Here is a 143,628-nt window from a genome sequence, read left to right on the forward strand (position 1 = left end):
ACACCGTATAGGTGGAGGGGAAGGCCAGATTTATAATGGCGGTGTCAGCATCTTGTAGCCAAGTTTCGGTCAAAAAGATGATATCTGGAGAATCCGAATCTATCATATCCCGAAGGAATTGATAGTGCTTGACCAAAGATCTGACATTCAGGCTCCACACGTTTAGGACTTGCTCAGTGCGATCTGTATGAGTGCCGTAAGCAGTCCCTGGCACAGAACGCACCCCCGTGGGTGCGGTCAAAGAAAACCAGCCACAGGAACAGTCATAAGGTCCCGAGAGAGGAAATAATGGGACATGCTTACATACTGGAAGAGTATCTCGTACAGCGAGAATACTAGCACGGTCGTACTTACACGGAACGATATTACACATCGTGCTGCCGTGGCAGGGGGCCAGAGTCCATAGCCCGCGCCCGCTACCTCGACGCGGATGAGCGCAGACGGGCAGGACTCTGGCACGACTCCGGCTAAGCGACGGCGTCCCTCTGCGCGTTTCCGCTGCGCGGAAGAGGACGACTTTAAATAGGCGTCTCCCAAACCACCTCGAGCGTCAGGACGCTCCAAGATGGCGCCCGCGCAAGCACACACTCACCCCAAACAAAGATGGCGCCCACCAGTCTCCAGCCCCGGGACCCGGACCCGCCAAATGGCGGTGTAGTTTCCAAAATTTATATGCAAGTGAGGGGACACAGGCCCTGCAAAGCGGTAAGTAAAATCCGGGGATAAAAAAGAATAAGCAACCAAAATAGGCTAAGGGTTAATTAAAATAGCAGCCAGCCGGCAGCGCGACCTGCACTGATGCAGTGGTGAACAGGGGAGACACGTTATTTTCAATGCACTATAAATGCACGTGACGTAACATAGTGCAGAAGGGGAGACACGTCCTTTAATGCACTATAAATGCACGTGACGTAACATAGGGGAGACATTCTTTTCAATGCACTATAAATGTACGTGACGTAACATAGTGCAGAAGGGGAGACACGTCCTTTAATGCACTTTAAATGCACGTGACGTAAGTTATTACAGGAGCCCTTCCCTCTGTCACACTTTCCTTCCCTCCTCCTGCCTTCTCATTTGTTTACTCACCTCTGCGGCTTGCCACGACTCCCTCCCCCCCCCCCCCCCCTCTGCCCCCTCCCTCTGTCTCTCTCGTCCCCATTCTTTGCTTCTTTCCTTCTCTTTCTCTCGCCCCTTCCTCTTCTCCTGTTCCCAGCTGCGGTGCACCCACCCTCCCTTCCTCCCACGCTCACTCCTTTCCACGGCCTCACGCCCCTCTCCTCCCCTCCTCTCGTCTCCCTCCTCTTCCATGCCCTCTCTCTCTCTCCTCCCTCCCTCTCTCCCTGGTCCTCCCCCGGGGTGGCTCCCGGGGCGGGGCCGGGGCTGGGGTCGGTTCTGCTGGGCTCGGCCCCAGCCCTCCGTCCGGAAGAACTCGCTCCACCGGTTCAGGAGCCGAGGAGCAGCGGCCGCGGGAGGAGGCGCCGGGAGTGGCTGCGGGTGCAGAGGGAGGCGCCCCCGAGAGGGAGAGGAGCCGAGAGGGGAAGACCAGGGGAGAGGAGAGAGAGCAGCACAGAGGGGAGGAGAGACGCACGGAGGGAGCTCCAGGTGACAGCACCGGGAGAGACGGCCCAGACCGAGAGAGAGTGCACGGACCGAGAGAGTGCACGGACCGAGAGAGTGCACGGACCCAGAGAGAGTGCACGGACCCAGAGAGAGTGCACGGACCCAGAGAGAGTGCACGGACCGAGGGACGAGAGGCAGACTGCACCCACCCGGAGAGCCCCCTGGCACTGAACCCTTGGAGGACTCGAGCCACGGGGAGCCCCCACCCGCCAGTGACAGACCCCCCCCTGGCTTCAACATGAGGCCCCAGGCGGAGACTCCCCCCGTGGACGAGAGATAACCCGGGAGCACAGAGGACTCTCCGCGGCCCCGGGTGCCAGGACCCCCCAACCCCGCAGAACAGACACTGCCTCTGAAAGAGACCCCCCCGCCCCCCGGAGCCATGATGATGGACAAGAGGAAGGTCTTCGTGGCGCTTGACGTCCTCTGCGTGGTGATTGGTGAGTGCCCCTCGGACTGTCCATCAGTGGCAGGTAGCCCTCCTGCCTGACCCTACTGCCTGACCCTGGTGTCTCCTGCCTGACTCTCGTCTCTCCTCTGCCTGACTCTCGTCTCTCCTCTGCCTGACTCTCGTCTCTCCTGCCTGACTCTCGTCTCTCCTGCCTGACTCTCGTCTCTCCTCTGCCTGACTCTCGTCTCTCCTCTGCCTGACTCTCGTCTCTCCTCTGCCTGACTCTCGTCTCTCCTGCCTGACTCTCGTCTCTCCTGCCTGACTCTCGTCTCTCCTGCCTGACTCTGAGACCTTCATCCTTGCAGTGCTCTCTCTCGCCTGTCTCTGCTCTCTCTCGCCTGACCCTGCTCTCTCCTACCTGACCCCGGCGTCTCCTGCCTGACTCTGCTCACCCCTATCTCTGTAACCCCTGTCAAGGGTGTCTCTTGCACCAGCTTTCTCACTGGTGTTGTATCCCTGAGGTGTGCTTTGTTGACATCCCACTTCCTCTCCACATTTGTAGCAGTGTAAGAAGGCGGTCGGTCCTTGGTGGTCACCCGTCAGTGCTTGGTGGTCACCCGTCAGTGCTTGGTGGTCACCCGTCAGTGCTTGGTGGTCACCCGTCAGTGCTTGGTGGTCACCCGTCAGTGCTTGGTGGTCACCCGTCAGTGCTCGGTGGTCACCCGTCAGTGCTCGGTGGTCACCCGTCAGTGCTCGGTGGTCACCCGTCAGTGCTTGGTGGTCACCCGTCTGTGCTCGGTGGTCACCCGTCTGTGCTCGGTGGTCACCCGTCTGTGCTCGGTGGTCACCCGTCAGTGCTCGGTGGTCACCCGTCAGTGCTCGGTGGTCACCCGTCTGTGCTTGGTGGTCACCCGTCTGTGCTTGGTGGTCACCCGTCTGTGCTTGGTGGTCACCCGTCTGTGCTTGGTGGTCACCCGTCAGTGCTTGGTGGTCACCCGTCAGTGCTTGGTGGTCACCCGTCAGTGCTTGGTGGTCACCCGTCAGTGCTTGGTGGTCACCCGTCAGTGCTTGGTGGTCACCCGTCAGTACTTGGTGGTCACCCGTCAGTTGTCAGTGCTTGGTGGTCACCAGTCAGCTGTCAGTGCTTGGTGGTCACCAGTCAGCTGTCAGTGCTAGGTTCGTCAACAGTCAGCTGTCTGTTCTTGGTGGTCACCAGTCAGCTGTCTGTTCTTGGTGGTCACCAGTCAGCTGTCTGTTCTTGGTGGTCACCAGTCAGCTGTCTGTTCTTGGTGGTCACCAGTCAGCTGTCTGTTCTTGGTGGTCACCAGTCAGCTGTCTGTTCTTGGTGGTCACCAGTCAGCTGTCTGTTCTTGGTGGTCACCCATCAGCTGTCTGTTCTTGGTGGTCACCCATCAGCTGTCTGTTCTTGGTGGTCACCCATCACCCGTCTGTGCTTGGTGGTCACCCGTCTGTGCTTGGTGGTCACCCGTCTGTGCTCGGTGGTCACCCGTCTGTGCTTGGTGGTCACCCGTCAGTGCTCGGTGGTCACCCGTCAGTGCTCGGTGGTCACCCGTCAGTGCTCGGTGGTCACCCGTCTGTGCTCGGTGGTCACCCGTCAGTGCTCGGTGGTCACCCGTCTGTGCTCGGTGGTCACCCGTCAGTGCTCGGTGGTCACCCGTCTGTGCTCGGTGGTCACCCGTCAGTGCTCGGTGGTCACCCGTCTGTGCTCGGTGGTCACCCGTCAGTGCTTGGTGGTCACCCGTCAGTGCTTGGTGGTCACCCGTCAGTGCTTGGTGGTCACCCGTCAGTGCTTGGTGGTCACCCGTCAGTTGTCAGTGCTTGGTGGTCACCAGTCAGCTGTCAGTGCTTGGTGGTCACCTGTCAGCTGTCAGTGCTTGGTGGTCACCCGTCAGTTGTCAGTGCTTGGTGGTCACCAGTCAGCTGTCTGTGCTTGGTGGTCACCAGTCAGCTGTCTGTTCTTGGTGGTCACCAGTCAGCTGTCTGTTCTTGGTGGTCACCAGTCAGCTGTCTGTTCTTGGTGGTCACCAGTCAGCTGTCTGTTCTTGGTGGTCACCAGTCAGTTGTCTGTTCTTGGTGGTCACCAATCAGCTGTCAGTGCTTGATTGGTCAGCCGTCAGCTATCTGTTCTTGGTGGTCACCCATCAGCTTTCGATACTTGGTGGCAATCCGTCAGCTGTCTGTTCTTGGTGGTCATCCGTCAGCTGTCTGTTCCTCGTAGTCACCCATCAGCTGTCTGTTCTTGGTGGTCACCCATCAGCTGTCTGTTCTTGGTGGTCACCCATCAGCTGTCTGTTCTTGGTGGTCACCCATCAGCTGTCTGTTCTTGGTGGTCACCCATCAGCTGTCTGTTCTTGGTGGTCACCCATCAGCTGTCTGTTCTTGGTGGTCACCCATCAGCTGTCTGTTCTTGGTGGTCACCCATCAGCTGTCTGTTCTTTGGGGTCACCCATCAGCTGTCTGGTCTTGGTGTCACCTGTCTGTTCTTGGTGGTCACCCATCACCTGTCTGTTCTTGGTGGTCCCCCATCAGCTGTCTGTTCTTGAGTGTCACCCATCAGCTGTCTGGTCTTGGTGTCACTTGTCTGTTCTTGGTGGTCACCCGTCAGCTGTCTGTTCTTGGTGGTCACCCATCAGCTGTCGGTCCTTGGTGGTCACCCGTCAGCTCTCTGTTCTTGGTGGTCACCCGTCAGCTGTCTGTTCTTGGTGGTCACCCGTCAGCTGTCTGTTCTTGGTGGTCACCCATCAGCTGTTGGTCCTTGGTGGTCACCCATCAGCTGTCGGTCCTTGGTGGTCACCCATCAGCTGTCGGTCCTTGGTGGTCACCCGTCAGCTGTCGGTCCTTGGTGGTCACCCGTCAGCTGTCGGTCCTTGATGGTCACCCGTCAGCTGTCGGTCCTTGGTGGTCACCCGTCAGCTGTCGGTCCTTGATGGTCACCCGTCAGCTGTCTGTTCTTGGTGGTCACCTGTCAGCTGTCTGTGCTTGGTGGTCACCCATCACCTGTCTGTTCTTTGGGGTCACCCATCAGCTGTCTGTTCTTTAGGGTCACCCATCAGCTGTCTGGTCTTCGTGTCAGCTATCTGTTCTTGGTGGTCACCTGTCAGCTGTCTGTTCTTGGTGGTCCCCATCAGCTGTCTGTTCTTGGTGGTCCCCATCACCTGCCTGTTCTTGGTGGTCACCCATCAGTGGGCCTTACAGGAGGCATGATGTGAGAGTAGGTGCGTCATGATGATGTGAGAGTAGTTGTGTCAAGGAGAGTGGGGTGGCCCTGTACCCCCACTGACCAAGAGCTGCCACCAGCTTGAAGTAATTGCAGTCACCACCAAACAATTGGCCCTTGAAACCCCGAGTCCTCTTTGTAGAACTTTGGCACGTGTGAGTCCAACCTTCAGAACCGCAGCACATACCGCGAAGAGCGAGTGCAAAGAGCGTGGACCATCCACTGGCCCAAGAAGAGATGCCAACATTGAAGACCTCCAGAGGTACACCCTGGGCATTGTAAGTGGCGGGACCCCGCATCAACGGCCTGTTCTTCATGCCTATCATAAAGACCTCGTTGACCCTCTCCAAGGTGCCTCTCGTGTGCCTTGTCTGCTCTTTGACTGCCCACCTGCTGACCCCTCACCTCCTCCATGACCGGCTGCTGGTGAATGTGTGCTCTCCTAGTGTCCAATCTCCCTCCTCGAGACTGGACCCTTGACTGGAACATCTGTCCATCGGATGGTCCACCATGTCCTCCTAAGATGCCATGGACGCTTGCGATCCGCAGGTGAATCTCCCACGACTACTTGAACCTCAGACCTGAGCATCCTTGAGAATTTTTCCGCCTCAGTATGGTTCATTCTTGGTGTTTCCACCGCCCGCTCTTCACTCCTTCGCTGTCCTCGCCTTCCTACCATGCTCCGTGTCGATGTGCCGGAAGTGACACCTTAAGTTCTGCTATTGCCTTGGAGGTCTCTGGATCCGAAGGATTTGGTTCTCTTCTAAGACTGTTGTAATGATACTCTCTTCGTCATCAGGATGGAAGTTGTGATTACCCCTTCGGCGGTGTTGGACCTTGGTATTCATGGCCGACGTTGGATCTGTCATGGACAACAGAGTCGTATGTGCGGGTGATCCCATGAGCCTCAAGGTTGGAGAGGGACCTCTCTTCCTGAGTTAAGATGTTCGCTTCTCAACTTCTCGACTCCTCTCTCCATTCCTCCCTAACTCAAGTTTCTTCCATACCCTCTTGCATTGCATGTGCTGATGACGCATGTCTTCAGTACAAAGTTTCCCACACAATGTTATCTACAAGCCAAGACTAAGGTCTCTGGGAGATCAGAAAAAGGCAGACGGAAGCATCAATTCTTGGCAGATGCAAATCCCCAGTCCAGCCCAGCCTGCTTCTTCTGCTTCCTCTGCACTGTAGGCACCCCTCATACAACACCAACACCGTGGGTTCTCTTCCCTCCCCTCTTGCAGAGGCCATCTTGGGTTGAAGAGATGCGAGACTCGAGTTTTGCCAAGTTGAGGATTTGAAAGTCTAGTGCGTGGAGTGACACACACACTCACACTTAGTCTGGGTGGTGAATTCCACTTGATTCGCAGAGTTTGCGGAGATTTCCGCACTCACCGTACACGGAGCTCGCAGAGTTCCAAAAAACTCCGCTTTGCGGAGTGGAGTTTTTTCTCTTGCTCGCGTTCGACAATGTCAAGTTGGCGAGCAGAAGTGAGGGAAATCTACCTTCCTGTGAGATTATTCCTCGTTCGCTATTGTTCATTATCGTCCGCATCAAGTTGGTGAGCATGAGCATGGAAAATCAACCTCCTGGCGAGATTTCATAACGCAAGCGGATTTCTCATTGAGTGTGGTTGCGTTGAGAAACTGTCCGCTTGCGTTGTGAAAGCTGCTGCCCGAGTAAAAATCTACTCGAGCGGCAGAAAGGAAGCAGTGCCCGCTTGCGCTGTGCATGGCGCCGTTCGCTATGTTTGCACAGTGCGGACAAGCACCTGGCACTGAAAATCACAGTGAACAGCATTTATCCAATGCACTCTGCCGCTTGCAGAGCGCGGCAGAGTTTTTTTGCACTTAGTGGAGTTCCGCATAGCAGAGCTCCGCGAACTCGGGGCAGGTGGGGACAGCACTCCTAACAACTCCTGACCATACTGTAGACCAAGGAACCCCAATGCCCCAGATGCTGCTGCCACCTACAGGTGCTATGTCGCCAATGCGCAAGGGCTCGGGTCTCTGCAGCGGTGTCATCACTCTAGTCTTCATTGGCTTCCTTCATTCACATCTTTCTTCTGCCTCTTGCTCTCTTGTTCATCTGTACTCTAGGACTTGTCTCTTTGGCTCTGTACCTGTTTCATCCAGTGAGTCCCTTCCCTTCCCTCTGGGACTTTGCTCTCTTCTACCCCTGTCCTCTTTCATCCATTGAGTAAGTTTCCTTCCCTCTAGGACTTTGCTCTCTTTGGCTCTGTACCTGTTTCTCTTCCTTCCATCGACCCATCTCACCCTCTGCACTCTTCAGCCTTACATGTGTTGTCACCGGCACTCCCCTCCCTCTCGGCCTTTGACTTTGATGGGTTGATTGCTTCAATCTTTCCTCCGGTCGTTGCTGTGATTGGCTCGCCTCTCATCCTAGATAACTCCAGTTTATGGTAGCTTCTGCAGTGCCATGTGCTGAAGGTACACACCTGCTAATGGACAGATAAGGAAAACTCCCATGGTGCAACGGGGCACCCATGGGAGGCTCAGTGGGACGCTGACGGCCACCTACCTGCAGCAGAACCAGTGGAAGCGGTTACTTAAGCAGCGCTCCTTATGTGGGGGCTTCCGTGGGCCTGAAGAGCTGGGGGGATTTGGGAAGTCAGCAGGCTTTGGCAGAGGTCTCTAGTGTCACTCATTGCGGGTGAGACTCACTCATGTGCAGGTTTGGTTGAGCTTTCATTGGAATCAGGCGAAATGCCAGAGTTGGTGAGAAGGGGCTAGGGCTGACCTTCTATAGGTGTTTGTGTTCAGAGTTCAGCTCTGAGCTCTGCAGCCCCTGGGATCCTCAGAGGCTACAACGAGCCCCCCCGACAGCCCCTGGGAGCTGCCGCTTCTGGCACATTACAGCGCTTCTGCACTTCTTGGGGACACTATGTGGCCCACCTTTAATCTGGATGTCTGTGCAGGTCATGAATTCAGTGCAACTGGAGGCCAGCCATCGGTTAACAAAGTGTTGGTGCTATTTTATTAGTTTGACCCTCATTTTAATTTTTTTATTATTTAAATTAGTTTCTGTGTTGTCACTCATATCATAAGTCGCGTGACGCAAGTTCCTACAATGTCATATAACGTTCTGATTAGTACTTCCAATAGTTCTCAAAGCTTGAAAGTTCAGCTGTAGGGTTACTGGTTCACCTTTAGATCCAGCGAGGAGATGTCCTGTGTGCCCTCTGCCGGGTGTTTGTGGATACCCTTGGAACCCTGCCTGAGGGAGACGCTCGACCCTGACAGAGGGACACGCTTGTCAACGAGAGACATTATCCTCCCTAGCTTAGCTGAGGGAGATTCTCCTCATTAACTGAGATGTTTATCCCTGTCTGAGTCAGACGTTCATTCATGGCTTAGTTGAGGGAGACGTTCCTCCCTGGTTGAGGGAGACTCATTCATGGCTTGGTTGAGGGAGACGTTCCTCCTTGGTTGAGGGAGACGTTCATTCATGGCTTGGTTGAGGGAGACGTTCCTCCTTGGTTGAGGGAGACGTTCCTCCTTGGTTGAGGGAGACGTTCCTCCTTGGTTGAGGGAGACGTTCCTCCCTGGTTGAGGGAGGCGTTCATTCATGGCTTGGTTGAGGGAGACGTTCCTCCCTGGTTGAGGGAGACTCATTCATGGCTTGGTTGAGGGAGACGTTCCTCCTTGGTTGAGGGAGACGTTCATTCATGGCTTGGTTAAGGGAGACGTTCCTCCCTGGTTGAGGGAGACGTTCATTCATGGCAAGGTTGAGGGAGATGTTCCTCCCTGGTTGAGGGAGACGTTCATTCATGGAATCCTTGAGGGAGACGTTCCTCCCTGGTTGAGGGAGATGCTCCTCCCTGGTTGAGGGAGATGCTCCTCCCTGGTTGAGGGAGATGCTCCTCCCTGGTTGAGGGAGACGTTCCTCCCTGGTGGAGGGAGACGTTCCTCCCTGGTGGAGGGAGACGTTCCTCCCTGGTTGAGGGAGACGTTCCTCCCTGGTTGAGGGAGACGTTCCTCCCTGGTTGAGGGAGACGTTCCTCCCTGGTTGAGGGAGACGTTCCTCCCTGGTTTAGGGAGACGTTCCTCCCTGGTTGAGGTAGAGGTTCCTCCCTGGTTGAGGGAGACGTTCCTCCCTGGTTGAGGGAGACGTTCCTCCCTGGTTGAGGGAGACGTTCCTCCCTGGTTGAGGGAGACGTTCCTCCCTGGTTGAGGGAGACGTTCCTCCCTGGTTGAGGGAGACGTTCCTCCCTGGTTGAGGGAGACGTTCCTCCCTGGTGGAGGGAGACGTTCCTCCCTGGTGGAGGGAGACGTTCCTCCCTGGTTGAGGGAGACGTTCCTCCCTGGTTGAGGGAGACGTTCCTCCCTGGTTGAGGGAGATGTTCCTCCCTCGCTCGTATAAAGGAGATCCTCGCGCTTGTCTTGCGGTTCCACGTGTGACTTCAGTTTTGGTACTTGAAGGGCGGTGTTGATTCAGCCATGAGTACATATTGGACTGGTGGGTGGATGTTTACAAGTCTTTCTTTGCTTTCCATCCCCTCTCCATGTGAGGGTCATCCCTGACTCCGCCCACGCCCTTCTTCAGCTGTGGTTGGACACCTACCACAGCCCAGCTTAGGACCTCCTCAGGGGGAGCAACATTGAAGGTGGTGAGTGCTTCTGCGGCAGCCACTGCACACTGCAGGACTGCTTGACTTGTCTCCTTTTGGAAGTTTTGATCAGAAAGTGCAATTTGTATTTGTGTTTTATACCTGATGATGTGAAACATGGTGACCTTACACGTCTTCAGTGACCTGATGGTGCACAGACACTAGTGCTCGTGCCATTTGATACCCAATAGCATAGAAAGGAAGCCATGGACCCTGGGGCAAGCAAGGAAAATGGCCACTTCGACTGCTGTTGAGGGTAGTAAACCACATAATTGTCAGGGTTCAATGGCCCCTGAGGGCTCTGTGCCCCGGTGCCGCTGCACCTGCTGCACCAGTGGTAGCTATGCTCCTGCTGATACCTTTACTCCAGCAGGTGGCAGTGAGGCGGTGTTCCGTTCCACGCGTGTGTGTCTCTGCAGCGCATGTGTGCTGCGGGGTTCCTAAAAGCAGTAGGTTTGTGGGAAGGCATCACCTTCAGGGCTGTGGCTGGGGCCTGGGCTGACAGTGAAGCGCTTACACCTGGGCTGAGATGCGCGCGCTGAGGTCACGCGCACCAGGACACACCTATATAGTGCAAGAACGGTCCAGCGCCCAGGTTGGTCGGCCCGGAACCCTACTTTGGGTTCACTCAGTCTGTATCCATTCCCCTATGATTCCACTGGTGCTGGTTGGTCAGTTTCCAGTTCCAGAGAATAATGGATGCCCCCTGTCACCCATTCATGCTGTGTGGGTGCCCTGAAGGCTTTACGTACCCCTTCCCAGGGCCTGACTGGCGTGGGTGCCAGGCATCTCCCCGGTGTGCCAGAATAGTCGGTCCGATTTATTCCAAGCAGGTGTCGCCTGCCTGCACACAGCATGGTGTTGGGGAATTTTACTCGAGGACTGGAGTTGGAATAGTAAATTAACCTCCTGTACAACTTGGGAGAATGTTGGCCTTTTCTCAGATATTCTGGGACTGGAGTTATAATAGTAAATTAGCTGTATTTACATCCAGAGCCCTCTGCTACCTGGAGGTGCAACTCTGAGCAAGAAACTCAGGGCTCGGTGCTCCAGAAAACCCGAAGCCTCATCCTCCTACGAGTAAAGGCTCGATTCCAGGGCGGTGTTGGAGGGCCATTGAGTACCCGGCAGTGATGGTGGCGTCAGAGGAAAGGCAGCAAGTGAAAGCCTGTAACCACCTCCCTCGCCAGTCCCGTACAAATTCCAAATTCTCAGACGTGACTCGTCTCGCGGTTCAAGCGACGGGTTGGTACTTGCCAGTTCTGAGGGTGGCCTGCTGTGACGGAGCGTCTCCAAATCCTTTTGGCTGCAAGTTGGACAAAATATTTGTAATCCGCGCTACCCTGAAATTAGAGGTCGTCGCCAGAACATCTCCCGCAGGTCTACACGTGTGCTTGACAGTTTCCTATATACAGGGCCACTCGAACAATGCAACAGAAGAAGACCAAATTATGTGGCAGAGTTGACTAAATTATGCGTCAAGAAAATGCAAATTATGTGGCAGAGTTGACTAAATTATGCATCAAGAAAATGCTAATTATGTGGCAGAGTTGACTAAATTATGCGTCAAGAAAATGCAAATTATGTGGTGTAATGCGACACATTTTGTGACCGTATTACTTCATTATTTTGTCATTTTTACCCATGTTAATACTATTATAGCAAAGGTTTTTTTTCTCATTGGTACCACTTTTCCACCCAAAAGCAATAATAAACTACTGAAGATAATTAGTTAATGCTCCTGCAGGGTCTTTCTCTGCTCAGCAGCACGTGTTGCTGTGTTTTTAGTAACACTTGATCCGTTTGAATTAGAAACAACATTTTTGGGGGAAAATCTACAATTTATGCAGCATGTGATGGCTTATGAGGCAATTGCGGCAAATCCTTAGTTATGTAAAAAAACATCACTGCCGCAGATTTGTATATTTCCAGTGGCCTTGCATATATTGTGCAGTTGGAATTCACAGTAACTCTCTTAAAACACAAATTTGGGTGTTTGGACATTGCTGAATTGAAGCACCCTCTGTTCAGACCGCTGGAAAGCATGTTATTCGAAGAACGGGCGATCGGAGTAGCCTGTTTCGGTCATGTCTGCTATGCACTTGGCCTTCATCTGTTCATTAGCTGGTCAGCGATTGCCGTTGTCGCCAGTATAATATGAATTTCAATTGTTTTCCGGATCTCTTTTTAGCACAGTGGTATTCATGTCTCCCATGACCTACATCACGCCCGTTCCCACTCTAGTGGGTCCCATGACCGGTATCCACATGTGATTAATTAACTGGTGATAACAGCATTCTGATTAAAAATATGGCACCTCTTCTCCTGCAATGTGTAAAATTAAAGAATTTCCAGAAATGAAGGTGGAGCAGAGTGTAGAAAAAAAGATGCATCGATTTAGGGTTTTTGTAGGGCTCAGACCACTCCTTCTGGAAAGGGACGGGTGGAGGCAACAGTCCGAGATTGTATGGTCGGTGGCTTCAGACCCCAGTAGCTAATGGCCGGCTGAGGTTGTTTAGCTGACTCTCAGGTACTACTTATTGTATGGGCGCTGAGGGGTATCCACTTCAGTGCATACTACTCCGCGCCCTTACATACTTATTATATGAGCGCTGAGGGGTATCCACTCCAGTGCATACCACTCCGCGCCCTTACATACTTATTGTATGAGCGCTGAGGGGTATCCACTTCAGTGCATACTACTCCGCGCCCTTACATACTTATTGTATGAGCGCTGAGGGGTATCCACTCCAATGCATACCACTCCGCGCCCTTACATACTTATTGTATGGGCGCTGAGGGGTATCCACTCCAGTGCATACCACTCCGCGCCCTTACATACTTATTGTATGGGTGCTGAGGGGTATCCACTCCAGTGCATACCACTCCGCGCCCTTACATACTTATTGTATGAGCGCTGAGGGGTATCCACTCCGGTGCATACCACTCCGCGCCCGTACATACTTATTGTATGAGCGCTGAGGGGTATCCACTCCAGTGCATACCACTCCGCGCCCTTACATACTTATTGTATGGGTGCTGAGGGGTATCCACTCCAGTGCATACCACTCCGCGCCCTTACATACTTATTGTATGAGCGCTGAGGGGTATCCACTCCGGTGCACACCACTCCGCGCCCTTACATACTTATTGTATGGGCGCTGAGGGGTATCCACTCCAGTGCATACCACTCCGTGCCCTTACATACTTATTGTATGAGCGCTGAGGGGTATCCACTCCGGTGCATACCACTCCGCGCCCTTACATACTTATTGTATGGGCGCTGAGGGGTATCCACTCCAGTGCATACCACTCCGTGCCCTTACATACTTATTGTATGAGCGCTGAGGGGTATCCACTCCGGTGCATACCACTCCGCGCCCTTACATACTTATTGTATGAGCGCTGAGGGGTATCCACACCAGTGCATACCACTCCGCGCCCTTACATACTTATTGTATGGGCGTTGAGGGGTATCCACACCAGTGCATACCACTCCGCGCCCTTACATACTTATTGTATGAGCGCTGAGGGGTATTCACTCCAGGGCATACCACTCCGCGCCCATACAATAAACGCGCCCTTACATACTTATTGTATGGGCGCTGAGGGGTATCCACTCCAGTGCATACCACTCCGCGCCCTTACATACTTATTGTATGAGCGCTGAGGGGTATCCACTCCAGTGCATACCACTCCGCGCCCTTATATACTTATTGTATGGGCGCTGAGGGGTATCCACTCCAGGGCATACCACTCCGCGCCCTTACATACTTATTGTATGAACGCTGGGGGGTACCCACTCCAGTGCTGTGTGCAAGTATGTATGGGCCCCACGGATTATGCACTACACATTGCGGTGACCTCTCTGCCCTTCGCACGATTCCACGGAATCTCGTAATTCCGCCAATTACGCCCACCCCTACTCTTAGGGCATTTGGGCCTTAAGCTGTTGGGACCAGTTGGGTCCAGACCTTCGTGCAATGAATCTCCGGATGTCGTCTTGGTCTGAGGTGGTTTAGTATGTGGAGGGCGGCCACCCGGGGATCCCGCCTTGATCCGGAGAGGCCGAGCCGTGGTTCCTGGTTGGCGTTTTCTTCCGGAGGACTGTAAGATGGTCAACCATGCCCTTCTAGGGTGTTGTATGCATTATTTATTTTATTTTATCTGCAGAGTTTTATATAGCGCTGGCTAGACCCGGAGGTATCAGAGCGCTTTACATGAGGATCAGCGAGTTACAAGTTACAAAAATTACGACAGTTACTAGAACATAGTGAAACATAGGAAAAACAAACAGTGATACACAGCACAACATGGGTTGCTAGAGCAAAGTAAAGCATAATTCTCCGTGCATTTGAGTCATGTGAGCATTGAGCAGCCGCGCCAGAGCCTTTACTACTCAGAGTTGTAGGCAGAGTAACGCAACAATTCCACACACTCAGCATTGAGTTTTTATATTTTTGACCTTAGTTAGTGAAATAAAAAAACTTTCTAGTAGTTTTAACTGGTGGTGAAGCCTGACAGCCCTGGAACGACTCGAATGGAAACATCTCGGCTGTGAATCCTTTCCTAATGCGGTGTCTGTTCTAAAGTTTCGAAGCGAGACATTTTCCTTCGTCCTGCTTGACATTAGGCCTCCAGAATCTGCACATTTTAACATTTTCAGGAAGCCCTGGCCCGCCCTCTCTCCAGCTTCCTTCTCTCTCTCTCTCCTCCAGTTCTCACAGTCAAAACATTTTTTTTTCTCGTGCGCAATGGAGCGCCATTTTTTTTCCAAGAACCCCCCCTGCTTTCAGATCCACCCAGCAGAGGGCCCAAGCCAGAGGGGTGACCGGGATGTGAACCTCCGGTTCCGGAAGTGCACCCTCCCTCCCGCCCTCACGCCTCCTGTCTGGGAGGCCGGGCTGTACCGCTGCCATTTTTAGACTCTGCGGCTGGCGCGAGGGCGGCAGGTAGATTTTTGTGGCCACACCGGTCCCAAGAAGAAGAGAAACAAAAAATAGAAAAGGCCTGCATATTAGTCGTGATTAGAGGCCGGGCAGGAAGTGTGCTGGGAAGGGCTGTGGTTATTCCGGGGCGGGCCCATGTGGGAATTGTTTGGACTTCCGCCAGCAGAAGCTGGGGTTTATGAGCCTCGCACACCTGAAACTTGTGCGACTTAGTGCGCAGCCCAAGCAAGCATGTGGTGAAGGTGCCGTCATGTGCATTCCGCACGCACTGTTATCAGACTCGCGTAGAGCAGTGGCGTAATTAAACTTGAAGGATGCCCTTGCAAAATCCATACAGGGACCCCCCATCTTCCGGGTCCAGTTGGGAGCTCTCATGCCAGGGACCTTCCAGTCCCGAAGGGGGCCCCCGGAGTTCGGGGACCCTGCACCGCAGGGGCTTTTGTTAACCACTGGTATAGAGTTGTCATTCCAAAGGACATTGGGTATTTCCTTCCACTTACCTCCATAAAAGCTGGAATGCATCACCAGCGGCGACCAGTTTCCCGCAACACAAATAGATGCCATGTTTGTACCTCGAACGTCACATCCCACGTCCACATATCGGTCACACCGCGACCAGACCCTCTTCCAAGCGGGCATGCGGTCCTCTATTTTTAATTTTATTAAATTGGCACAGTTAATTAAAACCACTGCAATGAAATCGTCTCTGTGGCAGTCCTCCTTTAAGTGCTGTGTATAATTTGAGTACTGTGAAGTCGCACAAGTGGTATACATAGGCCATCTTGTGACTGACTTTGCACCAGCCCTGCTGCGTTTTACAATGGAACTCTGAGCTAGACAATTGTGTGATTTGGGAGACCGCGGGCACGTCTTCTCTGCCTGTTTCCTTGCCTACTCCATTCCCGCAACCCTACACCTCTTCTAGGGGCTACCTGTTCCCTTACACGCCTGCTTCTTCCAGGAGTTGGCTGCAGGCCTTTGTAAATTCCGCCAGCCTCCCCTCTTACTCCTGCCAGGCGGTGGAAGAGATGTAAGCGCTCTTCATGCTTGCCATGAAGAACACTTTCCTCCTGCTGCCGGTACGCCGCCAGCCTGGTCTTACAGACGGGGTTCACATTCCGCAGTCTATTCCGCTTGCACTCGCTAAATGTCCGAACGGGGTCGGATTTTCCCCAACGTATTCCCGGCGTTTAGTGCTATTTTCTTAGGACACAATGCCCACTCCTGCCTACTCTGGACCCAAGGATGCATGTTGCTGTAAGAAATAGCGCTAAAAGCAGCCGACCGCGAATAGAGCTTGCGGCTGCACGCGCTCACTAAATGTGCTCTCGCTGTAAGATTTTCCCTCCAAATTTCTCTTAATTGCGCGAGCAGGAGTAATCGCATTACTATCAGTAATTGTGGTCAAAGAGTAACATGACATTTCTGGAATTAGTCCGGCGTAGTTGAAATTACTCCCTGACCTAGTACATACTCTGGCGTATCCAGAGGGTAGTAGGGGACGGAGTACGCCAGTTACCACCCCGGAGAGAGAGCGGAGCAAAACCTCCTCACCCACTGGTTCCAGCAGCCAAGGTAAGTGTCCCATAGGCTCCTCCGAGGAGCGACAGAGCAGCCAGGGCATGCACTTGTTCCAGGCATCCATGGGTGCAGCAGGTGCAGTGGCACCGGGGCCCAGAGGCCTGAGAGGCCCACTGCACCCTGATTTTTTTGCTGCAGTAGCTAGGGGCTCCTTTGGTTCCTGGCACCCGGGCCCATGACGCACTGGCTGCCCGCTGCAGGCCGCCAGGGCTCAGGGTTACAGGTTCCACCCAGGAGAGAAAGGACGCAGAGCCGAGGCCGGCCCAGCCCTGAGGGCAAACACAGAGTGCTGAGAATGAGAGAAGGGGGCGGGGCGGACTAGAGAGAGAGAGAGCGAGGGCCGAGCGGGAGGGAGAGGCCTGGAAGGAGAGGGGTGAAGTGGAGAAGTGCAGGCGCCTGAGAAAGAGAAGACGGACTGGCACAAAAGAGAGGGAAGGGGAGAGAAAGCAAACAAGTGGGGTACCGGAGGGTGGGTCAAAAGGTGCAGGAAGAGGAGGAAAGACAGGAAGGAGGGAGGTGCATAGCGCACAGCTCACCAGGGAGAGTGTCCTGGCGCTATGTGAACATGCGAAAGTGAAACAAAAGGTTTTCATGAAAAGGGATTCATTTTTTCCACCCTGTTAATTGCATTTAAATATTCCCACTGCACAGAGCCTCCCCCTCATTACAACACTATTTATGCAAAGTGCGTGTTTCTTTAAACAGCCGGGCAGAGCAATAAACAACAACTCGGCGCTAACTTTTGTTAACTTCTGCCAAGTGTGGAGCTGTTCCTGAAACGTGTCTGTTTGATACAATCGTCTAATTGTGCATTAGATGGTGTGTGTTTTGCTGTGGAGCCGCAAATTCACGTTTCTCGAGTTTTAAAGTAATTTTTTGAGCCCTGTGCCCCTTAACACAACAAGTCAACATGGGGTGCATAAGGCAGCGGCTGACGTGTTTGCAGTGCCCTGCCCGTCAGAGGGCACGCTGTGGCGTCCAGAGGGAGTGTCCGCCCAGCAGGAGGGTGAGGCCTGGCCTGGGTGCCCATCCAGGGGGCCTCGCCCCGTTGGCGCTGCCCATTGTCCAGCAGGCTGGTGCGGCTTCCACACAAAGCAGGCTTGTTTGCCTCTGTGAGGCCGGTCAACAACAGGCTGGGCCGGGGCGGGGCGGAATGCAGGTGGGGCTGAGAGGGAAGGGCAGTCAGAAGGGTTTAGGGCAGGTTGCAGGGCAGTTCCCTGTCGGTCAGGCAGCTTTTCTGGGGGCTCTTCTAGAGAGTATATTCGCTTCCAGCAGTTAAAGGTGCGCACCTTTTTAATTCTTTTATTTTTTGGGCTCTGCACAGTGTGAACCTAGTACAACCAAGTCTTGGGTACCCATAAGCAATAGTAGATAGAGGAAATGTTATCCTTAAGTATAACCCCTTCCATGCTGATGACGGCCCCCAGCCGTCATGGCACACAGTTCTCATGTGCTGATGACGGCTGGGGGCCGTCATGACCACGCCCCAAATCGGAATGTCCAGCACAAAGTCGATAGACAAGGGTCCATTAAATAACAATTGCAGAGGAGTTGATACAAATTTCTTTTAATTTTCTTTGTGTTGTAATTTACTCAGCATAGAGCAACCAGCCGACACGTGTTTCGTCAGGGTGTCAGTTAACCACTGACTCTTCAGGGCTGAGCTGGTGTGAGCAAGATGGTCTCGTCGAGACACCGGTGTTAATTCCAACCCGGTGTATCCAAAACTGGCGGGTGGGTACTTGCGTCAGATAAGAGGAACATTTCTGTGCTAAGATGCACCAGACAGTATCATCGAGATGCCGGTGATAATTCCAACCCGGCACGTCTAAAAATGGGTTAAGTAAGGTTTCGCATTGAGTGTAGCGGTAACTGAAAATGCAGTAGCGGGGTATTTCACCACAGCGACTTGTATTTGAATGTAATGAAGAGGTGTAACTAAGATGAAGTGAGAAGTGTGGCTCAATGGTTAGAGCGGCAGACCCTGATGCAGAGGTCTGGCCCGGGACCAGGGTTCGATTCCCGCCTCGGCGGGTCTTGGGCTCAAATTCCCCGGACCTGATAATTCTCGCCTCGGTGCCTAGTCTAATCATGTCCCACTCTGGGCAATAGCTTGCTTAATCTCCACAACGGCCCCAGCAGCGCTTGGATGCCTGGCTTCACCTTGGGGGTGCCCAGGAGTGGACACCTCACAGGGAAAGCCAGGATGGGTTCCGCAGCGGTATGAATACAGCGCTACGAGGCCTCCGGGTTGAAGTGCGCTATATAAAATACAAACATTTACATTTACATGAAACAAAACAGGCTGAAATCCCTCGAGGCACGTGAAGATGCAGTTCTGCTTGCAAGCAAAGGTCCTCCGCGGCTCGTCTTCAGCGAGTGGTGCAGTGTGAACCTAGCATTGGGACACAGGACAGAAACCCCTGGTGGGCTGGCACACTGTGGTGGGCGCAGCACTTAGACAGCCATTCTTAAGCCTTGTATAAAGAACACACAATAACAGGACTCTCTTCGGGCAGTGCCACCAAAGTCTGGAACTCCTTTATTTTATTTCATTGTTTTTTTGCAGTCTTTATTTTAGATTTTCAACCCAAACAGTACAAAAGACAGGCTCAGCCGAGCAGTATTCTAGGGTAGTCTTGGAAGGTCTTAGTCCAGGGAGCAAAGGTAAGGGGTAAGGACAGAAGGAAGAAAATGGCCAGGACAATGTGTGTGGGGGGGGGGTGGACTAGGTCCCCAGCACCCCTCCATGGGATGCTACCAGCGTCGCCCACCCTGGATACTGCCCAAGTCCCAGGGTGCTCTCGGGCGACGGTCCCCTGCCCAATCACGCATCATCAGCGAGGCGGGCGGTACAGACCTGCAGGTGGACGCCCAGTTTATCGTTGAGCGAGTCCATTAGCCAGCCATAGGACACCATTGTCAACCTTTCCATAAGCCATGATTATGCATGTGTGGGTACATGCATGGGTACGTGCGTGGGTGCATGTGAGGACCGCCAGTGCAGGACGATACACTACTCTACCTGCATCCAGACCGTGGCAAGGAACCGGCGCTCGTGCCGACACATCTGGGGCATTTGTGAGGTCAGGTAAGAACACGGTGGAGCAGGAGCGCAGAGGTAAGTGGGAGTGTTAGGCCCAGCGCCGTCTGCCCCTCTGCTCAGAGCCCACAAAGGTCTGGACAGTGGTACAGTATGTGGGTTACGTCGCAGCTCAGGAGGGCGCAACACCAGCATCGCAAGTGGTGGAGGACGCCCGCGCACTCCGGTTTGGAGCGCATCAAGCCTCTTGTATGCCACAGTAGAGGGCCAATTTCTTTGAGAGTGAAGGGATGCACACCTTTACTTTAAACCACATTATTTGTTCTCCATAATTATCATGCCTTTGTTCACAATTGCGTGCAGATTGGCCGCTAGGCAAGCCCAACTGCCATAAGTTACGTAGAGGGCCAAAGCATTCTGTTCCACTGAGGCAGTGATACTCAAAGTACGGCCCGGGGTCCGCGTGTGGCCCTCCTGACCTTTATATGCAGCCCCCCCGGTGACCAGTAGCAATGCGCTGCTGTTTACAAGCCTGGGCAGAGTTCGCGGAAATCCGCCGCGCTGCACGGAGTTCTGCAAGCGGCGGAGTGCGTTAGGTCGTGCCCTTCACATTGTTTTTTTAGTGCCGTGTGTTAGTTCCGTGCTGGAAAATCAGCAAAAATGGCACCGTGCGCAGAGCTTTTTGTCACTCAAGTAGATTTTCTGCTCAAATGGCAGCTTCCTCAATGCGAGCAGATGGCTTCCTACCGCGAGCGGCCGCAACTGTCTGCATTGAGAAATCTCGCTGGGAGGTGGTCTGGCGTTGGATTTTCCTCAGTTGCCAACTTAACGCTGGCGAGCGCGAGCAAGGAAAAATTTTGTCCGGGTATTCCGCCTGCTCCGCGGAGTGTGGCAAAATGCTCGATTGGAGGCAAGTTCACCGCCCAGTAATACGGTTTACTCGAATTTGCAACTACATTAAAAAGAAGTTCAATAAACAGGCAAGCATTACTTAAATGGTTAATTGAAGTTGAAGAAAGTGAATAACTAGGGTGTCCTGCACTGCTTAGCTTAGGAACCCCAATGTTAACCCCTTCGGCGCTCATGACGAGCTGAGCTCGTCATGAGTCGTGCCGCTCGCACGCTGATGACGAGCTCAGCTAATCATGTAACGCGGCTTTTTGAAAAAAGCAGCGTAGCGCAAAAATAGCCGCCGCACAAATGCGGTTAAAGACCTCATGCAGCAAAAGTGTAAAAATGTGATAGTCCCTGAAAAATTCAACATGTTGGATTTCATTAACATGCACAACCATTTGTCCTTAGTACATCAGATCATATCAGTAAATGGAGTAGAATTTTTTTTAAGAGATGGTTTTAAAAAATGAATGTTGAAACATTCATACCCCACCCCTAACAAGAATGCCAATAGTGAATTAAGAGTCATGTGAGGTATGTGCATTATTTAGCTGTCCCGGGTTCCTGTTATTTATTAACAACTTTATAGTTTATTAAATCAAACGCAGGAGAAATTTATCGGAAGTGCACAACCGGCATTCATGTATTTCTAGGTCATTAAAATTGAGTTGGATGACACAATCTGATTAAGTGGGGAAGATAAGATTAATTCCAGGATTTCTGGTTGCACAATGTGCAGTTCAGCCACTAGATATATATGCTTCGTTTCTCCTACACCCACCTCACAGATAACCGCCTCCCTCCCGAAACACTCAAGCGCCACCCTACTGGCATCAATGCCGCCCTCGGTTACATAGCAGACCAAACTTTATGGCCCCAGGGAAAATGTTTGCAACCGCCCATGCACTGAGGGAAGACGCAGCCCACTGTATTTCCAATGGGCGACCGGTTTCGGGATCGCCTACCGTGGTTGCGTAGTACCCCAGATGAAGCCCTTAATGGGGTTATCCATGGATCGAAGGAGGGAGATCGGTTCTTGAAAGGGCAATGTACCCAGAACACATGTACACCTTGGAATGGTAACCATCTTAACCACCTGGACGCACCCCCACAGGGAGAGATTGAGTTGCGTATATTTGGCAAAGTCTGTCCGAATCCGCTCTAGCGGCGACTCAAGATTGTCCAATGTCAAGCGTTCCAACTCCCGGCTGACAAGAATCCTGAGATACTTGAGGCGGGACGGCGTCCAGCGGAAGTGGTAGCCGTGGACTATGGCCGCCGTTGTAGAGGAAGATACGGGGGAGAGTGTCGGTCTTCATCCAGTTGAACCTGTAGCCCGCTAATCGGTGCAAAATCATCCATGAGGGTAAAAAGAGCTGAAAGGGATTGAGGGACATCTGTAAGTGTGAGCAGAATATCACCCACATAACGGAGTATGGAGAAGGGACCTCTCGTGGTCGTGATGCCCACAATCTCCGGCGACTGACAGACAGCCTCAGCTAAGGGGTTGAGGGCCAGGAGGAAGAGGAGCGGCGAGGGAGGTCAACCCTAACGCGTTGTGTGCCTGATCTGGAAGGGAGGGATAGGAACCCCCCACAATTCCCCTGAGCCGAGGGATTGTCGTACAACAGCTCGTCCCTGGAAATAAAGTCATCCACCAAACCGGCGGAGGACCACAAAGCGTTATCTCCACTCTATTCAGTTGAACGTCTTCTCAGTTTCAAGGGCGAGGACCAGCGGCTCATGTGTCTTCGGCCGGAGGATATGATCCAGGTTTCATAGGTGGTTGCGGGAGGAGCAGTCCGGAACAAAGCCACCTTGGGTGGGGTCACGGTGTATCATTTTTTTTTCCTTTTTTTTTTTTTAACAAAATTTAAAGTCCAATGTTGTCTGTGTATGCACTAGAAGCAAAACTGGCTCTTTTACAAACTAACAATATGCTTTTTCTCAAAAGTTATGTGACAAACATCTGGCAACACACACTACAACCAAGGGGACTTTCACCAAGCTGCCTTTAAAGGTGGTGGGAGTGTAAATCTTTAAAAGGACGTTCCTTCCAGAAAGTAGCTGTTTTGAAAGGTGGGACTTATGGTTTAAAGTGGCAGAACTTCCTGTATGAGTCACCACAGCAGTTTGTAAGGACTCTGTGTTATATGGAATGTGAAAGGTGGGCTTGATGTTAGCGACACTACTCTGTTGCATCATAACAGAAAGTCCGCTTGCACATGTTGCAGTCCCTGCAAGGCTGTAACAAGTGCAAACGTCCTTACTTGTGCCTACTACACCTCCTGGGGTACAGGCCATGAACTAGGATTCTCCTGCCATCTCTGTCCTGGGCTTTTCTTTCAATATGGCTCCAGGTGTAACCCATCTCCGTGCAGTCCGCCTCGAGGCCTCGGCGCCAGGTGTTTCTTGGCCTTCCTCTTTTTGTTTTCCCTTTGGGGTTCCATGTCAGGTATTTTAATGCAGGCTTGCGGAGGGTGTGACCTATCCTACCCCAGCGTCTATTCTTGGTTTCTTCATGAGCATGGAGTTGGAAACTCTGCTGCCATTGGTCGTTGTTGCTGATGGTGTTTGCCAGCGGATTTGGAGGGTTTTCCTCCGGCAGGTGCTAATGGGGGTCTGGACTTTGTAGGTTGTGGTCGCTGTTGTCTTCCAGGTTTCTGCTCCATACAGAAGGACCGGTTTTTCGGTGGTGTTGAAAAGCCTGATCCTGGTTTGCAGCGTTAGGTCCAGATCGTCTTTGGCTGAATGAAGGCAGCCCCCGCTTTGCTGATTCTTGCCTTGACATTGGCGTCTCTGCCAACCTGCTTGTCTATGACTCTGTCCAGTTGGGTGAAGGCCTCAGCCTCTTCCAGTGCATGTTATGAGTTTATCTGACACACCGTAGAGGTGGCGGGGCTTCCAAAGGGTCTCTGTCCATTCCGTCGAATGCCTTTTCATAGTCGATGATGATGATATAGAGGGGATAGCTCCATTCCATCTCAGCTCAGTGATGATGCTCAGTGTTGCAAACCGGTCTGTGCAGGGTCTGTCTTTGCAGAAGCAAGCTTGCTGGTCTCACAGCTGAGCGTCGAATTGTTCCTTCATTCTGTTCAGCTTGATAGAAGAGTTATCCCTCTGTAGTTTGCGTAGTAACTCGGGTCACCTTTCTTGGCGATCTTAATGAGATATCCCTCTTATCAGTCTGATGGACCCTTTTCCTCTTCGCAGGTCCTTCCAAACATGGGGTAGAGCATGTCTACTGATGCTTCATGTCTGCCTTCAGTGCCTCAGCAGGAATTTTGTCCTATTTGTAAGATGTTTGATGGCGTGGCGTATTTCTTCCTTGGTTGGTCTGCTGCAATCGATTGGCAAGTCCTTGTCCTCTGGCTGTACGTCTGGTGGAGACTGCGGAACAGGCTGGTTCAGCAGTTCTTCAAAGTGCTCCACCCATCCTCGTTGTTGGCCTTCGTTACCCACGATTGTCTTCCCAGCTTTGTCTTTAACAGGTCTTTCTGGCTTGCTATATCTGCCAGCGAGTTTCCTTGTTGTGTCATAGTTGTTTGAAGTTTCCGAGGCTTGTTGTTTCCTGGGCCTCTGTGGCAAGCCCATCAATGAATCTTGGCTTGTCTGCTCTTACATTTCTCTTTGCTTCCTTGATGGTTTTGGTGTATTCGCTTTAAGCTTTCACTTTTTCTCCTCTTGTTCGGCTGGTGTTGCCTGCGGCTTACTTTTCCTTTCTCTGTTGGGTTTTGACTAGGAGAAAACTTCCTTTGAATTGTGTGATGCCAGTCGTGGGTTTAAAAAAAATCCAAATAACTTTTATTCTTTTTGAGAGATTGGTTGTAGGACGGACCATCCCATCGGAGCGTGGCGGGGGGGGGGGGGGATATTGTGGTGCAACTTACAGAAACGCAGTTCTCGATATAACTTTTTAAGTTACAGTTCCAAGATTGGTACCCACTGTCTCATAACCGTAAGTAAAAAAAGAAAACAATAAAATAGGAGCCAGGCCCTGGCGTGCGCATGAGGTGACGCTTGCATGGGTATACTTCACTATGCAAGCGGCCATTTGTCGGCTTTCCTGTCACTCATTTGCTAGCTTCTTAATTGAGGCTTTCTTTGCCTATCTTGTGTTTGACCCTCCCTCTCAGCGTAGCCTCTTGACTATCCTCTTGATTTGGCTGACTTGTGTCCATCCACTACTCCCTTTTAGGGAACTACTTTTTTCTTTCAAATTCAGCACTTTATCCGAGTGCGTATGCTTTCCAGCTCCCTCCCTTATGTGCTTCATTGAAAACGTGCAACCCCAGCACTTCATGCCTGTGTCTTGTGCACTTCTCCCCCTGCCACAGCACTCTGTCCTTTCCACATGTTGCTCTCCCCTTGCCTCCCATGTTGCTCTCCCCACCTCCCTGTGTTGCTCTGTCTCTCTCGTACGCTGCTCCCACCACCATGGTCATTTTTATTTTTGTATTTTTTAAATTTTGCGCAAAAAATTCACACATTTTTTAAATTTACCGATCCAAGTGATGTCTGCCATTTTGGATGGGTAAATAAATAACAAAACAAATTGTGCATGCATAATTCCTTTTGGGCGTATTCGTTGTTACTGATAGGCCCACGCGTACTTCATCACGCAGCATAGATGCACCAGAGAAAAGAAGCCGCATTTGTCGTATCATCTCACCATTTTGGAACTTTTTATTTTATTTACGATGCTGTTTGATCACCCCAGCCCCCCCTCCCTTTCCCAGAACAGTATCACCAAAAGGCATTGGCAAAGCCAATAATTCTCAACTTTTCACAAGTGAGAACTGTTCGCTTTGATAATGCCTGTTTATCTGCGGATGCTGTTCTTCCTCTCTAAATGTCAAAATAAATAGAAACGCATTCACAAATGACATTTTTTTTTTTTTTGTTGCCGATAATTATGCATTAGCATGCCATAGAGGAGAGACCAATGGTTTTGCCAATGCTTGTTTTTGTTGTTGCTATGTGCAGTCTCCGCTTTTGCCCTCCAGTACAAGGGGCATTGTTTACGGCTGGTCTGTAGTTCAGTCCACTCAGCAGTTCTGCACCCGGCCCACTAGAATAATCTGGACACCCGCAGGCTTCTCGTGCGGGCGATCTGGGCCGCGAGCCAATTTACTACATTTACCCCCGCACCCAGTCTGTCTCTGCAGCTGCACAGCGGGAACCCTGATCCCACATCACGTGCATAGGGGCATTGCTTGGCTGCTCTTGCAGACTCCTCTATAGATCTGGGTTTTTAGAATGCAGCTGTCAAACAGGCCTGTGATTGACAATCTACACAGAGTTAGGTGGGTGTCCCCCTCTTTTGATTATTGGCTTTCTCCGCCAAGCCTCTTTCACCAATCGTCTCGAGACATTCTCAGCCGCCTCTTGGCTCAGCCCAGTGGTGTTTCATCTCTCACCTAATTCTATTGGCTGTGTGGGTGTAACCTTCAACCTCCACTCGAGTGCTTGCATTGGACTGTGCAAGGAACTACTTTACACCTATTACCCTCTTGTTCTGGCTCTGCTAGGTCCCTCACGAGTGCCTGTTCTAGTGTGCTAGCACTGCAAGTGTCGACACCTTCACCCATATTGGTTTTGTCAATGCTTTTTTCTTCCATAGCCCCAGTCCTTCTCTGCTAGAGTATGTCGCCACAAAGGGAGTCATGTCTTCAGGGGGGCCTGCGTGTCTTACCTACCGGATGGAGCGCCAGGCCTGCAGGAAATGCTAAATATTCACCAACTCTTCTTGAGGGACATTCTAGGTATCTGCCGTTCGCCGCCTCGCCTGTGTACCAACACCACCCCTCACAATCTTCAGAAAAGACCCCAGATCACACTTTTGAAGACATTATGTCTTCATTGGCGAGGTCCTTCCCAAGCCCACCCACTGCTAGGACTCTCAGAGCTCCAAGGCCTGGTCTGCCTTACGCCTACCACTCTGGAACGCGTGAATGACCAGCTGACCGCCCACCTTCGATGGATGGCGTCAACGGCAGGATCATCCTTTGAGGCACCAGCGTGACGGCTGAGGATCCAGGGATTCTGCTGGGTGAATTTAAATCTTTGAAGGCAAGTTAAGTCACCAGAGAGCGTGCCTTCAGCTACATGTTTTGTTTCCTCTGCTTTGAGAACAAGAGATTCTCAGAGGTTTCTTTATGTTCAGGGTAGAGATTGTCTCTGTGTTTTTTACCAGAAGTGGCCCCGTTAGGCACCATAAGACCTTTGCTAGTGCACGTTGCATCTGAACAAGCAGACCGGTTCTTAAATTCTGCAATCATTGTGTAGATCTCCTCAGCAGGGGTTGTAAAGTTTGTTTTCTACCATCTTGCGACAGGTTCTTGAGATTAAGTTATAATCGAGTTGTGTTTCTTCCCTGTCCTTTGGTTTGTTGGTGTGTAGTTGACCTGTCTTTTGAAGTGGGCCCTCAAGATTTGAGGGTGTTCAAGTATTCTGTTTTTGGCTTCGAGGAAGGCGAGCGCTTTGGTGTTGCATGTGGCTGAGCGGGTGATTTTTTATATTTTGGCATCCCTCTCTAGGGTGGGAGTGATGCAGTTGACAGCCATGCACTATATTTTGAAGTTGCTGATTACTACTCACAAGGGAAAGTCTCTGAAGAGGTTAACAGTGGGCTCCAAGAAGCCCAGGTTCAGCTCCTTCCATATCTATCTTGTAATTTTGGAGCAGGACTAGATGTTGTTGCTGTCTCTGGTAGGTGATGAAGGCGGTGGAAGAAGCTTACGCCATGCTTGGCGCAGAGCTTTGGAGCCGGCCATGTTGCTTCTGGTGTTGAAGATTCCATCCGGATTGCGTCCCGAGGGCACTTTGGGTCTCTGAGTAGTGACATTAGTTCCAGGAGCCCTAAAGTCCTAAGATCCGTCCTGAGATCCAGTTTTTCAAGCCTTGGGATCGAGTCGTTCAGGATCTCAAGACCTGGGCGCCTTTCGGGGTGGAAGGTGGCTGAGTCGTACAAGGTGGCTGCAAAAGATGGACCCACCAGGGGTGTGGAGTGGTGGTAGTTAGTCTGAAGAATTGATTGATTGATTGTGGGTTTCTAAAGCGCTAGAATCGACTCCCGAAGGAGTATCTCTGCGCTGTAGACCGCTGGGGAACCTGTCCTGGCTTTCCCTGTGAGATGGTCCCTACTGGGTATCTACAAGGTGAAACCAGGCATCCCCGGCGAATGTGGGGGGCCGTTGTGGAGATGAGGCAAGCTAATGCCCAGAGTTGCCGAGTGTGTTCCCTGGTTAGAGTAGGCACCGAGGCGAGAATTATCGAGTCCGTTGACCCTGGTCCAAGACCCTGCCGCGTCAGGAATTGAACCCTGGTCCCGGGCCGTCCTCTGCTCCCGGGTCTGCCGCCTCTACCCAGTGAGCCACACCACTCATAGTTCTGTTTGACTTGTAGAGTTTTGTATGCTATTGCCGAGAGACCGTCCAGGTGGACGGACGGTGTCTCGTGATTTTATATCTGGGTGGTTTCGCTTCATGTAGTATGGGGGTTCTCTTATTGGCTAGCCATGTTTTGTTTATTTAATTATAACCTGTCTAGTTCTATGTCCACTTTAGGCCATTCTCATAAATTCTGTTTTTTGGTCTGGTGTTAACCATGGCTTTTTGATTTTACTAAATTCTATGTATTATAAACCTTCTTACAGAGGCTTTAAGCAAGATCTCTTCATCCATTGGTCTGTTGTCATTCACATTGTATTTCTGTCCACTTCAGCCATTGGTTAAGTTCACTGTGAGTGACGGCATTCTGCCCTTTCACATGGAGCGCATCCGCACACAAAGTAGTTCTCTTCTGCACCAGGCACTACTACGGCAATGTGTGCTTTTTGGGACCGAAAACATATTCTTGCCTTCAGCCAATGATATATATAAATGTTATATTTTTTTTTTTAGATTGATTATGACCGGCATGTTCCCTAACAATGAAGGTTTGCAAAAACCATGAAAACAAGCAGTGGCAAAGCCAAAAGGCTGGCGGCTGAATAACAGATGTTTATAGTTACTCAAATGGACTCATTTTATCTACCTCAGAAGGATGAAAGGCTGAGAGAGCCCACAGGGCTTGAACCTGGGACCATGAGGTTGAAATCGGGCCCCTTCAGTGGATGCATTGGTCCTCTAAGCCACCAGACCCGGCTTGCATTGAAGAGCTTGTGCGGTTTAGATGCGATGTGCACAGGAGTGCGGCCGATTCAGGGAGCTGAAGACAAGTCCCTGAAGGTAGCGCGAGCTTCTCGCACTCTGTCCATGTTCTCCAGTTCCGTGGCACTCTGCCCATGTTCTTCACATTTAGTCAGTTGGTGGAGACACCTGATGCTCCCTGTGCACTGCCGTCATGCACCACGCTCGCTGTGTCCACCCCCCCTATTCCTTTCATGTCCCTATGCGCCCTACACGTTCTTGGTGCTCTGGTCGTCTGCGTCGTTAAAAATGGTGATCTTTCTGTTTTTTAACGAGTGGATCAGGGACCTGAGATGAAGATTAAACGGTAATGGGGACAGGGAGGAGCCCTGTGGAACCCCGCATGTGGAGGTGAGCTTGGGGGTGGTGAAAGTTCCGAGTCTTACTGTTTGTGTACGGTCAGCAAGGAAAGATTTAATCCAGCTGAGTGCGGGCCCTCGTAGGCCTGCCTTTTCGACACGGTACAACAAGATGTTATGGTTGACTGCGTTGAACGTGGCCGACAGATCGAGGAGTACCAGAGCCTGGTGGACACCCCTGTCAGCATTTGCTCTAAGAGTGTCCAGGACTGCGAGGATCTCTGCCTCAGTTGAGTGCGCCGGTCGAAAGCCAACTTGTTTTGGCTCGAAGTAGTCTGATTGTTCAATGAAGCTGGAGAGGCACCTGGCCACATGGGCCTCCAGGATCTTGGCCAGGAAGAGGAGAAGAGATATAGGACGGTAGTTCGAGGGAATCCAGGGGTCGGCCCCTGGTTTTTTAATGAGAGGAACTACCGTAGCATTCTTGAAAGCGTTGTGTACCTTGCCCTGAGCGAGTGACTCGTTAAGGAAAGTGAGTACACTATGAGGCATGACGGAGAAAATGTCCCTTAAGACATAAGGTGGACAACTGTCATTTGGCGACCCGGATTTAACACGTCATTAGCTCTAATAATGTTTTAGGACAGCTAGCAGGAAGGAGGTCTAGTGTGGATTGATTGCTGGATATATCTTCTAGTGGTTCTGTGCTGGCCGTATTAGGGATGCTGGCTTTGATGGTGGAAATTTTGTCCAGGAAGAAATTGTACAGGGAATTGCAAAGCTCTTGAGTAGGTGCCTGAGTGGGCAATGTTCTCTCGTCGTTGCATGGGTCATTCACAATCTTAAAGATTTCTTTAGATTTGTTGTGGGCATTTAGTATTCTAGTAGAGAAGTAAGCCACTTTAGTATCCACAATGGCTTTTTTTATACTCTCTTTGAGCTAGCGAAATTTGCTCCATATCTTCTATGGCGTATCTTAGTCTCCATTTTCTCTCTTTTTGACGCAGCTCGAGTTTTTGTCCATGGTCCCTCCTCATGCTATTGGTCAATGGGCCCTGCCCTCCTCATGCCATTTGTTCATACACCACTCCAATTACTTTCATATTTCACTATACTAATTCAACACTCATCCTTATGGGTTCCAGAGTAGTGTGCTCCTCGCCACAAAAAGCGCTTCCAAACTCCATCAGGGGTAGCAAGCGCTATATAAATAGAAACCTCTTTCCCTCTTCTATCCCGCTGCTACCCTTCTCTATCCAAATAACTGAATAACATATCCACCACTTAAATTACTTTCATATTTCACTATACTAATTCAACACTAATCCTCTATGGGTCCCGGAGTAGCCTGCTACTCGCCGAAAAACCCTTCTTCGCCTCACCAGGGGTAGTAAGCGCTATATAAATGCAATACAATACAATATGCCCCAGGCTCCTCGCGCTATTGGTCCATGGGCCCTCGGCTCCTTGCACGGTTTGTCCATGGTCCCGGGCACACTACCGAGCCCTGCGCTCAAAGGTCCTGGTAAGGTTAGCTCCTTTCACTTTTTGTCCATCTGTCCGACGCCTGCTCAGGTTGATGGCACTTGCCTGCTGCACCTGGAGGATGCTATTGGCTCTGCACTCCCTCGGTGGGTCTCCAGCAGGGACAGCTTTAGTGCTGGTGGCCCCTGGTGAGACTGTCTTTTTTGGTACCTCCCCCCCCCCCCCCCATGACCTCCTTCTCCATGAATTCCCTCACTACCACTCTCCAACTGTGCCCCTCGCCTCTCCATAGCCTCTCTCCAACATGCACTTCATTTTTTTATAGCACTACTCATAGTTCACTCGCACTGCGTTCTGTGATCTGCCAGGTACACGTTCTTTGCAGCAGGCACATTAACCCTCCGTGCTACCTTACGATGAGTCAAAACTGCCAACAGACAACATTCTGATCTCTCACCAGTAAGAGCATAAATCACCACTGGTATCTTGACACTTTTTATTGTTGCCTGAAAGCTGCCACAAGGAAGTTCACGCGCTTTTAACCCCGTTGCTGCTGGCGACGTCCAACGGACGTCACTACCTCGGTAGTGCTGCGCACGTCCGTTGGACGTCGCAGCCCCGCCCGCGCAATAGAACGTTCCGCACTAGTGCGGCGCGTTCAGCGCAGGTAACGGGTTAAACCAATAGTTATTTTTAATCACAGCGCCCCCCACCAAAGTCAGTGCCAGGTGCGGCTGCACCGGCCGCACCGCCCTAAAGTCGGCCCTGGTTTCCACGGTGAGACAGACCTGGCCTATGAACTATTGAAGGGCTCTTTCTATGGGGCTGTGTGTCGCCCCCTAGCAGTCTTCGAGGCCAGAGGCATCCGTGGGGAGGGAGGGGGGGAGGTACCTGCAGAGTGGAGGAAGCCAGCCACATCTGAGGGCTATTTCAAGGGAAACCGCAGAGCTGGCAAGGGTGTCTCCCCCTCCTCAACTGTCCCAGGACAGTGCAAGGGGGGCAGCTGAGGGGCTGTGGAGGAAGCGCACAACTTCCTCCCTTCACTAAATCTAGACCCTTGTGCCTAAAAACACTAAATCTGTACCTTTGTGCCTAAAAATACTAAATATGTACCTTTGTGCCTAAAAATACTAAATCTGGACTTTTGTGTCTAAAAATACCCACCTGGCAGCGAGTGAGTTTCACTAAATTTGTATGTTTGTGTCTAAAAACACTAAATTTGTAGGTTTATGTTTAGAAACACCCACCTGGGCTCGTTTTAGCCGCCCGTGGGCAGGAGCCCTGTTTGAGCTGTATCCACCCCGGGCCGGGGGCGTGATTACAGGCCGTGTTTACTGCCTCGTTTGTCAAAATATACACCTCTGGGTGAAAGGAGGCGCCCTGGTGACGTCACTGTTCCAGTCTTAGAACTACTGGGCCTCTGCTGCTGTGTTTTTGAAGAGTGAAGTATTTTGGCATGTAGAGTAAACATTGGCTTAACTGCCCCAGTGACTGACGGTCACGTCTCAACTTGTGTCATCAGTGCGGATGAATGAATTTTTGAATGTAGTATTTCTACAGCACAAACATAGCCAAAAGGCAGTGGAGTATTGTACAGGGTGAAAGGCAGGCATAAAGTCACCGAGTGGTAAGGGAGGTAGCTGGGAGCAGAAGTGGACTTTTACCTCACTGAGTGCATCCCTTCACTGTCTCTAGGCGCTATCGGCTCTAGTGCAGCGTAAGCGTCTGCACTTTGCGACACTTGTGCGTGAAGCGTGTGCACTCAGGGGAGTGATGGTTTTCTGTCTGTATTCTTGGGGGGGGGGGGGGCTGCCTGGCTCACCCATTGGTCGTAGGCTCTCCTGAAAGAGTGACGAGAGAACCGTTTTCTGCTGGGTGCAGTGTATGCTGTAAATGTTAAAAGGAGGAGCTGGCTAGTCTTAGCAAGTGATGCTTCTGGGTCGCCTTAATTTTCACTAATGAGACACCTCTTTCTGTGGCCCACCTGTTCCTCTCCCTGGCGCAGTCCTTGCCAGGGTCCTCACCTTTCTCCAAGGGGTCCCTGACAAAGAGACAATAGTCCAGGCCCCAAATCCAATCCCAAGGAGTGGCTCACACTGGCTGAGCTGGGGTACAGCCACCCCCGTAGCTTGCTAGGCTCACACCGGCCCCTTGGTAGCGCGTGCCGAGCACCAGGCCCTATCCGGAAGCACGAGGAAGAGTGTGGCAGCCAAGGGGCGCTTGAACCATCAGCTCTCCCCGTGCTGGCACTTTCACGGAGATACTCTCTTAACAAAAATAGAACTTCAGCTCCCAGAATGCACCTTGCTGTTAGCCAAGGCTTGAGTGGCTGAAGGTCCCACAGCGCCTCGAGACCCTCACGGGTGATTTGCTGCACTCTATAAATGTTTGATTGACAGATGCTACGGGACCACGCACCTGCTCTCACAGGATTAAACTGTAGACAGTGTGAATGCACTTAAAATATACAATGTTGAATGCCCGGATGAGGCATTTAAACGTACTTTTATTCTGACCATCAAGTGTCTTTGAAAGGGGGTGAAGATGGGGTTCGTATTTAAGGGCGTCACTTCTGCTGTCCTCTTCCTGGTCCCAGCAGCCTCTAGGACAAACTCCCATCCAAAAGCATTGTTTTATTTTTCGTTTGCTTGCTCTGCGCCAGGCAGTGGGGCTACGCTCCTTCGCCATTGCGGAGCAGCCGTCGCTGCCCCCAAGGGCCCGAGGTCTTGTCATGGCTCAAAGTCTTCCATGTCTGCCCCGGTCCACTCCAGACTCAACCACGACCCAGCAGGCGGATGAAAAATGACAACAAACTGGAAGCATTTATTCTTCAAAAACTAAAGCATCATCGATCGAACGCGAGCCGAGCAAAAGGGCGGGTTCATTGTGAGCGTTAAAAGCGGATCCCAATAAGGCATCCATTGCTTCTGATTGGCTGTGAATCCGACTTGAACTTTACAGCCAGTGACTTCAAAGAGACCTCTGCTGGAATACCAGCGGGCAGTTGAAGGCTCCGCCCCCAAGGTGCAACCAATTGGATTTACCAATGCTTGTTTCGACAAGAAGTGCCCAGAATTAGTGTTCTTCGGCCCCTTCATTGAAGTCTAGCAATATCCGAGAGACATATGGAGGGGGGGGGGGGGGGGGGGGTGAAAGCAGTTGACGTCCCCTTAGAAAGGCCTGTCCTGTAGAGCGCACATGTATGTACTAACCAGACATTAATCCACTCCCGGGGGCGTTGGGGGAGCGACCAAGCTTTTTGTCGGGGGCCGGTTTTCGGCCGATTTTGTTACAGGGACGATTTTGCAGCAAACAGTGCCTTTAACAAAAATGGCCCCCAGGGACCCAAAACTGGCCCCCAACATGTGCGGCGCACCGGGGATTGCCCGGTGCCCGCAACGGCCCGTCCGGCCCTGGCAGTGTCAGGGTGGCACTGGCCCATAGCCCCTGGCTGGATACAGGCACTGGCTTCAAGTTAGACCCGCTGTACTCTGGGCGCCGAGGCACCCGTGAAACCCGGTCACAGCCTGGTGCACGGTATCCGCAGGCCCGAGAGAGGCTCTCCGTGGCACGAGCTTCTGCTGCTGTGTTAGCCGCTGTGGCCACCAGATCTTAACCCCTTGCCAACGTCACGGTGGGCGTGTGCGGGGGCCGTCAAAACCGCGCACGCGGAATTTTTCAGCACAGCAGCGGAATGTCCGCCGCTGCGAAGGCATTAAAACAGTCTCACACACTGACTTGCCAGACAAACCCTTCTGGCACAGCCAGGTTGTCCTAGTGGCCAGTCCGGGCCTGGGTGAGGTCCAAACACTCCTAGAAAGACAGGGTGGCCCGAAGGAGTGATGCGGGCCCTTCACAGGGGTGACAGTCCAGGGATGAGCCAGGGAGCCCTCAAGGCCGCCAGTAAATAGGTTTATGGCTGCAATAATCGGAAGCAAAGGAATATTTCAGTCGAAAGGTCGATGGAGGTGTGGTAATCCTGACTGCAAGCTCTGCCTGGCACTGAGGCTTCTAGGCGCCGAAGAGGGGGAGGATTGGGGGGGGTCGTGAGCCCCTGGGCTGGAAGAGGACCAGGGAGAACTATCTCACAAGTCTCCGGAGTCCCAGAGCTGAGCCACTTGAATTATGCGATTCTGCAGCGTTTCCGCATAATTATAGATTCACCACATAAGAAACCATCTGCTGCATGATTTGCAGATTTTAAAAATTGTTTAGAAATTGTTAGAAAAGCATCATCGGTCGTTACAGACTGGACGAATGACAACTGTCTCAAGCTCAACAAGGACAAGACAGAAGTCCTCATCTTTGGACGAACACCTCTCCATGGCGGCCGGCTGAACTCGGCGCCCATTCCCACTCCGACCGACCTCGCCAGCTACCTCGGCATCATCTTGGACAGCAAGCTATCCATGAAGAAACAGGTAAATGCAGTCTCGTCGGCCTGTTTCCACACTCTACGCATGCGCCGCAAATCTTCAAGTGCTCCCCAGTCAACACCAGAAGGACCGTCACGCAGACCCTCGTCATTGGCAGGCTGGACTACGGGAACATACTCTACGTAGGGATCACCGCACACCTCCTGAAGAAACTACAGACAATACAGAACACAGCGGTCTGACTCATCCTCGACAAACCCACGTCGGAGCCCACCTCAAGAAGCTACACTGGCTTCCGATCCAGAAGAAATGCCAGTTCGGGATGCCGAGCCAGGCATACAAAGCCCTGCACAACGAAGGACCAGCATACATACCAGCAGCAACTCCAGCGCCCCGAAACCCTCACGGGTGAGTTTCTCTGCTTTACAAATCCTTGATGGATTGGTTGAGAGGCTAACATTGGTGGCAGCCTCTCTAAACAGGTTAGCCACTCCTCTGTAGATTGTGATAACTATACGCTGGTACGAATGAGGCGTAACTCTTGTCTACTGCGCTTTAACCCCTTCGCTGCGGCGGCAATTCCGCCGCAGCGCTAGGGGGAGGGGGGCCGCGCGGCGCTCACATGCTCGTGAGGGAACCGCTCCGTCACGAGCCTTGGGTGGGCTGTGCTTGTGACGGAGCGGTTCTGTCACGGCCCCGCCCACTCAATAGAACACGCCGTGCAGGCGCGCCGAGCGGGCCATGACGGAACCGCTCTGTCACCAGCACAGCTCACCCGAGGCTCGTGATTGAGCGGTTCCGTCACGAGCATGGGAGGGGTTAATGCGTGCTACTGTGACAACATGCCCAGCGAAGTCTTTCTTCCACAGAGTGTGTTCTATTCTGCCACCTTATTTGTTATTTCTGCCACAGAATTAATTTCATCCTTGCTGCATAATTTGGCCGTGCCTCGGGAGCTGTTGCACGTGAGGAGCCGGATCTTCCAGTGCAGGAACCAGCGGGCCCCAGGAGCTCAAAGGGCCGTGTGTATGTGCAAAGGGGGGCAGCATCTCATGGGGGGGGGGGGGCAGTAACCCCCAAGCGTGCATGCACACGTGGAGTTTGGCCGGTCCTTTGCATGCCTGCCAACTCACACGGTGCCACCGCATGACGCACTATATCTGCTCTGATCACAGGGTCACCCGGTGAGGAGCCGATATCACGGGAAACATCCATAACAACGCGGGCATTACCCCGCACTGCTATTACAACGCTGCTATTACAACGCAAGTCGTTACAACGACTTGCGCTGTAGGATAAGGAATAGTTTAATTTTCTATCCAACACCTTCCCTACTGTCAACTTGGGCTGGAGTTGGAATAGAAAATTAAACTATTCCACTATCCAGCACCCCCCCCCCAACTCAAGTCGTTGTAACGACTTGCGTTGTAAAAACAGCGTTGTAATGGCATGCGGGGTAAAAGCCTGCGTTGTAATGCCATACAACCAACATCACATGGTGGCAGGGAAAATGAGGTGAAAACCACTGTAGATAATGACTTCCCAGCTCATTTTTGAGAGGCGTTGAACTGCCGGCGTCCATTAAGTGGGTGTAAAAACACCCCAGGACATTGGCAACAAACTTGGCAAGCTTTTTTTTTTTCTCTAGGGAGGAGGGGACTTTGGAGGCAGGGTGGTGTTCAAAAGTGCCTCTTAGGTACTGCTCAGCACGAGGCCCCGCCCCCTCCATAACCACGCCCCCATCTCACACGTTGAGATTTGTGTTCCATTTGGCAGGTATGCCGTTGTAATATAGTCCTTGGGTCGGAAATGTGCGTTTAATGCGGGCGAGAAGCATTTATAGGGAGTGGGGCCCCGGGAGAAAGACCCGGGCCCCTGGATGGGGGAGGGGTAGGTGGTGGCGGGTGGATTCTGGGCCAGGCTCCCGAGAGAGATGCTGAATCTTCGGTTCTCTTTCTTTGCAGAGACTGCCAGAGCTGGCAGCGTAGACACAGTTGCAGAGCCTCGCTCCCCCCCCCCCCCCCCCCCGTGCCCCCTCTTCCCTTGTGAGGGTCTCACATTCTCTTCTCATGGAAAGAACACATTCCGCAGCTGGCTGAGAGCTGCAGCCCAAGTGAAGCCATGTGTGGGTGCCACGGAGGCCTCTGGTGCTGTGCGAGCTCAGAGCCCCCCCTCCCTGACACCGAATACCCCGAGAGAGTCTGTGTGCCCAGGACCCAGGGGGTGGGCAAATATTGGGACAGGCAGGGGGCCCTGGGAGGAGGCGGCTGGGGAGCGTCCTGTGGGGCCACTATGAGATTAGTGGCCTGCAGGGTAATGTGTCCAAGGCAGGCTCCGGCTGGTCCCCCGGGGGTGCCTGCGCTCTTGCACTAGGTTCGGCCTCGTCCTGTGATGGCTGCTTCTCCAGACGTGAGTCCTGTGCTCTCCATGCCACTGGAGTCAAGCTATCTTGGCTGAAGAGGGCTGAAAACCTGAAATCGGTCCTAGGATGCTTGTTTCCAGTCCAGGGAGGACCTGGCATGGCAGTTTGGGCTGGACTGTTCCCATTGGGTGCAGGGTCAAGACTGATTTGCATATGGCTGGGTCCAAACTGGAATGGCACGGTGAGCAAAAAAAAAAAAAAAGGATTTAGTATGCCCAGACGTGGGCCCCGTGCTCTCCGCGCCACTGGAGTCAAGCTATCCTGGCTGATGAGGGGTGAAACCCCGAAACCGGTCCCAGGATGCTTGTTTCTAGTCCAGGGAGGACCTGGCCTGGCAGTTCGGGCTGGACTGTTCCCATTGGGCGCAGGGTCAAGATTGATTTGCATATGGCTGGGTTCAAACTGGAATAGCATGGTGAGCAAAAAAAAAGGATTTAGGCCCAGATCTCTGTACTGGGGTGAATGTATGACATTGTTCTGCATTCTGTCCATCAATTGTTCTTTTTGCATTTGTCACCCCGACGCGGGTACCGTGCAGTGCTCTCCATGCCGCTGGAATCAAGCTATCCTGGCTAATGAGGGCTGAAAGCCTGAAACCTGTCCTAGTATAATTGTTTCCAGTCCAGGGAGGACCCGGCCTGGCAGTTCGGGCTGGACTGTTCCCATTGGGCGCAGGGTTCAGACTGATTTGCATATGGCTGGGTCCAGACTGGAATGGCATGGTGAGCAAGATGGATTTAGGCCCAGATCTCTGTACTGGGGTAAATGTATGACATTGTTCTGCATTCTGTCCATCAACTGTTGTTTTTGCATTGGCTTCTCCTCCAGGGCCAGCCTCTCCAGTCCCTCGGGGGCTGCCTGTGCTCTCGCACCAGGTTTGGTCTTGTCCTGTGATGGCTTCTTGTCATCTAGGACCAGCCTCTCTGGTTCCTCGGGGGCTGCCTGTGTTCTAGCACCCCTCTAGGCCTCGTCCTGTGTTGGCCGCTTCTGCTCCAGGGCCAGGTTTGTCCTTCTCCCATCGAGACTGCTCCACTTCTAGAACCAGGCTCACTTTGATAGTGTGGAGGCCGCTTCTATTCTAGCGGCAATCAGTCCAGTCCGATGGAGGCCGTTTCTGTTCTAAAGCCAGGTTCAGTCTATTTCCGACACAAAGGCTGCGTTGGTTCTAGTGTTCGCTCAGTCTGGACTCATTGAGGTTGCTTCTGTTCTAGAGCCAGGTACAGTCTGGTCACGTGAAGGGTACCGTTGCTCTGGAATCATGTCCAGCCTTCTTTCGATAGTCCCCTTCAGTTCTAGAGCCAGGTTGCACCTGATCCCATGGACCAGGCATCTTTCCTGGACTCTAGTCTAGCCTTGTTCCGTGGAGGTTTACTCCGTTCTAGATCCATGTTGGGTCGCCTCCCTCTTGTTCCTGAGAATGGTAATCGAGTGTGTAGCTTCTTATGGGGCAACTGGTGCAGTGGCACCGGGGCCCGAGCAGCACACTGAACCCTAAATATTGCTGTATTTTATCATTCAGACAGCAGCCAGTGGGACCATTTCCTTCCTTGAACGCGGGCGCATCACACCCTGTCCACTCTCCTGCCTGTACTAGGGTTGTCGCAATGTTAAACTTCCCCCCAATGGACGGTGCTACGTTTCTCTTAAGTAAACTATTCATCCATTTGATTCAGCTCTGAGAGATTCTTCAGCAGCGCAGGAGCACACACTGACCAAGACACTTGTGCCAAAGTCAAGCAGGTGGAACTTCTTGAACATCTTGTCTGTCTGTCATATCTGTGGTGTGTGCGTCCTGCATCGATAGGTTGCTTATTTACATGGCTTTTAACCCCTTGCATGCGGTGTGAATTTTTGCGCTGTGCGGCCGTTTTGAAGAGTGGGCGGGATCATAACGGCCCCCAGCCGTCATCAGCACACGCCCACCGTGATGCATGACGGCTGGGGGCCATCATCCGCATGCAAGGGGTTAAATAAAAGCAATTTAAACACACATTGGGTCTGTAAGGACTGTTACCACAGTAAAGAGGGAGGAAGAGTTGGAGACAATGTTTATCCTCCTGACAGTTACGTAGACAAAAATCGAGTATATCGAAGAAAACCTGCCCTTAGGGAATTAGATCAGATACAGCAAGAATTCATTGTAATCCCTTGTCTAGAAAAAAAGTTTTTTCTAGAGACCCCTCACCCACCAGGGTTGCCCCTAGGTGGCTTGCTTCATCATTGGGGTTCATCCCAATCCTCTATGGATTGAGGTGTGCTACGACTTACGAATTACATAGGAGCACGTTTTATGTAGTGCAGTGATGTGATGTGGAGTGGAAAGAGAAAGAAAATCTAAAAATACCGAACTAGTTGGCCACTCTTTTATTCCCGCCCCTAGTTGGTATGGTTAAAACTCAGGGGTCGTTTACTGAGAAGAAACCTGACCTTAATGAGTCTGGTTGTCTCAGTAATGTGTTTTTGTCAACATGTTTCGAGCTGTTCCTCTAATAGCCCTTCATCAGGACTCCTGGTGTATGTGAAGCGCACACGCTTCTGCGGTTTTAGGTGGCTTCTAGGCGCCTTGTCATGGATCCTCTGCAGCTTACCATCGAGTGTGCTTGGAAGTCGGAGGTTAATCATTTTACAATACCCTCCCCAAGCAGTCGCAAGCTCGCTCGCCTCTTGCATTTCCACCCTTGTCAAGTTGCAGGAGCAAGAGCTCCTTCCGCAGTAGAGGGAGCAGCGGCATCATTCCTTTGACCCCGGCTTCGGTTGTGGAGTGAAGGTGTGCTCTCCGACACTCTCCAGTTCACAACATCAGTGGGGTGGGTGGAGGTGCTTCAAGGGCAGGCGGCCCAGTGAAAGGTGGTGAGTCACAATCTTCTCCACCCGACACCCAGCTCCTGAACTTTAATTTAATTTAATTTAATTTAATTTAATTTAAAACATTTGTAGAGCGCAGCATATACCGTACGGTTTCTTGGCGCTAGTAGTTCGTTTGACTCCTGAAGAAGATGAGACCGGTCTTGGGTGGGGAGGGGCATTATACAGGAAAGGCTTGTTTGAAGAGAAAGGTTTTTAAGTCCTTGCGGAACGACAGATAATGGGTAGAATAACGGAGGTGATCGGGGAGGGAATTCCAAAATGTGGGGGCAAGGGTGGCAAAATTGGTTCCGCCCCATTTTTTACGTTTAAAACGTGGGGTTAGGAGGAGGGATTTAGAGGAAGAACGAAGCTCTCTAGAAGGAACATATTCCTTTAGTAATGAGGCAATAAAGGCTGGAGCAGTGCCTTGTCGGGCCTGAAAGACCATGCACCCGATCTTGAACAGGGAACGTTCTTTGACCGGGAGCCAGTGGAGCTCTTTGAGGAGGGGTGTGGAATGGTGGTACCGTGGGAGACCATAGACCAGACGGGCCGCCTGGTTCTGGACCAACTGGAGTCTCCGCAGGCTGTATAATGGGATGCCGCTGTAAATGGCATTAGCGTAATCTAGCCTAGAGATGACCAGTGCAGCCATGATCATCTTAAGTGCCTGTGGGGAAAAAAAACGGGAGATGGAGCGGATAGTGCGAAGGGTGAGGAAGCAGGAAGATACAACGGTGCTAATTTGTGAGTGGAGGGTGAGCTGGTTGTTGATTTTGACCCCCAGAGTTTTGACTGTGGGTGACGGAGAGGGGGGGGGACCAAGAGAGGGTGGCCAGAAATGAGAGTTCCACGGACTGGACGAACCACCGGTGAGAACCAGCTCGGTTTTGTCTGGGTTCAATTTCAGCTGGTTGTGGTTCATCCAGTCCCGGATGAAGGTCAAAGTCGACTGAAAGTTAGAAACAGAAGAAGGGGAAGTAGACAGATCGAAGATGAGCTGGAGGTCATCCGCGTAGTTATACACGGTGACCTCCAGCTGCTGAAGAGCAAAGATAAGAGGAGAAATGTAAAGATTAAACAATAAGGGGGAAAGAGAGGATCCCTGAGGGACACCACAAGTGACAGGGATGGGAGTGGACGTGAAGTCACCCGACCGAACCGCCTGGGTGCGGTCCCTCAGGAATGAGGACAGCCAGAGCAGGGCTGAGCCCTCGATTCCCGCCGCCCTGACACGGGACAACAAGATGGTATGGTCAACCGTGTCAAAGGCGGCGGAGAGATCGAGAAGCACCAGCGCCTGGTGTTTGTTGTTGTCCAAGCCCATCCTGAGGGTGTCCAGTACTGATACCACGACTGATTCGGTCGAGTGTCTGGGACGGAAGCCGGCCTGGCGGGAAGCCAACCCACCGTTGGCCTCTACGTGGGCGCTGAGGACCGCGGTGGCATGGCGTTCCAGCACCTTGCTCAGGTAGGGCAGCAGGGAGATGGGGCGGTAGTTGGCTGAGATGGTAGGGTCAGAGCCGGGCTTTTTCAGAATGGGCACTATAAAGGCTGTTTTGAGTGCCGGGGTCACTACTCCCTGAGCAAGTGAGTTGTTGAGAAAGGTGATGGGGGCTTCAGGGCAAGAGGAGTAAATGTGTTGCAAGATACGAGCAGGACAAGTGTCTGCCGGGGAGCCCGACTTGACTTTGGGGAGTATCTCGCGGAATGAAGCCTCAGTGAGGGGAAGAATAGAGGTGAGGCGATTGAGAACGTTGGGGGAAGAGGGGTTCACAAAAGTAGGTGAAGGGGGGGGAATGTTAGCCTTGATGGTAATGATTTTGTCTGTAAAATAGGTGTTGAGCTGATCGCAAAATGATTGAGATGGAAGGATTTGCGAAGAAGCTCTGTCAGAATAAGCCAAGTTGTTAACTATGCTGAAAATTTCTCTGGATTTATTTTCCGCTGCCTCTATTTTTGAGGAAAAATAGGTGGTTTTAGCAGAGAGAATAGCAGTTTTGTAAGCAGCAAGTGCTTTGAGATAGAGGGTTTTTGCTGCGGAGGAATAGTTTCTTCTCCACTGTCTCTCCGCCTGTCGGGCCGATAGTTTTAACTCTTTTAGGTGGTCGTTAAACCATCTGTTGGAGTCCTTTTGTCGTCGGATGGAAATACGACGTAAGGGGGCCACGGTGTTACAGCCTGGTGTCAGCCAGGTGTTCATGGCAGTGGCCTGAGCATGGGAGGAGAGACCGGAGAGAGACGGGGTAGAATTGCGGAGCAGGGAGGACAGAGAGGAAAGATCCACTCTGTTCCAGTTCCGCGCCCAGGTGTTTTTGGCATGTGGAACTTTGGGTACAGAGTGGTGAGAGATAGAAAAGGAAATAAGGGCGTGGTCAGACCAACAGCAGGGGGATACCATCACCGGGGATAATTGAAGGTTGAGGGACCAAACCTGGTCCAACCGGTGACCGTGGGAATGGGTGGGGGTCGTAATATGCGGGACAAAGTTCAATGAGGAGAGAGATTCAGTGAACTCCTTGGAGGCGGTGCACTCAAAGGGGTCCGAGGGCCAATAATTGAAGTCGCCTAACACCAAGACCGAGGCGTAATTGACCACCAAGTTGGCCAACAGGTCTTGGAATGCCGGCAGGAATAGAGGAGAAGACTGGGGGGGCCGATACATAAGGAGACAAGTGATGGGGGGAGAGAAGGATAGGGAACGGGCCACGAGGAATTCAGTGGGAGCAATGGGAGAATAGGAGAGAAGTTGAAACTGTAATTCTGAACGGGCGATAAGCGCCACGCCGCCGCCGGACCTGCCCGCCGGACGGTCGGCGCGCAGGGCAACGTAGGCAGGGGGGAGAGTAGCCAGGAGAACAGGAAGGGAGGAGTCGCAGAACCAGGTTTCGGTTAGTAGCAACAGATCCGGCTTCTCTGTGTCAAGCAGGGTAAACAACTCATGATGGTGCTTGACCGCTGACCTTGTATTGAGTAGAAGAACAGATAGCGGTGGAGGCGAGGAGGGAGGGACAGGCAGGGGCGGGTTCTGCGGTGGAGGGATCGCTGGAACGGACCGTGGCCTAGGGGTGGGGGAATGGGCAAGACCTAAGGAGGCAATGTGCCTTAGTATAGTTTCTGGGAGAGGCCAATCTCCTTGAAGGGTGGTGAGCTGCTTAGATGAATACAGGGTATTTTGGGCAGGGGGTCGTGTCCCGGGCCCCGTCCGGCCGCGGACGGGCGCAGACGGGCTTGCCTTAGGCGCGCCTTCGGCGCGCAAACGGCGCGCCCGCTGCGCACGTCCGCTGCGCTCCCTGGGATAACACATTTAAAAAGGGGGTTTGAGGGCGGGAAGGGGGCGTGGCCGCAAAGTGGGCGTGGCCGAGCGTGGAACAGGCCGAGGGGAGGGGGTCACTTGGCTGTGTTCACACAATGGAGACTGCATCTTTCAGAACACGTGCTCCAGGTGAGTGCTGAGGCCGCCTTTCATCCTGCGGAACTCCGCCTTTCAACCTGCCGAATACCTGCTCCAGGTGAGGCTGCCTTTTTCGTCCTGTGGAGCACGTGCTCCCGGTAAGGCTGACTTTCAACCTGTGGAACACCTGCTCCAGGTGAGTGCAGAGACTGCCTTTCATCCTGTGGAACACCTGCTCCAGGTTAGCAGAGAGGCAGCCTTTCATCCTGCAGAATACCTGCTCCAGGTGAGTGCAGAGACTGCCTTTCATCCTGTGGAACACCTGCTCCAGGTGAGTAGCGAGGCTACCTTTCATCCTGTGGAACACCTGCTCCAAGTGAGTGCTAAGGTGACCTTTCATCCTGTGGACTGCGTGCTACAGGTGAATGCAGAGACTGCCTTTCATCCTGTGGAACACCTGCTCCAGGTTAGCAGAGAGGCTGCCTTTCATCCTCCAGAATCCCTGCCCCAGGTGAGTGCAGAGACTGCCTTTCATCCTGTGGAACACCTGCTCCAGGTGACTAGTGAGGCTACCTATCATCCTCCAGAAAACCTGCTCCAGGTGAGTGCTAAGGCGACCTTTCATCCTGTGGACTGTGTGCTACAAGTGAGTGCAGAGGGTACCTTTCACAAGGCACTACTTGTGTTGTGCTCAAGGGTGTACACAAACACGGGAGAATAGGTGTGTGTTGGACAGGCCACATGAAGGGCCGCTCTCCCCCGGCCCAACCAGGCCCGAACCAGCCACGCAAGTACCACACACCACCATTGCACGTCCACCGTCCCCGCAGGGACCCCTACACTCGAACCTGTTGACCGCGTAGGCCGACCCACTACCGGCCTGCGCGCCCATCCTGGGCGCCATCTTGGACACTCCACCACGAGGCCGCCTGGCCCCCGATCGACCTCAACCCTGGGCCTGGCCAGGCCTCAGACATTCCGGCACCAACATCCACCCAGGAGGTGAGCGGGCTACTTGGTCAGTCAATGGGAGCAAGAGGTGTCGATGGCTCTCCCCCGCCAAGTACCGCTCGCCCATCGCCTCCCCGGGCGCTGGCTCCACCCCCCTGCTGGGTGTCTGAACCCCCTCATCCCGGACCTCCCGACCTCCAAGTGCGAGGGTCCGGACATCAAAGCACACCAGCCCTATAACTGGGGCAGCTCCAGAGCCGGACGGGAGTTGTATCTTGGAGTCGAGAGACGCAAAGAAGAACTCATCCTTGACGGACTACTGGCGCTGCCGTAGCTCTGTCTTGTGCACCCTCGTCTTGCCTGCTGGCGCTGCCGCGGCTTTGGGAACCACCCTATCCTTCATCGTCGTCGGGACCTGCTGGCGTGGCCGCGGACCGTTTGTAACCACCACCTTCATCGGGACCTGCTGGCCCTGCCGCGGACCGTCGTCTTCCTTCATCCATCTCGGGACCTGCTGGCTCCGCCGCGGCCCGTTCATCTACACCACCGAGCTCGAGGATTGAGAGCTATTTCCATCTCTTTGGTAACAAGACTGTCCCGCTACCCTTTTCCCAAACAGAGACCAGAATAGAGGGGACCCCTGAGTCCAGACCTCCTTGTACCATTCTACCGTACTTGAAGAATTGCCTATAAAGTATCGTTGAACTTTATCATTGTGTGGTGTCCGTCTGTGGGGGGGGAGTTACTTGTCTGTACGATTCACTGGAGACGGCTCTCCCCGGAGACCTCTCCCCTTATCCTCGGCCGACCCTCCCGGTCCGTCTAACATTGGTGGCCAGCGACGGGATCCGAATCACCGCATAAACCGTACAGAGAGTAGCTCACCCCACGGCGAATCACGATGTCAACTAAAGACAGCGGATCAACGGAGAAATTCCAGATGGAGAAATTGGACGAGTACAGCCATCGTGAACTTAAACAGTTCTGTATCGAATTAGGTATCGCTACCACCGGACTAAATACCAAAGATGACTTTAAGCAGGCCCTGGAATCTTGGGCAGAAACCGGGGCTGCCGGAACCCCCGATCAAGACATCGCAGCACAAACCCCCATGGCCCCTGAAGAACGAAGAACGGGTCTCTCGCCAGACGAGATCCAGGAACGAGAAAGAACCCGACTACACGAGCTGGAAATGGCCCGGCTCAAAATGGACGTTGAACTAAAGTTGGCCGAACAGAAAATCAACTTAGAGCACCTGCGTCTCCGAGAAGAAAGAGAGGAGAAACAGAGACAAAGGGAGCTCGAGGAAAAGAAACTGGCATATGAACATGAGCGGAAATTAGCTGAAATCGACCTACGCAAACAGAATAAAGAAGCAGGGGTGCCCGAGCAACCCCACACTCCAGGGGCAACAGAGAAGAAGGTACACATCCCCAAGGATGTCGTTCGAGAATACTTCCGAGAGGACGACATCCAGCAATGGTTTAAGGCCTATGAAATCGCTATGACTGCACACCGAATCGATAGAAGCGATTGGGGGGCCGGTCTGTGGGGGAGATTCCTCAATGAGGGCCGCGACGCCCTGCTGCAACTCCCGGACCACCAGATGACCTCCTATGACCATATGAAAGCTGCACTCCTCACCCGCTATGGCCTCACACCCGAGATGTACCGTCAGAGGTTCCGAGACTGCACCCGCATCCCAGGTACAACTTGGGTGGACTATGTCAATTACTTTAGCCGAGCCTTCGAGGGCTGGATCAAAGGAAGCAAGGTCACAACCTACGAACAACTGTTCAATCTTATGGTATGGGAGCATCTGTCGAACAATTGCTTCATTGAACTTCGCCAGCACCTCCTCGACAGCAAGTTAACGGATCCCCGGCAGCTCGCAGCCGAAGCAGACCGGTGGGAGATCACCAGAGTGAGTCGAAATGGGTCCTCCGAACAGAACCGGAACAACAATGGTCAGCACCGTCCCCGAGGAGGTGGAGGCCAAGGACGCGGAAGAAGCAACGCTCCGGTCACCCCCACTACCAGCCCCACCCCCCCGGCCAACCGGGGCAGCACCCCAGCGCGACCGGGACATCGAGCCAATGTTACCTGCCATCGATGCCAACGAGTCGGACACTATGCAAACGACCCAAACTGCCCCCAGTACCAGAGCCCAAGACCCCGCCAAGTAGCCGCTGCTGCTCTGGGGGAGGAACAGATCTCAGAGGAACAAGAAGAATATGAACAGGAACACCAAGAATGGGAGCCAGCCGCCATGGCTCTCGCCTGCCTAGGGGGGAGAGACATGGTCCCGCGGGTCCCCCTACCCGCTAATACCCAGAAGTACAGCCAATGGGTGGGCATCAATGGACGCCGGGCTGAAGCCCTTCGTGACACTGGGGCCAGTGTAACAGCCGTCCGCTGTCACCTGGTGACCCCCGAACAATACTTACCAAACATTCTCTGCCCTGTACGTTCAGCCGATAACTCAGAAAGTCTGTGTCGGATGGCCTGCGTCCCCTTCGAATGGGGAGGGGTCTCCGGCATGTTGAAGGTGACGGTCCGAGATGATGCCCCCGTAGACTGCCTCCTGGGTAATGACCTGGAAAGCTCTCCATGGGCAGCAGTCGAACGAAAAGAGCACCTGGGGATGCTGGGCGTCCCGGACTGGGCGTGCGTCACCACCCGGTCCATGACCGCCCGTGCCAACACCCGCCCAGAGGAACTCGAATGGCCGGCGCCACCGCCTCCGGTCGCCCCCGCCGAAACCACCGACCGTGACGTCCCCCCCGAACCAGCTCAACCTCCAGACCTCGCTAACCTCGACCAGTGGCCTCAAGAGGGGGGGCCCACGCAAGAACAATTTCGCCAAGAACAAAAGACCTGTCCCTCCCTCGAGGGACTCCGCCAGCAAGCGCTAGCCCAAAGCGCAGGGGATACCTCCGGAACTCACTGGGTCTACTGGGACAATGATCTGCTGTACAGTGAGCAAAGAATCGCGGAGCTGGGGGCCAGCCGAGTCCTAGTGGTACCCCTCCGTTTTAGAGACTTTCTGCTAAACCTGGCCCACGATGTCCCCCTGGCAGGACACTTGGGTCAAGACAAAACCTATAGCCGCCTGGTGACCCACTTCTTCTGGCCCAAAATGAGGGACAATGTACACCAGCATTGCCGATCTTGCCCCACGTGCCAAGCCAGTGGGAAGAGCGGCCGCAAACTGAAAGCCCCCCTGCAACCTTTTCCCGTGGTCACCACCCCGTTCGAGAGGGTCGGAATCGATATCGTAGGGCCCCTGGACCCGCGCACAAAACAAGGCCATCGATTCATCCTGGTGCTAGTGGACCACGCCACCCGCTACCCGGAGGCTGTTCCCCTGCGGACTGTGACAGCCCCGGTAGTCGGCCGGGCTCTGATGGGGATCTTCTCCCGGGTGGGCTTCCCCCGGGAGGTCGTCAGTGACAGAGGCACGAACTTTATTTCGAAATATATGAAATCTCTCTGGCAACAGTGCGGGGTTACCTACCGGTTCACGACCCCCTATCACCCTCAAGGAAACGGCCTCGTTGAGCGGTTCAACCGCACGCTCAAAGGGATGATCGGGGGGTTAGAAGAGCCCCTCCGTCGCCAGTGGGATGTGCTGCTGCCGTGCCTCCTCTTCGCATATCGAGAGGTTCCCCAGAAGTCCCTGGGCTTCAGCCCATTTGAACTGCTATATGGACACCCCGTGCGCGGGCCGCTCAGCCTAGTTAAGGAAGGCTGGGAGATGCCCCCTCTAAAGAACCCACCAGATGTTTTCCGCTACCTCAGTATCTTCGACCTGACGGCGGGCTACTGGCAAATCGGCCTCACACCCCGGGCACAAGAACGTTCTGCCTTTTCCACTCCCGATGGCCATTACCATTTCACAGTCATGCCCTTCGGCATGAAGAATGCCCCAGCAACATTCCAACGGCTCGTCAATCAGGTCCTGGCGGGGCTCGAAGGATTCAGCGCCGCCTACCTAGACGACATCGCTGTATACAGCAACCAGTGGTCCGAGCACCTCCACCACCTCCGAGCAGTGCTGCACGCCCTTCAGCAAGCTGGCCTCACGATCAAGGCCAGCAAATGTCAAATTGGGCAAGGGTCTGTAACCTACCTCGGGCACCAGGTGGGAAGCGGCCTGGTGGCCCCTCTGCAGCTAAAAATTGCCGCCATCCAGTCCTGGCAGCCCCCCATTACCCAGACCGAGGTACGAGCCTTCCTGGGCCTCACGGGCTATTACCGAAGGTTCGTGAAAGACTATGGTACTATCGTGAGGCCCCTCACAGAGCTCACGTCAAAAAATCAGCCCCAGAAAGTCAACTGGACCCCAGAGTGTCAAGCTGCATTTGAACAATTGAAAGCCGCCATGTGCTCCGCCCCTGTGCTCCAGGCCCCCGACTACAGCCGGGAGTTCATCGTCCAGACGGATGCCTCCGACCATGGCATTGGGGCAGTCCTGTCTCAAGTGAACACCGAAGGCCGTGATCAGCCGGTGGCCTTCATCAGCCGGCGACTCCTACCACGGGAACAACGCTGGAGCACCATAGAGAGGGAGGCCTTCGCGGTGGTATGGGCCCTCAAGAAGCTCCGGCCCTACCTTTTTGGCACACCCTTTCGGGTACAGACCGACCACCGACCCCTGCAGTGGCTGATGCAGATGCGGGGGGAAAACCCGAAGTTACTACGCTGGTCCATCTCCCTACAAGGGATGGACTTCACAGTTGAACATCGGCCTGGGCCAGATCACGCCAACGCAGATGGCCTGTCCCGGTTCTTCCGCCTCGACGAGAAGAGTCCCCAAGAGAATGGGTAACTCTCCCCGCCTTCAGCTGGGGGGGACGCATGTTGGACAGGCCACATGAAGGGTCGCTCTCCCCCGGCCCAACCAGGCCCGAACCAGCCACGCAAGTACCACACACCACCATTGCACGTCCACCGTCCCCGCAGGGACCCCTACACTCGAACCTGTTGACCGCGTAGGCCGACCCACTACCGGCCTGCGCGCCCATCCTGGGCGCCATCTTGGACACTCCACCACGAGGCCGCCTGGCCCCCGATCGACCTCAACCCTGGGCCTGGCCAGGCCTCAGACATTCCGGCACCAACATCCACCCAGGAGGTGAGCGGGCTACTTGGTCAGTCAATGGGAGCAAGAGGTGTCGATGGCTCTCCCCCGCCAAGTACCGCTCGCCCATCGCCTCCCCGGGCGCTGGCTCCACCCCCCTGCTGGGTGTCTGAACCCCCTCATCCCGGACCTCCCGACCTCCAAGTGCGAGGGTCCGGACATCAAAGCACACCAGCCCTATAACTGGGGCAGCTCCAGAGCCGGACGGGAGTTGTATCTTGGAGTCGAGAGACGCAAAGAAGAACTCATCCTTGACGGACTACTGGCGCTGCCGTAGCTCTGTCTTGTGCACCCTCGTCTTGCCTGCTGGCGCTGCCGCGGCTTTGGGAACCACCCTATCCTTCATCGTCGTCGGGACCTGCTGGCGTGGCCGCGGACCGTTTGTAACCACCACCTTCATCGGGACCTGCTGGCCCTGCCGCGGACCGTCGTCTTCCTTCATCCATCTCGGGACCTGCTGGCTCCGCCGCGGCCCGTTCATCTACACCACCGAGCTCGAGGATTGAGAGCTATTTCCATCTCTTTGGTAACAAGACTGTCCCGCTACCCTTTTCCCAAACAGAGACCAGAATAGAGGGGACCCCTGAGTCCAGACCTCCTTGTACCATTCTACCGTACTTGAAGAATTGCCTATAAAGTATCGTTGAACTTTATCATTGTGTGGTGTCCGTCTGTGGGGGGGGAGTTACTTGTCTGTACGATTCACTGGAGACGGCTCTCCCCGGAGACCTCTCCCCTTATCCTCGGCCGACCCTCCCGGTCCGTCTAACAGTGTGTGAAACACCAGCTGTGACTATTGCAGAGACCTCTGAGTACTTTCAGGGTTATTGTGTGGAGACTGGTGTCCTCTATGGGTATTCCAGGGATTGGTGATTTATTGTGGCTATCACATGGATTGGTCGCCGGTGGGTTATTGTGGCTATCACATGGATTGGTCGCCAATGGGTTATTGTGGCTATCACATGGATTGGTCGCCGATGGGTTATTGTGGCTATCACATGGATTGGTCGCCGGTGGGTTATTGTGGGTATCACACAGATTGGTCGCCGATGGGTTATTGTGGTTATCACATGGATTGGTCGCCGGTGGGTTACTGTGGCAGGGATGGGTGGATAGCCGCAAGGCCACAGTTGTAAGCATTGAGTTAGTGCATCCCCCGGATCTTTCGGTGTTAGATTTGCTCATTTGCTTCACTGCGCCTTTTATGGGATGAATTGGCCACAAGTGAGTGAATTGTGCCACAAGCCAGTGCTTAATTTGAGCCGGTGCTTTCCAATGCTTGGCCCTTGCACTTAATTGTCGATACCGGCACTTATGACACGTGCCATATAGTGGCGCTGTTTGTCTAATTTAGAGATGAGCAGACCAGCAATTGTTTATTCATTCAGTATGTGTTAAATCAACTAATACCTGCCGCCCAAGCTATTTTTGTAGCTTTGGGGGCCTAGAATAGACTGAATTGTCCCACTTGTTAAAGTGTGCTGGTTAGTAGTTGTGTTGGCAATGTTATTGGCAGCATGGCAGGGGCAATGTGTGGTGCAAGCCACAGAGGTTTCTGACTGGAGCCCTGGCTCTTAATTTTTTTTACAAATTAAGCGCGGTCACTAGAGGTGGGCGGAATTTGCGTAGTCGCGCTACGCAAATCTCCACAAACCGGTAAAAAATCTCCGCGAACACGCGGAATTGCTTGTTCTGCCCATTCGGGATGTTTTTTTAATGTTCGCGAACGTTGTTTGAGTGCTCGGGGGGGGGGGGGAAATATCTCATGAACACGCATTTTAAAAGAACAAACAAGCAAAGAATTCCGCAAAGCAGCTGATCGCAGAATTTTTGGCAATTCCGTGTTCTCAGCGGAACGCAAAACTACCCAAATTCCGCAAGCGGAACGGAATTTACCACCCAGGCGAAGCTGTCACAAGAACATCTGAAGTCCCCTTTTCATTTTGAAATCCGCACTGGGTTGACTTCAGAATTCCTCCCAGAATGCACTGCCACAGTTTCTGCCCAGTGTTTTCATTTCCCAGAGCATTGGCTGCAGAAGAGCAAGGGTTGTGGGGCTACGTACGGCCTGTTGTGGTTGTGTTGAGGTCCTCGCGGCCTGAAGCCGCCTCTTTGTTGGTTTGTCCTGGATGTGGTACAAGCACAATACATCCACACACCAACAGCCTCCTGGCCCTCATCCCGTCAAAATACTCCAGTTTGGAGGGAGTTTGTTTTTCTGGCAGCTGGTGGCGGGCGGTGAGCGTAGCGGGCCCTGGTGGTCCTGACGGGAGCTGGGGGCCTGGTGGGTTGTGTGAGAGGAGAGGTTTGGTGGTCTGTATGTGTGGAGGGATCTGTGGCTGCAGGTGAGGATCTGGGGCATGGGGGGGCTGTGGGAGAGGAAAGATCTGGGGAGCTGTGTAAGGGGAGGTATGTGTGTGAGGAGGGGTCTGTGTGCGAGGAAAGGTCGGGGAAGGCTGTGTGAGGAGGGGTCTGTGTGTGAGGAGGGGTCTGTGTGTGAGGAGGGGTCTGTGTGAGGAGGGGTCTGTGTGTGAGGAGGGGTCTGTGTGTGAGGAGGGGTCTGTGTGAGGAGGGGTCTGTGTGTGAGGAGGGGTCTGTGTGTGAGGAGGGGTCTGTGTGTGAGGAGGGGTCTGTGTGAGGAGGGGTCTGTGTGAGGAGGGGTCTGTGTGTGAGGAGGGGTCTGTGTGTGAGGAGGGGTCTGTGTGTGAGGAGGGGTCTGTGTGTGAGGAGGGGTCTGAGGTCTGTGTGAGGAGAGGTCTGTGCGCGAGGAGAGGTCTGTGCGCGAGGAGAGGTCTGTGCGCGAGGAGAGGTCTGTGCGCGAGGAGAGGCTGTGCGTGAGGAGGGGGTCTGTGCGCGAGGAGGGGTCTGTGCGCGAGGAGGGGTCTGTGCGCGAGGAGGGGTCTGTGCGCGAGGAGGGGTCTGTGTGTGAGGAGGGGTCTGTGTGTGAGGAGGGGTCTGTGTGTGAGGAGGGGTCTGTGTGTGAGGAGGGGTCTGAGGTCTGTGTGAGGAGAGGTCGAAGGTCTGTGTGAGGAGGGGTCTGAGGTCTGTGTGTGAGGAGAGGTCTGTGTGTGAGGAGAGGTCTGTGTGTGAGGAGAGGTCTGTGTGTGAGGAGGGGTCTGTGTGTGAGAGGAGGGGTCTGTGTGTGAGGAGAGGTCTGTGTGTGAGGAGGGGTCTGAGGTCTGTGTGAGGAGAGGTCTGAGGTCTGTGTGAGGAGAGGTCTGTGTGTGAGGAGGGGTCTGTGTGTGAGGAGGGGTCTGTGCGCGAGGAGGGGTCTGTGCGCGAGGAGAGGTCTGTGCGCGAGGAGAGGTCTGTGCGCGAGGAGAGGTCTGTGCGCGAGGAGAGGTCTGTGCGCGAGGAGAGGTCTGTGCGCGAGGAGAGGTCTGTGCGCGAGGAGAGGTCTGTGCGCGAGGAGAGGTCTGTGCGCGAGGAGAGGTCTGTGCGCGAGGAGAGGTCTGTGCGCGAGGAGAGGTCTGTGCGCGAGGAGAGGTCTGTGCGCGAGGAGGGGTCTGTGCGCGAGGAGGGGTCTGTGCGCGAGGAGAGGTCTGTGCGCGAGGAGGGGTCTGTGCGCGAGGAGAGGTCTGTGCGCGAGGAGAGGTCTGTGCGCGAGGAGAGGTCTGTGCGCGAGGAGAGGTCTGTGCGCGAGGAGAGGTCTGTGCGCGAGGAGAGGTCTGTGCGCGAGGAGAGGTCTGTGCGCGAGGAGGGGTCTGTGCGCGAGGAGGGGTCTGTGCGCGAGGAGAGGTCTGTGCGCGAGGAGGGGTCTGTGCGCGAGGAGAGGTCTGTGTGTGAGGAGAGGTCTGTGTGTGAGGAGAGGTCTGTGTGAGGATAGTCTTGGGGTGCTGTGTTGGGGGCTGGCACTGGCGGGGCCCACTCCTGGTTGAGACAGCGCATGCTCTGTTCCTGGCATTGGGATTCGTTCCCATCGTGACGCGCGCGCATCAACAAATATGTCATTTCCCTTGGAAGCCATCTTGGGCACACATGTGGAGCTTGTAAAATGTTATGTATCTGGGCTGAGCGGCCAGAGGCGCTCCGGGCCAGGGCTGGGTCTGCCCTCCGGGGGTCTAGCTTCACTGGTGCCAAGCGGGCCCCTTGGCCTCAGAAGGTGCCCAGAAAGAGCCAGCGCGCCTGATTGGCCGGTGCATCAAAAGGCCTGTGGGGCCGGGGCAGAGTCCTTCAGAAGACCCGCCCTCAGGACATTTTCCATTTAGATATTTATTTTAGCTCGACTCTTCCAGTGGAAATAAATTAGGCCTGGGCGGTAAATTCAGTTCCGCTCGTGGAATTTGCGGAATTTGGCTTATTTAGAGTTCAGTGGAGAACGCAAAATTGCCCAAAATTCTGGGTCCTTCGACTTAGCGAAATTTTTTCCTTGTTCGCGTTCTCAAATGCGTGTCCGCGAGATATTTCTACCCGAGCACGCAAACAGCGATTGCTAACAGTAAAAAAGCATTGCGAACAAGCAATTCCACGTGTTCACGGAATTTCTGCGTGTTCGTGGAGATTTTTTACCGTTTCGCGGAGATTTGCGTAACGCGATTACACAAATTCCGCCCACCCCTAAAATAAATGAGACCAAACTGCTTAAAGGACAGGCCCAAAAAGTTTTTAGAAGTTCGAGACAGAGTTGTGTAGTGGGACCACTCTACAACTACACAACTCTGTCTCGAACTTCTAAAAACCTTTTTGGGCGCACCATGTTCACCCCCTTCTATCCAGTGATGGTAGAGTCCTTTCTGGGGAAGGGGGCGAATGGAATGCCCGAATAGGACTGAACTAACTGCCAAGGTGGGAGGGAGAGCTATTTCTAGCAATTATAAATTCATGTATTCGCCTATAAAAGAAATGATGCGCCAGCTCCAAAAAAATGGAGTCAAAGCGGGCAATATTTGTGGCACAGGAGAGGCGGCGCCTATTTAAAACAGTGTGCCACGCAGGACAAGCGCCCATACAAAACTGCCGACCAAGAGAAATAACACACATTTTAAAAAAGCTGTCTGTGCATAATGTCCATCACTGTTCCCGTGCCAGGCCAAACTTTCTCTGCTCCTAATAATACGATGGTAAATATGCCAGCCTGCCAGCGGGGCCCGTCAGGTGTGCCAGGGTACTTCTGGAGTCTCTGTCCGGCCATGAGTGATCCTTGATGCTCAGACAGGCGTGAACTCCCTGCACGAGACCGTCGCGGGCAGTGCTTAATTTGTACACATTAAGTCCCGGGGCCCAAGTTTTTTAATGTGGGCCCGCAGCAGCCGGACCGATGCACATGGCCCTTTAAGCTTCCGGTTTTAGCCTGGCTTTAAATATGTTTTAAATGTGAATTAAATAGTTAAATGCTCAACTAATTAACTTTGCCTAAAAATAAACACACAGCGCCACCAAGAGGTAGATTCACATAAATATGTGTATATGTTTTCAAATAAGTGCGGGTGCCGAGCACCGGAAAATACCTGCACAAATTAAGCACGGGCTGCAAGAGCTGTTTTTCATGCAGCTAGGAATGGGGTAAGTTATTGATTTTTCATGGTCAGCCCAGAGACGTCGAAGTTGTCTGTTCAAGTACAGTTGCAACTGTGATAGCGTCTCATAGTTCTAGTGTGAAAAACATTCATTGCTTGATAGTTTATACATAACCCCAGCAGGCAAATCACCACTCATGTACCTCTGACCACATTGTGGGGAATCTGTAGCTTGCCAGTTTACTGCCTGCCAAAAAAGACTTTGTAGAGTGTGCAAATCACCACTGTTGTGTGCCGCTAACTGCATAGTTTGTGGTGTATGTAAATGACCACTGTCATACGTGCCACATACCACATAGGTTTTGTGGTATGTCCAGGGCTTTAAGTGGAATGAAAAAACTAGGGGGGGGTCTTTCAAAGGGGTGTGGCTTAAAAACACGCAAGCTAAAAATCTGTGCTTAGCATAGTGTGCCGCCCGACTTGTATTTTGCTGTTTCTGTCATTGTATCCAGATCTATGATACAACAAGTAACCTCATACCTACAACAAGTCAGGACTATTTGCTTTGTCAATGGTTGTTAGTTGCATAAGATAAATAAGCAGCAACTATGGCTTGTATATAATATTGAAAAAGCTTCCACTTAAAGCCCTGGTGACACCACGACAATGTTGCTGCTCCTGAGTTTCAAAAGAGAAGAGAAATCCAGAGAGAAAATGACTCTCATTAAAGGATTTCCCTTCCCCTACAACGCTCACCTGCCATGACGTCATGCCCTAACTTCTCCACTAGTGAGAAGTGAGTAGTGTGAGCAGCATAGTATTTTTTTCCATAGTATAACCTGGATGCATAGTATTTTTTTCCATAGTATAAACTGGATGCATAGTATTGTTTTCCATAGTATAACAACCTGGATGCATAGTATTTTTTCCATAGTATAACCTGGATGCATAGTATTTTTTCCATAGTATAACCTGGATGCATAGTATTTTTTCCATAGTAGAACCTGGATGCAATGTGTATCCTCACAGTAGAACCTGCTCCACAGATTAGCGTTGTGCCATTCAAAGCACAGGGCTGGTTTCTGATGTCTCCTCCCCTGGGTTGGTTCCTCATATATCCTTACCTTTAATTGGTTCCTGATGTCTCCTTCATTTGGGTTGGTTCCTAATGTGTCCTTGCCTTTGATTGGCTCTTGATGTCTTCTTCCCTTGGGATGGCTCTTGATGTCTCCTTTCCCTGGGTTGGTTCCTCATATCTTCTTCACTTGTGTTGGTTCCTGATGTGTCCTTGCCTTTGATTGGTTCTTGATGTCTCCTTCCCTTGTGTTGGTTCCTGATGTGTCCTTGCCTTTGATTGGTTCTTGATGTCTCCTTTCCTTGTGTTGGTTCCTGATGTGTCCTTGCCTTTGATTGGTTCTTGATGTCTCCTTCCCTTGTGTTGGTTCCTGATGTGTCCTTGCCTTTGGCTGGTTTTTATTTGCTCCTTACCTTTGGTTTCTTTTCAATGTGTCCTTGCTTTAGGTTGGTTCCCGATATCTCCTTCCCCTCTGGTCTTTCCACCATTCGTTCCTTTCTTTCCCATGTCTCTCCCTCTGCCGCTCATACATGTGTCAGACTCCAGCTCCAACCTCTGAGGATCTTTCTGCTGTGGGACCTCTCCAAGCCATGTCTGACCTGTGCCAAGGATGGGTTTGGTTGGTTTCTCACCTTGCTCTTCTTTTACTTTCAGCGTCTCTGCCTTTCATCATCCTGTCCTTGGTGAACTCTCCATACAAGCGAGGATTCTACTGCAGCGACAGCAGTATCCGGTACCCGTACCGCGATGACACCATCACGCACGCCCTGATGGCCGGGGTCACCATCCCCAGTGTGGTCATCATTGTAAGTATCGTACTATGACACTGTTGTGTACTTATGGTCCAAGGCCATCTTCTTATGTCTTTTACAGGATCGACTGACACGTTACTGATACACGTTACTGATACACGTTTGTCGGTGCAGCTCTTCGTATTTTTTCCTGCCTCCTAATAATGGATCCGTCTGCACTAACCCATGGTTTGCATCCAAGTCAGTGGCGTGGCACCGCCTCTCACTTCCACCAATGAAAGATGAAGCAGAGGCAATTATCTGCTCCTGTAGTCCTACCTCTCTTCCAGTTGCCTCCTCAGACCCAGAGCTAGTTGCTAAGGTGACAGGTGTCATTCGCTGCAAGCTTCAGACAGACTAGGACGTCTTTTCCTGATTCTCTCAATCCTTGGCGATCGCTACGGCGGCACCCAACCCTATTTCACCGGCTGGGTGTCTGCAAAGAACAGACGATCCTGAGGGGTGTTGGCTGACACCTCCACGAGTAGGACACAAGGAAGCAAATCAATACACTTCCTTGCCACTTGGCTGTCATATCCCTTCCTGTCCTGATGAAGACCCGCCTTTAGATGCTTATGAATCTGCACTACATCTTAGGGTCGAAACGTTGACGTTGTTAGTTCAACTTATCCACGCAATCCCACAACTAGAATAAGGAATACTATATCCTGCTGTGGTCTATGTATCGAATGTTGGACATCTGTTTAAAAATTCGTCCATCTGTGTAAATATGTGTTATATATGTTATTTTTGTACAGTACCATGTCACTTAACACGATCAGTCACTAATTGCTCCACAGTCCACGTGCTCTATTGTGTTGGACAGCCTTATATATATTCTTGATTTATACAAAGAGTAAAAAGGAATTCATTCTCTGAACTCAGTTCATCGTTATGTGTTTGTGTGTTCCCTGCATTTGATGATTAATTACATATTCATCACACGTTTTAAGTACATTAGAAACTAAGTATACGTGACTCCCGACAGAACCACTGTTTTTGTTTTGCAAGGAGACCGGTATGACCGTGTAGAGGGGAAGGCCAGAGGCTTGGGGAGTCTGTCTTCTCCATGTGCTGGTTTGGAAACTGTGGGAAGCTGAAGGTTCTCTTCATGCTGAGTCCACATATGGTGTGACCTTGTCCACTTACGCTTGAGTTTAGAACAGTTTGTCTTTCCACGCTATGTTTCAACTCACACCGGCTTCGGCTTCTCTCCTCATACTGCAGAGCGAGGCAGGTATTCCTCATTCGTGTCTTTTATGAGCAACAATCACTCACAGAAGATTAACTAGCAGTTTAGTGAGAGAAAATATTCAGCCAATGGGGATAAAGCCTCCAACGCTGCAGAATTTGATTGGGTGAGAGCTTAAGTAACAGTGCCTGCATCCGGTGGTCCAGCCCTGGCACTAGGGACTGCCAGATTTGGTTCCCACCCTGTCCTAAGGGCTGTCCTGGGTTTCAGAGGTCCCCCAGCTCGTCACCGTCCATGCTGCCTTTAATAAAGTTCCTACAATTGTCGCCCAGAATGCACTGCATGACGCCACTCATCAATGCCAGAACATGTTGTGTGCATTTTGCATCCTCATTGTTTGTTCAGCTTCAAGTGCACAAACTGATGTCATCAGTGTGACTGAGCATTCTTTTTCTGGGTTGGAGAGTGGGCTGTAACATATATATATTTTTTTTTTACGGAGTTCTGTATAGCGCGAACTTGACCCGGTATCGGGTATCGGCGCGCTTTACATAGCATCAGATGCGTTACATGAGGACTCATTCATTTTTGTTAGGCACGGGGAGATTAAGTCATTTGCCCAGAATCACAGGATGTTGTGCGTCATTGCAGAGACTCGAACCCAGTTCCCCAGATTCGAGGTCGACCGCCTTAGCCTTTAGGCCAACTCCTCTCAATACAAGCAAACATATTGTTTGTTTTCAAACTGAATGTCCTATCAGCAGCCCCTAGCAATGCTATCAAAAGTATTATATAGCACTACTGCATGTTTGCATCACACAATGTCCTTGCGTGGGGTCTAGATTACGGTGTGGTTTTCCCAAGACATTGTATTACAGGCGCTGCTGTAGCCTAAAGGGATGTATCATGGCAGCTGATCAGCTGTAACTTGCTTTGTTGCTGGATAATGCTTCGTTTTAGCATAAAGAAAACCTGATGCAGATCAGCTAAGTTACCCTGCCTAAGCCAGAAATGCCGAAACATGTTGGTGATTATTGAACCTTATTTCAGAAACAAGTAATGCGACTTAGTGCCAAAAGGCTGAAGGCAAACTTTACCCTTCCCTCAAATACAATCTGCATAACTATGCTCTGCGTCCTGTTTACACTCAACAAGGTGTGGTGTGGTGTGCTTGTGTGTGCCACTCTTGTGCGTCTCCAGGCGCGACATGTGATACTTAAGTTCTCAGCTGTTATTTTCTCCTTCAAACCCTTACCTTTGTTGTTGTATGATACATATATGTTGGCTTTTGCAGATAACCACTGGAGAGGCCTACCTGGTGTACGCCAAGCGACTGCAATCCAAGTCTGAGTTCAATACTTACCTTGCCGCCGTGTACAAGGTGGTGGGGACCTTCCTTTTTGGGGCCTCGGTCAGCCAGTCCCTCACCGACTTGGCCAAGTACATGATCGGCCGACCACGGCCCAACTTCCTGGCTGTTTGTAACCCCGACTGGTCAAAGGTGAACTGCACCGGGTACGTGCTCGAGGACGTCTGCCGAGGAAGCGTAGCCAATGTCACTGAATCCAGGTAAGTGCCTTCACGCGGACCGCACCGCATTGGCATAAGGTATCCGTGAAAAGAAATTGTGACTATTGACAAGTCCTGCATGTAAGCATGAATGTTCTAGTATTTGCGTGTTTACGGACTCCTTACAGTGGAGAATTGTGGCTCAATGGTTAGAGCGGCAGACCCTGATGCAGAGGTCTGGCCTGGACCAGGGTTCAATTCCCGCCTCTGCGGGTCTTGGGCTCAATTTCCTCGGACCTGATAATTCTCGCCTCGGTGCCTATTCCAATCATGGAGTCCCACTCTGCAACTCTGGGCAATAGCTTGCTTAATCTCCACAACGGCCCCAACAGCGCTGGGATGCCTGGCTTCACCTTGGGGGTGCCCAGGAGTGGACACCTCACAGGGAAAGGCCAGGAAGGGTTCCTCAGCGGTATTCGTACAAGCGCCGAGATGCCTCCGGGTAATCGTGCGCTATACAAGTACCACTACATTACACCCACTATATGGCTTTCAGGTGTGGCGTAAAGAGTAAGTTCTTAACCTTTTAGGAAACATTGCCTTGTGTACCTGTGGGGTGAAGAAACATTCCCTATCTCCACTGAAAGATGTTACTCACACAGAACGTCCTCAAATCCACCTCTGGAGTTTGGGGTCATAAAACCCTTTTTGAGCAAAGATAGAGCAGTTGCCCACACATAGCTTTTAGATGCAAGACCGCGACATTAACAAGCGGAGAACGCAGAATGCAAATATAAAGTTTGAAAATAAAGTGCTGAGACAGAAACATAATTCCCAAAACATATGATGCAGAAAATGTAGTGAGAATCCAGTAGGCTTGGGGAAAACTGTTTAAGGCATGTAGGCGCTACAATAGATTAGGTATCAGGGAGTCTGGATGCGTTATACAATTTTGGCTTGCATCACTTGGAGTGATCTTGGGCACCTGACTATTGGCTACTGGGTAAAGGTAGCTTCGTAGAGTTTCCTAGGATGCGCCAGGGGTCTGAGAGGGAGACAATATGGTTCCTTCGCCCCTTAAGGAGTTGGATGCCTTTCATGGGAGCTGCGCGGTGTCTCACGCTTTACCAAAGATGGTCAAGTCCAGTAAGGAGTAGCCAAGATTCATGTGCACACGCTGAAGTGATCGTATGAGCACGCTCCGCTTCACTTGCATTCCAGCAGGGTTTGTGGGCATGGCCATGCTTCGCTACCACCCAAGGGTGAGGGCAGCGAGTTTCCTCTATTGAGGGAGGGTACTATCGCCATTAGCTGGCACCCAGGGGTCTCTGGGGCAAGTGTACTCTTGGAGAGGTAGGGTGACTCTCCAGGCTTGTGCTTGTCCCGCGATTCTAGTTAGGTGATCCCTTCGTTACCATACCTGGTACATAGTTTGTAAAGAAAAGGAGGTACCCCCAACTATTGTTTCAAATCTAATAAGAATAATATAAAGAAATAACAAAAAATAAATAATAAAAAATCTCAAATGAAAAAGTAACCACCTTGTGTTGAAAACTTTTATTAAAAGTAGAAATGTTGTGATCTGTAGAAGTTAGTAGGTCGTGAGGGAAGTTTGCGCTGTTACCCCCAACTATTAGTCCTACATCGGGGCAATTAGATCAATTGTGAAAATATACTTAGGAGTAAAGAATTTAAAATACTGGACCTAGACAAACAACATGATATATTGGAACGAATAACGATGTAAATATAGCAATATGCTACTCAGAAAACAGTCCTTTTTACTTAACAAATTTATTTACTTCATATCAAAAATCATTTTCCATTTAAATACATATTTTCAGATTTCAACAGAATTTACAATTCAGATCTTATCTTCTAAGCTCATTAAGACAAAAAAACATTTTATAATATCAAAACAATAATAAATTCTATCATGGCAAAGATTTCTTGTAATTCCTACGCGCGTTTCGGCTAAAAGCCTTCATCAGGAAGCCATGAGTAAGGTTTACGAAGAGACCTTATGGTGGATATAGGGTATGCTCTCAGTATATTAATTCTCGGAAGGAGGCTAACTTTATGTGCACTACATCCGTGTTGATGATCAACACTAAATGGATTGTTAGAAGCTACATCAGCAGGGCCACAAAGATATGGATCAAAATTGATATCCTTAAATCTGCTCGATAGAACTCTAGTCTATATCGTGAAACTGCATGGAACGGACGGCTTCAAACAAAAAGGTCCAATTGCGCTAGGGTACGATGAGTAAGAGACCCATATCCTAGGTCTTGAAAGGTGAATAGTTTATGCCAGCGCTCTACAGATATATACCTTGTGTGGTGTCCTTTCATTTGGTATTCAAGGGATTATATGTAACGTGAACCTGGTACATACACACATACGGACATACGTAAGAAAGGCTTCTGGCCGGTAGGTGCCAGTGGCCGCTCCACGGAGCCTGCCTGGACTCTTCCAATGTGTTGCTGGAGGGTGGTTGCTGCAGGGCGGGGCTACCTATGTTGACACCGCTTCTAATTGCCGATTGGTTCTTTGCAGGCTGTCGTTCTACTCCGGACACTCTTCCTTTGGGATGTACTGCATGCTGTTTCTGGCTGTGAGTATCCACCCGCCCTTCCTGCCTCTTTATTTTGCAGACTGGAAAGCACCCAGTTATTTATTTTCCAAGTGTATGTGGGTCATGCTTCAGTTACCTCTTGGAGGGTTCACGCGTGACGTGGTTGGATGCATCTCAGTCAGTTTTTCAGTAGCACCCTCATGGGTCCATTCGTAGCACCCCAGGGGTCCCCAGTTGGGTGGACGTGAAGGTACAAGGGGTGCAGCTCATAGGCGGAGCGATGGATTCTGCACCCCAGAGAAGCAGGACCGATTGGAGACGATGAAGGAAGCCCCAGCTCACTACTATGGTCATGGTTTCTGCAACACGTATGGTGGGGGATGACGCAAGGGTATCGATGGTTCCTGCACCGTAGTGGGGGCGCGGGGAGCAAGTGGGTTAAACACAAGTGTCCCGAGGATCTGAGTAGCTTCCTACCGCGGTGGCTCCTTATCGTACCCGTTGGTTGGACACCAGGACACAAGGTGTCCGAGTTCATTACTGCAAAGATTTAACTTTTTACACTTTATTAGGGTAAGAGCTGGGGCGCGGGCAGGAAAGAGAAGTATCCAGGGGCTCTCCAATACTTGTATTTGTCGGCCGCTACTGTCTGTTGGTGTCCATTTGCTCCAAGGCATCGGCCAAGAGAGGGTTGTTTGGTAATTTGCATAGAACATTTAAAGTTTGCTCGGCTGGATGAATGGGGTCCTTTGTGTGTTGGACTCCGGTTTGCCTCCCTCACGAGCAGCAATGTTAATCCTCTACATCGACTTGCCCACCCGTGGCATGATTATGTATTAATTATACGTTTGTCTTATCCCTTGCCACAGCTCTACGTCCAGGCCCGGTTAGCTGGGAAGTGGGCCCGGCTGCTGCGTCCCACCATCCAGTTCTTCCTTGTGTCATTTGCCGTCTACGTGGGATACACGCGAGTGTCGGACTACAAGCACCACTGGAGCGACGTGCTGGTTGGGCTGGCCCAAGGCGCCCTCGTGGCAGTGATAATTGTAAGTAGTGAGCCGCTCCGATCTCAGTATGCCTTCAGTCCCTCTCATTCTCCACCAGCAGTGCGGCCAGTGCTTAATTTGAGCCGTTAGATTCTGGTGCTCCGTACCAGCACTTAATTGTCAACACCAACACTTATGACAGTCTGCCACATGGTGGCACTATCTGTCTAATTTAGAGACGAGCCCAATAGCAGTTGTTTATTAATTTAATATATATTAAAAATGACTAATACCTGCCACCCAAGCCATTCTTATAGCTTTATGGGCCAGGAATATTCTGAAATGTCACATTTGTAAGAGTGTGAATGTTGGTGGTTGTGTTGCTGCAGTCATTTGCAGACAGAGCTAGGAGGGGCAATGTGTGACAGACGCTGCAGCGGCCTCCTGATAAGCACCCTGGCTTTTATTGTTTCACAAATTAAGGACTGGCATCCAGGAGTGGTTTTAAGCTCCATTGCAGCAGCCCCCCCTCTGAAAGCGTGTCCCCTTGTCCCTTCGCTAAATCCCATTTCTTTTTTCCCACCAGGTCCGGTACGTCTCCGACTTCTTCAAGGTGAGACCATGTCGTCTCGAGTGCGAGGGGGATGCGATGGAGAGCAAGCCTAGTCTGCAGCTGAGCGACACGGACAACAACCACTTCGCCTACAGGGGGGCTCCCTGATTCCAACCCGCCTCCTCTTGCTAGCCAAGCGTAGACGGCTGCCGTGCTGCCACTCACCCGGCAGAGTGGACATTGACCATTGACTGAATTGTTTGTACAGTTGTCTTGTGAATATCTGGCGCAAAAAGTGCTACCGTACGGAACCTGCTGTCTCCTTCGGGGTCCTGACTTGGAGGAGCTTTGACAGCAGTGTACATAGGATGCTAACATGGAAGATTGTGCTAATGGTGCATCCCAACCAATGGTACCACCCTCGGGGCCCTTCGGAGTCAGGAGAAGTACCCATGGACATGTCTTCACCCGGCAGGGCCTGCGCTGTACCCCACTTTGTTGCGAGCTGTGTACTTTGCGCTTTCTGACCCAACTTCCTCCACAAGCACCTTATTTTATCGACCATTGTGTGTTCTCGGAGTGAAAGTTCACACATGGCTTCTCCACTTCTTGGGTCTCTGTGTAATCTGGAAATGCCAGTTCTCCAGGTACTGCGCCTGTTGCACGACTGGATGTGGCGTTGCATACAATGGCTATTTACCGACACGCCTGTTTGTGCTGTGATGCATCACTCGCGGCAGCACGTGACTGAATTTGTTTTCCATGCCTCCACCCTCCCTAGAAGTTGCTGCCTCAATGCTGGCAACCTTGAAATGGCTGTGCCTTCCACCCCACAACCCTTCTCTTCAGAACTCCAATCTTGCTCCCAGAACACTGCGCTAAAAAGCCTTTCTAAGCCACAAATGCGACTGTCGTCCAGGTGGGTCTTGAGCTCATGGTGTGGTGCGTAGTGCTGGGTGTGCACGTTGGGGTCAAGAGGCAGGAAGCATGGACAGTTGACCAATAGTGGTAGATTTTGGGTTTTATGACCGAGGCCATCATGCTGTGCTCCTGCCTGACCTCTGAGGCTGTCGCTCACCTAGGTGGGAAATTCTGACACGAGACGGCCATCATCCCACGGTGGCCTCAGTGACTGGGTTGTTTATCTCACTTTCACCCTCTTCAGCAAGACTCTATACTAGGACATGGTCTCTGCATTTTGTTCAATTTAGTGACACCCCAACTCAGCCAGGAGAACGATATACAACTACAAATGTGACTTTTCTCCAGAAAACATCTTTTCCATTTTGTGACAAAAGCCTTCTGTGATGGGCAGGTGCAGCTTCGTAATTCATCGTATCGTGCCGCCTCCAGGAGCAAACATCCGAATGCAACTTCGAGAACCTCCTCATTGACCATTGGGTGTTTTCTTTGGTTCCTAGAACCTCATGTCAATGTTGTTGGAGTGTTTGAATCTTATTTTCCCTCCCTCTGTGCCAAGAAAGTTGTGTTTCCCTCTTCCACCAAAATGTTGTTCAGTTCCTGGACTATCAGAAAATCACAGGTCTTGAGACTATCGGCTGCCTTCTAACTTCCCATTAAAAAAAACACAGTGTGAGGTGGATTCTGTATTAACCAAAGGTGAAATAGCTCAATTTTAGTTCTACTCAAGTCACAGAAAATAGATTCAAGGAGGGATTGAGATAGTTGTGATTTGAATTTAATGTAATTGATTTCAAATTTAGTAAATACAGAGGTGGGGGTGCGAGGAAGGGACTCTCGCAGATGATTCTAAATAGGAATTTTCATCCCGGAAGAATGGATCTTGAGAAGGCGGGTCACAGCCTTTCACCTGGAAGCATTCCAGATCTCCCTAACTCTCCTTTCGACAAATCTGATGAGTAGCTAGAGTTTTTCGCTGCTGTGGAAAAGATGGGTTGTGTGTGGGTGCTGGATGGGGGAGGGATTTTTTTTTTTAAGGAGTTCTGTGTAATACCTGTTTCCACTGTCCCAGAGGTTTTCAGCTTCCCCTCTACTCCTACGCTTGGCCCCTAGAATTCCAACCCTTAATGAATTATAGGAGTCGAATCCGGCCTCTCCGCTTTCAACACTTCCTTTGACGCTCCTTATTGGGTTAGATTTCTCTTGGGTTATCCCTGACGACGGGTGTGGCTGTGCCATCCCTTATGGCGTTTAGCAGCTGGATCCTAAATACCCACAACATTTGCCAAAAGCTGTAGAATTTCCATGGCCTTCATGAAATGGCCAGAACGACTCTACCGTACAAGGCAGAGACTGGTGCGCATTCGGTGAGGATGGTAAACAACATTGAGGGACATTAGAATCCTGAATTTCCAAAGTCTGCAGTATTCTTCCAAGCCATTTGGTGTGGATCAGGAAGGTAAAACCAGTGCTGTGTCGACACGCACCAATTCTTAGCATTGGTACCCAACATTTACAAAACTATAAGGTACGGAAAACGCACACGATAAACACCGGTGCTGTGCTGGCAACCACCACAACTATAGCACTCCAAGATGGTACAGAAACATCCACCAGTGACCAAACTCTCCGATACCAATCATAGCCCAGTATTGGCTTCAGAGAAAGACTGGTGTTGTGTGGGCACATTTCATTGGTAGCCACTATGTTGATTTGCCCAGGATCAAAAATAGTTCAAAACCTTTAAATTCTAGAGGGTGATTCAACTTCTTTTGTTTGAACACAAGTCTACTGCTTGATGGTCAACACAGAAACTTGAGATATTAGACTTTGAAAGAGCTGTGCTTGCTCCTGTGATTGCCTAGTTTGGGGGGACCATGCTCCTTGGATGGCTGGTTTTGAGGGGGTCATGTTCTGATGAATATGTGGTTTTGGAGGGATTTGTTCTGTGGTGCATTGGGTATAGAGCAGAAAGTTCCTTCGATGAAGTGGGGGGCGGTAACGTGTTCCAGGGAGAGTTAATGCTCGGAAGCCGCATGCTTCAAACATCGAGAGGTTGTAATGGCCATTCTGAGCTCTCCCCAAAAGTGGGCCAGGATCTGGGGTTCTAGAGCTGAGGTGAGGGGAGAGAAGAGAGTAGGGAGAATGGGACTGGATGTAACCACTTGTGCTAGAATCAGAAAGACGTTGATCGCCAAATTATAAAATGTTGATATTTGTAATAATTCTGTTGCTTTTTTTTTGGATACAGACATATTAAAAGAATTATTTCTAAGTTGGAATATTCCACTTTTCATGTATGGTTTCATTGTTGTCATTGGTTTCTGTGTATTTTTTGCTGCAGTACGGTGATCTACAGGTAATGTTCTACTTTAATGTTTTTCACATGAGCAATATACATGCTTGGCAGGCAAGATCTTGCGAGCTGCTCCCCCAAGAACACTTAACAACCCCCCTCCTATTCTCCCTTAATGGAACCTCCCTTGAGCTCCACTAAGTCTCACGAGCTGTGGTAATTCCTGCTAAAACCTCTCTGAGCAAACACAAGGAGATGATAGACAGAGCGATGAAACTTTTCAGACACTCACCCCCAGTCACAGATCTGGGTTGAATCCATCATCGTTCTTTAGATCATTTCACCACCCCAGTTCGTACCCCGCTATATGCAAATCGGTCTTGACCCTGTGCTTAATGGGAACAGTCCAGTCCAAACTGTCTGGCCAGGTCCTCCCTATTTATTTATTTATTTAGAAGCTTTTAAAGCGCGACAGCTACCCCCAACGGGGGTGTCCCGGCGCTGAAAACATGTGAGGTCAGAGAGGGTCAGCCAGAAAAGTTCCGCAAGGCTAGATCAGAGAAAAGAGCCAGGTCTTGAGTTTCCTTCGGAACAAAGGCTCTGATGTCAGGAATCTAAGTTCCAGTGGAAGTAAATTCCACAATCTGGAGGTGGCCACGGCAAAAGCCCTACCACCCGTACAGGCCAGACGGAAACGTGGGCAGAACATTAGGCGAAGATGGTTGGATCTAAGATCCCGCGTTGCATGTGTCAGCCTGATTCTATGCCTTAAGTATGCTGGGCCACGGCCATTGAGAGCTCTAAAGGCAAGGACCAAAGCCTTGAACTGAATGTGGTATCTCACTGGTAACCAGTGTAGTTTGGCCAGATGAGGTGAAATCGAGTGGCGATAAGGAATATTACAAATCAGCCGGGCCGCCGAATTCTGCACTGTTTGCAAACTGTTAATGAGATACGCTGGGGCTCCAACATACAAACTATTTCAGTAGTCCAAATGGGACGTGATTAGGGCATGGACTACTGTTCTGCGGGACTCAAGAGGCAAAAAAGGAATGATTTTTTTTATCATTCGGAGTTTTCCAAAGCAGGATGATGAAACCTTATTAATTTGAGTCTTGCAGGAAAGAGCCGTGTCAAATTGAAAGCCCAGATTACGGGCAACTTGAACAGGCACCAGGGGGGGGAGGGTTAAGTTCAGATGGCCACCAAATGTTGGAGGGAATAATAGATTTCTGATTAAAAAATAAGACCTCCGTCTTGTCAGTGTTCAATTTTAAATTGTTGGCGGACATCCAGGAGGCGATGTTTACCAAGCAGTGGCAAAAGTGAGCCAAAGAGCTTTCAGAGTGATCTTTAAAAGAAAACACAAGCTGAGTGTCATCAGCGTAAAAGATCACTCTGACGCCCCAAGATTCAACCACCTTCGCCAATGGCATTAGGTACACATTAAATAAGAGAGGACTAAGAGCAGAACCCTGCGGAACCCCCCATCTCAGTGGTTTCACTGTGGAAACAAAGGGTCAGAGGGAGACCTGTTGGAATCTGCCCATCAGGAATGATTTCACCCAGGCCAGGGGAATTCCTCCGATGCCCACCTCATGAAGGCGATTCAGTAAAGTGTCGTGCGAGATGGTATCAAATGCTGCGGATAGGTCAAGGAGGACCAACATGGCCTCCTCTCCCCTATCCACACATTCGCAAATTGATTCAGACACTTCCAGCAGGGCTGATTCCGTACTAAAATCAGGCCTGAATCCTGACTGGGTGTCATGAAGCAGGTGACTAGTTTCTAGATATTTGAACAATTGCTCTTGTACCGCCTTCTCTAACACTTTTGCTGGCTTGGGGAGAAGTGAAATGGGCCGATAATTGCTGAAGCATAATGGATCTGCACCTGTTTTTTTTAAAATTGGTAACAGTGCCTGTTTCCACAAGGAGGGGAAAAGGCCCGATTGCAAAGAAGAATTCCAAATTTCTAACAGGGGCTTAATCAATAGCAGAGCTATGTCATTCAGAATATGAGCTGGGGCTGGATCCAGCGGAGAGCCCGATTTACACTTCAAAAACAAGGACAAGGCGTAATCTTCAGACAGTGGCTTAAATGAGGTGAGCACTTCCACACAGCTGGTGTCATAAACTGGGGATGCTGCTACGGGGTTCTGATGGATGTTTGCTGTAATATTCATGATTTTCTCATTAAAAAAATCAGACAGTCCTTCACTAAGTAGTTGGCTAGGGGTAACAGGACAGGCCAAAGCAGAAGGGTTGGCAAACTCCTTAACAATATGGAAAAGGGTCTTGGTGGAATTTTCTGCTCTTTTAAATTTATCCGCAAAATACTGTTTCATGGCAGTACGTTTGAGTTTATGAAACTCTTTAAGAGCTGATCTATAGAGTGCTTTGGCCGCCGGGTCATATGACCGGCGCCATGAACGCTCCAGTTTTTTACATCTACTTTTTTTTTCCCATAGCGTCAATGTGAACCATTATTAAGGGTGGATACACTTACATTAAGATCAGCAACGGGTAGATCAATACTACTCCTAAACCTTTGTTCCAAGGCCGTACAAGTGACTTTATGCCATTTTCTGCCCTGTCCTCTACAAGTAGATTCCATCCTTGGCGGCTTGGATGTAGACACTACAAACTGAATCAGGTAATGGTCGGACCACGTGAGAGGCATAGAGGGGAGAATTTTAAGATCAAGCAAATTGGAGAAAATTAAATCAAGGGTGTGTCCTGCAGAATGGGTAGGACCACTAACCCATTGGGGCAGATTCAAGCCTTGCATAGAATCTAGAAGATTTATAGCACGTGTACAGTCATGTGAATCAACATGATGGTTAACTATCTCATTACGGGCTCATTACCCGGGTACAGCTTCGTTTGTGTCACACTGTGCATGGAACCTACATCTGGGCAACCCATGCCACTTAGGGTGGTACATGAAACGCACAAAACATGATGGCAGGCTGCTTGCAATAAGTTTAACCACTGGCAATAGCTTGGCGTAGCACTCCACCCATCGTTTTTTTTTGCTCACCATGTCATCTCAGTTTGGACCCAGCCATATGCAAATCAGTCTTGACCCTGTGCCTCATGGGAACAGTCCAGCCTGAACTGCCAAGCCAGGTCCTTCCTGGACCCGAAACAAGCATCCTGGGACCGGTTTCAGGGCATCACCCCACAACAGCCAGGCCTGCTTGAGTCCAGTTGCAAAGTGAGCAAGGGACCCACGTCTGGGTATACCCTGCCAACTTTGTTCGCCCTAAGTTGGCAGGGTTAGCCCTATGCTTCCCTGGCACACACTTGGGTGCTCCCCTAACGAAGGTCATAGTGTGCCCACCCCGCTAGACTCGTGCATTAGGTTGTGCATGTCCATCTGTGTGCATGGACGCCTGCATGATCTGTAGAACACTCCAGCCGTGTTGACCTGTGTGTCTGCATCATATGAAGCCCAGCCCTACTGCCCTTGTCAGGCTTGTTTCATTGAGCAGGTTTTTCAAGCTTCTCACGTGCTCTCTGGTACGTAAGTCTGACAAGAGGAAAAACAAACCTTCTTTCACCGCCCAGGCCCCACTAGCCACACCCTCTGAACTTCCCCCCCAGGGTGCTCTGTGCAGAGGTGCAGGCTGTCTGCTGGGGGCGGGGGGGGGACGTGTGGTTACCACTCAATGTTTATGAACCCCATGCAGCCTCCAGCTTTTCATAGAGAACTGAAATGCCTATTCGTCGAGGTCAAAGGGTGTGTGTGATGTCACGCCTTGTGATCGCATGTGCGAGGCGGGGTCAAGATATGTGATTCACAATCTCTACCCCTGTAAGTTTGGTGAAGAGACAGACATGCGCACGTGCGCACCGTAGCACAGCTAGAGTGCCAGGGGCCCCTATGCAAGCATAGGTAGGTAGCGCGAGTCCCTCCCACCTCTGGGCCCTGATGGCACTCATTGCATCTGCAGGGGGGTTGGGGATACATGGGGGTCAATCCCATTCGTCCCCACATGTGCCAGCGACAGGTTTTTATGCTCCCCGCCCCCCTATTTTCACCGAGTGAACCTGTGTGTTGAGGCACCTGCCTTATTTTTAGGTCTAGCATTCGAGACCTCTTGTATATACTTTAGTATATACTTATATGTGTATGTACTTTGTGGGCTCTGGAGATCAGCCCTAGTACTTGTCTGCTTCCACTTGGGGACTTTTTTTTCTATTCAACTGCCTCTAAAAAACTGTCTTTATAGAAAACAACCAGCAGAGGTCAGTAAAATACCAGATTTGCTTTCTGCTATTTTTCTGGCAACTGCCTCTATTTAACTTTCTTGATAGAAAACTACCAGCAGAGGTCAGTAAAATACCAGAATCACTTTAGCATTCTCTAGATTCCAGTCCACAGAAATTGTCTTCCAAAAGCACCCGTAGACAATAATATTTGTTTCAAATCTTGTATTTTCAGTGATTTGACCACCGAAGGCCCTTATTTTATATTCAAAACAGAGCTTTGGACTATACCATTTCCAGCTGAAAGACAATATTTCTTAGGTGTGTCACGCAATTTGGTGCTTACTTTCCCTCCATGTTAAAGAACAGTAGATGTTTCAACACCCATGCTAAAGTTCTGCATAGCTAAATACATATAAGGTCCCAAAGGAGAGACCGATTGCATTGCAAATGCTTGTTATTGATTTCAGAGACTTCTTGGCTTCCACTTGCAGTTTTTGTGGGTCTTATTGTTGCTGAGCCACCTCCCCAACACCCCCCTTCCCCTCCCCCCCTCCATCCCCCGTCCCCAGAGAAAGGAATCCTTTGCTCCCAGATTACTTTGAGCGCACCATGGGAGCCTGGGGGAGGGAAAGGGATGTTTATCTTGGGAAATAATGTATTTTCCCCTCACTGGAGTGGTGTCTGATGTGGGAAAAGCAGCCTTTTGGTTCCAGATTATTCTTTTCATATTTTAAGAGATGTTCTTTTTTTTTTAACCAGTAGTGAATATTTTGGCAGCTGTGTCCCTGGTCCCTGAAGACTCCAAAATGTTGGGTTCTCAGGGAAAGAAGTTCAGAATCCTGCTCTGTGGGGCTGGGAGATTATTTCTGGGAATCCTTCAGGTGGGAGAAACCTGACCTATAATGCATTTGCCTTTAATAAGATAATATTTGAGTCCATGGCATGTCCTGAGAAGAGTGACAGCTGCATAGATGTGGGCGGGCCACCCAGCTCTGGCATCCAATGGGATCATTCCAGCAGGAGAGGAAGAGGAGGAGCCAGAGAGAGGATGTGGATGCTCTGTGCCAGTCCTCGCCGCGTGCAGCTCCACTCCTGTTTATTCGTGTTCAGGCTTCTCCTCTGCCTTCTGTGACCTTTGTTTCAGAACCAAAACTAGGAAAGGAGAGGATTATGTGCTAACATAATGGGCACCGTTTGAAGTCATGGGTGTTAGTGCGACAACCTGTTGCATTCTGGGAATTGTAGTCTTGCTTTGTTTCCATGGACTTGACTAGTCAGACACACCTGATGGTGATTCTTTGTCAATGGAGAGCCCGGGACTACAAACAGTGTCGGTAATGCCACCGAGAGAGGTGGCCACCCTTGGGGCTGGCACCATTTGGAGGTACGTGGTGGTAGTACTGGGGAGACTGTGGTGCAAACTCTAATCTTGGGCTCCGAAATAGCATGCTACTGTCTGCAAAGCACTTCAGCGCCTCGTCAGGGGTAGTAAGCGCTGTATAAATTCACTTTACAATTACAAGAGTGTTCGCACTGGCAGCGGGCCTGGTTGGTTCCCTCTGGCTTCATCTGTTGTGACCTCTTCCCCCCCCCTTTAAATGTAGTCATGACCAAGTATTGAATGTCCCTCGTGTCCTAGCCCAAGCCACCTTGCAGATAAACTCCAGTACAGCCGCGGCTTTAACCCCTTCGGTGCTGATGACGGCCGGGAGATGTCATGACCACGCCCACGATCGGAATGTCCAGCACCGGCGCGGAATTCCAGCCGCGGCCAAGGTGTTAAGATGGCGACCCATGGACCCCTAGGGCTCAACCGGGTGCGACAAGACGTGCCGGTACCCTCTCGCCACACGGGGCACCCATGCACCCCCTCAGTACTACCAGAGTACTATAGGGCAAGAAGTCCACAGTCACAAATATAGGACACTTTACCACTTTTTGAGCCCAGTGTCCTTACCTTTGGCGTAAGTAGGAGGCGTTCCCTCTCTTGTGGCGTCTCCTTGTTCTTTGGATGTGTTCTGGCTAAACTTACTACAGCTCAACTAACTCACTAAAACTTTACCTAAGTCTCTGAAACTTTAACTGATCCCAATTCACTCACTAAAAACGACTCCATATATAAGGTTTTTTTAGTTTCAAAAAAATTAAAACAAGAATTGTTTCATTTGTAACTTGATAAATGATGAGCAGTGGAAGGGAGCAGGAGACCGTGTGGGTGAGGGTTGGGGGCGCAGATGGGGTTGGAGTGAAGTCAGGATATCAAGATATAACTGGCTGACACCCAAGATATCTCCTGGTGATGACAGCAGCACGGCGACTCTGACTCCCCAAGGTAAGAGGCAGGTTAGGGATGGACGGTGAGGGAGCAGAAAGGGACATACAGAGGTTACCCCCTGTGATGTGGTGGTGCTGGTGCTAGAGTACAGGCTACGGAGGGGATGTATGTCGTTTCAACGCATGCTTTTACCACGCATGCCTTTACAACGCGGGGATTACAACGCAAGTCGTTACGACGACTTGCGTTGGGGGGCGCTGGATAGTGGAATAGTTTAATTTTCTATTCTAACTCCAGTCCCAGTGGATAGTAGGGAAGGTGTTGGCTAGAAAATTAAACTATTAACTATCCAACAGCGCCCTCCAGCGAAAGTCGTTGTAATGACTTTAGTTGTAATTCCTGTGTTGTAATGGTAGTGCGGGGTAAAAGATTTGTTGTAAACGATGTTTCCCCTACAGAGGTGCAGGGGATATCCTGCAATCTAAATGACTACATTGATGTATGTATGTAACACATTTTCACCTAACTATAACATCACTTTAACCTTTTTATTCCCCAGTGAGAATATATATATATTCAAAACGTTTTAAGTGCAAAGTTCACAAGTGAGGGGGGGTCTTTGCTCCGGTCCTCGCAGGGCAGTGGTACTGAAGCTGGTTGGAGAGTGTTGGACAGGCCACATGAAGGGCTCGCTCCCTCCCCGCAGGACAGGGCCCGGGCCACCGTCAGCACCATTGCCCGGCCCAGCCGCCATCTTGGACACGGCACCACGCGGCCGCGCGGCCTCAGCCCGACCCCAACCCTGGGCCTGGCCAGGCCCCGACATTCCGGCACCACCCTCCACCCAGGAGGTGAACGGACCACTTGGCAGGTCAATGGGAGTAAGAAGTGTCGATGGCTCTCCCCCGCCAGGTGCCGAGCACCCCCAGCCTCCTCGGGCGCTGGCTCCACCCCCCTGCTGGGTGTCTGGACTCCCTCATCCCAGACCTCCCGACCTCCAAGAGCGAGGGTCCGGACATCAAAGGGCGCCAGACCTATAACTGAGGCCGCCCCAGGACAGGAAGGCAGTTGTATCCTGAAGTCGAGAGACACCGAGAAGAACTCATCCTTGACGGACTGCTGGCGCTGCCACAGCCCTGCCTTGTGAACTACTGTCCTGCCTGCTGGCGCTGCCGCGGCCCTCTGCAACCTTCATCCTCGTGGGACCTGCTGGCGCTGCCGCGGCCCTCTGCAACCTTCATCCTCGTTGGGACCTGCTGGCGCTGCCGCGGCCCGTAGTAACCTCCATCCTCGTGGGACCTGCTGGCGCTGCCGCGGCCCGTTGCAACCTGCATTCTCGTGGGACCTGCTGGCGCTGCCGCGGCCCGTTGTAACCTTCATCCTCGTTGGGACCTGCTGGCGCTGCCGCGGCCCGTTGCCACCTACGACCTCTTCGGGACCTGCCGGCGCTGCCGCGGTCTGAACCATCCAAACACCGAGCTCGAGGATTGTGAGCTATCACCGTTACACCTCCGTACCTGTGGGTACCAAGACTGTCCCGCTACCCCCTTCCCTTACTAGAGACTAGAATTGAGAGGATCATCGTGTCCTGATCGCCTTGTATCGTACCCCTCTACTACCAGAAGTGCCTATAAAAGGTGTTACCCTGATCTTTGTGTGGTGTCCATCTGTGGGGGGGAAGTTACCTGTCTGTGCGATCACTGTGCTCGGCCGACCCTCCAGGTCCCCGTCTAACATTGGTGGCTAGCGGCGCGATCCGAACCAACGCGTACCGTACAGACAGTAACTCACCCTACGACTAAAACCACAATGACGACCAAAGAGAGCGGATCGGCGGAGAAGTTCCAGATGGAAAAGCTGGAGGAATACAACCACCGAGAGCTCAAACAATTTTGCATGGACTTAGGCATTGCTACCACCGGGCTAAGCACAAAAGAAGACTTCAAAAACGCCCTAGAGGCCTGGACAGAGACAAATACCGCAACCCCCCGGGACCCCGCAGCCCCGGAAGTCAACACCACCCGGACGGAGGAACGGAGAACAGGCCCGTCCCGTGAAGAGATCCAAGAGCGGGGAAAAAATAGATTACACGAGTTAGACTTGGCACGACTCAGATTAGACGGAGAATTGAAACTGGCGGAACAAAAAATAAACTTAGAACACTTACGGCTCAGAGAAGAGCGAGAGGAAAAACAGAGACAGAGAGACCTCGAAGAAAAAAGACTGGCATACGAGCACGAGTGCAAACTAGCGGAGATAGAAATACGCAAACTGAACAAAAACCTAGGGGTGCCCGAGCAACCGCACTCCCCGGGTCCTACCGAGCAGAAGGTCCACATCCCCAAGGATGTGGTCCGAGAATATCACCGGAACGACGACATACAGCAGTGGTTCAAGGCCTATGAGATTGCCATGACCGCCCACCGGGTCGCTCGAAGTGACTGGGGAGCCGGTCTATGGGGGAGATTCGTCAACGAGGGTCGTGATGCCCTGCTGCAGCTTCCGGACCATCAAATGACGTCCTATGACCACATGAAGGCCGCCCTCCTCAGTCGATATGGACTTACACCCGAAATGTACCGCCAGAGGTTCCGCAACTGCACCCGGATCCCAGGTACGACGTGGTTGGAATACGTGAACTATTTCAGCCGAGCCTTCGAGGGGTGGATCAAGGGCAACAACGTAACCACTTACGAACAACTCTTCAATCTCATTGTGTGGGAGCACCTCTCCAACAACTGCTTCGTCGAGCTCAGGCAGCACCTCCTCGACAGTAAATTGACTGAACCCCGGCAGCTCGCCACCGAGGCTGACCGGTGGGAGAGCACCCGAGTGGCCCGGAGTGGGCCGAATGAGCAGAACAGAACCAACCAAGGTCATCATCGTCCCCGAGGAGGAGGAGGAGGCCCGGTCCGGGGCAGAGACGCCGTCCCGGCCGCACCCACTAACGCCACCCCGGCCCCAGCAGGCCGGGGAAACCCCCCGATGCGCCCGGGGTTCCGAGCTAACGTGACGTGTCATCGATGCCAGCGAGTCGGCCACTATGCCAGTGACCCGACCTGCCCGAAGAACCAGGTCCCTGGGCCCCGCCAGATGGCGGCCGCCGCCCTGGGAGAAGAACAAGTCTCCGAAGACACGGAGACCTATGAGTCGGAGCAGTTCGAGTGGGAACCCGCCGCCATGACCCTGGCATGCCTAGGAGGAAGAGACATGGTCCCGCGGACTCCCATGCCCGCCAACACTCGGAAGTACAGCCAATGGGTGAGCATCAATGGGCGCAAGGCCGAGGACCTGCGTGACACCGGGGCCAGTGTGACGGCCGTCCGCTGTCACCTGGTGACCCCAGTACAAATCCTACCAAACGTACTTTGCCCCGTCCGATCGGCAGATAACTCGGAGAGCCTGTGTCGGATGGCCTGCGTCCCCTTCGAATGAGGAGGAGTGTCCGGCATGCTGAAAGTAACTGTCCGTGACGATGCCCCCGTAGACTGCCTCCTGGGGAACGATCTCGAGAGCTCCCCGTGGGCCGCTGTGGAAAGAAGAGAGCATCTGGGGATGTTGGGTCTCCCGGACTGGGCGTGCGTAACCACCCGGTCCATGGCCACCCGCACCATCCCTAGACCAGAAGAACCAGAATGGGCAGCACCTCCGCCCTCGATCACTCCAGAAGAAGACTTCCTCCAGACCGACCACCCGGACCCCGCCCCAGAGGGGTCCCCACAGCCCCCCGAGCTTCCCGACCTGGTTCAGTGGCGTCAAGAAGGGGGGCCCACCCAGGAACAATTCCGGCAGGAGCAAAAGACCTGCCCCTCCCTCGAGGGATTGCGACAGCAAGCGCTCACCCAGAGCCAAGGAGACACCACCGGGGCCCACTGGGTTTATTGGGACAATGATCTCTTGTACAGCGAACAGAAAATCGCAGAACTGGGGGCCGGGCGAGTGCTGGTGGTGCCCCTCCACTTCAGAGACTTCCTGTTGAACCTAGCCCATGATGTCCCCCTGGCCGGGCACCTGGGCCAAGACAAGACCTACCACCGCCTGGTGACTCACTTTTTTTGGCCCAAAATGAGAAATGACGTCTCCAACCATTGCCGGTCCTGCCCGACCTGCCAGGCCAGCGGGAAGAGCGGCCGCAAACTCAAGGCACCCCTACAACCATTCCCCGTGGTGACCACCCCGTTCGAAAGGGTGGGAATAGACATTGTGGGGCCCCTGGATCCCCGAACAGCACAGGGGCATCGCTTCATCCTGGTCCTGGTGGACCACGCTACCCGATATCCTGAGGCGGTCCCCCTTCGTACGATAACAGCCCCAGTAGTGGGTCGAGCCTTGATGGGGATCTTCTCTCGAGTGGGCTTCCCCCGGGAAGTCGTCAGCGACAGGGGTACGAACTTTATTTCAAAGTATATGAAATCCCTCTGGCAGCAGTGCGGAGTCACTTACCGCTTCACCACCCCCTATCACCCCCAGGGGAACGGACTAGTCGAGCGGTTCAACCGCACCCTCAAGGGGATGATCATGGGGCTGGAAGAACCCCTACGCCGCCAGTGGGACGTGCTACTACCGTGCCTCCTCTTCGCCTACCGAGAAGTCCCCCAGAAGTCCCTCGGCTTCAGCCCCTTCGAACTCCTGTACGGACACCCCGTTCGCGGGCCTCTCAGCCTAGTGAAGGAGGAATGGGAGATGGCCCCCCTAAAGACCCCTCCGGACGTCTACAAATACCTCCTGACCCTCCGCAATCAGACCCGGAAATTCAGGGAGATCGCTAAAGCCAATCTGGAGGCCAGTCAAGAGGACATGAAGAAGTGGTACGACCAACATGCCTCCTCCATCGAGTTTGAACCGGGTCAGCAGGTATGGGTGATGTCCCCCATCGAACCGTGTGCTTTGCAAGACAAATGGACGGGGCCCTTCAAGGTGATCGAGCGCAGGAGTCCCGTCACCTATCTCATCGACCTGGAGTCCCCCCGGAACCCCCTCCGGGTCCTCCACGCCAACAGGCTCAAACCCCACTTCATGCGCTCAGAACTCAGCCTGCTGATGGCGACCGACAGTGGCACAGAAGGAGACTCCGAGCCCCTCCCTGACCTACTGAGGACTCGGGAAAGAGATGGCTCGGTGGACGGGGTCCGACTCTCCGAGGCCCTGACCCCAGAGCAGCGTCAAGATTGCCGGGCCCTCCTGCTGCCGTTCGCAAACCTGTTCTCCCTCGCACCCGGAGTCACCTCCTGGTGCCTGCACGACGTGGACACGGGGGACAGTCCTCCTGTCCGACACCGGGCGTACCGAGTACCGGATCGGGTACGTACATGCATCCAAGAAGAAGTCTCCAAGATGCTCGCCCTCGGGGTCATCGAGCCTTCGGACAGTCCCTGGGCCAGCCCGGTCGTCCTGGTCCCCAAGGCCGCGGCACCGGGCACCACGCCGGAGCTCCGATTCTGCATCGACTATCGGGGGCTGAACGCGGTCACCCGAACCGACGCTCACCCTATCCCCCGAGCAGATGAACTAGTCGACCGCATGGGGGCAGCCCGCTACCTAAGCATCTTTGACCTGACAGCGGGCTACTGGCAGATCGGCCTCACCCCCAGGGCCCAAGAACGTTCCGCTTTCTCCACCCCGGACGGACACTACCATTTCAGAGTGATGCCCTTCGGCATGAAGAACGCTCCAGCCACCTTTCAAAGACTGGTGAACCAGGTATTGGCGGGCCTCGAAGAATTCAGCGCCGCCTACCTGGACGACATCGCGGTATACAGCCGCCACTGGGCCGACCACCTCCACCACCTCAGAGCGGTCCTGCAGGCCCTCCAACAGGCCGGCCTCACCATAAAGGCCAGCAAGTGCCAAATCGGCCAGGGGTCCGTGACCTACCTCGGACACCAAGTGGGGAGCGGTCTGGTGGCCCCCCTCCAACTCAAGGTAGCTGCCATCCAGTCCTGGCAACCCCCCGAAACACAAACAGAGGTCCGAGCCTTCCTGGGGCTCACCGGATACTACCGGCGGTTTGTGAGGGACTATGGCAGCATTGTGGGGCCCCTCACGGAACTCACGTCTAAGAACAACCCAAAACGAGTCAACTGGACTCCCGACTGTCACGCGGCCTTCGAGACGCTGAAGGCCGCCATGTGCACCGCTCCGGTGCTCCAGGCCCCCGACTACAGCCGCGAGTTCATTGTGCAGACCGATGCCTCCGACCATGGTATTGGGGCCGTCCTCTCCCAACTGAACCCCGAAGGAGTGGACCAACCCGTGGCCTTCATCAGCAGACGCCTACTGCCCCGAGAACAGCGCTGGAGCACCATTGAGCGAGAGGCCTTCGCAGTGGTATGGGCCCTCAAGAAGCTCCGGCCGTACCTCTTCGGAACCCATTTCCGGGTACAGACAGATCATCGGCCCCTGCAATGGCTCATGCAGATGCGGGGGGAGAACCCCAAACTATTGCGATGGTCCATCTCCCTGCAGGGGATGGACTTCACTGTGGAGCATCGTCCTGGCCAAGACCACGCCAACGCGGATGGCCTGTCCCGCTTTTTCCGCCTCGACGAGGAAAGTCCCCAAGAAGATGGGTGACTCTCCCCGCCTTCAGCTGGGGGGGACGCATGTTGGACAGGCCACATGAAGGGCTCGCTCCCTCCCCGCAGGACAGGGCCCGGGCCACCGTCAGCACCATTGCCCGGCCCAGCCGCCATCTTGGACACGGCACCACGCGGCCGCGCGGCCTCAGCCCGACCCCAACCCTGGGCCTGGCCAGGCCCCGACATCCCGGCACCACCCTCCACCCAGGAGGTGAACGGACCACTTGGCAGGTCAATGGGAGTAAGAAGTGTCGATGGCTCTCCCCCGCCAGGTGCCGAGCACCCCCAGCCTCCTCGGGCGCTGGCTCCACCCCCCTGCTGGGTGTCTGGACTCCCTCATCCCAGACCTCCCGACCTCCAAGAGCGAGGGTCCGGACATCAAAGGGCGCCAGACCTATAACTGAGGCCGCCCCAGGACAGGAAGGCAGTTGTATCCTGGAGTCGAGAGACACCGAGAAGAACTCATCCTTGACGGACTGCTGGCGCTGCCACAGCCCTGCCTTGTGAACTACTGTCCTGCCTGCTGGCGCTGCCGCGGCCCTCTGCAACCTTCATCCTCGTGGGACCTGCTGGCGCTGCCGCGGCCCTCTGCAACCTTCATCCTCGTTGGGACCTGCTGGCGCTGCCGCGGCCCGTAGTAACCTCCATCCTCGTGGGACCTGCTGGCGCTGCCGCGGCCCGTTGCAACCTGCATTCTCGTGGGACCTGCTGGCGCTGCCGCGGCCCGTTGTAACCTTCATCCTCGTTGGGACCTGCTGGCGCTGCCGCGGCCCGTTGCCACCTACGACCTCTTCGGGACCTGCAGGCGCTGCCGCGGTCTGAACCATCCAAACACCGAGCTCGAGGATTGTGAGCTATCACCGTTACACCTCCGTACCCGTGGGTACCAAGACTGTCCCGCTACCCCCTTCCCTTACTAGAGACTAGAATTGAGAGGATCATCGTGTCCTGATCGCCTTGTATTGTACCCCTCTACTACCAGAAGTGCCTATAAAAGGTGTTACCCTGATCTTTGTGTGGTGTCCATCTGTGGGGGGGAAGTTACCTGTCTGGCGATCACTGTGCTCGGCCGACCCTCCAGGTCCCCGTCTAACAGAGAGTAAGGTGACTCTCGGTTGAAAAGACAGAGTGTTCAGCACTTTCGACAGAAAGGTGTCTCTGGTGCCCCACTGCGGCCAGGCGGGGCCGCTGCAGCTGCCAGATGACTGGTGCGAGTGGGGTTGGGGTACCAATCCTAATGCAAGAAGGCCCTTGGAGGGTGGACGCCTGGTGATTAGTAGTGCAGGGAGGGTAGACTCCTGATGGGTAGTATAAAGTGAATGTGTTTGCTTCCTGCCAGTAAGTGTGGGTGTGATGTCTCTTTTCAGCCAGCAGGCGGCGCTGCTGCTTCCAGGTCACCTTGGAGTCTGTGGGTGAGAACAGATCATTGACAGAGTCAATGTGCTTAAGTGGCAGGGTTTGGGCGAGGTGAGGGGCAAATGTCCTTTGGAATCCAACACCGGACGAGGGACTATTCTGGAAGGAGCAGCACTGACCAGAGTTGAAGGGAATCAGTAATTTGCAATTGATGCAAATAGGAGAATCCTGTGGTTTCCCCTCGGCGTCACTCTGACGCCCCCTGGTGGTCCCAGTGCACACTGGTCCCAGCAGAGGGTTGGGGGGGGAGTCCAGGCTGGGGTGACAGTTGTTCTCAGGACCAGTCAGGGCCCTGCTGGGACCCGCTGCGCCTGCCAAGTGTTCCTGTAAACAAGCTGTGTCCTGGGCCGCTCCGAGCTGACTGTGAGAGAAAGAGCCGTGTGTGCTCACACGGTGGTGAAAACACACGAGGCTGCAGGAATGCAGCACACAGGTGAGCAATGCCCTCTGACACCCATCCGGGCCATAAGGCCTGAGACAATGACCTTTGACCTCCCAAGCCTGGACCCTTGGACACTGACCTCTCACCTGCCAGACCGTGGGACAGTATCTGACCTTTCACCTCCAGCACCCGCACTCAGTAACGCCTCCCTCTCACCTGCCAGGCGTGAAGAGTGGGGCAGTGACCCGCCCTTTCTTTTATGACCTGAAAAGTGGGGCCTATTTACCTCTCGCCTTTCAAGCCTAACCTCTGACCCCTCACCTTGCAGGACCTGAAGTGTACGGTATGATCTCCCCCTGCCAGGCCCTGTGGCAGGCCTGGATTGTCCTGTCCGCCGAGTTTGTAATCCCCCAGGGGCTGATTCCAAAGTGCTGCCAGGCTGGTGGAGGGGCACACACACCGCTCCTCCTTTCAACATCACAGGCAGTCCTCTCTAGTGTGTTTGTGGCCGGTGCTTTCTAGTACTATCTGCGCCTGTAATTTAAATACCCTGAAGTGTTCTCATTTTCATGAGGTGTGACGTGGCCCTGCCGTGTGACGTGGCCCTGCCGTGTGACGTGAGCCCTGCCGTGTGACGTGAGCCCTGCCGTGTGACGTGGGCCCTGCCGTGTGATGTGCTCCCTGCCGTGTGTCGTGGGCCTTGCAGTGGGTTTCATCGTCTCTGCCTGGTGTTTCCACCCCCTCCCCGGCTCTCTCCGTCCATCCGCGCGGATGTGACTCAGCGCCGAGGCATCCCGGCCTGGAGGGCCGCCCAGGGCCTGTGGTCCGCTGGGGGAGGGGCGGTGGGGCCCAGGGTGTGGAAAAGAGGAGGATGCAGAGCTCAGAAGTGCAGAGGAGCTGATTCCATGATTAAATCGTGGCCCTGCGGCAATGTTTTCTGGGAGTTGTAGTCCTGAGGTTGACTGGATACCCGTAGTTTTGAGTACAGTCACTGCTTGGAATCGAAAAATAGAGAAGTACTCTCCCATTAAAGGTATTGCATTTCTCTTGAGAAGTGCCGTTACTCTCCCATTAAAGGTATTGCATTTCTCTTGAGAAGTGCCGTTACTCTCCCATTAAAGGTATTGCATTTCTCTTGAGAAGTGCCGTTACTCTCCCATTAAAGGTATTGCATTTCTCTTGAGAAGTGCTGGTACTCTCCCATTAAAGGTATTGCATTTCTCTTGAGAAGTGCTGGTACTCTCCCATTAAAGGTATTGCATTTCTCTTGAGAAGTGCCGGTACTCTCCCATTAAAGGTATTGCATTTCTCTTGAGAAGTGCCGGTACTCTCCCATTAAAGGTATTGCATTTCTCTTGAGAAGTGCCGGTACTCTCCCATTAAAGGTATTGCATTTCTCTTGAGAAGTGCCGGTACTCTCCCATTAAAGGTATTGCATTTCTCTTGAGAAGTGCCGGTACTCTCCCATTAAAGGTATTGCATTTCTCTTGAAGTGCCGGTACTCTCCCATTAAAGGTATTGCATTTCTCTTGAGAAGTGCTGGTACTCTCCCATTAAAGGTATTGCATTTCTCTTGAGAAGTGCTGGTACTCTCCCATTAAAGGTATTGCATTTCTCTTGAGAAGTGCCGGTATCTCCCATTAAAGGTATTGCATTTCTCTTGAGAAGTGCTGGTACTCTCCCATTAAAGGTATTGCAGTTCTCTTGAGAAGTGCCGGTACTCTCCCATTAAAGGTATTGCATTTCTCTTGAGAAGTGCTGGTACTCTCAGTCTCAAAATAAAAAAGTGCTGGTACTCCATACCAGACAGTACTGGCCCATTTAAAGCACTGAGTACCGTAGTGTATGAAGTGACTCGAGTCCACTGTCCTATGGCGCCTTCCATCGCCATCCTGGTCCTCGTGGTCGCACGTTAGAATCAATAGATCGCTCTAACATCATTACCATACGAAAGTGCCCCTTTTGACATGGTCACCCCCATTTTTTGCCTGGTATCTGATGCGACTTTGACTGTAAGTGTGCTGTGTTCCTGCTAACCAGGCCCCAGTACCAGTGTTTTCCCCCTAAACGGTACCACAGTTCCACAATTGTCACCCCCTTGAGACTCAAAGTAAATCCCTAGTAAGTGGTACCCCTGGTACTCAGGGCACTGGGACTAAAGAGGGTCCCTAAGGGCTGCAGCATGAATTGTGCCACCCTAAGGGACCCCTCACCAAGCCCATGCAAATTTCCCCTGCAGGCTGCGCGTCTTGGTGCAAAGAAAAGTGAAGAGCTGACATGGCACACACCCCTGTGTGCCATGCCTGCACAGCACTACATGGTACAGGTAAGTCACCCCAACGGCAGGCCTTACAACCCTAAGGCAAGGTGCACTGTATCCCCTGTGTGGGCACATCTGCCAGAGTGGACGTGTCCCAGAGATATCTAAGTCCACCCTTGGATACCACAAGTGCACAGGGAAGCCATGACGGGTACATGGGCAGGACGCTCGTGACTACGAGTTCCCCAGCCACAAGAGGGCTCCACTGTACCCACAGATGTTTGGTACCAAACACCTCATCTTAATAAACACACACCGATGCCAGTGGTGGATTTACTGAGAAATTCGCCCTGAGGGCAACATAGAGGTGCCCCCTGAAAGTCTACCAACCACTAGTGTGAGAAAATGCCCTTTTTTGTATGGGTAACCCCCATTTTTTGCCTGTTTTGATCTGGTTTCAAATGTGGTGCACAGGATCTCTGCCAACCAGGTCCCTTGTGCCAGTGCTCCTTCCTTAAAATCAAATCCCTAATTGGCACTTCTGCACTTTGTAAGTCCCTAGTAAATGGCACCTTGAGTACCTAGGACCTGGGAACTGAAGAGGGTCCCCTGTGAATCCCCCCCCCCCCCCCCCGCCCTCACTGGGACCATGCCACAGCCCCTGCAGCTTGCATGCCCCTCTGGGGAGGAGGGGGAGAAAACGACAAAGTTGTCATGGCACCCTGCCTGAGTGCCATGCCAACCAGCACTGCCTGAAGGCATAGGTAAGTCACCCTCTAAAATGCCTCACAGCCCTAAGGCTGGTTTACGCCCCCACTTTGAGCAGGAAACCGGGTGAAAAACTTAGAAGAATAGGAGGTGTGCCCACCGATGCCACCTCCACCCCCAAGGTGGGAAAGGCGAGGTGAAGCACCTCTTTCAGTCCCCACCATGAAGAAGGGTGGACCCCTCCCATCAGAGCCAGGTCTATGCCCCCTCCCACAGGAGGGTGGAATATGGAGGGTGTAGTCACCCCAGGTAAGGTGCCCATTGGCTCTACCTGCTACTCCCCTAAACGCCCCTAAATCTAGTATTTAGGGGGCTCCACCAGACCTAGAAACTAGATCTGGGACGATCTAAGAAGAAAGATGATATCCCTGCAGAGAAGACAGAAGACGACAACTGCCTTGGTCCCAGCCCTACCGGATTGTCTCTAGCTCCTGCAAACTTGCGACATGCCTTGCAACCAGCAACCTCTGAAAACCCTGGGAGCACTGTTGCCATCGAAAAAGACATCTGTCTCCCTTGGACAGCGGACCTGTCCAGAAGAAACCTACTCCAAGGACTCCGGATCCAGGCGGATCCGCGTTCCCAGCCTACTCTGCACCCTACACCCGCGGTCCGAGTCTGAGTGGCTCACCTGTGCAGTGTAGTCTTCCCAACGATCATGACCTCATGTTCAGCATTGGCTGACCTCTCCTGATCTCCATGGTGGCGCCTGCAGTGTGAATCCAGAGACTCCCCTCATCCGGGTCCGGCTTGGGTAAGAAGACTTAGACGTTAAAAGGCACCCCTGCACCGAGGCCCCTGGGCCTTGGTAAGTTGAACTGATGGTGCACCTACGACCCCCTACATCTCTGCTTACCTCTGCTGTCATTCGTCTCCCTCCTGCAACCTCCGGTACCACCCCTGTAGCCTCTGTGCTGCAAGAAGAATCCCCATTGGAAAGCATTGGGGCAAACTCTGATTTCGACCTCTGTTCCCGGCCGTCTCTGTGCCTCTGGTGGTGTATGTTTGGTGCTGCTTTGTGGGACCCCCGGGGATTAACCTAACTTTCAAACCTGGCCCCTGCAATCGATCTACTTCCCTGCCAGCAGTGTGGCTCCAGACACCTCTGTCTCCATTGGAAAGCATTGGGCCAAACTCCGATTTTGACCTCTGCACCAAGCCACCCCTGTCCCGCTGGTGGTGCAGTTTTAGTACTCACCTGACCCTTGGCCCTTGCTGACTTTTGGCTCCAAATACTGGGATTGTAAGTGCATTACTTACCTGTCAAACCACAATATTGTGTCCTCGTAGGACTGTGCTGAAAAGTTTCGAACTGACAGTTTTCCAAAGTAAAAAGTGTTTGTAATTAAGAATGTACTTACCTTATTGCAAAGTTCTTGGTCTTAAAATAAAAATACAAACAAAGTAAAATGTTCTAAAATCGGTCTGGATCTCCTTCTTGAGTCGTGTGTCCATTATTGATCACTGTTGTGCAATAAATGTCTCACACTCCTCTGTGTTAGGTGTAAGGCTGCTCTGCTCGCCCACAATACCACTAATAGAGCACTTTAGGTTTTCATTGAGGCCTTTACACCTTTGGGAGAACCCCTGGACTCTGCACGGTATAACCACCTAGTGGCAGTATCATATACAGAGCCAGCTTGCTACAACTAGTGTGTTGATTGGCTGGTCTCGACCAGCCAGCCACCCTTGACTAGTTTCTGAGCTTCTGAGGTGAGAGCCATCACTCTCCGAGGAAACAAAGCCAGCTCTGGGTGGAGGTGTTTACGCCCTCTCCATGCAGGAACTGCATTCCAGGGCGGGAAGCGTCAAAGGCCCTGCTGCCTTTGTTATGCGACCCCGGGCCTCTCCAGAAAACTGAGAAGCCACCCCCCCTTCCTGACACTACATTTTGGTGGGAACATTAGTATGATTAGGAGGTGTGCCCACACCTAGCCATGACCACCCCTAGGGTGGGCCAGCTGCTGTGGACACCACCTTTTCAAATCCCTCCATCTTGTTTTGGATGGAATTAGCCTTCAAGGGTCAGGGTTGTTCCCATTTCCCACAGGAAGTGGTCATATAGAGGGTGTAGACACCCTAAAGATAGTTAGCCCATTGACTAGTACCGGTCACCGTCCTTTAAGGCCCCTAAATTCAGCATTTAGGTGGCACCGCTGAACCCAGGAATGCAAATCCGATGGATCAAGAGAAGAAGGACGAAGAAGAGTCACGGCCTGCAGAGACCTAGAGAAGGGCTGAGAACTGTTGGTGCAAAACCCTACTTGCTCGCGCATTTCTCTGGAAAATCATGACAGAGTGACTCATCCTGCAAGCTGGAGAACTACCAAAGCCTTGGTTAGCCTGCCAGCACTTCAAAAATCACCTATAGTATCCCTTGGAGTAGAGGAGCTTCACCCTTGCAGTCAGCAGGCAGCGGTAAGTAGAGTTCTGCACCTGAGCTACCCGGCCCAGGAACTGAAGAACCGGCTGTGCCCCCACGCTCCAAGACCCCTTGTGACCCAAGCCCCTGTTTGGGATCTCTCTAACTTGTCGCCAATCCCCTGTGCAGCCTGTTTTCAGATTGCCCTCCTTCACCGTAGCACGCCAAGTTACAACCTCGCCAGCACCCTGCTCTTGGTGAACCCTGGGCGATCCAGAAGAACTGCTGGTAGTACTTTGGACCTTGGCCCACTACAAGTCTAATGAACCCCCGAAACTGACTGTTTCTACCTCAATGCATTTATGACTTTTCCTCCCATGGGACTGCATTGTGCGTAAAGGCACACAGGTTTGAAAGATTTACTTACTTGTAAAAATTAGTAACAAAAATGGTACTTACCTTAGAACGAAGTGTGTGTCTCATTTACTGCCTTTGTGAGTACGACAAATGCTTAGCACTATTCTCTGATAAGCCTAACTGATCGCCCACATTACCACAAAAAGAGAGTCCGTATTACCTACTTATTGCCTCTTTAAAGCAATTGGGGACCCTTTGGACTCTCCGCACTGTGTACTTCTTTTTAGTGCACACTATAGAGCCAGCTTCCTACGATAGCCACCTCGAACACCGACATAATCATCTCGAACATCATCTGAACCTCTAACACCATCACCACAGTGGCCATCGCTCTAACGTCACCATCACCCCTAACATAAATCGTTAGCACCACCACCTTCAACAACATTGTCACTTGTAACTTCATCACCATGAATATCACCTCTAATGCCAGCAGCGTCATCACTCCTAAGAGCAACATGGCCACCATCACTTCTAACACCATGGCCACCGTCAGAAGCTTTAGTACCATCACCACTAAGTTCATCTTCACTGTTGTCTCCTCTCACAACCTCTCTGCCACCATCATCATCACCCGGCCATCTTAGCTAACATCCTTATCGCTTCGAGGCATTAGCAGTACCATGGTCATTACCACCTTTGCCTCTTACGTTGTCACCATCCTCGCTTTAAAGACAATCAACAAAATCATTGCATCATCTTCATCGCCAGCACCGTAAACCCTATTGTCATCAACATTATAAGATCCTTCATCCTCCCCTCTCATAAGCGACAATGCAGCACCCGCTTCAGTCAAAGCTATACCCCAGGTTGCAGAATACTGAACAGAAACTGTCCCTCTAAAATTATCTGTAGTTCACAAGCTCTACTTATCAAATCGATTCAAGATCACCCCTCCCCCCCCCTCCCCTTGAATGTGAATCCTTAATGTCCAAGGTGCCCCCTCCAGGGATGGCTGGTGATATTTGAAAGTGGTGAGGTGTAATAGGTGCCAGCAGGGCACCCCATGTTTTCAAAATGTTCTTCGCCCATACTCTCTTCTGTTCACATTTTCAAATTTTTCCCTTGCTCACTTGAACGGATGTATGTCAATACGACCCATTACAACGCAGGTATGACAACGCAAGTCGTTACAACGACTTGCGCTGTAGGGTGCTGGACTTAGAAATAGTACGATTTACTATTCCAACTCCAGCCTACGCAACAGTAGGGAAGGTGTTGGAATAGTAAATCTACTATTCCTTAGTCTCTAGGTCTATCCAGCGCAAGTCGTTGTAACGACTTTCGTTGTCATACCTGCGTTGTAATGGTAGAGCGGTGTAAACACCGCGTCGTAATGGATGTTCCCCCACTTGAACTCACATTCTCTCACTTACTCATTCTCACTCATGCTCACTGTTACTCACGTACAAATGTACTAGTACTTGTTTGTTCTCTTTCTAACTTACAAACACACATGCTCTCATCTTGATCCACTCACTTGTACTCACTTTCACTTACTCCTTCCCTCAACTTTAGATTCTCACTCACTTTCACTCTCATAAACACACTTTCACTCAATCCCATTCACTTTCAGTCACTCACAAACACACTCTAAATACACGCATACATAAAGAGAGGAACCTTGGGGCATATCACCAACAAGTAGCGATATTTATCGCTAAATAGTCTTAGCGACGATTTTTTTATCGCTGCCTATCGCTGGATATGTTAGCGGAGAAAACATGCTATTAGCAACGTTTTTCTCCATTGTGCTAAAATATCCAGCGATAGCGGAGAAATGTGTGAATATCGCTGAGAATACAGCGATATTCGCGCATTAGCGATAAAATGCTCTTAGCCATGTTATCCACCTCCCATTGGATAACATGGCTAAGAACTGGTCTGAGCAGGCGTTAGTTTTTGGCGATAGCGGGAATATTTCCATCGCTACGCCTGCCTTGCTAATAGGCGATAGCGACGTTAGCGACTGCTTTCAGTCGCTAACAGGTTGGGTACGCCCACTTTGCATGTCATTAGCGATAAATATCGCTGACATGCAAAGCGGGCCCCAAACCGCTCGCTATCGCCTAAAAGCTGTCGCTAACATCAGTTAGCGACAGCTTGCTAATAGGGCGATAGGCAATTATCGCCGGTTTAGCGGCAATAATTCTATCGCCACCTTTGGTAATATGCCCCCTTGTTCTTAAATGTTTGTACTTACATTGCTGCGTTTGCTGGCGGCTTGGAGGCTCCATGTCAGCGGCAGAGCAGGACTCTGGGCTTCTTGATAGGACTGGGAGCTCAGCCCTATAAGAGGGAGGCTCGAGTTGGGGGTTCAAATCAGTGACTGTCCGGTTACACCCACAGACATATAAGTCATTGCATTAATCAACCAAAATACTTTTCCCACAGATAAACCTAAGTTGCATTTATTTCCGTTTATAGGGGTATAATTTCCATGCAGTTATCTGTCTACAAAAGGCCAATAAAATGGTTACAGATTCTTTTGTTCTTCTTTTTTCTTCTTAAAGTCTGTAGCCCGAACCCCAACACTTAAGGTCCTCTGCCTCACTGTACCCCAGATCACAGTTCCCACACTTGTATTTATCCATTTCCCCGTCGCGACACTTTCAGTAGGTTTGGGGTAACAGTGGTTGGTGTGATGAGCGGTTATTTGAAAGATCTCGAAAGCCGCTTTTCTACAGGCAATGAAACGGATTTGGGTGCAAGTTCCTATCTGAACCCCCTTTCTTTACACAAAGTCCTCCCCGGTTGGTGTCATCTCCAAGGGAAATAAAACAGAAGGTGGGTAAACACCGCTTGAACTTAAACTGAGGACTGCCTGGGACATAAAGCACACACCGCCCTCTTAAAGATGCAAGGTGAAGCCCTACCAAACAATAGTAGCACTTACTTTTGTATTTAACTCCAACAATACAGGTGTTGAAGCCCAATAATGAACGAAGGTTGCTACTCCCTGCTGGGAACCTGATGAGGGAGGGGGCTGTGGGGGAGAGAGGGTGTGGCGTGGGTGTGAGCTGACTGACATGTTTCGCTTCCTGAAACACAAAGAATGGGCGGCAGGTGTTGGCTCACGTGAGGTGTGTCATAAACAAATCAAACAACCATATAGTAAATGAAATAAAAACGTGTCGGCCCACAACAAGGGGGAAAAAAAATGATAAAGCAATTTTAGAAATATGACAAAAGTGGCAAAAAGTAGTTCATGGGAAGTTGGAAAATAATACTTGAAAATACTTTAAAGGGGAAGCTAAAAGATTCTTCATGAATAAATTCCTCCTCTAATTGGGCTAGGTTCACCTGTCTTGAAGTCACTGATCCCACAACCTTTGTACCATGATTCGATACTGCTCTTTTTTACAGCATATTGTGATCTCGTGCGAATCTCGCCATATACTTGATTATTGTATTATCATTTTAGTTTACTATTACAGCCCTGATGTCATTTGTCCTGTAATTGCGATCATTCCGGTTTCTTTCTCCTACTTGATGTCGATATTGCATTTATGTCCTTCCATCCTAATGTAAAGCGCTCCGATATCCTTCGGGATCTTGTTCGCGCTATATAAAACCTTATAAATAAAAATAAATACTAATAAAATAAAATAAGAGGGAGTACAAAAGTATGAACAGGGAACTATCCCAAAAGGGTAATATCACAAGCCTCCACCAGAGCGCAGCATTGCACCAAAAATGCTCCGGCTCTCAGTCCTTGGCGGACGCTTGTTGTTTCTCCACAGAGATGCAGAAACACACTTTCCAGTCTGTTTGTTCCCCCAGCTTTGTGCGCCTGTGTCTTCTGAACTAGTTTAGAAACCATAGGCTCCGTTAGAAGGAATTTTTTCTCTGACACCTTCGGTTAATGTTCGCTCTATATTAAATCGCATTATATAAAATAAATAAAATAAAATGTAAAGGGCCACCTCCTAATTTCACAGCGTCTTCCTGGCCCCCCACCAGTCCATTCTACAACTGGTCAAGCTCTTCCCAGGGGCCCTGGGCTCAGGGTACCAGGAGGGTCTGCCCTGGAGCCTTATTTATTTATTTATTTATTTATGCGTTTTTATATAGCGCGGACTTTACCCGAAGGTGTCGGAGCGCTTCACAATAGGAACAGAACTGATACATGAGAACATTACAAGTGAGCAAAATACAAAAGCAAACGTTACATTACATGAGGCAAAAGTGACAATCGTGAGCCAACAAAATACAAGAGGAGCAAACGGTGCATTACAGGAGGAAAAAGTGACTGCCCAGCCCTAGAAGGAGTCCTTTGGAGAGGGAAATCTGGCCAGAGGAGGGGGCCATAAAGCGCGGTGCTGCCTTCTGCTAGGGTTTGTGCTGTAGAAATGCGACACACGAACATTCATAAAAGTTTCCTTTTTTTGTTGTTAGAAATTGCTTTCTTCATCCTCCTGAGCAGGCCACCTTCATTGTTTTCCTTTCCATGTTCTTCTCTGTGGTCCAGTGACCCTTGCACGGGTCCTTCAGGGGAGGGAGGTCGTTTGTCTTAATTTATTTATTTATAAAGTTTTATATAGCACAAACGTGACCCACGAGGGTATCCGAGCGCTTTACAGTATAAAAATATAAGAAAACAAATAAAAAAAGTACCCCAAAACCAGCCCATCTCTCTGACTGCGCGCCCAACCGTTCTCAACAAAGTAATCTCGTTCATTTTCTGCCCTTGTAACAGCGATGCACCTGACTAGAGTAGTCCCGGTCCAGATAGGTTACGCTGATACTGCAGTTAACTTAGAACTTCACATTTATGAAAATGTCATGACCCTCCCTCCCCCACTTGTTGGCCTAGTGTTGGACATAATGTTTGCCCAGGAGCTGTGCTAAGACGGCAAGTCTTCCAGGCAAGATAGAATTTTGCCAGCCGGAGCGCTCCACATACGCTGAGGTCAGGAAAGACCATTTGGGTCCCTTTTGAATACTTAAATGTCCCCCTTCCAGGGCCAGACTGGGAACCCAAAGCAGCCCTGGCAATTTTGCCAAGCTGGCCCCCACCCCCGGGGAGGGTGCAGCGTGATGTACTACTGCTAAACAAAGTGATCGAAGTAAAACGTGTGCACTGAAACGCCAAGATACGCTCTCCTTTGGAGGGTTGAACAAGTCATAAAATGAACCAAGAAGAAACAAAAAGTAGTTCCATGGTATCAGCAGCGGAAGGCTACATCCTAGCCACTCAAAAGCACAGGTAAACAAACTACTCTCCAGGAGAGGAAGAAACACAGTTCAGGTACTAAAGCCACGAATAAGAAGCAGGGAGCTGAGATAGACAAGAAAGGCATCCAATCATGAGCTAGGGTTGGCTCTATGTAGCATTCCACTGTCTGGGAAGCTGTGTCCGCCCTGGTTGTATGTCAATACAACGGGGTTGTTACACCGCACTACCATTACAACGCGGGCAATACAACGCAAGTCGTTACCACGACTTGCGCTGTAGGGTGCTGGACTTAGGAATAGTAAGATTTACTATTCCAACACCAGCCTACGTACAGTAGGGAAGGTTTTGGAATAGTGAATCTATTATTCCTTATCCTAGAGCGCCCTCCAGCGCAAGTCGTGGTAACGACTTGCATTGTAATGGTAGCGCGGTGTAACAACCGCGTCGTAATGGATGTTCCCCGTCCGCCCTCCACCCTGTGCCATGCCAAAACCAGGGGCATCCACATTAGATCCCGCATTGCTTTACAATTAATACCGTGAGGCAAACTTAGGAAGCCCCCGGCTCCAGCATTTGCAGAATATTCTTTTAAGGTTGTGTCCAGACATTATTTTAAGCTTCCAGCCCCTAACCTGGTCGGCTGTCCTTCCTCGTACGGTGGTCCAGTGGTAGCATTTTTACTCTGACGGACTATTGCCAATCTCTGATTGTCGCCTCTCCTTTCCTTTCCAATGACCCTCTTCTCCCTTTCCCACCCCACACGTCTTCTCTCTCTGTCCACAGTCTTCTCTCACTCACTTGCATGTTTGCCTCAATCTCTAATCATGAATTTCTGCAATTTGTGCACATCTAATTTCAAACATGACTCTTATTTTTTAAAAAAGCCAAACACTTTGCAACGTAACGATACCCAACCTCCTCCAGATCTAATAATCCCACCAAACACATGCACACACTCACAAACCTCCCGACCACCCACTAATGACAAGACCCAACTCCTCTTCATTTAATGCACCGCTGGTATACGGGCATGCATGCACGGAGACGTTTGCTTGTATGTTAATTTGCCACAAGTGTTGCACGGAAGTGAACGCAGGGAGAGGTCTGCCTGTGTATTAGTGCACCATAGGTGCACTGGACTGAATGCACAGAAAATTCTACCTGCCTGTTAGTGCACTGCCGGTGCACTGAGTTGAATGGAGGGAAAGGTCTGTCTGTTTGTTAGTACTCCGCCGGTGCACTGAGGTGAACGCACCAGGGGCATATTATCAACGCAGCGATAATTATCGCTGGCCCTGCTTAGCAATAATTATATTATCACAGGCTATCTCTGGAATTTATCGCCCTGGTAGCGCGTTATTACCAACGCGTTCCTCCAGGGTGAAAAAAATTCCAGAGATAGTGACGTTATTGCCGTTTTGCAGGGAACATCGCTGGTTTTCCAGCGATGTTCCCTGCAAAACGGCAATAACCTTGCTTATACGACCCAAAGGGTCGTCTCAGCATAATCCACCCCAATGTTAGGGATAGGTAAGTCTGCATTTTAACTGCAGTTTTCTCCAAAAACTAACGTGTGCTAAAATGCTCTGGCAGACTTGTAAATATCGCGATGTGAACATCAGCGATATTTGTAAGGTTGTCCATTTTATTTATTTACCGGATTTCTAAAGCGCATAGCTGCCCGTGAGCGTCCCAGCGCTGAGCCATTACAGATGGAATGAAGAGAGAGGGAAGCTCATCCGGGGTACGCCCAGTGACGCCCACTTTGCATTTCAGTAGAGATGCAAAGGGAGCCGTTGGGAAAAAGGGCGCTAACATGCGATTATGCAAGTTTGCACCCTCTTGTAAATAGGGCAGTAGTTTTATCTCCGCTTTTTTGGCTTTTTAAGCAAAAAAGCGGAGATAAAGCCCTTATAAATATGCCCCTAAAAGATTATTATTATTATTATTATTATTATTATTATTATTATTATTATTATTTGCTGATGCACCTCAGTCCTGACCTGTAGAAACATAAGGTGTGAGGGACATTTATAGGTCTGCCAATGCACCTCAATCCTGATCTGCAACACCTATCAGTGAGAGAGACTGTCAAAGCTCTGCCAATACACCTCAGTCCTGACCTGTAGCATCATCGGTGTGAGGAATCTTAAAAGCTCTGCCAATGCACCTCAGTCCTTGTTACAAAATATATATGAATGTCCATATAAATTCATTTGCATGCACTTCCAGAGATTTCATGCTTATATAAGATCACATTAACATGAGGCCTGGAGCTCAAATGGGCTTCCTATCTGACCCTGACTGGACAAGCTTCAACAGGCTATTCTGTCCCCCTTAGAGGTCACCTTGCTTGTCTTGACTACATGATATGCAAGTGTTACACAGTGCAGAGCCTGCCTTTCTGGTCTGCCCATATCTGGCTGTTTTGCATGGCGCAGACATTGCACGTCCATGTCAGCCATATTTGGCTTGGTGCCTTAGTCTAGTTCTGCTGACACGACATTACTCAGGTATATAGCACCTAGAAATCTGTCACTCTGGGAAGAAGCGGTCTGAGAGCTCCTAAGGTGGCAGATCTGTCTTCTTCCTTGCTAATTAGCAATGATGCATGCTTTGGTACCATTAAATACATTTCACTCTGTTTCTGAGCAAACCTGCTATGTCTGGTGAGTTTCATTCATATGCTCCTGGGAGGGTGCCAGTATTTCCCCATCAGTCCTGACCTGTAGCATTATCGGTGTGAGGCATCTTAAAAGCTCTGCCAATGCACCTCAGTCCTGACCTGTAGCACCCCTCCTAATCCACGTGCTCACAAGCACAATAACATCCCCTCCTCACAAGGGCAGAGCCGGCACTGCAGCTTCCAGAGCAGTCATGAGAGTCAACGGCGCCCGCCCTGCCCTCGGGCACCCATGCCTTGGCATGGCCAGGTGTGAGTGCCACGCCCTAAACACTTCCACCTGGTAAGCACGTCTGGGTAAGGCACACACTGTCAACAGAACATGACACCTTGATTTACGGTTTTTAGAAAGCGCTGCAAGCAGTTAGTAGCTGCCTCAGAGCACGGGGGGGGGGGGAGGGGGTGTGCGGGGGGGGGGTTCCCCTGATATTCTGATGATAAAGCCTTTGTTAGCAGTATGTCATCATGTCTGACTGACTTGTTCTTAAGACATAGGAGGCAGTGGCGGCTGGTGACATTTCAAAGTGGTAGGGCATAAAAGTTGGGGCTGAGTTTTACTTAGGGAGTGGGAGAAGTGAGCAAGCCCAAATACGAAGAGATCGGACATGATAGCAGAGCAGACAAGCATTCAAGACCCATTAAATGTCACAGTGACCAACCTTATAAGTCTGACACAAACAAAACGCATGTATGAACCATCAATATCTTGTTTTCTGTGTAAACTGGCAGCAGCTTTTTACATTAGGATTTGTAGCGCTGCAGTAACAGGCACGAATATTAACCGGTTACATCATTCAATTTAAAAATTATTATAAAGTATGGCATAGCAATGGAACATAAAATACTTATTCGTTTTACATTGGATTAGGAGGTGGGGTGGGGGTTGATCGAATCCAGGCGGGATTATAAGGTAACTGAATTACCTACTCAGACCTTTTATTTGTAGTGCCACAAAGCTGCAACCTGTGACATTGAGCGCTTCAGCTAAAACAAGTTATTTGTTGTTCTCGCTCTTCCTATTATTACTACAAGTCTGAGGGTTCATCACTGAAGTAGCCACTGCCTTGGGTACCATGAAACCGGGTAAACATAACACCTGTTATTTACAGCGCTTAGAAACGACACAGGAGAAGTACGAACCGCTGTCCCTGGGTCCTCTCCGTATGGTCACAGCCCCACCGCCACCTTCAGAGAGGGATTGAAGCATTGGGATGCACCTTGAATACCACAGAAGTAATTCCTGCTTTCAAAACACCCATACTCTGATGGCTCGGTACAAAGCTCCAGCACAAGGGCGTTTGGTTGCATCACAAACATGTTTTATTTACAAGGCGACTGTCTGCAAAGAGCAAAAAATGTACACAAAAAGCTGCTTTCTACCATCCACGCGTTGCTAACTTTGGTACTTACGGAGTTCTCGCTATACTGTTCTGTACTGTGTGTCACACCATTGGATGTTTTCAGCATGAGATAAGCATCAGGATTGGATGGAGCAGGCTAGTCCAGTGCTCCTTTCACGACTAGGAGCCTGTGTCTGCAATCCCCCGGCTGTTAATACAGCTGCTGGATTGGAGTAGGCAGAAGTGCGCATGTCGGACTGGCCGTTGCAAGACAGCCTGCCAATCTGACATGCGCACTCCTCACGTTCATGTCATCCCTGCTGCTGCAAATTTTTGCCAATCAATCACCCCGCCCTCACACTCACCAGTGGCACTCACAATTTGAAAGTGGTCATTTCTGAGACCATTTTATTAATTTATTCTGGTGCTTTATAGTTGCGCTTGCAGCAGGCGGGACAACACTCCTCCTCCCCAAAGGAGGAACAGTTTATCGTCATCATTACTTTGTCCTTGTAAAGTGCTCCAATACCTTCGTGTTGACTATATGTTATGTTATGTTATGTTATATGTTTATTTTTATAGCACACGGCTACTCCAGGGGAGTGTCCCGGCGCTTTATCAGGCAGCTCAGAATAAAACAACATAACACCGATGCAGAAAACAACAGAAACAAAGAAAAACACAAAAAGAAAAGGGACTCCTAAAGATTAAAAAGCCAAGTCTTCAGGCCTTTCCTAAACAAGAGCAGGTTTGAGGAGGAGCGTAATGCCAAAGGCAGAGTGTTCCACAACTGAGGGGCCCTCAAACTAAAGGAACGACCCCCAGTGCGTGCCTTCCTCACTCGTGGCACTATGGCCAGGAACAGAGACTCCGATCGCAGTGATCTAGTAGGACGGTAGAAGGTCAGCCTGCGCTGCAGATACTTTGCTCCTGCGCCAAATAGCGCTTTATGTGCCAAGGTCAAAGCCTTGAACATAACCCGCTTTCGGATGGGCAGCCAGTGAAGCGCCTGCACCAATGCGGAAGCTCTTGCTCGCCTATGAAGGCCGAAGATCGCGCGGGCCGCGGAATTCTGCACCACCTGCAGCCGCTGAACTAGATAGTCTGGGAGTCCTAGATAGAGGACGTTGGCATAGTCCAATCTGGACCCCACTAAGGCCTGTATGGTGATCTTCCTATGCTCCACTGTGAGCAAAGGTAGGAACTTCCGGAGCATCTTAAGCAGCCCATAGCAAGTCCCCGTCAGACCCCGTATGTGTGGAACCAACGACAGACCATTGTCCAACTTCACTCTCAGGTTTTTGGCCACCAACGATGCCTGTGCCGGAGGACAACTATCCACGGGCCACCACGCACGCCAGTCCGGGTCTTGGAGGCAGCCGAAAAACAGCACCTCCGATTTACTGGGGTTGGCCTTAAGACTGTTTCGCTGAAGCCAGCTAAAAACCAGCTCCAGACACCCCCGGATGTTCTCTCCATCGAAGGCCTGATACTTCCCACACGCAAAAAGCAGTTGCGTGTCGTCCGCGTAGGACACGATCCGGGCCCCGAAAGACTCCACCAGTGCCGCCAAAGGTGTCATAAAGATGTTAAATAGAGTCGGGCTCAACACAGAACCCTGTGGAACCCCGACTCCCAATGGCGGCATTTCAGCGGAGCTCGGAGAGGCCCAGACCGTTTGTCGGCAGCCCTCAAGAAATGATGTAAACCAGTTGAGCACCGTCCCCCTCAGACCGATGTCCTGTAGTCTGGCGAGGAGCACCCCATGGGGGACGGTGTCAAAGGCCGCCGATAGGTCAAGCATGACCAACATGGCCCTACCTCCAGCATCCAGAGTCTCCCTAATGATCTCCGACACCTCCAACAGTGCCGTCTCCGTGCTTAAATTAGGGCGGAAACCGGACTGCGAAGAGTGAAGCAGATCATTGGACTCTAGATAGCCGGAGAGGACGCCATGCACATGCTTCTCCGTGATCTTGGCCAACGCTGGAAGAAGGGAAATTGTCCTGTAGTTGGCCAGAACCTCTGGGTCCGAACCGGCCTTCTTCAGAAGGGGAATCACCATGGCTCTTTTCCAGGGCGACGGGACCTTCCCGGCACTAAGAGACAGATTCACAAGTGGATTCACCAGTGGATTAACCACGGTAGCCATCCTAGCCAAAAATTTGGCCGGGCAGGGGTCCAGAGGCGAGCCTGATTTCAGGTTGGACAAGAGCGCTAGTGAGGCATCGCTGGAAATGGCAGGAAACTCTTCGAGAACCACAACCGGCACGGACAACCGTGCCGGTCCTGTCACCGCACTCACACCCTCCTCTGAAGACTCCACTGTGAACGAGTCCTGTATAGTTATAATCTTATCTGTAAAGAATTTGGCCAAGTCACAGACCCACAGCTCCGATGGAACACCCTGGGAGATGTTGGATCTAGGGGTCATAAACTCCCGGACCACCGAGAAGATCTCTTTACAGGAGTTGGAATCCTCCTAGCCAGATAGTCTCTTTTTTTCCCGAAGAATATCGCGATGATATGACTTAACCATGGTCTTATAGGCCAATCTCGCCCCCTGATCATAATTAAGGCGCCACGCCCTCTCCGCCACCTTGCACTGACTGCGGGCAACCCGCAGAGCCTCGGTAAACCATGGTGCCGAGACCCTCTTAGCCGTCTCCCGCAGGGCCATCGGGGGGGCCAGATCGTTCAGCCTCTCCACCAACCATCCCTGCAGGGACTCGACGTCCTGTTCTAAATCGCCTGTAAGAGGGCACGGATGGTCCGCCACGGCCATGGCTAGCAAATCAGGTGAGACTCTGTGCAAGGCCCTTCTAACAGGGCCAAGTTGTCTAGGCGCACTACACGGGGGTGACTCACTGGCCAGGATGGCAAATCTGGCCAGCCTATGGTCAGTCCAGAGCACCGGGAGGAGCTCAATGTCGACCAGAGGGAACGAAGAGAAAATCTGATCAAGAGTATGCCCTTTATCATGTGTGGGGGCTGTGAGAAAAGGGACAAGACCCAAAGGAGCCGTAATATCCAACAATTTGTTGGCGTCCAAATCGTCGCCCACATCCATGTGGAAATTGAAATCTCCTGCCAACAGGCAATGCTGTGTGCTTAATGCCAGATCCGCAATCGCCATCTGAAGGTCGTCAAAAAAAGAACCCACTGGGCCAGGGGGTCTATATTCCACCAGTCCTTTCACGGCTTGTTGCGGGGTCAATCTAATAGTGAATGCTAAAGACTCAGATCCTGTAATGGTGTTAAGAGAAAGAGTAGAACAGGATACTGATTTATTCACTACCACCGCCACCCCTCCTCCTCTACCTGTGATTCTATCCTGCCGGAAGATGTTATAATCCGGTGGAATTGCCGCCATGATGTCCGGATTGGACGTCTCCCCCAGCCATGTTTCAGTCAGGAGAAGAAATAGAGGTTTTTCTCTGACAAGGAGATCAAAGATTTCCAGCGCGTGTTTGCCTACCGACCTGGTATTCAGCAGTAGTCCAAGATGTGTCACACCGGCATCTCCTCTCCCTCGAGACGCAGCAGGGGTATAAGTAGGCGCCCAACCACATCCAGGACACCGACGTTTCCCCCTGTATCGGGCCGGAAACACTGACCGGCAGGCACCAGAGTGTTTTTGCAAGGCGCAAAGTTCCATAGCAGAATAGCGAATCATTCTGCCCAAGAATGTATGCAAGGAGGAAGAACAAGAAAAATAAGAATAAGCAGTAATAAGAACCTCCAGACCCCTACCTCCGCTCCGCTGCCTCCGGGACGCTGACGGGCGCAGACGGGCAGGACTCTGGCAAGACTCAGGCAAACGCGAGGGCAACCCCGCTGCGCTGCGGGGAACGGTTTAAATAGGCCCTCCTAAATGTGTCTCACCTGCCTGCCCCACAAGGACACTCAAGATGGCGCTACCAGAGCGCCACTGCCCATTCAAATATGGCAGCCAAAATCAGGAAACTGCTGAGCCCAAGCGCCCCAGGGCCCGGACCCGCTGAAATAGCGGTGTTAAAACAATTATGTGCAGTCAGGGGGCCGTCCTGGTAAAAACAAGGGGACAAAACAGAAAATTAAAACAAATAGAAAAACGGGAGTTTTAAAAAAAAAGGCGCGCTGCAAAGCAGCGCTACGTGCAATGCTGAGCCGCCCTTCCAGGCGAGTGTACCGAAACAGAGCTAACACACCCAGGGCCCGCCTTAAATAGGCCCTCCTAAATGTGTCTCACCTGCCTGCCCCACAAGGACACTCAAGATGGCGCTGCCAGAGCGCCACTGCCCATTCAAATATGGCAGCCAAAATCAGGAAACTGCTGAGCCCAACCGCCCCAGAGCCCGGACCCGCTGAAATAGCGGTGTTAAAACAATTATGTGCAGTCAGGGGGCCGTCCTGGTAAAAACAAGGGGACAAAACAGAAAAATAAAACAAATAGAAAAACAGGAGTTTTTAAAAAAAAGGCGCGCTGCAAAGCAGCGCTACGTGCAATGCTGAGCCGCCCTTCCAGGCGAGTGTACCAAAACAGAGCTAACACACCCAGTGCCCGCCTTAAATAGGCCCTCCTATAGATATTTTTGTCTATGAAATATTTATAACTTTTCCTTAATAAATGCCTATATGAACTGTATTGCTGTCCCATTTATCACACAAATAGTTCTGAAAATTGTATCTTAGTACACTAATTTTAAAATATTTCCTCAGAGTAGAACCCTCCTGATAACATTCTGGCTTGCTCACGCACCAAAATTTGTTAGCAGGTGTAGGAAGGTAGATCCCTGACTATGGTTGCCCCCAACTTTTTGCCTGGTGTTTTGCTGGTTTTCTGACTTAGTTGACCTGGGACCCTGCTATTCAGGGCCCCAGGCCTACTGCTCTCTCTGTAAAATGGATTCCATGTACCTTAGGTACATATCTAAATTGGATACTGAGTCACCTTATCAGTCCCTGTACAGTGTACCTTAGGTACCCAGGGCATAGGTGTACCCAGGGCCTACCAGGGGCTGCAGCATGTATTATGCCACCCCTGGCTGGCCATCCAAATCTGACACAACTGGCTGCTTGACAGCTGGGGCAAGGTGGTGTACTCACCCTTTGCTTTAGATATAGTATACCTATATCTAACCCTAAAATGGACACACAGATCTCCTATCAGTCACTCCTATGGCAGGCCTTAACAATCCTGAAGGCAGAGTGCTTGGAATCGTGTGAGATGGTGCTCTGGCATGAGCTGAGCCTGTCTGCGGCTTTCGGGATCCATCCCTTAGCCGTTTCCATGATATCGCATACCATATACTCTTAAGTGCATTATAATCCTCGCGGTTATATGCCAACTCTGGTATCGCTTTATCAAAACATGTCGAGTAAGGTGTCATACGAATTGGAATACTAACCCCTCGCCAATTCTGGCGACGGAGTTAGCATTCCACCCTTCTAGAGGGACACGACATGTATGTAACCCCTAACCCCGGTTAAAGTCAAACAGAGCCTCAGCTCCACAAAATGGATGCTGCCACCGAGACACAAGTCTGCCCTCCTGCTGCTGGGAGTCCTCCCAGAGCAGGAGATAAGGACAAAGGGTTTCCTGCCAGGGGCGGTGCCAGCACCGTCCCAGACAGGGTTTTGTGTATTGTAGGTAGGCAGGGCTTTAGAGGAAGGTGACTGCACGTGGCACCCCGGTGCTCACTGCGCATAGGCTGGCTGGAACCAGTTCCAGGGTCACTCCAGACCCTGTGCTGGGGAAAAGCCCGCCAAGGAAGTGGGTGTAACCACCCCCCTCCTAGTCCCACCCATAGGGCAGGACTTAGTCGCGTGCCAGCCCCTTTTTACAGGATAAAGGTAGGAACTGGCCCCCTTCCAGATCAGATCATCTTTGAATCCTGAAACTACTTTCCACGAAAGGAACTCAAGACTTCTTCCTAAGATTTCTCCCTTGTGACTAAGGAGTAGTCACCCTGCATCCGCAGGCACCATCTTAAGAACACTGCGGTCTGCTGCAAGTCTCTCCTCCGGATCAAGACTGCCCAGCTCGACGAGAACCGGCTTCCCTGGCACCTCTGACCTCTACCTGCATCATCAGTCACGCTGAGATTCGTGGGTGTGACGAGACCTCGAGGGACCGGCCATCTTCAAGACTGCACGACTTCTTTCCAGCAAGCCCGCCGAGTAATTTCCTGGTGAGTGCTTTGGGGTCCGAGAAGCCCCGACCCTGAGCAGCTCCAGCACCGAAGGGCAGCCTCCCAGCATCTCCACGATCTGCGTGGGGCCCTTCTGCTTTTTGCTGCTCACCGCGTTGTTTGGCTACTAGCCCGCTGGCTTGTGGCCTTCTGAACGACGCCCGATGACATTTCTGCTGCTGGTCTGGTTGCTCCAGGCTGGCCCCTGCTCCCTTCCAAAAGAGGAGCACCCCGGACCCTCCTGGTCCACTCAAGACGCCATTTTGAGTCCACCACGTGGGCTTGAATTAGCCAAGGCTTGTTGCCCAATCCTGGGTAACTTCGACGCCGACAGCTTCATCCATCGTGGGACAGCTCGCCTCTCCATCCTGGTCGCCGACAACGCCTCCTGGTCCGTGAGATCTGCAGAGCCAGCGTCGCCCACTCACCTAGTCGAGGTGACTTCGCCCGGTGCCATCCTGGTGCCCACTTAATCACTGGCTAGTGATTCAAGAACTTGGTCCCCTCTGCTTTCAGGTTTCTTCTTCCTTGATCCAGGCTTGGATCCATCGAACTTTCCTTCACTGGTCGCCTGCCAGCAACTTCCTTCTTCCAGGCTCCTGGTCCGGCAACGAGATCCCCGACGTCTTTTCAGACCTATGCAGCTGCAGCCCCTGGGCTAGGTAACTTCGGCACTTCGGTGTCCCAGCATAGCCTCACTATCCTAGGGTCAGGATCCACTGTCGTTTTCTTCCTACCAGGTCGGGTTCGCCCGTGAACACTAACTTTGCCTTTACTAGCTCCCATAGACTTTGCCCCGCATCCCGCGTGAGAGTGCACACTCTGCACCCGAGTCCCCTAGGTCTCCTAGAAGTAATCTAACGATTCCCTAGTTAAGTCCTAGCGATTCCAAAGCCTATTAGTATTGTACTTACCTGCTAGTAATTTCGCATTCCACTTTTTAAGTATATGGTTTTTCGTGCCCCTCGGGCATTTGTGTATAACGTGCTAACTTAAGTATTTTCGTAAGAGTTTTGTTGTGTGCCTAGCACCCTGTCCTCATAAAGAGTACAGGGTTGTTGTGATTCTAATAAATACACTGTTTATTTTCATAACACTTGTGTGGTGTCCTTTCACTGGGTGTTCAAGGGGTAATGTGATGGTAAAACAGCTGGCTTAACACGCCCTCTAGAGTCTTAGCCTTAGACTGCTCGTATCCATGCTACTAGGATAGCTGGTCTATAAGGTTGACTTACAACCAATCATCAATAAGGGTTGTTTGGACTGATATATAGTGATCACTAGAATAGTGAGCACTGCACATCAGGCCAACTTCTCACATTGGTGAGCAGCGGTTGGGATTTGAGCTTGCTGTTGTTTTGCCACACATGCCCTAAGAATATCTTGTGAAAGATCACATAAGTACTAAAGGTACATATAACTTAGCTTAGAATACTCTGAGTTCTACTGAACCAGCTGTTGTAGCTCCTAGGGCCTAGCACACCCTAAACTACAACTCTAGCAAGGGATCAGTAGGCAAACATATAGTGTAGGTAAGTGCACCACTTACACCTCACTAGAAAAGCATGTCTACCCAGGGAGATTCTACTGAGACTCCCCTGGTCAGTGTTGACCCTCCACAGGTCACTTCAAGATATGCAGCTCTCAGTTTCCAGGAGATGAGACAGATCTGTGTCTCCAGAAAACTGAAGCAGGGGTCTAACCCCACCATTCCCTTTCTGATAGGTCTCTTAGAGACATATGATGCCAGAAAGCTTTCTCAGTTACATGAGAACATGCCAGCCTTAGAGGGAACCTCTGGGGATCCAGACCTCCCCAACACTGCTACTGCAGTTGAGGAGGAGGAGGATCAGGAGGAACTCTCTGGGGATGAGGTAGACAAAGGTCTTGAGGTAGTCAGAAGGCTAACCAGGACCAACTTAGACTTACTTGGGCTAGGAGCTGGGGGACCCCCAGTACTAACCCGAAGTGGGCCTAACCTTGGAGTTAGGAGAGATAGATCTCTTTCTAGGGACTCCAATAGATCTCTGCACTCTAATGCCTCTTCTCAGGGGAGAAGGAATCCTCCACAGAGGAGATTGACTTCCCCTCAGAGAAGAGAGCATGAAGCAAGGATGAGACAAGCTAGACTGAGGATTGAAAGGGAAGAACTTGCCCTGGCCAAAGAAAAGCTTGCATTTGCTCGAGAGCAGCAGATGAGTGGGTTAGCTCCCACTGGTGGCAGCAATCTCCCAAGAGATAGAGAGAAGGGTTTAGATACTAAACACCTGACTAAGATAGTGCCCCCCTTTAAACAAGGGGATGACATCCAGAAATGGATGGCTGCTTTGGAGAGGGCCTGCACTGTGCAGTGCATTCCCCAGAGTCAGTGGGCAGCTATACTGTGGCTCTCCTTTGATGGTAAAGGTAGAGATAAGCTCCTCACTACAAGAGTGGAGGATGCTAATGATTACCAGGTCCTGAAAAATGCACTGGTTGATGGGTTTGGCTTAACCACTGAGCAGTACAGGTTGCTGTTCAGAGACACCCAGAAAACTCAGTCTCAGGACTGGTCTGACTTTGTTGATTGTGCCACTAAGGCTTTGGAAGGCTGGCTACTGGGTAGCAAGGTTACTGACTTCACAGGATTGTATAATCTTATTATGAGAGAGCAAGTCTTAAATAATTGTCAGAACCAGTTATTACACCAGCACCTGGTAGACTCTGATCTGACCTCTCCACAAGAATTGGGTAAGAGGGCAGACAAATGGGTCAGAACCAGGATTAGGCCCAAGAACCAAGGTGGTGACCAGAAAAAGGAATCAACCAAGCCTCAAGAGAAGGGTGGGAATAAATCTACAGATCAAACCACATCAGGGCCCCAAAAATCCTCTGAGGGGGGTGGGTCCCAAAATCCTTCCAACAACCAGAAGAAACCTTATTGTTATCCCTGTAAACAGGTGGGTCATTTAAAAACTGACAGCAGTTGCCCAAAGAATAACAATAAGGAAAACATACCCCCAAGTAACATTCCCAAGCCTCCTGTTACTACTAGTAGTAATCCCCCAGGTGGTGGGAGTGCCCCCAAGAATTTGGGTGCATTTACTTTGGGAGTTCCTGGGGACTCTGGCCTAACCAGGTCCCCAAACTTAGATACTCTTGTCTGTGAGACTGGCATGGGGTTTGCCAACTTCACAACTTGTCCCAACACTTTGGGCAAGTACAGACAGGAGCCCCTCATCAATGGAATGAAAGTTGAGGCCTATAGAGATACAGGGGCTAGCATCACTATGGTGACTGAGAGTCTAGTCCCCTCAAGGCAACTTTTACCTGGTGCCACATACCAGGTGACCAATATTGATGGAGTACAGAGAGATCATCCCATGGCAGTGGTCAATCTCAGCTGGGGAGGTGTCACTGGCCACAAGAGAGTGGCAGTGTCACCAAACTTGCCTGTAGATTGCCTACTGGGGAATGATTTAGAGCTCTCAGCCTGGGCTGAAGTTGAGCAAGAAACCCATTCTAAAATGGTAAATACCCATGGTAAGGTTAGTGGGGCAGTGATAGCCACAGCCCCAGTCCAAGATGTCCTCCCTGAACAGGTCAGGAGGGTTGTGCCAGTCACAACCCAATCTCAGACAACTTCCTTCCCAGAACAGGTTGTCAAGGCTGTCATGGTAACAGCCCACACCCAAACTGAGCCCCCTCCTGAAAAGGTTGGGAGAGTTGTGATGGCCACAGCTCAAACTCAGACAGATGATAGTGTTGTGAAGCCTGAAACTATGGATCACTCCACTCAGACAGAGAGCATTGAGGAGGAAGAGAAATCTCCCTCCCACCAGACTTTAGGAAAGGATCAGCCTCCTCAGGGAACTGATCTGACCCCTTGTGAAGAAACTGCCACAGAGGTAGTCAGGCCTAGCCTGGCAGAACCCCTGATGTCAGTGGACCCTTCCAAGGTGGGACCCAGTCTGGAGCAGGTAACCTGCCCCTCTCTACCCTGCCTCAGTCAGCCCAGGGCTGTAGAGGTCAGGGAGGCCAGTGGTGGACCCCAAAGGGCCCCCTGTCCAAAAGAATTCCCCAATCAGCAGATTAAGGGCACTGAAGCTAGTAGTCCTAGCCAAGTGAAAATAAAACCAACTCCTGAGGGATCCCCCTTAAATTTAGTTAGGGACCTCCCACAGATGGACACTGTTGGGCACAGCCAACCCTGGGACCTGAGGGCCCCAAACCTGACCTGTCCCTCCAGTAAGCCAAACAGAGGGACCCAACCTCCAGCTGTAGGTAGCCAGAGGTTGACCCTGAGAGCCCAAAACAACTCAGTCTTGGAAAGAAAGGCCTCTATGGTGGAAAATGATTGGAGGAAGCTGAGCCCAAAATTAGTGGAGCCTCACTTCAGTACTCCATTTCAGCACCAGCCTTTTACTTTGCCAAAACACACCACAGGTAGAGATTCCCTATGGTGGAGACCCTCAGACACCCTTAGGGTGAGGGATTGCTTAGTGGACCATGAGATAGGGGGTAACCATGCCAGTGCTGGTACTTCCTTATATGGCCACTCAGGCAATATAGGCTTACCTGGCAAGGCTAGCCTTATCTCCTTTCGTTTGGGGGGGGGGTTATGTAGGAAGGTAGATCCCTGACTATGGTTGCCCCCAACTTTTTGCCTGGTGTTTTGCTGGTTTTCTGACTTAGTTGACCTGGGACCCTGCTATTCAGGGCCCCAGGCCTACTGCTCTCTCTGTAAAATGGATTCCATGTACCTTAGGTACATATCTAAATTGGATACTGAGTCACCTTATCAGTCCCTGTACAGTGTACCTTAGGTACCCAGGGCATAGGTGTACCCAGGGCCTACCAGGGGCTGCAGCATGTATTATGCCACCCCTGGCTGGCCATCCAAATCTGACACAACTGGCTGCTTGACAGCTGGGGCAAGGTGGTGTAATCACCCTTTGCTTTAGATATAGTATACCTATATCTAACCCTAAAATGGACACACAGATCTCCTATCAGTCACTCCTATGGCAGGCCTTAACAATCCTGAAGGCAGAGTGCTTGGAATCGTGTGAGATGGTGCTCTGGCATGAGCTGAGCCTGTCTGCGGCTTTCGGGATCCATCCCTTAGCCGTTTCCATGATATCGCATACCATATACTCTTAAGTGCATTATAATCCTCGCGGTTATATGCCAACTCTGGTATCGCTTTATCAAAACATGTCGAGTAAGGTGTCATACGAATTGGAATACTAACCCCTCGCCAATTCTGGCGACGGAGTTAGCATTCCACCCTTCTAGAGGGACACGACATGTATGTAACCCCTAACCCCGGTTAAAGTCAAACAGAGCCTCAGCTCCACAAAATGGATGCTGCCACGAGACACAAGTCTGCCCTCCTGCTGCTGGGAGTCCTCCCAGAGCAGGAGATAAGGACAAAGGGTTTCCTGCCAGGGGCGGTGCCAGCACCGTCCCAGACAGGGTTTTGTGTATTGTAGGTAGGCAGGGCTTTAGAGGAAGGTGACTGCACGTGGCACCCCGGTGCTCACTGTGCATAGGCTGGCTGGAACCAGTTCCAGGGTCACTCCAGACCCTGTGCTGGGGAAAAGCCCGCCAAGGAAGTGGGTGTAACCACCCCCCTCCTAGTCCCACCCATAGGGCAGGACTTAGTCGCGTGCCAGCCCCTTTTTACAGGATAAAGGTAGGAACTGGCCCCCTTCCAGATCAGATCATCTTTGAATCCTGAAACTACTTTCCACGAAAGGAACTCAAGACTTCTTCCTAAGATTTCTCCCTTGTGACTAAGGAGTAGTCACCCTGCATCCGCAGGCACCATCTTAAGAACACTGCGGTCTGCTGCAAGTCTCTCCTCCGGATCAAGACTGCCCAGCTCGACGAGAACCGGCTTCCCTGGCACCTCTGACCTCTACCTGCATCATCAGTCACGCTGAGATTCGTGGGTGTGACGAGACCTCGAGGGACCGGCCATCTTCAAGACTGCACGACTTCTTTCCAGCAAGCCCGCCGAGTAATTTCCTGGTGAGTGCTTTGGGGTCCGAGAAGCCCCGACCCTGAGCAGCTCCAGCACCGAAGTGCAGCCTCCCAGCATCTCCACGATCTGCGTGGGGCCCTTCTGCTTTTTGCTGCTCACCGCGTTGTTTGGCTACTAGCCCGCTGGCTTGTGGCCTTCTGAACGACGCCCGACGACATTTCTGCTGCTGGTCTGGTTGCTCCAGGCTGGCCCCTGCTCCCTTCCAAAAGAGGAGCACCCCGGACCCTCCTGGTCCACTCAAGACGCCATTTTGAGTCCACCACGTGGGCTTGAATTAGCCAAGGCTTGTTGCCCAATCCTGGGTAACTTCGACGCCGACAGCTTCATCCATCGTGGGACAGCTCGCCTCTCCATCCTGGTCGCCGACAACGCCTCCTGGTCCGTGAGATCTGCAGAGCCAGCGTCGCCCACTCACCTAGTCGAGGTGACTTCGCCCGGTGCCATCCTGGTGCCCACTTAATCACTGGCTAGTGATTCAAGAACTTGGTCCCCTCTGCTTTCAGGTTTCTTCTTCCTTGATCCAGGCTTGGATCCATCGAACTTTCCTTCACTGGTCGCCTGCCAGCAACTTCCTTCTTCCAGGCTCCTGGTCCGGCAACGAGATCCCCGACGTCTTTTCAGACCTATGCAGCTGCAGCCCCTGGGCTAGGTAACTTCGGCACTTCGGTGTCCCAGCATAGCCTCACTATCCTAGGGTCAGGATCCACTGTCGTTTTCTTCCTACCAGGTCGGGTTCGCCCGTGAACACTAACTTTGCCTTTACTAGCTCCCATAGACTTTGCCCCGCATCCCGCGTGAGAGTGCACACTCTGCACCCGAGTCCCCTAGGTCTCCTAGAAGTAATCTAACGATTCCCTAGTTAAGTCCTAGCGATTCCAAAGCCTATTAGTATTGTACTTACCTGCTAGTAATTTCGCATTCCACTTTTTAAGTATATGGTTTTTCGTGCCCCTCGGGCATTTGTGTATAACGTGCTAACTTAAGTATTTTCGTAAGAGTTTTGTTGTGTGCCTAGCACCCTGTCCTCATAAAGAGTACAGGGTTGTTGTGATTCTAATAAATACACTGTTTATTTACATAACACTTGTGTGGTGTCCTTTCACTGGGTGTTCAAGGGGTAATGTGATGGTAAAACAGCTGGCTTAACACGCCCTCTAGAGTCTTAGCCTTAGACTGCTCGTATCCATGCTACTAGGATAGCTGGTCTATAAGGTTGACTTACAACCAATCATCAATAAGGGTTGTTTGGACTGATATATAGTGATCACTAGAATAGTGAGCACTGCACATCAGGCCAACTTCTCACAGCAGGTCTTACTCCCCACCACTTTCAAACTCCACTAGCCGCCACTGATACTAAACAGGGATGAGAAACATTAATTTAAATTTCGGACCTCCCTTGGTGCACAGGGAAGTTTATATTGTCTGGCAGAATGAATTATCAAGCTTTGGGGCTGCAGCATAATTGTGTCAAGTAGGTAGCAGTTTTGAAGAAACAGTGGGTCAGAAAAGGGGTCAAATACAGGAGATTTCACCTTACAGAGCTGGAGAGACTGAAAGGTTCAATTAAGCTGGCCGATGATTAGATCAAATCTTTTATCCGAGCTCATGATGAAACCAGGACACTTCAAGGAAACAACATCACCTTGTGCAAAGTACAAATAACAATGAGTCAACGCCAGAGTTTTACACAATCCCAGATAAGAAGCCAAAGCCTGGGTGACATGTTTTAAAAAGGCTGTTTTTATAAAAGGTTTGTTTTCACATGTTTTAGGGTCTCATTGGTGCTCTTTGATGGGGAAATACTGGCCCCCTCCCTGGAGCAAATATATGAAACTTACCAGACATAGCAGGTTTGCTCAGCAACAGAGTGAAATGTAATTTTTTGGTACCACATTCATGCATCATTGCTAATTAGCGAGGAAGAAGCCAGGTCTCCTGCCTTAGGGGGTCTCAGACCGCTTCTTCCCAGAGTGGCGGGTTCCTGGGTCCTATATACGTTTAGTAATGCCATGTCAGCGGAACTAGAATAAGGCACCAAGCCAAATAGGGCTAACATGGATGTGCAATGTCTGCACCATGCAAATTGTAAACAGCCGGATATGGGCAGACCAGAAAGGTTCTGTGTAAGCAAATTTGTACAACCAGATAAGGAAACTTATGATGATGTCAGGACAAGGAAAGTGACCTCTAAGGCGGTTCAGAATAGCTGTTGAAGCTTGTCCTGTCCGGATCAGATTGGAAGCCCTTTGGAGCTCCCGGACTCATGTTAGTGGGATATATGTAAGCCTAATATCTTTGTAGTGCATACATATGAATTTATATGGCTATACTTATACATTATTCAACACTCTTACCTCACTACTCTACCTCCGTCCCGCACAGACCATCTCCAGCTGAGGGAGCTTGCTCTGACACCTGACACTCTGGCTGAACCTCTGGTGGTGAGCCATCGCCGCCAGGATCCATGCTAAGATCACCAGCACAAAGCACAACGAAGGCACTGATCCAAAAAAGTAGAGCACAGAGCCAACCGTGGCTAAGGCACAGCACTCATTTGTAGATCATGAGCAGCACCAAACACATGCTCTGACAATACTTCTGCCTGCGGACATTCCCAGGAAGCATTTCCGGCACAAATGAAAAGCCTGAGTGCGTATGTACTGTGTAACACCAAGAATGGCACCAGCAAAAAGCATCCAGCCTAGCACCATCCCAAAGCACAGTCCATTCACATATAGGAAGGCACTACATGCATAGTGGTGCTTCATGGGGGCTGTCATTTACTTGGAGTCCAGCCACGAGCACAGTGCATGGGCCTGCTGGAACGTTGCAGTTGTGCAATGACGAGCTTTACGGGGATTGAGGTGTTCTGCAATTAGCACCGTTGCTACTGACTCTGCTCCAGCCCATCAGGAAACCAGCCTGTTTATGTAGAGGGCAGCAAACTGCTCATGCAGTGCCTGTGTGTCTCTGCAGTGCTTGAAGGGGGCCAAGAGCCCCTATCTTCCCAAACACTACTTGCATGGAATTATGGTTTAGAGCCAGGAAATGGAGAAAAAAATAAGTGCCAGTTGCAGCAAAGAGGTTAATTATAAGGTCTAGCTGCAGCTCTTGGAACATCGATGTAACCGTGTTGTCATATGCGTGTAATAAGAGGGAGATCTCTTGTATGTGTGTACAGCTTTATTATTGTAAGTGTGCAGATTTGTAGTTGGCTAAGTATTATGGTTGTAGTCGTGTGGTTGAGAGTGTTACAGTGTGCCTGCATGTTCATGTATACCATCTTTCTTTGTGTGTTTGTGTCTCTCCCTGTGTTTATGTAAATCAGTGTCTGTGTATGTTTCTGAGACATACATTTGTATATATGTTTGTACAGACTATCTCTGTTAGTCCACTGCATGTTAGTTTGTAAATAAATCACTTAGAAAATTCCTCTCTTCTGATCGGCTTTGCCATCCTACTTCAATCTGCACTGCTCAGTCAGGCTTCTGCGCTGTATATGCTTATGTCTGAAGATGTTTTATGTACCACATGGGTAGGTGTATGTTATGGTATATTAATTACATTTCTTAAGCGCAACGGTTACCCGAAGGTGTCCTGGCGCTGGCTTCTGCCTTTCGAACAGAGAAGTACATAATGACCTATACACTGAAAAGCCTGGGGGCATATTATCAAGGGGGTTTATCTCCGCTTTTTTGGCTTTAAAAGCCAAGAAAGTGGAGATAAAATGATCTCCCTATTACCTAGCTGTCGCTAACACCAGTTAGCGACAGCTAGTAGGAGATAGCGACCATCTTGGGCCCCACTTTTCATGTCAGTGATATTTATCACTAATGACATGCAAAGTGGGCGTGCCAAGATCTTAGCGACTGGAAACAGTCGCTAACATCGCTATCTCCTATTCCCAATTTTTGGAGATATTCGCGCTAAGCGCGAATATCTCCAAAAGCTAACACCTGCCCTGAGCAGGTCTTAGCCATGTTATCCAATGGGAGGTGGATAACATGGCTAAGAGCATTAGCTCGGTAATGCATGAATATCGCTGACTTTTCAGCGATATTCATGCATTGCGGCCGTTTTTTATCGCATTTGCGATAAACCTTGGTAATACCAAGGTTTATCTGCGATAAAAATCGCCGCAGCGCAGCGGTAAATTTTTGTCTCTAACCAAGCAATAGCGATAATTATCACTATTGCTTGGTAATATGCCCCCAGGTTTTTAATCCTTTCCTAAATGTCATTAACTCAGCGGTATGACTGACTGTACCAGTCCATTCGAATTCAGCAGGCAGCAGAGTGGGTTAGGTCACGCTGTTTGTGCTGATTTTTCGTGATGTGTGTTTGTCCTGCGCTAGAAATTTAGCACGCACGGCACCTTGTGTAGCGTAAGAGGGTGCTGCTTCTTTCTGCAACTCGAGTAGATTTTCAACTCTAGCAGCAGCTTCCTCAACACGAATGGAAGGTTTCTCAACAAGAGCGTCGCACCATCTGCGATCGCCCGTGTTGAGAAATCTCGCTGGGAGGTAGTCTGGAATAAAATTTTCCGTGCTCTTGCTCGCCAACGTGTGCAAGCCAGGAAAAAACTCTGCTCCTTCGGAACTCACCGCAGTACGCGGAGCACAAAGTGGGAAAACTACAAACTCCGTGAGCTGGTGGAATTTCACGCCTGGACCTGATCACAAGCCAAATAAAGGAACCAAGGGGCATATTATCAAGGGGGTTTATCTCCGCTTTTTTGGCTTTAAAAGCCAAGAAAGCGGAGATAAAATGATCTCCCTATTACCTAGCTGTCGCTAACACCAGTTAGCGACAGCTAGTCGGAGATAGCGACCATCTTGGGCCCACTTTGCATGTCAGTGAAATTTATCACTAATAACATGCAAAGTGGGCGTGCCAAGATGTTAGCGACTGGAAACAGTCGCTAACATCGCTATCTCCTATTACCAACTTTTGGAGATATTCGCGCTAAGCGTGAATATCTCCAAAAGCTAACACCTGCCCTGAGCAGTTCTTAGCCATGTTATCCAATGGTAGGTGGATAACATGGCTAAGAGCATTAGCTCGGAAATGCATGAATATCGCTGACTTTACAGCGATATTCATGCATTTCGGCCGATTTTTGTCGCTTAAGAGATAAATCTTGATAATAGCAAGGTTCCTAAGCGATAAAAATCGCCGCAGCACGGCGATAAAAATATTGCTGCTAAGCCAACATAGCGATAATTATCGCTAGTTGTTGGTAATATGCCCCACGACTTGGTAACCCCAGATCGCACATAAAACACAATATATTGCACAGATTCCAGTGTCAGGCTGCAGGCCAGCACCCTGGTTCATGTAAAGGGATGTGTTGACAGGCCCAAGCCCACAGGGAGTTGCAATGGTGTCAATTCATGTATAAAACCAAACATTCACCCTCCTGTGAAGCTATGGGCCCTGCTGAAAACCCTACTGGCCATCATAGTGACAGCCCCACCGAGAGGCAGCCATCAGCCTCACTGCCTCCTGAGCACTGAACTGTTCTGAAGAGACGAGGGGTCAAGAGAACATTCGTGGTCTTTCAAGATGATGGTGGACATGTTGGAAGGGTTGGTATATGACATTCATGAGTGCTGTGCCGGCAGGGAGTCCCTCGGGTAAATATTGCTGCGGCACGAGCCTCAGCGCCCCACAGGAGTTGGCGCTTGTGGCTAGGAATGTCTTTCCACTCAGTGTGGCATTGGAGGCCTCCAGTGACCTACTCATCGGTCCTAATTACATCAACTTCAGAAGGTTGATTATAGTGAAATACTTCTTTCCAGAAAATGTAGCCAATGTGTTTCGGCCTTGCGTCATGGAGTGGAGACAGTACTTTCTAGAGGTCTTCATCAGGACTGGATTGCTACTTTTCAACCCATTGTTGAGAAGATATATGTGGTTTAATTACTATGTCAGGAACAGTTGTATTTTTTTTTATTGTGTTGATTACTTAATGATGACATGGGGCCCGATTCACAGAACTAACTTAAGACAAAATCCTAAACTTACTACTTTTTGTATTCACAGAAGTTAGGATTTTGTCTTAAGACAGACCTAAGACAGACTTAAGTTAGGATTCTGTCTTAAGTCAGTCTTAAGTCTATCTTAAGACAAAATCCTAACTTCTGTGAATACCAAAAGTAGTAAGTTTAGGAATTTGTCTTAAGTTAGTTCTGTGAATCGGGCCCTTTATGTTTGGAGCCTCTACTAAACATTAGACACAATAAAAAAAGAGTACAACTAACAACCAGTGGTTCTCTGGGGACAGAACAAACCGCTACTAATAAAAGATATTAACCACTTTGACAGTCACTTTGCTATTAAATAAGCACAAATATCTATTACCTGAAGATATAAGGGTCACAAGGACAGATAAAAACGGCTTACTGACAATCCATGTGAGACCAACCATCATTGTTGATGTGCAAACCATTTTATCCTTGAAAAAGTCACAGGCCTGTGTGCCATTGAGGGGCGAAACGTGTTGGCTGGCCCAAGTTCTCTCCTGCCTTGCAACTAAATAGAGGCTTTCATTTATTTTCAACTGTAATAAAATAAACATATGTGACAATTAGTATGCAATCTCTGACCAATATTTTACTCCAGCAATATCAAAATACGGGGCATATTATCAAGAACAGGCGATAAAATTATCGCCGCTTTATCGGCAGGAAACTGCAGCTAAAGGTGCGATAATGGGCTTGACAATATGCCCTTGTGAATTCCCATGGAAGCCCAGGTTCTGGTGTTATCCTGGGCTGCTACGGGAATTCACAAGAGCCAATTGTCAAGCCCATTATCGCCGCTTTAGCTGCAGTTTCCTGCCGATAAAGCAGCGATAATTTTATCGCCTGCTCTTGATAATATGCCCCTATGTTTATTATTAATATTGAGAATTGCTTACTCTACCTTATTTAAATGTCTTAACATGTGCGAGGTGCCTTGCATTGCTACTCTCAGCTGTAATCTCTCCCGGAGTAATGGGGACTCGGCCCACTTGTGACTGACTGACTCTGCCCCACCCCTCCTCGCTCATCTTGTCATCTGCCTCCCAGGACCCAAGGTAAACAACATATAAAAGGGTGGGCATGCGAGGGGCACTCATAGGGGGCCCCAGCTCTGCAGGGCCCTTGCACGAGGGTCGGGGTGCCCTCTTTCCACCCCTGCACCTGCACCTCGCTCTCCAGAGCCCCTCCCCCCTCCACCCCAGTCCCCCTTTCTTTTAGAAAGTGATTCAGCCTTGGGTCCTTTCAGGCCAGGTTTCTTTGGTGGAGGAGGGGGCCTTTGGTCCCCCCAAGAGGCTTCCAGGCTCTGCCCCGGGTCCTTTGTGCCCCTGTTGAGGGGCTTTGTACACAAAGCACAATGTGCCGCTTTTCAGGGTCCACTCATTCGTCTCCCCCATGCTTTTCCTTGATATGCAGATTTTCAGAGAGGCCGAAAATCCAGAATAAAAGCAGATTAAATCCGGGGCAAATTAGTTTTTGGGTTTTTACTTAAAGAAAAGTACACGTGCGTGTAGGGGGCGGGGATGAGGGGGGGGCCAATCCGCCAGGGTAGTTTAAATTAATTAGGATTTGGGGACCAAATTAATTAGGATTTGGGGACCTGGAAGACAGGGCCATACCTTTTGGGTAACTTGAGGTCCATGGACGCTCTGGGAGCTGGAGCCAGAGCTGGCTTTGGCATGGGCGAGCTGGGCTCCGGCCCAGGGCGCCAGCCTTCAGAGGGGCGCACCGAGCTGTTGCAATCAGGTTATGCAAACAGGTGCGTCTCCTGGACTGTGAACACACAAAAGGCGCCCCCTGCTGCCTCGTTTCATTCACCAACAGCAGCAGGGGCGCCAAGTGTATTTCTGCCCGGGGCATTATTTGGCAAAAAAACAGCTATGAGTGAGGGTGGGTTAGAGGCAGCCTGTGAGTTTGGGGTTCGTGGGCAGCTTTTCGGAGGAGCTCGCTTTTATCGACAGACGGTGGGCCCGATTCACAGAATGAATTTAAGACTCAATCCTAAACTTACTACTATTTTGGTGTTCACAGAATGAATTTATTACTTTTGGTATTCACAGAAGTTAGGATTTTGTCTTAAGTTTGTCTTAAGACAGACTTAAGGCAGACTTAAGACAGACTTAAGACAAACTTAAGTCAGACTTAAGACAGACTTAAGACAAAATCCTAACTTGAGTCTGTCTTTAGTCTGTCTTAAGTCTGTCTTAAGTTTGTATTAAGACAAATTTAAGACAAAATCCTAGCTTCTGTGAATATCAAAAGTAGTAAGTTCATTCTGTGAATACCAAAAGTAGTAGGTGCATTCTTTGAATGCCAAAAGTAGTAAGTGCATTCTGTGAATACCAAAATAGTAGTAAGTTTAGGATTGAGTCTTAAATTCATTCTGTGAATCGGGCCCATAGTGAGGAGTTTAGAGTACACGCACAGAGAGTGTGAAGAGTTTGGAGAGGTGTGGCGCAGCGGCCAAGGTGTCAGACTCCGGACCACAGGGTTCAGGGCTCGATTCCCGGCGGCAGCTTAGTCCAGCACCATGTGACTCTGAGCAATAGCTCGCTTAATCTTCCTGATGGCCCGCAGCGTCGGGACACATCCATCGGAGGTAGCTGTGCGCTTTACAAATGCTGGCATTTGCATTTACATTTGTAGTACACCCACAGAGAGTGCCACGCACAGAGAGTGTGGGAGCCTGGAGTACACCTACAGCGAGTGTGAGGAGTTTGGATTATACCTACAGCGAGTGTGAGGAGTTTGGAGTACACGTACAGAGAGTGTGAGGAGTTTGGAGTACACGCACAGAGTGTGTGGAGTTTAGAGTACACATACAGAGAGTGTGAGGAGTTTGGAGTACACGTACAGAGAGTGTGAGGAGTTTGGAGTACACGCACAGAGTGTGTGAGGAGTTTAGAGTACACGCACAGAGAGTGTGAGGAGTTTGGAGTACACGTACAGAGAGTGTGAGGAGTTTGGAGTACACGTACAGAGAGTGTGAGGAGTTTGGAGTACACGCACAGAGTGTGTGAGGAGTTTAGAGTACACGCACAGAGAGTGTGAGGAGTTTGGAGTACACGCACAGAGAGTGTGAGGCGTTTGGAGTGCACGCACAGAGAGTGTGAGGAGTTTAGAATACACATACAGAGAGTGTGAGGAGTTTGGAGTACACGTACAGAGAGTGTGAGGAGTTTGGAGTGCACGCACAGAGAGTATGAGGAGTTTGGAGTACACATACAGAGAGTGTGAGGTGTTTGGAGTACACGTGCAGAGAGTGTGAGGAGTTTGGAGTACACGCACAGAGAGTGTGAGGAGTTTGGAGCACACGTACAGAGAGTGTGAGGAGTTTAGAGTACACATATAGAGCGTGTGAGGAATTTGGAGTACACGCACAGAGTGTGAGGAGTATAGAGTACCTGCACAGAGAGTGTGAGGAGTTTAGAGTACACATACAGAGAGTGTGAGGAGTTTGGAGTACACGTACAGAGAGTGTGAGGAGTTTGGAGTACACAAGCAGACAGTGTGAAGAGTCTGGAGTACACACACCGAGAGTGTGAGGAGTTTGGAGTACACGCACAGAGAGTGTGAGGAGTTTAGAGTACACGTACAGAGAGTGTGAGGAGTTTGGAGTACACGCACAGAGAGTGTGAGGAGTTTAGAGTACACGTACAGAGAGTGTGAGGAGTTTAGAGTAAACATACAGAGAGTGTGAGGAATTTGGAGTACACATACAGAGAGTGTGAGGAGTTTAGAGTACACATACAGAGAGTGTGAGGAGTTTGGAGTACACGTACAGCGAGTGTGAGGAGTTTGGAGTACACGCACAGAGAGTGTGAGGAGTTTGGAGTACACGCACAGAGAGTGTGAGGAGTTTAGAGTACACGCACAGAGAGTGTGAGGAGTTTGGAGTACACCTACAGCGAGTGTGAGGAGTTTGGAGTACACGCACAGAGAGTGTTAGTAGTTTGGAGCACACATACAGAGAGTGTGAGGAGTTTAGAGTACACGCACAGAGAGTGTGAGGAGTTTGGAGTACACGCACAGAGAGTGTGAGGAGTTTGGAGTACACGCACAGAGACTGTGAGGAGTTTGGACACAACCAGACAGTGTGAGGAGTTGGGCGTACACGTACAGAGAGTGTTAGGAGTTTAGAGTACACGAGCAGAGAGTGTGAGGAGTTTGGAGTACACACACAGAGAGTGTTAGGAGTTTGGAGTACACGCACAGAGAGTGTGAGGAGTTTGGAGTACACGTACAGAGAGTGTGAGGAGTTTGGAGTACACGCACAGAGAGTGTGAGGAGTTTGGAGTACACGCACAGAGAGTGTGAGGAGTTTGGAGTACACGTTCAGAGAGTGTGAGGAGTTTGGAGTACACGCACAGAGAGTGTGACTAGTTTGGAGTACACGTTCAGAGAGTGTGAGGAGTTTGGAGTACACGCACAGAGAGTGTGAGGAGTTTGGAGTGCACGAGCAGACAGTGTGTGTACTTTGGAGTACACATTCAGAGAGTGTGAGGAGTTTGGAGTACACGTACAGAGAGTGTGAGGAGTTTGGAGTACACGCACAGAGAGTGTGAGGAGTTTGGAGTACACGCACAGAGAGTGTGAGGAGTTTGGAGTACACGAGCAGAGAGTGTGAGGAGTTTGGAGTACAAGTTCAGAGAGTGTGAGGAGTTTGGAGTACACGCACAGAGAGTGTGAGGAGTTTAGAGTACATGTTCAGAGAGTGTGAGGAGTTTGGAGTACACGCACAGAGAGTGTGAGGAGTTTGGAGTGCACGAGCAGACAGTGTGTGTACTTTGGAGTACACGCGCAGAGAGTGTGAGGAGTTTGGAGTACATGTACAGAGAGTGTGAGGAGTTTGGAGTACACGCACAGAGAGTGTGAGGAGTTTGGAGTACACGCACAGAGAGTGTGAGGAGTTTGGAGTACACGAGCAGAGAGTGTGAGGAGTTTGGAGTACACGTTCAGAGAGTGTGAGGAGTTTGGAGTACACGCACAGAGAGTGTGAGGAGTTTGGAGTACACGTTCAGAGAGTGTGAGGAGTTTGGAGTACACGCACAGAGAGTGTGAGGAGTTTGGAGTACACAGTGTGAGTTGGCAGTGTCATTCCAAAATGTCAAAAGTCATTACCTCTCCTTTGAAAGTCATACCTGCCACCTGGCCAGTCAGACCTCCTCTTCCTCTCAATTCGCCCCACCAGCCCTCTGGATTGGCTCACACACCCTCCAGCAGACGAATCCAGAAACCACTGGATCAACTATTAGCATTGGGATCTGGAGCAGCAAAATAAACCGAGTAAACACACTTGATCAAGAAACGGCGTTAAAATTATCGGCGCTTTTATCGGCAGGAAACTGCCGTGTCGATAATGGTCTTGATAATATGCCCTTGTGAATTCCCATAGAAGCCCATGTTCTGGTGTTGACCTGGGCTTCTATGGGAATTCACAAGGGCGTATTATCAAGCCCAGTATCGCCGCTTTAGATAATCTTAACTCCGTTCTTGATAATATGCCCCTAAGTAAGCTGTGCTCTCTTCTTCACCAGAGGGACAAGTCCTCCTCCTACTACCCCACCATTTGGCGGGTGCCCCCTCCCATTCCTATAATCGAAAGGCATTTACTCCTACCCTTGACAGGGGTAAATATCTGGCTGTTTCCTGAGTGTGAAGGTGTTGCACATTGGCTGTAAAGTGTGCACATTTGCGGGTGGTTTCAAGCTTCCAGGGCAGTACTGCTCTGAGATTCTCCCCTTCCCTCCCACAGTTGCACAACTACTCACACGACAACGTCAGTGAGTAAATCCATGTCCACCTGCAAATCCCCTTTTATGAATTCGAAAGGTGGGGCTGCACAGATCAATGCAATGATTTGCACTTGTAAATTCTGAGTTAAAGAATCAATCGCTGTAAAAGCCAGCCCCAGTATGAAGGCTCGGCTGTTGTGCTGCCTAGCGCTGCGAAGCAGCTCATGAGACGTTCAAGGCGCTTAATGAATAGAAAACACTTTGGGGCATATTATTAAAGCACGGCATTAACATTATCGTCGCTTTAGTGACAGGAAACTGCCGCTAAAGCGGTGATAATGGGCTTGATAATACGCCCTTGTGAATTCCAATAAAAGCCCATGTTCTGGTGTGAACCTGGGCTTCTATGGGCATTCTCTACGGTGTATTATCATCCCATTATTGCCACTTTAGCGGCAGTTTTCTGCCGCTAAAGCGGCAATAATGTTAACGCCATGCTTGGTAATATGCCCCTTTTTTTGGAGCACTGTTCGGTAGCTGTTGGGATGCAAAGCCGGGACGGTCAGTTATTCCCAAGCACTAGGGGGCATATTAGTAACAAATAGCGATAATTATCGCTAAATGCGCTTAGCGCATTTTTTTTTATCGCCGCATATCGCCGGATATTATCGCAGAGATAACGTGCTATTAGCAACGTTTATCTCTAAAGCGATAAAATATCTGGGGATAGCGACTCAATACGTGAATATTGCTGGAAATCCAGCGATATTCTTGGCAGTCTTATTGACATCAGAGCTCGTGCAGATTGCGAGGGGCTCCTCCTCTGCACACTGGGAATCATTATTGTATATTGTGTAGATTTTAAAAACCGAATTTTAATCTGTTTTAAACTCGTTCCTTATTGCACAGTAATTGATGCTTAAGACGCTCTAAATACTTGCAGTAGATTACCGTATCTGTGGACCCCCGCCCCGTTCCATCGCGGCTTGTGCCGATTGTGTGGAGGGCAGGGTCAGTTTCTAAATCACAGAGCCGCCTCCCCGAGCAGAACGGACCTAGCGTTCCAGCTGGGGGCGGGGCAGAAAGGATAAAATGGTCACTCTGAAGCGCAGCGGTCGAGCGCAGCGGGAGCGCCGACACCGCGCCGAAGCCGTGCCAAAGGGGTGCCAGTCTGCGCTAGTCCGCGCTGGGTCCACGCTGCGCGCCAGACCCCCTGCCTCCTTCGATATTCACAATATTCCCAAGGTAATAACTTATACTCGATCCCAACTTTTGTCCATAGGCAATACTTTAATTGACAAAAGTATCTCCCATTTTTCTGCCGACTCTCTGGCCAATCTGCCTATTAATCCCTGTCCAAACTGCGCTTTTACATCTACATCTCCTCACTATAACCTAGCTGCCCCTAGGTTGCCACTAATCCCTGACGATTATGTACATTGTGCACTTATCAACGCTCGCTCCCTTGTCAAGCACAGGTATGAGGTTGCTGAATTTATAGCCACCCATAATCTTGACATACTGTTCATTACAGAAACCTGGGCAGACTCTGCCTCTGGCCCGGATTTTAACATAGCAACCCCTGATGACTATCATGTCACCCGACTAGATAGATCCTCTGGAAAAAGAGGAGGTGGCTTAGCTATCATACATCGTGCTAACCTGGCTCTTAAAACTGAACCAATGATCCATGATTCCATGGAAGCCTTATGTTTCACCTTTACTCTTACTCCCACTCAAACTTTTAAAGGCACATTACTTTATCGACCTCCCACCTCACGCACATCTTTCCTGGAAGCCCTCAACCCTCTATTAGAACCAGTAGCTGCTTATACAGATTACACAATACTGGGTGATTTTAATTTTCATTTAGAAAATCAGACCGACAAAGACTCCATTAAGATTATTTCTGATTTTCAAGCCGTTGGCTTAGAACAACAAGTCCCCTCAGCCACCCACCAAGCCGGTCACATCTTGGATGGATTATTCACTAATAACGTATGTATAAATCAACCTATGGTGATGCCACTCACCTGGACCGATCACTCGGCAGTCATATTCTCTATATTAATTAGGAAACGTAAACACTGCTTACCATCTACACGCTCTCAAATTAAATGTCGTGACTGGAAAAATATTGACCATCATGTTTTTAATAATGTACTCAAAGCCACTAAATGCAAAGAATCAAATGACCCAGGTGAAGCTTCCTATAACTATGTGCGCTGGTTGAACAACGCACTAGATTATGTGGCACCTGTAAAAAAACTACAGCCTAACCGTAACAAACCTTCAGCTCCTTGGTTCTCCGAACCACTAAGGCTCGAGAGACAAAAGTGTCGTAATCTGGAGAGACGCTGGCGTAGGAACTACGACAACAACGATAAAGAGAGATATAAGACAGCCATGCAAAACTACAAAAAACTTCTTACTAAGGAAAAATGTAATTTTTACACCAAACAAATAGAATCAGCTCAAAATTCGAGCAAACAATTATTCCAGGTGGTAAAAAAGCTATCTAACCCGATGGTTCCTGATTCCATAGAACCTTCTCAAGCTTTTTGTAATGAAATTGCGGATTTTTTTAAAGGAAAAGTAACAGACATCTTTAATAATTTTAAAAAAAAAACTTCTGATGCTATAGCAGATCTAGCTGCTCCTTATATACCTACCAGACCTACCCTGGAATCATTCTCCTCACTCTCTCAAGCATCTATAGAGGAAATTATGAATGCGGTCAATTCAGGATCTCCTATGGACTTGTGCCCTCCAAGCATTCTTAAATTAGCATCTGATCAGGTAGCCCCGGTGCTTACTCACATCTGCAACACGATGTTCCAGACAGGAGATTACCCAAAAGTCTGGAAGAAAGTCATCGTGAAGCCTCTTCTAAAAAAATCAACTCTAAACCCAGCAGAGCTGAAAAGCTATCGACCCATTGCCTCGCTTCCTTATCCTTCTAAGGTATTTGAGAAAGCAATGAATTTACAGCTTTCAAGCTTTGTTGATAACAACAACCTATTAGATGAGACCCAATTTGGGTTTAGAAAGGGGCACGGCACCGAAACCGCCCTGATAAAGGCAACTGAAGAAGTTAGAATAATTCTAGATCAAGGCGGCACAGCAATTTTGATACTTTTAGATCTTTCAGCTGCCTTCGACACGGTCGATCATAACATCTTGATCGACCGTGTCGATGCCATGGGCATCCAAGGCAAAGCTAAGACTCTTCTGGCATCTTTTTTATCAGATAGAGAACAATCTGTGAAATTGGGTAGCTACTATTCGCCTGATTTCACTCTGCCTTGTGGAGTTCCTCAGGGCTCCTCGCTAAGTCCGACGCTTTTTAATATCTATGTATCGGACTTAGCGAGGGTGATCAAGTCATTCGGCATAGGAATAACATCATACGCCGATGACACTCAATTAGTCCTGGCTATTCACAGAGACGGAGCTGCAGTGGCCGCTAATTTCCAGGAAGGTATGAGAGCGATTTGCACCTGGATGGACCAGAACTGCTTAAAGTTAAATTCCGACAAGACGGAAGTCATGCTTTTTGGCAATTTGACCCCGTCTTGGTCACCAGCCTGGTGGCCAGCAGAGCTGGGAGATCCACCTCTTCCGGTGCCTAAAGTTAGGAACCTCAGAGTTCTATTTGATAACAGACTTACTTTCCTCAGCCATGCCAACGCAGTGGTTTCAGCGTCCTTTTATACCTTGAGAATGGTAAAGAAGCTCCTCCCGTTTCTCCCTCCAAACTCAGGTAAAACTCTAATGTCTACGCTAGTCCTTTCAAAAATTGATTATTGCAACGGACTATGGCTAAATGCACAGGAACAAGTCATGAATAAATTACAACTAGTGCAAAATGCTGCGGCAAGAATCCTAACAGGTACACCCAAATTTTCGTCCATCTCACCCATTATTCGCCAACTTCATTGGCTGCCTGTCAGAAGCCGCACAAAGTTTAAGGCTTTGTGCATTGTTTATAAAACATTGCACAACACCGGACCGGCCTTCCTAAAAAAATCCATCACTTTCCACAAACCCAATCGCTCCTTACGCTCTGCGGCATCTCAGCTACTTGATATTCCACGCTCGAGGAAAGCAACATGGGGTGACAAACGCTTCACAGTTGCTGCCTCTAAATTGTGGAATCAGCTCCCTCTTAATATTAGATCTAGCTCTTCCTTACTTATATTTCGTAAGCACATAAAAACTTGGCTTTTTAACCAGTGAGCTTTTGTAGGAGCCCCCTGTAATCTTAACGAATTCAAGCGCCGAGACACCGAAAGGTATTTGTGCGCTCTAAAAATTTTATAAATAAATAAATAAATAAAAATTGTCGCTAATGGGAACTTAACCTGAATATCCACCTCCCATTGGATATACAGGTTAAGTCATGGTCTGAGCAGGTGTTAGGTTCTGGAGATATTTGCGCTCAGCGCGATTTTTTTTACCGCTTCGCCTGCCTTGCTAATAGGCGATAGCTGTGTTAGCGACTGCTTTCAGTCGCTAACGGGTTGGGTACGCCCACTTTGCATGTCATTAGCGATAAATATCGCTGACATGCAAAGCGGGCCCCAAACCTGTAGCTATCACCTATATAGTCTGTCGCTAACGGCTGTAAGCGACAGCTTGCTAATAGGGCGATAAAAATATCGCCGCTTTAGCGGGAAAAAGTCCCACTAAAGGGGCGATATTGCCCTTGAAAATATGCCCCTAAATGTTTTTTTTGTATGCTACAATATATATAATGATTGGTGACAAATTCCTTGTAACTCACCTAGGGGGGGAGTTTGGAATGTACCAATGTGCACAGGCACTGCATCTTGGCGCTATGTGGCTGACCCGTGCGCTGTAATAGGTGCATATGTTTGGTATGTTGAATCGATGGGCACCGCGGGGCCTTGGGGAGGGAGGGGCAGTGGTGGTGGGGGCGGGGGTCTTGTTCTCCTGCCCCCCCGCCGGGGGCAGCTGCTGGCTCACCGGGTCCTTTCATCGTCGGGGGCTCCCAGGAGCTCCGCACAATACCCCAAAGGGGTGAAGCAAGGGGCACCGAAGCCCCCTCCCACCCCGAGCCCTCAGTGAATGCCTCAAGAGGGGGGGGGGGGGCGGATGGGGGCCGCTGCACTTCAATAAGAGCCTGGACCCCTGGGGTCCCCGAATCTGGAACCTTTCTTTCCTTTTCACGGTCGGGTCCCCCCTCCCTCCAGAGCTCAGACCCCTGACATTGTCCCAAACCATTGGCCAGCCCCTCCCCCAGGCCCATTTTGCTTCCATGATGAAAACACGCACGCACACATTTTGTTTCACTTTAGTTACAATTTGGGGTCCACCCGTGGGAAGCGGTGTTTGAGGGGTGGGGGCGCAGCCCTCTTTTGTACCCAAAGAAAGACGAAAAGAAACAACTAGCGTCAATGCGCACGGAAGTGACGCGATGAAGAGAAAAAGAGACAAACAAAATGGGAAGGGAGAGTGGGGGCTAAAAAACAGGCAAATTTAGACAGAGAGCTAGGAGAAAAGAAAAGACGGAGAAGAAACCCGAGGAACAAGCATTGGCAACGCCAATAGTTCTCGCCTATGCAAGCGCTTCTGGCTTTGCCAAGGTGTTTTCATGTTGCACACCAGCACAGCTGCTGTTCAGCGGTGGAGAGGAGAGAGGCGTGCAGCGTCGTAGAGGGGAGTGGAGTGGAGTGGAGTGGCGATATACAACTTTATAAATAAATAGTGTGGAGTCCAGTGGAGTGGCATACACACTGAAGTGGCACAGAGTAGAGTGAAGTGGTATTGTATGTATAGGCATTTATATAGCGCACTACTTACCCGTAGGGTCCCAAGGCGCTTCGACCGCTGCGAAACCCTTCCTGGCTTCCCTGAGAGATGGTCCCTTAATGGGTATCTCCAGGGTGAGACCAGGCATCCCCGGCGGTCTGGTGGGGCCGTTAGTGAAGATGAGGCAAGCTAATGCCCAGAGTTGCCGAGTGTGATCGCTGATCAGAGTGGGCACCGAGGCGAGAGAATTATCGAGTCCGCTGACCCTGGTCCAGAAACCTGCCGCGCCGGGAATCGAACCCTGGTCCCGGGCCGTCCTCTGCTCTCGGGTCTGCCGCCTCTAACCAGTGAGCCACACTACTTCACGTATTGAGCGCAGTGGCATTGAATTCAGTGGAGTACAATGCAGCGTCGTATAACGCAGTGGCGCAAATGAGAGAGGTCATAGTAGAGTGCCGTGGTGCACAGTGCAGTGACGTAGAGTAGAGTGCAGTGGCGTAGAGTAGAGTGCTGCGCTGCAGAGTGCAGTGGCGTAGAGTAGAGTGCAGTGGCGTAGAGTGCCGTGGTGCACAGTGCAGTGGCGTAGAGTAGAGTGCAGTGGCGTAGAGTAGAGTGCTGCGGTGCAGAGTGCAGTGGCGTAGAGTAGAGTGCAGTGGCGTAGAGTGCTGTGGTGCAGAGTGCAGTGGCATAGAGTGCAGTGGCACAGAGTGGTGCAGAGTTGAGTGATGCAGAGAGCAGTGGCGCAGAGTAGAGTCGAGTGGCAGAAAGGGCAGTGGTATAGAGTTGTGCAGGGTTGAAAGAAGTGGTGCAAAGTAAAGTATAGTGCCGTTGAGCCCAGGGGCGTGGAGTTCAGCGGTGTAGAGTGGAGTAGTGCAGAGTAGAGTGGCATACAGTGCAGTGGCAAAGAGTGCTGTGTTGCAGAGTAGAGTGTCGGAGCGCAGTGGTGTAGAGTGGCGTACAGTACAGTGTTGCAGAGTAGAGTGTAGTCACATAGAGTGCAGTGGTGTAGAGTGCCTTGGCATAGAGTGCAGTGGTTAAGAATAGAGTGATATAGATTGAAGTGCTGTAGAGTCGAGGGGTGCAGACCGAACTAGGGTGGCATAGAATAGATTATTTCAGAGTGGAGTAAAGTGGTGTAGAGTGGAGGGATGCAGGGTAGAGTGCAGTTGAGAGAGCATTAGTGTAGAGTAGAGTGACATAGAGAGTATTGCTATACTGTAGAGTGGAACAGGGTAGAGTAGAGAAGTGTAGAGTGAAGCGGCGTAGAGCGGAGTGGTTCAGAGTGCAGTGGTGTGGAGTGGTGTTAAGTGGAAAGGTGCAGAGTGCAGTGCAGTGGTATGGAGTGCAGTGGTGCAGAGTGAAGTAGAGTGCAGGGGCCTAGAGTGCAGTGGTACAGGGTGGAGTAGAGTGCAGTAGCACAGAGTGCAGAGGTGTGGTGTAAAATTGCATGTGTTTCCTATTGTTCCAGAGCACGGGGACCCCATGCATTTCCTATTGTTCCAGAGCACGGGGACCCCATGCGTTTCCTGATGTTTCAGAGCACGGGACCCCATGCGTTTCCTATTGTTCCAAAGCACGGGGACCCCATGTGTTTCCTGCTGTTCTAGAGCACTCGGACCCCATGTGTTTCCTGATGTTCCAGAGCAAAGGAACCCCATGCGTGTCCTTCACAGCGCACACTTCACACAGGGAGGCACTGCACGCGCTCATGTTTTTACGGGGTCTCTCTGGCACTGGTGGAGAGAGCTGGTTGACCATGGATGGTCATAAAATTTTTAATTTCAGCCACGCCAGGCGTGCTTGGCATGCCGAGGGCATGTGGTCTCCTTCGCCCCCACCCTTAGAGGCTGACAGACAGACCCCCATGACTCACCTACAGCCAGGGCTTTAATTGGGATAAAAACACTGGGGGGTCTCTCAAAGGGGTGTGGCCGGTGTCATTAAGGGCGTGGCTTAAAAACTCCTAAACTAAACATCTGTGCTTCTGTCATTGCATCCACATATATAATTAAGCCCCCCAGTTTTATGATATTTCTTTTTTCGACATTTCTGTCTGTATTTATCCATATTTCTTTTTTCCTCACCTTTTCTGTATTTATCCATTTTATTTTGTGTTTTCTGTATAAATGAAGCTGCAATGGGTATTTTTCCACATTTAACTGATAAATGTATACTCGCATTTGAATGTCCAAAAGGCTTCAGCAGTATGCAGTGCAATAGCGTTATCTAAAAACACTTGCGTCGTAGAATAGCACCAGTAACTGAAGAGCTGCACTTATTTCTGAAATCTATTGTTTTTTTTTATCCCCCCCTACCTCTCAATCTGTACACCCATTCACCTGGCCTCATGATTGACAGTAGAAAAAAACTACTTAAAGCCATGTCTACAGCGTTTCTTCTTCCCACAAACCTGAATTACAGAATACACAAAATAATAAGCGTGAATAGCGCTGCTAAGCAAAGTGCATCGCCTTGAGATGCTTACCTTGTGCTGAAGGAGTGGCGCACACAGGGGCATATTAGCAAGGTGGCGATATGAAATTATCGCCGCTTTTACAGCCCTTTTCGGCCGAAAAGCAGCGATACTTTAATCGCCTTATCAGCAAAGATACGCTATCACGTGTTTTGCGGATTTTGCGCCCTTTTTAACAATGCCCAGCTTTGCATCTCTAATGAGATGCAAAGTGGGTGAACCAATGCAGGATAATAGGACATTTCTCCTATTATCAAGCTGCACGCTAACAAGCAGAGCGTTAGGAAAAGTAGCCCTAACCACAGTTACTTTCCTAACGCCTGCTTGTGACCTGACTTAGCCATGTAATAAAATGGGAGGTGGATCACATGACTAAGATTGCCCTGCCCTATCAACAAGGTTATCGCCAGCGATATTCCATTGAAAACGGCGATCATCCCCGCTATCGCTGGAATTTTTATATCCATGGCGTTAAGCGTTGTTAATACAAGTAGATGAAAATCCAATGACTGGGTATCACCTAATCAGAAAGATAGGTGTAAAAAGATACGGAGGTACAGAAATGAGATGGACCCCATATAAACATCTAAATGTGTCCAACTATAGGTGATAGTGCAGACCTTTTCATGACCATGTTAATGAAATGTTGCTCTTTATTAGAAATTTGAATGCATGCATGCAAAGAAAATGTGGATTGTGATTCTGTGATTTAGGACTGATCTCCATGATAGAACTTTGACAGTGCATTGTCTATTTTTAGGAGTATCACTGAAACTGGCAACCATCCAGTGCCCAGAATATAGGAGAGACTGAAATCTTAGAGTCTTGATAAAGATGGCAGATTACCAATTTTAAGCCATCGAAACGCGTCGAGGCCGCTGAAACACAATCGCGAGATAAATAACTTCCCTGGAGTCCAGAAAATAACGGGCCTAGGTTTAGTTGGTGACAATCATTTAAATCTCTGATGTGTAACTCCTAATGACAAATTGTTGGTGTCTTGTATATGTCTCTCCTTTGGTGTGATTTCTCTCCCCCTTTTTTATAAATTCAGTGCAATTGACTAGCATTGCTCTTTTTAATTATTGTAGCGTATGTTTCTTGTAAATCTTTTATGTAACATTGTGATATTGCTTTGTGATTTTAAATCAGTTGTGAAAAATTAACTTTTCTTTTTAATAAATGATCCAAAACTATACAAGTGTGTGGATAAGATTGTAATGTATACATTGTGTGTATAGGATTGATTTGGGATCAATATGTAAGTAGAAGTGCATGAGCCAAGGGACAACACATTTGTTACTAGTTTAGTACCCTAATCCCCTGGTGTTCATAGGGGGTCTCTCTCATATATCTGAACATGTGACCTGACTTAGCCATGTAATAAAATGGGAGGTGGATCACATGACTAAGATTGCCCTGCCCTATCAACAGGTTATCGCCAGCGATATTCCATTGAAAACGGCGATCATCCCCGCTATCGCTGGAATTTTTATATCCATGGCGTTAAGCGTTGTTAATACAACGCTAACATGGAGATTATCGCCAGCGATAGCGGGCGATAGATTTACTCACGCTAGCAGCGGTCAGCGATAATTATCGCTGCCGCTTGCTAATATGCCCCACAGTTCGGAAGAGGGCGTTTACCTGTGTTTCTCTAGAGGGGAGTTGATGCAGATGTTGACAGAGGCATCATCCCGTTCCCAGGTAGGTTGTGGGTAGCGCTGAGAAGCGCACTGTCTTTGATTATGTGCTTTATTCTGTAGAGGAGTGTTATGGGTAATTGCAGATAGGCAAGAGGACTTTGAGGTCTAGCTAGGGTGACCAGATTTTGAGAACCAAAAACCGGAACACGTCAGAAATAAAAGTAGGACTAAAACCTTTACTCTTACTTCTATATCTGGTCTGTCCCGGTTTTTGCATAGCCTGGTAAATATGTCCACATAATTATATAGTAGGCTATTAAATATGCCTTGTAATAAGCGTTCTAAATATGTCCACACATATATATATATAGTAGGTTTTTAAATGTATATGCATGTGCACACTGTTTGTGAAAAGAACAGGGGCCCCTGCCTTAAAGGATAAACCCTAGCAAGGAAACTAAACTTGTTTAGAAAGAAAGAAATTGGCACCGGGTTATGTGCATATATTTACATCACACTAGTGAACGCTAAATAATAAAGTCAATGCCTAATTGAATTTTGTGTGAAAATATTTTTCTTTTATTTTATTATGATTATAAACCTTTCTCCCATATTTGAAACAATTGATAACTGACTAAATAATTATTTACATGTGTATAATACAAATTAGTGCTTTACAATTCAAAACAAAATCAAGATAAATTATTTCAAATAATACAGAATTAATTCCCCTTCAACGCGTTTCGGCGGTTAGCCTTCCTCAGGAATTCTGTATGTACAAGTTGATACTTTTGGCAAGGCTGGAGGGGGCCTCGGTTAGTATCTTTGTCCGGAAACTCTCGATTGGATTCTATCTGGTTGGTGTTTCTTGAATAATTTCTGTGGCCACCTTATGCTGCGCCGAGATGGATAATGAAAAGTTGTGGCGATCCCCAATTAATTATTTAGGGTGCGGGTCACGCTGTGATACATCTCAGTTAGGGTGTAAGTTCCCATCTTGAAGAGCGGGGCTGCAATAATAGAATTAATTCCCCTTCAACGCGTTTCGGCGGTTAGCCTTCCTCAGGAATTCTGTATGTACAAGTTGATACTTTTGGCAAGGCTGGAGGGGGCCTCGGTTAGTATCTTTGTCCGGAAACTCTCGATTGGATTCTATCTGGTTGGTGTTTCTTGAATAATTTCTGTGGCCACCTTATGCTGCGCCGAGATGGATAATGAAAATTTGTGGCGATCCCCAATTAATTATTTAGGGTGCGGGTCACGCTGTGATACATCTCAGTTAGGGTGTAAGTTCCCATCTTGAAGAGCGGGGCTGCAATAATAGAATTAATTCCCCTTCAACGCGTTTCGGCGGTTAGCCTTCCTCAGGAATTCTGTATGTACAAGTTGATACGGAATACCCGGGGTCACCAAAACACGACGCGAGACCAGGATGAGCCAAACGGCGACAGGGTGAGGGGACCTCTAAATATGCCTTGTAATAAGCGTTCTAAATATGTCCACACATATATATATATAGTAGGTTTTTAAATGTATATGCACGTGCACACTCACATGCACACACATACATTTACAAGGCAACATTTACTTAACATTATCAATGGCAGGACCTTCACCCTATACCCCTGAAAACATCTGCCCACCCTGTCTCCCGTCTGCTCGTTCTGGGAGCATGCGGAAACAGAATACCTTTCTTTTTTTTAGGTTTCGCCTATTATCATTCGCTTGCGAATGTAATAGGCGAGAATTCAAGTGCTCCATCGACTCGTCAAACCACTGCGGTTTTTTCACAGTGCATGTGAGTCACGTGACCACAAAAGCGGGTCACGTGACCACACAAGCACGCGCATCTCCCTAATCCGCCTGCCACACTTCTCCTCCCCTCGCTCGCATTCCCGCCCCCCCCACCAGGCTCTCCCGTCCCCATCCGGCTTCCCTCCGGCCATTTGCCAGCATTGCGAGACCATTTGCCAGGAGCTCTCCCCCGCCCGCAGCTTGACAATGTAAACTCCTATCGCTACAATACGTATCAGTTTGCAGTTAGTAATCTCTCTTAAACTGCCTATGCACTCCCACCCACACAGAAATAGTACTGCGACTTCCTCATTTCTATCTATGTTTGCATCTGTTTCTCACTAGAGCTAGGGGTTGCACACGCTTCCCCTGGCACAGTCGTACTCCGTTAACATATTGGATTCTACGCATGCCCGCCCAGTGAAGCCCCCAGGCACCACGGGTGTAACCCCACCCTCGCGCAGATGCGGGACTGCGGGACAGTACTATTGGTTTTGTAAATGACATTTTATATTTATATATCGTTATTGGCATTGTCAATAACAATATATAAATATAAAATGTCATTTACAAAACCAATAGCTCCAACTTTCCAAATGCGAAACCTATTGGCAACGCCAGTGCTTGTTTTCATTCTTCTGAAGTGTGTAAGGAGAGCAGACCTTCCAATTCTCCTTTCAATTGCAACTACCTCACCTTTGTCCTCAAAACCGGGACATTTATTCAAAATAAAGAAATGTGTTGGGACAGTCCACCAAAAACAGGGACTGTCCGGGGAAAAACCGGGACGCCTGCTCACCCTAGATCAAGCAGATGTAGAGGAGAAGGGCTGGAGGGTTATGATGACAGAGTCTACAGACTGAGGTGACCAGTGGGAGGAGAGAACTGAGCACAGTGTGCATTCGTAGCGCCTTATTGTAGCTGAGGAAGGAGCTATAAGTTGATCCTAGTAATGTTGTTACTCTTCTACAGCTGGACGAGGGGAGGAGTAATGTTAGAGGAGACGGGGGTAGTAGTAAGATGTGTTGGCCATGCACCTGTCCGCGGCACGACACACCTTTGAGCTGTGGGAGATTTTTCCATGCTTTTCACTATGAACATGTCCAACACTCTAGGGGGCATATTACCAACAAGTAGCGACAATTATCGCTAAATAGGCTTAGCGACGATTTTTTTATCGCTGCCTATCGCTGGATATGTTAGCGGAAAAAACATGCTATTAGCAATGTTTTTCTCCATTGTGCTAAAATATCCAGCAATAGCGGTGAAATGCGTGAATATCGCTGAGAATACAGCGATATTCACGCATTAGCGACAAAATGCTCTTAGCCATGTTATCCACCTCCCATTGGATAACATGGCTAAGAACTGGTCTGGGCAGGCGTTAGTATTTGGAAATATTCACACTTAGCGCAAATATTTCCATCGCTACGCCTGCCTTGCTAATAGGCGATAGCGACGTTATCGACTGCTTTCAGTCGCTAACTGGTTGGGTACGCCCACTTTGCATGTCATTAGCGATAAACATCGCTAACATGCAAAGCGGGCCCCAAACCGCTTGCTATCACCTAAAAGCTGTCGCTAACATCAGTTAGCGACAGCTTGCTAATAGGGCGATAGAATTATCGCCGCTTAGTGGCCGAAAACGGCCGCTAAAGCGGCGATAATTACCTATCGCCCTGCTTGATAATATGCCCCTAGCTTATTCTAGCTCATTGGAGATGTAACTCACAGCAGTCATGGTGCTCTGCTCATGCTAACACTGCCCTCAGGATGCGTCCGTCTATGACGTCACTACGCTTTGTGTTTTGGCGCGCATATACTAAGTCATAAGTTTGCTCAGTCTAAGTCTGTTTACATTTTGATTACACGTGAAGCCATTTCCTGGATCTCATGAGCTCAGCTAAGGCTACAGCTTCTGCTCTTTGTAAGACTGTTGTCATGTGCCCAACACAGGAAACTCATGTCCAAGAAGGTGTACATGGGGCCTGCCTCTCCTCTGGGAGCTTGTCTCCACCCAGTGGCGGCTCCTCTTCTAAGGCGGAGGAGCATCACCCCACTGCTCTTCAGCAGTGTAAATAAAGGAAAAAACAAATGGCAATAAAGTAATGTTGTTATCATTCTGTCTTGTCGTCTGGCTGCGGCAGCTTGCATGACGGGGCGGGGCTGCAGGGCAGGGGAGGAGTGGTTTGCCCATTCCTAAGTGCGCAGTGACTGTTTGGTCCACCCACTCTGTCCGCCCAAAACAGTCATGCGCACTTACCCTGTTCTCCATGCAAGCTGCATTACAGCCTGAATGGAATCATGCCCACCCCTCCAGCCACTGGCTGAGCGCCGTGTCACGACACTCAGACCAATCACAACTCTGCATTCCAGCGTTGTGATTGGCTTATGGGAGGGGGCCTGGCTGTCTGCTTCCTGTTCCTGGAGTCGGACGCAGGAGAGAAGGAGCAGAGACGCAAGACCGGGCAGCAAGGTAAGTGTTATTTTTTTTTTTTACATTGCAGTCCGCGCCACCATTCCCTCCCCCCGTGGGCCTGCCCGGCCAACCGCGAGCCGTGCCAGCCGCCACTGTCTCCATCACTGCCCTTGTTGAATGAAGGAGGGGTCTTGGGTTTGTTTGTTGATGATGGGTAGGTAGTCCAGCATTATCCATGTAGAGAGGTCTTTACTTTGTTTCTTGATGATGGGTAGGTAGTCCAGCGCTATCCATGTAAACAGGTCTTTTGTTTGTTTCTTGGCTATTGGTAGGCACTTCAGCGCTATCCATTTAAATGGGTATTTGGTTTGTTTGTTGATGACAGTAGGTATTCCAGTGTTATCCATGTAGAGGGGTCTTTAGTTTGTTTCTTGATGATGAGTAGGTACTCCAGTGTTATAAATGTAGGGGCAGATTTACATGCCACACTTTTGTGACGCAGCCGTGGTGTAAATGTTGCGGCATATTTACAATGTGACGCATCTAGGGAGATGCGTCACGTTGTAAAGCCCTACATCATATTATACCTGCGTCAGGTATAATGTATGCAGGGTGGGCGTTTCTACACAAAAAGCCATTCAGAACTGACGCAGTGGAATCTACAAGTTTTCACTGCATCACTCTACACCTTCACTGCGTCAAAATACCTACGCCCGCTCATACCAGGTGTAAGGAATGACGCAGGACTTTTTGAACGGGACTCATCCATCTCTTGTGCCGCATTGCTGGAGTTGCGTCACTTTCATGACTAACTCCAGCAATGCGTCACTTTTGCGTTAAACAGATGCGGCAGAATTTCTGAAGCATCTGTTAATCCTTGCTCCATCGAGCACTGTTTTGTAAATACAGCACATCCGTAGTGGCGCAAGTACATTCGGCTCTGACCAAAGAAACTGACGCATCTATGCAGATCCAATCCAATCAGAAATTTGTATAGCGCGCTACTCACCCAGAGGGTCTCAAGGCGCTTAATGGAGAGGGGTTTGTTACTGATCGAACAGCCAGGTCTTGAGTTGCTTTCTGAAGGAAAGGTGGTCCTGGGTAAGACGGAGGTGGGTCGGGAGGGAGTTACAGGATTTGGCCGCCAGGTAGGAGAAGGATCTTCCTCCCATGGTGGCTCTTCGGATGCGTGGAATCGCGGCGAGGGCTCGGTTGGACGATCGTAGTTGGCGGGTGGGGGTGTAAAAAGTCAGGCTATTGTTGAGGTATCTGGGTCCTAGGTCGTGGAGGGCCTTGTGTGCGTGGGTGAGGAGATGGAACGTGATTCTCTTGTTGACGGGGAGCCAGTGCAAGTCTCTCAGGTGTTCGGATATGAGGTTGTGTCGAGGTATGTCCAGGATGAGTTGAGCGGAGGCGTTCTGAATGCGTTGAAGTATTTTCTGTAATTTGGCTGAGGTTCCGGCGTAGAGGGTGTTTCCGTAGTCCAGTCGGCTGGTGACAAGAGCTTGGGTGACCGTCTTCCTTGTTTCGGTGGGGATCCATCGGAAGATCTTTCGGAGCATGCGAAGGATGTTAAAACATGATGAAGAGACGGCGTAGACTTGTCTGGTCATCGAGAGGGAGGAGTCTAGGATGAATCCCAAGTTGCGGGCATGGTCCGTTGGTTTGGGTGCACTGCCTAGGGCCGGGGGCCACCATGAGTGTTCCCAGGCAGAGGGGGATGATCCTAGGATGAGGACTTCCGTCTTGTCTGAGTTCGGTTTTAAGCATCAGTTCCTTGTAAATCTGCCCAGTATCAGGGTTGTTGTTTTGTTTGTTGATGATGGAAATTTAGTCCAACTATATCCATGTAGAGGGGTAATTGGTTTGTTTGTTGACGATGGGTTAGTAGTTGAGTGTTATCCATGTCGAAGGGTCTTTGGTATTGTTTCTTGATGACGGGTAGTTAGTCCTAGTTTATCCATGTAGGAGGGGTGTTGGATGGCTTGTGATAATGGATAGGTATTCCAGCATTATCCATGCAGAGAGAAATTTACTTTGCTTGTTGATCATGGGTAAGAATTGCAGCATTATCCATGTAGAAGGGTCTTTGATATGGTTTATTGATGATGGGTAGGGAGTCCAGCGCTATCCATGTGAAAGGGTCTTTGGTTTGGTTTGGTTTGTTCATGATGGGTAGGCAGTCCAAAGTTATCCATGGAGGAGGGGTGTTCGTTTGTTTCTTGATAATGAGTAGGTAGTCGAGCATTATCCATGTGGGAGGGGTGTCGTTTTTTGTTGATGATGGGTAGGTGACCCAGTGTTATCCTTGTAGAAAGGTCTTTGGTTTGGTTTGTTGATGATGGGTAGCCAGTCCAAAGTTATCCATGTAGAGGGGTCTTTGGTTTGGTTTGTTGATGATGGGTAGCCAGTCTAAAGTTATCCATAAAGAGGGGTCTGTGGTTTGCTTTGTTGATGATGGGGAGGCAGTCCAACGTTATCCATGCTGAAAGGTGTTTGTTTTGTTTTTCGATGCTGGGTTAGTAGCCGAGTGTTATTCATGTAGATGGGTCTTTGTTTTTTTATTTTTTGATGATAGGTAGGTTGGCCTACGTTATCCATGGGTAGGTGGCGACCGTCTGATTGCGCTGCACCCGAGCAGTTAACAGGGGCCTCATTTATGAGGCCGTGCGTGCCTTTTACGCCGCCGGTGCGTCACTTTTTGTGACTTACCAGTGGCGTAAACAATGCGCCTTGTTGCGCCATATTTACAAAGTGACACATCTAGGTAGATGCGTCACTTTGTAAACCCCTGCGCTACATTATACCTGCGTCAGGTATGATGTATGCAAAGGGGGCGTTCCCCCGCAAAAAGACTCGTAATAGTGACGCAGTGAAATCTATGAGATTTCACTGCGTCACTTTTAGGACGCTGTTGCGTCAAAATCTTGCGCCTGCCTCACAGCAGGCGTAAGACTGACGCAAGCCCTTTCACATGGGGCTTGCCCCATGTGAAAGGACGCATTGCTGGAGTTGCGTCACTTTTGTGACACACCCCAGCAATGCGTGACTTTTGCGCTTACAGATACGTCAGAAATACTGACGTATCTGTAACTCCTTGCGACATGATGCGTCATATTATAAATATGATGCATCAATCATGTCGCAGGGAGAGCGCAGTGAAAAGTGACGCATCGCTGCGTCACTTTTCATAAATAAGGCCCCAGGTCTTTAAAAGACCATTTACATGTAGATTAGGCTTTTGTTATGTTTTCACCCCTTCTTACAGCCTCCCTGTCTATGGTTGTTAGAATTAGCCCCCCACCCCGAAATATTTTTCAGCCCCCCGAAATTTGGCTCTAGTTGCCTGCCTGCTGGGGTCACGTGCACCCCCATTCTTCATTCCTAGCCCCAGTAACCCACCGTGACCCCCGTCCTCTCCACCAGCACTGAGGCGGCCCCAGGCTCCTGCAGCCCCACTGCGCATGCGCGGCCGCCTCTGGCGCGCCAACACGTGGCTCACACCTCTGCCGCGCGGTGTGAACAGGGGGTGAAAAGTTCAAGCCAGGGGAGGCCTGTGAAAAAGACAAGTTCAGCTCCGGTGATTATCAGCGCGGAGAGGCCCTCGGCGGGGCGTGAGGTTCAAGTTGGCCTGCCCTCGGCCTGTGGCTCGGGCTTTGTTCCCTGCATGACCCTCGGTTGGCTTCACACTTCGGATCGGGGCCAGCGCCGTGTCAGCCCCCATTAGGGCTGAGCCCCAAATCCTTTTAATTGCCTCCCGCACCTCCTCTCAGACGAGCAGCTTAATCTGCAGCCGGGGCCTGGAGGGGGCAGAGTGGGAGGGGGCGTCTACAAGTGAGAATGTTTCCTCACACTCCTCTTTTCATTTTATTTTTATTTTATTTTATTTTATTACTTATTTATTACTTTATTTGTTTCCCAATGCAGCTCTCAAGCATGGATATGTATCACCTCTTTCTGGGCCCGATTCGCAGAATGAACTTAAGACTCAATCCTAAACTTTCTACAATTTTGGTATTCACAGAATGCACTTACTACTTTTGACATTCACAGAATGAATTTACTACTTTTGGCATTCACAGAAGTTAGGATTTTGTCTTAAGTTTGTCTTAAGACAGACTTAAGGCAGACTCAAGTAAGAATTTTGTATTAAGTCTGCCTTAAGTCTGTCTTAAGACAAACTTAAGACAAAATCCTAACTTCTGTGAATGCCAAAAGTAGTAAGTTCATTCTGTGAATGTCAAAATTAGTAAGTTCATTCTGTGAATGTCAAAAGTAGTAAGTGCATTCTGTGAATACCAAAATAGTAGTAAATTTAGGATTGAGTCTTAAGTTCATTCTGTGAATCGGGCCCATATTTTTTGCCGTTGTACTACACAAATTTCAAAATGAAAATTCAAGCTTAGCCTTGGCATTTCACTGAAACACTGCAGGGGTTTCAAAGCGTTTGGATGTAATGGTGCGTCGGCCCTGACCCGTCCACCGCGTCCTGGGAATCATGGGTGTCGCTATTGAAGAGTCAAAGCCGAGAGCCTCTGGTTCCTAAAACGTACAGGTGAACCCCCAAATCCTACACCTTGGAGTATTCTGTCCATTTTTAATTTGCCATGAATACAAATTGGGTGATATTGAACCGCAAGATAGGTAATATCCTGTTAATGCTCCATCAGAAGGTAGACCAGGGCTTCCGTTACTTACTCTCCAGAGGTATCGTGGACAGGACTCGCAGGCCGTGGTCTCTCGGACCACGGAGGAGTGGGCAGAAATGGGAGACTGGCCCTGACCATGCCATCCCCAGAAAAATACAATAATGTGTGAGCCTTGCAGGCGAGCACACCATGGCCTGAAAAGTTTGTGTGTCAGAACATCAACTACAGACACATTGTGCTACCAAATATCATGGGCCCAATGCCCAAACACACGGCATTGATCAACGTATTAGTGACGCTACTAATAGATCTTTGCAAGAGAGAGAAGAGAGAGACACACTTGAGGGCATATATCGCTGGCCCCACATAGCGGTAGAAATATTATTGCCTGCTATCACTGAAAATTATTGCCATGATAACGCTATATTAACAATACATAGCGCTATGGCGATAATATTTCAGCGATAGCGGTGTTTACCATGGAACATCGTTGGTTTTCCAGCGATGTTCCATGGAAAACAGCGATAACATTGCTGATACGACCCTGTGGTCGTATCAGCATAATCCACCTACCATTATTAGTATGCCTTAGTCTGGAATTTAACAGACGTTAAATTCCAGCGTTAAGGCCGAGGTAGCGCGATTTTTTTTATCGCTGCACCTCCTTGTTAATATAGCGAAGCTGCCATCGAGATATTTTCATGTGTTGTTTGCACAGTCACGCCTTCTTTGCATCTCATTAGCGATGCGAGGCGAGGCTGTGAAAAAACGTGCTCTACATAAAGGAAACACACGCTAGTGTGTCCTTGATGATTTTGCGACATAATTATCGCTGCTTATCGCCTGAAAACAGATGCTAAAGCGGCGATAATTATATCACCAGCCCTTGCTGATATGCCACTTTATTCTTTTTAAATAAATTCAATTTATATTTCAAGGTTATTCAATATCATACAATACATTGAGAAAAATGACCTTGGTTGCTCTAGAAAAGTGCATAGAGAAGTGTCAATAGATGTGATCTTCTGGTTCCCACTTGAGCTATTGTTCTATTTTTGAAAAAGTGAGGGAGTGAGGGGAGTATTATGTGTGAGTGAGAGATGAGTGTGTGTGAGTGTGTGAGAGAGAGATGAGTGTGCAAGGGAGCAAGGAAGGGTGAGGCGAGAGGGAGTGAGGGGAGTATTATGTGTGTGTGTGAGAGATGAGTGTGTGTGAGTGTGTGGGAGAGAGATGAGTGTGCAAGGGAGCAAGGAAGGGTGAGGCGAGAGGGAGTGAGGGGAGTATTATATGTGAGTGAGTGATGAGTGTGTGTGAGAGAGATGAGTGTGCAAGGGAGCAAGGAAGGGTGAGGCGAGAGGGAGTGAGGGGAGTATTATGTGTGAGTGAGAGATGAGTGTGTGTGAGTGTGTGAGAGAGAGATGAGTGTGCAAGGCGGCAAGGAAGGGTGAGGCGAGAGGGAGTGAGGGAGTATTATGTGTGAGTGAGAGATGAGTGTGTGTGAGTGTGTGAGAGAGATGAGTGTGCAAGGGAGCAAGGAAGGGTGAGTGAGAGGGAGTGAGGGGAGTATTATGTGTGAGTAAGAGATGAGTGTGTGTGAGTGTGTGAGAGAGAGATGAGTGTGCAAGGGAGCAAGGAAGGGTGAGGCGAGAGGGAGTGAGGGGAGTATTATGTGTGAGTGAGAGAGGAGTGTGTGTGAGTGTGTGAGGGAGAGATGAGTGTGCAAGGGAGCAAGGAAGGGTGAGGTGAGAGGGAGTGAGGGGAGTATTATGTGTGAGTGAGAGATGAGTGTGTGTGAGTGTGTGAGAGAGAGATGAGTGTGCAAGGGAGCAAGGAAGGATGAGGTGAGAGGGAGTGAGGGGAGTGTTATGTGTGAGTGAGAGATGAGTGCGTGTGAGTGTGTGAGAGAGATGAGTGTGCAAGGGAGCAAGGAAGGGTGAGGTGAGAGGGAGTGAGGGGAGTATTATGTGTGAGTGAGAGATGAGTGTGTGAGAGAGAGATGAGTGTGCAAGGGAGCAAGGAAGGATGAGGCGAGAGGGAGTGAGGGGAGTATTATGTGTGAGTGAGAGATGAGTGTGTGTGAGTGTGTGAGAGAGAGAGATGAGTGTGAAAGGGAGCAAGGAAGGGTGAGGTGAGAGGGAGTGAGGGGAGTATTATGTGTGAGTGAGAGAGGAGTGTGTGAGAGAGAGATGAGTGTGCAAGGGAGCAAGGAAGGATGAGGCGAGAGGGAGTGAGGGGAGTATTATGTGTGAGTGAGGGATGAGTGTGTGTGAGTGTGTGAGAGAGATGAGTGTGCAAGGGAGCAAGGAAGGGTGAGGCGAGAGGGAGTGAGGGGAGTATTATGTGTGAGTGAGAGATGAGTGTGTGTGAGTGTCTGAGAGAGATGATTGTGCAAAGGGGCAAGGAGGGATGAGGCGAGAGGGAGTGAGGGGAGTATTATGTGTGAGTGAGAGATGAGTGTGTGTGAGTGTTTGAGAGAGAGATGAGTGTGCAAGGGAGCAAGGAAGGGTGAGGCGAGAGGGAGTGAGGGGAGTATTATGTGTGAGTGAGAGAGGAGTGTGTGTGAGTGTGTGAGAGAGAGATGAGTGTGCAAGGGAGCAAGGAAGGGTGAGGCGAGAGAGAGTGAGGGGAGTATTATGTGTGAGTGAGAGATGAGTGTATGTGAGAGAGAGAGTGAGAGAGAGATGAGTGTGCAAGGGAGCAAGGAAGGATGAGGCGAGAAGGAGTGAGGGGAGTATTATGTGTGAGTGAGAGATGAGTGTGTGGGAATGTGTGAGAGAGATGAGTGTGCAAGGGAGCAAGGAAGGGTGAGGTGTGAGGGAGTGAGGGGAGTATTATGTGTGAGTGAGAGATGAGTGTGTGAGAGAGAGATGAGTGTGCAAGGGAGCAAGGAAGCGTGAGGTGAGAGGGAGTGAGGGGAGTATTATGTGTGAGTGAGAGATGAGTGTGTGTGAGTGTGTGAGAGAGAGATGAGTGTGCAAGGGAGCAAGGAAGGGTGAGGCGAGAGGGAGTGAGGGGAGTATTATGTGTGAGTGAGAGATGAGTGTGTGTGAGTGTGTGAGAGAGAGATGAGTGTGCAAGGGAGCATGGAAGGGTGAGGCGAGAGGGAGTGAGGGGAGTATTATGTGTGAGTGAGAGATGAGTGTGTGTGAGTATGTGAGTGAGAGATGAGTGTGCAAGGGAGCATGGAAGGGTGAGGAGAGAGGGAGTGAGGGGAGTATTATGTGTGAGTGAGAGATGAGTGTGTGTGAGTGTGTGAGAGAGAGATGAGTGTGCAAGGGAGCATAGAAGGGTGAGGCGAGAGGGAGTGAGGGGAGTATTATGTGTGAGTGAGAAATGAGTGTGTGTGAGTGTGTGAGTGAGAGATGAGTGTGCAAGGGAGCATGGAAGGGTGAGGAGAGAGGGAGTGAGGGGAGTATTATGTGTGAGTGAGAGATGAGTGTGTGTGAGTGTGTGAGAGAGAGATGAGTGTGCAAGGGAGCATGGAAGGGTGAGGCGAGAGGGAGTGAGGGGAGTATTATGTGTGAGTGAGAGATGAGTGTGTGTGAGTGTGTGAGAGAGAGATGAGTGTGCAAGGGAGCAAGGAAGGGTGAGGTGTGAGGGAGTGAGGGGAGTATTATGTGTGAGTGAGAGATGAGTGTGTGAGAGAGAGATGAGTGTGCAAGGGAGCAAGGAAGCGTGAGGTGAGAGGGAGTGAGGGGAGTATTATGTGTGATTGAGAGATGAGTGTGTGTGAGTGTGTGAGAGAGAGATGAGTGTGCAAGGGAGCAAGGAAGGGTGAGGCGAGCGGGAGTGAGGGGAGTATTATGTGTGAGTGAGAGATGAGTGTGTGTGAGTGTGTGAGAGATGAGTGTGCAAGGGAGCATGGAAGGGTGAGGCAAGAGGGAGTGAGGGGAGTATTATGTGTGAGTGAGAGATGAGTGTGTGTGAGTGTGTGAATGAGAGATGAGTGTGCAAGGGAGCATGGAAGGGCGAGGAGAGAGGGAGTGAGGGGAGTATTATGTGTGAGTGAGAGATGAGTGTGTGTGAGTGTGTGAGAGAGAGATGGGTGTGCAAGGGAGCATGGAAGGGTGAGGCGAGAGGGAGTGAGGGGAGTATTATGTGTGAGTGAGAGATGAGTGTGTGTGAGTGTGTGAGTGAGAGATGAGTGTGCAAGGGAGCATGGAAGGGTGAGGAGAGAGGGAGTGAGGGGAGTATTATGTGTGAGTGAGAGATGAGT

At 50.5% G+C, this 143,628-nt stretch overlaps 1 protein-coding gene across 2 annotated transcripts; it reads left to right on the forward strand.

Moving 5' to 3' along the window:
• Positions 1-1,028: 1,028 nt before the first annotated feature.
• On the forward strand, positions 1,029-66,809 carry PLPP2 (phospholipid phosphatase 2). Of its 2 annotated transcripts, XM_078669536.1 has the most exons (6): positions 1,029-2,063; positions 56,645-56,796; positions 59,268-59,542; positions 62,042-62,099; positions 62,930-63,106; positions 63,633-66,809. In XM_078669536.1, exons 1-6 carry the CDS (start codon positions 2,006-2,008, stop codon positions 63,765-63,767), a joined length of 855 nt encoding a protein of 284 aa, XP_078525662.1. In that variant the 5' UTR covers positions 1,029-2,005; the 3' UTR covers positions 63,768-66,809. The 2 variants fall into 2 exon arrangements, with proteins under 2 accessions (XP_078525662.1, XP_078525661.1); XM_078669535.1 differs by lacking the exon at positions 1,029-2,063 and having other exon boundaries at positions 56,581-56,796.
• The last annotated feature ends 76,819 nt before the right edge of the window (positions 66,810-143,628 follow it).

This window comes from Lissotriton helveticus, chromosome 12 (genome assembly GCF_964261635.1).
Source record: "Lissotriton helveticus chromosome 12, aLisHel1.1, whole genome shotgun sequence".
NCBI classification, from domain to species: domain Eukaryota; kingdom Metazoa; phylum Chordata; class Amphibia; order Caudata; family Salamandridae; genus Lissotriton; species Lissotriton helveticus.

What these genes read in the sequence shown, in the direction of transcription:
- PLPP2 (XM_078669535.1), top strand. Translation starts at nt 56,581, where the DNA reads ATGTCTGACCTGTGCCAAGGATGGGTTTGGTTGGTTTCTCACCTTGCT. An exon ending in GCCAATGTCACTGAATCCAG is followed by an intron (nt 59,543 to 62,041) that starts GTAAGTGCCTTC and finishes GGTTCTTTGCAG; the next exon opens with GCTGTCGTTCTACTCCGGAC. An exon ending in CCCTCGTGGCAGTGATAATT is followed by an intron (nt 63,107 to 63,632) that starts GTAAGTAGTGAG and finishes TTTTCCCACCAG; the next exon opens with GTCCGGTACGTCTCCGACTT.